The sequence below is a fragment of the Cinclus cinclus genome, chromosome 27 (genome assembly GCF_963662255.1).
Source record: "Cinclus cinclus chromosome 27, bCinCin1.1, whole genome shotgun sequence".
Taxonomy (NCBI): domain Eukaryota; kingdom Metazoa; phylum Chordata; class Aves; order Passeriformes; family Cinclidae; genus Cinclus; species Cinclus cinclus.
The window spans coordinates 819,038-960,144 of record NC_085072.1 but is presented as its reverse complement, the minus strand read 5'-3'; the positions used below and the strand labels follow the sequence as shown (position 1 = coordinate 960,144).

Sequence of the window (141,107 nt, the reverse complement as noted above, 5' to 3'; positions counted from 1 at the left end):
CCTGGTAACCAGAGAGATGGTGAGTAAAAGTAGTTCAGGTATCAGTTAATTAGTTCAGCAAGTTCTGTTCACGGTAGATTTTTTGGGTGAGCTCAGCTGACTGCCTGCATTCTGCATCAACACCTCTGCAGTGCCACAGTATGCTCAGCTTGGCTGAATTAAGATAATTCTTCATCATCCATAATCAGTTTGGTATATGTGTTCTGTTTAATTTACTTAAGAAATGAGTACCACTTAAGCTCAAAATGAATATTTAGATTATGTTATATATAATACCAGATAAATTTCTAAAATACAAAATTTGCATATTTGCTCTGTATTCTGCACAGCTTGGGCCTTCAAGTTACAGTGCAAAGGCTGCTTAAAGGGTGGGTTCTTTGGTTTTGGCTTTTCCAGAGCAAGGGGATTGCATCTCGTTGTCCAGGATAGCAGGAATCTTAGCTGTGTGATTTAATGATCTCTACACACAGAAAATCAGCCAGTGTATTTAATTCTGTATTTTGTGATCTATTGGTCTGTTTGGAAAAGAAAAGCATCAGTAACAGAATGTAGATATAAATAATGTCAGAACCATTTTAAATATCAACTATACCCAATTTCTTGAAAGAGGACTTACTGTAATATAAACTTTGTTGTAGTCCGGATCTGACTAATAATAGAAAAATATTTTCCTGTGCTTTCTGAATTAAAATCTTAATTGCTAACTCCGTGATTAGACAGTAGGCTTCTGGGGGGGGAATAGCTGGATGTTAGCACGTCCTCATCACCCAGGTCCCATGGCTGTCAGTGTTTAAGAGAAATTTGGATGGTATCCTGAATAATTTTAACTTTTGGTCAGTTCTGGTGTTAGGCAGGTGGACCAGAAGGTTGTTGTAGGTTCCCTACCCAGGTATTCTATTATATTCTTCCCAAAGGCCTTAGAAAAATCAAGTTTCGGTTTTCTTTGCGTATTAATCTGACATCCAAGATCTATGTGAGTGCCCGCTAGCTGTGCCTGACACACAGGCTGCTCTGGCTCAGAACCCATGGGCTGGTTTTGCTCATCAGTGGATACCTGCACACCTCAGCAGCGCCTTACCTTCCGCGTGCCTTCTCCCTCCTCCGTCCGTTGCGCGCTGGTTCTTTGGAGACAGCGTGGCTCAGCACTTCCCCCTCTGCTCAAACACACTGCTCCAAGATTAGACTGCTCAGCCCTGGCTGGGTGCCTGCATGTTTCACAAATGCTGGGAAGTCTGCTGCTGGGATTTGGGGTCGTGTCTCCCTTCACCTGTCTGTTCCAGGCTCCTGTGGATGCCCAGAGGCTGGGGCTGAGCTGGGTTCAAGGGAGTCTGGGCAGCTGGAGAGAGTGTCTCGAGTATTCAGCCCCCTGAGGTGGGAAGCCTGCTGAGGAGCAGCTCATACTTGGTTGTTTTTGTGTTTTTCCTAATGTTTAGGGCTGCCTTAATAACCACATCTGAGGAAGCAGAGCTGCAGAATAGTTCTGCAATTGGCTGCAGCTGTTCTCCAGGTTCTCTTAATTCTTTTTTCTTTAATTGTTTCCAAACCCGTGCTGCTCTATCTGTATAATTTGCATCTTGGTGTAATTGAAAAAATACATTAACAACTGCCTAACTTGCTGTGACACCCAGGATTTTAATATTTCATTGCTGGAATGGAATCTACGCTGAAGCTGTGTGAAAGTTAACAACTCTAACTATACTGTAGTCTGTCCATTGCCAGTTTATGTTGTCTCTGAGTTTTTGGTCTTACAGGTGAAAAATAGTCTGTCAGAGCTCAGGGAGTGTTTGGACAATGCTGTCAGGCACGTGGTAGAATTTTGGGGTGAATCTGTTCTGGACCAGGAGTTGGACTTAGTAATTTTTGTAGGATCAAGTTCAGTGCTTGTTGTATTTGGAGTCAAGCACAGGCTGAAAGCTATTGCAGGAGCAGAGCAGCTTGTGGGTGCTGTGGCTTGTCCAAACCTGGTTGTCAATGGGAATATTTTGAGCTATGCTAATTTGCATTTTAATATTAATGTTTTTTGATTCGGAGAAGTAGAACTGTTCAGACTTTTATTGTGAATGACCACCAGAACAACTGCTTAAGTGAAGGAGCAATTGTATAAAATACATAAATACAGTTTCAAATTTGAGATTGCATGAAGTAGACATGTTTTGGGTTTGATATGTTGAGGGTTTTTTATTATCATTCCAAGAGCTAAATAGTTTTTTTCTTGTTCTCTAGGGATTTAAGTCATAATCATATATTATCTTCCAATTGGAGCATTGATTTGAATGTCCACACTCTCCAAGAAGTGTAAGTTTTTTATGAGGAAAAAGTCTAAAGATAATCTGTCTAATTCTAATTACGTTTTATTGCATGTCAAGATACCTGGTCTGACTTGCACAAGTATTCAGTGCAAGTTAATTAAAAATGGATGCTCAATGTTGGCAGCACATTTTATGTATAAAACTGTTCTGTTGTGAGCGGAAATCTTTCCCATCAAAGATTAGAGGACCAATATTTTTAAAGAGAAATGAGGAGTAGTTGTTTTGGCTATAGCTGATTTTATATGAAGGAGAAGTAATAGTATCCGTGAAAATCAGAAAAGCTAGCATGTTTCACTGTTCAAATTATCAGTATTTAAGCTCTTGTGGAATCTTTTTTGTCAACTACTAAGTATTAATAATACAGTGAAATTATTAAATGATTAAATTATTAATTGATATTAATTATTTATATTGTGTACAAAAAGATTTTTCTCCTCTTTGAAGTGTCAGTAATTTTTTTTCTCTTCTATTTAAGGAAAATGAATTACAATGAGCTAAGTGAAATTCCGTATTTTGGAGAAACAACTTCCAATATAACTCTTCTTTCATTGTAAGTAATAGCTCGTCTGCCTTTTTCTTGTTTAACAAATGGGAGAACCATGTTAGAGTTCTGCTATCAAATTGTAGGAAAACATAATCTTTTTGCTTGAAATACTGCTCATGTAAAGAGCATCAGGGAATATGTAATCACTCTTTAAAGAAATACAAATCAGACAATCAAGTCACCCTAATGGCCAATAAAATGCAGTCAGCCAAGGCAGGCAGCTTTGAAGGTGTGGGATTCAGTGCAGGAATGGCACTTCCCACAAGAAGCAGCTCAGCTATAGGCCTCAGAGATTGAATCTGTTCATATGGCATGCTGGCAAACTGCTCTTGGATTTGCAGTACTGCTTTAGGGATTAATGCTTTTGGAAGCATGTGGTGCATGCCCCATTCATGAAGCTCACTAGTGCTGTTGATACACAGAATCCTGTTTCTGTTTCAGCTGTGGAACTGGAAGGATGAGATGTTATGAAAATCATATTTATTGCTTATCTTTTTCAGGGTGCACAATACCATTCCAGAAATAAATGCTGAGCAACTCCAGGTCTACCTTTCTTTGGAAAATCTAGATCTTAGTTCTAATCTTATCTCAGAAATTAAAACCTCTTCCTTTCCACGAATGCAACTGAAATACCTGTAAGTATGAGTGATCTGCTGTCTCTGGGATTCCTGGCTCTACAATGATAATGTTGGAGACCTCATTTACCTATCTGTACTGTATTTTCCCAAATAACGTGGAAAACAGCAATTGCTGTTGTCAGAATGCAGGTACATAAGCTCTCAGAGACAAGGTATAATTTCTGCCCTGTTTGAGTAGATCACTAGGGACACTGGGTTAACCACTTCTAACTGAAACATGGACGTGCAGTAGAAACTAGCTCCTCACACTGATTCCTTTGGGAAAAAGGATTTAGCTTGGTATCCCAGAATTCAGATTTCTCATGTGATTGATTGTACAAGAGTCTTGGGTTCTGTTAATCAGTGGTTGCTCTGAGGTGCTTGTGCTATTATATTCATCAAATTCTCTGTGTTCTGAAACATCTCCTTCCTTCTTCCTTCCTTAGGAATCTGAGTAACAACAGAATAACTACTCTAGAGGCAGGTTGCCTTGATAACTTATCTAGCTCACTAATGGTGATAAAACTGAACAGAAATAGGATTAGTACGATTCCACCAAAGATCTTCAGACTGCCTCATGTGCAGTTTCTGTAAGTAACAGTCTTGAAAACATCAAAACAACATTTGCAGCTGAGCTGTTAATCTCAGCATGTTCTTGACTTTCACACAGTGGTGCTTGTTGCAAGGTGTCTTAATATTTGAATGTCATCTTTATGAAAGGGAACTGAAAAGGAACCGGATTAAAATAGTGGAAAGTCTTACATTCCAAGGATTGGAATCCTTAAAATCTTTGAAAATGCAGCGCAATGGGATAAGCAGACTAATGGATGGAGCATTCTTTGGCCTGGGTAATATAGAAGAATTGTGAGTATGCCTGGTTGTGGAATTTTTTTAGCAAAAAGAAAATGGCTCTGGAGAGTTGTGTCCTGTGTGATTTCCCTTACATCAAGGCTGTGCTGAGATACTGACGAAATCATCGGAAAAGAGTATTTTCCCATTATTTTTATGTCGTGTCTGGTTATTTTAGAAGTAGAAAGATACAGTTCCCTATTCTTGGAAGTGTTCAAGGCCAGGTGGAATAAAGCTGAATGGGTTGAATAGAGCAATCTGGTCTAGTGGAAGGTGTCCCTGCCCATGGCAGGGAGTTGGAATTGGATGATCTTTGAGGTCTCTTCCAACACAAACCAGTCTTGTGATTCCTTATACTGGCCTTCTTTCCAGCTTCTTCCCACATGGTAATCAAGAATGTTTGCCTCTGTAGTTGCTTTTTGCTGGTTTTCATTTGCAGTCCCTGTAACATGGGATTGTTCTTTCCTCTGTGACTTTGACAGTGTGAACACAAGGATGTGTGATGCAATGTTAGCAAAAAAACTTCTTTTTTATAAAGTTATTTTTGAGAACAGAGATTATAGTTTTGTTTCTGCCACTGAAGCTGGTTACTCAGTTGATTTACTCAATTCTTCATATACCTTAGTTAATTTTAAAAATTTCAATGGAATTAAAAGAATCGTGCATTTTGTGTTGTCTAAGGCTCAAAGTTAGTAAATTATTTTGAGATCCACAAGGTGAAATTTTGTAAGTAGATGTTTCATTGATTGTCTATTTGACAAATGTTTTTTCTGTCTAATTCATTAGAGAACTGGAACACAACAACTTAACAGAAGTAAACAAGGGCTGGCTGTATGGGCTGCGGACATTGCAACAACTCTATGTTAGCCAGAATGCCATCACCAGGATCAGCCCAGATGCATGGGAATTCTGCCAAAGACTTGCTGAGCTGTAAGTCCTAGGCTGCTATTCATTGGGGATTTTTGGAATGTTGCAGTGATTGATTGGCAAGAATGAATTGCCCGAGGAAGTACCCCATTTCCTTGCTAGGCCCATGGTAATGATGTATTTTAATTATAAGTATTCTGTTAGAGAAATTAGAACACAATAGTTCATCAAGTCAGATAGTACCTTAATAATTAATCCCCCTACTTGCCTTTAAAGTGTGTGTTGAATGTTTCCAGAGACTTGTCATACAATCAGCTCACTCGCCTCAAGGAGTCTGCCTTTGTGGGACTTGGCTTACTGGAGAAGCTAAACCTGGGTGACAATCACATTAATCACATTGCTGACGGTGTCTTTAGAGGTCTGACAAATCTTCAAACTTTGTAAGTACAGAAAACTTCAAACAGAAATTTCCGTTTAATGCAATTTTAGTTTAAGTGGAGCTTTTGGAAGTAGACAGTGGGTATTGCTCTGTGGAAGCCTGAGATCATGGTTGGTGCTGTCCTGCCCACGGGTGTGGTAGGACTGATAATATTTTGGCTTGCTAAGATGACAAAATTCCAGCCCAGCTAAAACAAACCAACCACTCAATTTTAGAGGTGGTAAGAAACAGTGACTTAGTGATGCTGAGTGCTCAGATGTGTGTCCTGCCAATTCTGAGAGGTGTGGGTACTTTGTGTATCCAGTTGTGGAGTAAATAGCATGGAGCTCTTTATTCTAGAGGATTTCCTTAGGTTTGGAACCTCAGAAATCAAGGACTGAACCCTTTTGTGTTGTAGAAAATGTCCTTTAGCCCATCCTGCTCATGTGCTGACCTCACAAATGTAATGGGGTGTGGAGTTGCTCCTTGCTGTTGAGGGCATGGTGTTGCACTTGCCAGGACCTTCTGTGGCAGATCTTGGGTATTTCTGAAAAATCCCAGTCCTGTCCCAAGTAGATCTGAACAGTTGTAATTATCCTAAACAACTCCTTGAGAAAGGAGTGAAAATTTATAACCCCTCTGTCACTTCATTAAATAAGTGCTTAAATAAGCAAACTCACCAGAGAGATTTATGTAAGCAGTCATATTCTGTTAACCTTAATGCAACCTTTTAATGAAATAATTAAACCTAATTTCTTAGATTTAGAGTTGCATGAAAAAGAACAAGAGCAGATTAATTAGTAGGTTTTCCTGGGCTTTCAGGGGTGTCAATAGCGAGGGCCTGGCCCTTTTGCTTTGGGACTGGAATGTGCAGGATGGAGAGCAGTGGTGATTAACAAGGCTCCAAGCATTAGTGCCCAGCCAGGCATGAGGAGCTGGCTCCTCTCTCACACAATGAGGGGCTTTTCTTTTGGGCTGCTCGCTCATTTTGCTGAGTGGTCTGATTAGTGGAGTGTAAAAAAACTTCAAAAAACAAGAGATACCATGTGGTTTTAGTTCCATTGTTGGTTGTGTGCTGGTTGTTTGGTGCTGGGCTGGTGTATGTATTTCTGTATGCTCAGCTCCTGCCACTCTAGTGTAGAAGAATAAATTGTAAAACTGTTCATTAACTGCAAATTAGGATTACAGATGTATCTCAGAATAGCACTGAAATTTTGAAGTTTTATGTATTGTCACATTATTTACTTCATAATATTAGGAGCAGTTTGGCATTTTTATTCTCCAGCTCTCACATTATAACATTCTGAAGCAGATCTTGAGATAATTCTAGAAATGTGTTCTAAATCACAAGAATTAGCAACTTGGAAATAAAATTGCATATTATTCATGTAGTCATTATTAGCTCAGCTTCATGTTGGGTACCTTAGCTTGAATAATTTTCAAAGAGGAGAAGATTTAATGTGTGCAAGTTTCAAGGCCATATTTGTTCAGACCTTATGATGCATGAAATACGGAATTCTTTTCTTTTTGTGCTAAACTTGGAAGTGTGTAAATACAAATTTTGGAAGGACTGCTGTGTGTGGTTTTAAAGACTTCTGTATTTCAAGGTAAGAAAATTGTGTGTTACCACTGGTGTTATCCTGGAGACTGATCCCAGTTTCTTCCACCATGGTGTTCTACAGCTTGCAGTCTCACATAGTGGGAAAGCAGATACTTCATTTTCCCCTCGTTAACACAGGGAAGGAGGTGTTTATATGAGTGATATATACAGTTGCCTGTGTATGCAGCTACTTTTGTGTCAGTTGACTCATTTGGGTGCTTCATCTAGCTGTTGCATAGAGTATCTGGTAAAACACAGGGCAGACTTTTATTAGTGTGATTTCCTTTAGATACACTCGTCTTCGTGCATGGTGGTTTCAAAACAGATGCTCTTGGCTCAGTCTATGCCATTCAGGCTAAAAATGCAAGTGAATTTATTTCATCTTCTCTCTGAAGAGCATTTAATCTTGTCCAAACTGTATTGCTCTATTACTTTTGCTGTTTAGACCTCTCTTCTCCACGAGGGGCTGAAGGGCAGTGCTGAGGTCAGTCAGAAATCCCATTAGCTGATAATGAGGTTTGTGAGCAGAGTATCAACTTCATTTTGAAAATCCACCATGGTGTGCCTGGCAGGCCTACACTATAACCTGGGCGTAATCCCTTAATATGCTAATGCTGGTATAAGCCTGTTACTTGTGAAGATTAATGCTGCTGGTGTGTTGGCTAATTCCCTTACATGAACCAACTTGCTGGGATCCTCTCCCAGATCCTGTCAAATTGCTCATCACATGAAAAGTTCTGGTCAGACCGGGGCTTTCCTTAAATGCCACATCAAGAAGTTGTGCTGCAGAATTTGTTGGTGGTGCTGACTGCAGCACTTCCCATGAAGTTTTCCCTTTTGCCCCTCTTAAGTGAGAAATTCATCTCTTGACAAGCTTAAAAGATTTGTAAAAGATTTGAGACCTTCCAGGTGATGCTGTGCCAGAGCCCTATACCTGACCTGTCTTTCCCAGCTCACCAGTAGCCCTGGACACGAAGATGTTCCAAGGCTTGTTTCTAAGAAATGTCTTCTCCTGCAGGGACTTGCGGAACAATGAGATCTCCTGGGCCATAGAAGATGCAAATGAAGCTTTTGTGGGACTCAGCAGGCTTGATAAACTGTATGTATTACAAATTAAGGGAACAACAGCACTTCCCAGGCTTGCAGAGAGGGAGAGTGCAAAGTACTAAGTTATTGTAAATTAATGGCACAAGGCAGAAAGCCTTTCTCACAGTGTGCCACAACCTCTTGATGTAGTCCTAGGTTCCTGGTTCAGGAGCATCAGATCCACGTAGCACTGCATTTCCTTACAGCACCAGTTTGGTGAGATTGAGCTTAAGTATATGTGCATTTATTATTGAATACCTCCCTCCCTCTGTGTGATGATTGTCATTTTACCCAAACTAAAGAAGTGAAAAAAGTTGCTATTTACCAAAAAAACAACCCCAAAACACAAAATATTTTTGAGCAAATTCGAAACACCGCTGCATTAACAAACTTCTTGATACTTAGACTGCACTTTTCATCCAGTACCACATGCTTTGTAGGAAGCTCCATCCTGTGTAGTTGCTTATAAAAAATAGCTTGGTGTGAGAGTGCAGTCCAGGAAGTTGCATGGTGGTAGCAGGTTGGTATTAGGAAGTTATTGCTTCACTCCCAAGTTCTACTTATTGCTGTTTCATCCTCCTGACTTAAATTATCTTCTGACACATTTCTAGTCCAAGTCTCTTTAAGTTGAAAATAGAAATGGAACCCCTGTTCTCAGGGAAAATTGCTTGAGCCTTTAAGCTAAAAAAATAGTATTTAGTCCTGTATGTCAGCTAGATTTAGGAAAAAATATGTAGTTAAGCATCATAGGGAACTTATTTTTGGTCTTGTTTGTGAACTTATGTTGACATTCAGACTGGTTTCTGGGTCTTTATTTTCAGAATCTTGCAAGGAAACCAAATTAAGTCAATTACCAAAAAAGCGTTCTCTGGTCTTGAAGGACTTGAACATCTGTAAGTAGTTTAATTTGCAGAACTCCTAATTTGTCAACTTCAGTCTTGTGTTCTCTGTGAGATTTTCAAGAATTTAACTGAAGGCAGCAAATGACTCATTATTGTGCTCTTTGTTTAACTTACAGAGATTTAAGCAACAATGAAATAATGTCTGTCCAAGAAAATGCCTTTGCCCAGGCTCACCTGAAGGAGCTGTAAGTTCAGGACAATTATTTAGTTCATGATAATTAATGCAAGCCCTACCTTGGAAAGAATTCTTCAGCCATTGTAGGGTTGTTTGAAGTTGTCTGAAGTGTGTATGCTTTCATCATGAAATATTTGCAGCAATGCTGGTAAATTATCAACTCAAAGTTGGTAGTAGCATATTTAGATTTAAGGTTTGATAAAATTTTCGCCTGCATTTCCGTAATTGAAGTTAGTAAGAGTTAACTTTTTCTTGCAGTACTGAACCATTAAACTTTTCCTATCCTATGATTTTGCAGCAAGCTCAGCACTGCATGTAGGCAGTGAACAAAACAATTCATCAGCAATCTCTCAGGGGGATTAGCAAACCCTGTGTTTTTTCTTCCTGTGTTTGGGGGCTAGGGAAAGGCTTTGCAATTCACAGCTAGACAAGATTTTGTATGTGCTCAGCAGATGTTTAAGCTGATAGGGTCTCTTGTGGTCTTCAGACATCTGAAGTAATATAATGTGAAGTGACCTTCACACCCAAGAGTAATCCTACTGTAATGCAGTCCTTTCTGTGAGATAAAATTTCTGACTGTTGTAATCTGGTCTAAAACTGTTATTCCATTAGTTAACCTTGGCCAGATGGACTTAAGATCTTCAAGGTCTGCCACTGTGAGGAGACAGTTTCAGGTGTTAAAGATTTTTTTTGCCTTCTCTGATGTATTTTAAAAGTGGTGAGTCATTGATATGTACAGGCAAAAACCAGGATGGAATCCTGGCTTGCTTTGGCGCCTCTTTTCTGCCATGGTTGGCTTCATCTTAGGGCAGATCACTTCTTGCTAGATGCTGGACTGTCTCAAGTCAGTCATATTAATACTTGGAGTATGGCAAACAAAACTCAGCCCCCTCAGTGTCTTGAAGTCATTTCAGAGGTGGTGTCTGGCACTCCAGGCAATGAGTAATAATACTTAGGAAACTTTGAAAGCAGGTGGTAGGTGAGAAGAGACCCATCATTGTTTCCTGTTGGTAGGTTTTCTGCAGAGCTGAGAAAATGAGCTGCAGCTGATACCTGTATGAAATCACTTTTGGCCTTAAATATTTTTCAGCTGGCAGTAAAATGAGAGTTGAGGCTTCTGCTTATTTCATAATGGCAGTTGTGTTAAGTTTGAAACATGGAGCAGCTCTGCAATGTTATGTTCCTTTCAGTTGTTTAAAAAGGGATGAGATAATTGTAAAGACAGGCTTAGTGGTTTTGGGATTTTTTTTCTTTAGAAGTTGAAACTCTGAGTTTATATTCTTCAGGATTAAAATGAAATGTAAGGTTTTAATGCTGACATAGAGGGATTGATTCTAGCATAAATAGCTAAGATTCTATAATAAATACTCATATATATATAAAATAATACTGTAAATTTGATGTTTCTGTATGTGTATGCTTTAAGTTGCTTTGCTGCATGAAATCACACGTATGCATGTGAAATGAACTTCAGTCACCCTTTTGTTTTGCCCTGTTTCTGCAGAGTGTTGAATACAAGCAGTTTACTTTGTGATTGCCAGTTGAAATGGCTGCCCCAGTGGCTCAGTGAGAGCCATTTGCTGAAGGCCGTCAGTGTCAGCTGTGCTCACCCTGAGTGGTTGGCAGGACAAAGCCTTCTGAGTGTGGACCCTGATGACTTTGTTTGTGGTTTGTATTTTTAGTGACTTTTGATACAGAAGCATGGTAATGCAGGTCTTGTAGCTGAAATCAAGCTGTAGTGCTGGGGAGGTACTTGGTCCTGGCTGTGGTGCCCATGGGGGCCCATGTACATCAGAGTCTGCTGTGAGTTTGGGGTTTAATTCTGAATCTCTTCACTCTGTTTTGTGGTGTTTGGGCACTGAAGTTAACTGAGGGAGTAGTGCTCTTGAGCATTGTTTTTTATTTAGCTTACTAGTAAAAATGGATTATGCTTCCGTTCTCCCTGCTTATGGCTACCTCTAGCTTTTTAAAGTCTCTTTGACACTTTCTTCCTGGTCCTTGCCCATACCAGCAGGATATCACAGAATCTTAAAATAGTTTGGGTTGGAAGGAACCTTAAAGATCATGCAGTTCTACCCCCTGCCATAGACAGGGACACATTCCATAAGAGCAGGTTGCTCCAAGCCCTGGCCAGCCTGGCCATGAGCTCTTCCAGGAATGGAGCAGTCACAGGTTCTCTGGGCAAAAATTAGAGTAGTTCAGGCTCTGGCACATTTTCTGGTGCTCCATATGTTTACAGTGGTCTCAAACTCTTTGCCCAGAGTCTTGGTGATGTCTGTGGCAGGCTTGGAATTAGTCTGATGGTTCCTTTTCCTGGTGAGCAATCTTATAACAGTTATTTGTGTATATGCAATTCTTTAATTGCTTTGGTGGCAAAGGTTACAGTAATAATCATGTAGGTGCACACACCCATTTCTCCTCTCCAGTACCACCAGGGTGGGTGTCCATGAGAGTGTCTGCTGAAATAATGAATGTGGAAATCAGCTTGAGTATTTCATCAAGTGGGAAGAGATAGCAAACCGCCAGCTTGTTACGCTTTGTGCTTGTACAACTTCAAGGCTCTTCAGGATATTTAAACTATCTGAAAGTAAGTCTCAGTCCTTCATAAAAGGGCCTGGTTCTTCAGCTGAGCAGCTTGATCTAAATATAGCAAGTTTCAGACAGTTGCACAGAAGGTAGGGCTGCTCAGCACCGCACTTCCACACTGACTGTATTCAGTGCTGATTCTTCTGCCTCCTTCACAGCTTGATTTCCAGCTCAAAACAGCTGAATTTTTCAAGCAGGACATCTGTTCCCAAAGTTTTGGTTGTGCTTACGTTAGCCTTTGAATGTGTTTTCTTGCAATATTAATTTAAGTTTAAGAGGAAAGTACTAATCCTGGTGCTTTTCTTTTCAGATAATTTCCCTAAACCGCAGATCAAAGTCCACCCAGAGACCACAGTGGCCCTGCGAGGCACAAACGTGACCCTGATGTGCACTGCTGTGAGCAGCAGTGATTCACCCATGGCCACGGCCTGGCGCAAAGACAGTGAGGTCCTCTATGATGCAGAGGTTGAGAATTTTGCCAGGTACCAGCAGCAAAGTGGGGAGGTGCTGGAATACACCACTATCCTGCACCTCTTCAATGTGAATTTCACTGATGAAGGGAAATACCAGTGTATTGTCACCAATCACTTTGGCTCCAATTATTCCAACAAAGCCAAGCTGACTGTCAATGGTAAGTAATTGTGGTAAAAAAGGAGAAACAAACCTAAAACTTAATTTAAGTAGCTACAAGTCTATTTTTCACTAAACCTGGCCCAAAATATTCTTGCAAACATCAATGGGATTTAGAAGTATCACACGTCATTTTATAAAGCTGGATATAGGTGATTTTTGTTTTTGGTGGATGAAAAGCCTCTATTCACTTTTTGAAAGTGGCAGTTTATCTTCTGTGCTTTATTAGAACACAATTAGTTGTTTATCTAGTTAATTGCAGGTGGAATTCTTTAAACTAAAAGCTCCCTCCACTGTCTCCTCTGAACTCAGCACCTTTCCCACATGTTTGTAAAACTGGGGAAAACTCATCTGAAAATAAGTGGCAAAAACACTTTTAAAGTCAAAAGTGAAGTATTTTTTTATTTTTAGCCATCATAATTATTTTTATTTTGAGGGAAGGGGAGGTAAGAAGACGATGTTTACATCAGTCAGCAGATCACTGGTCCCCACAGTACCTCAGAGCAGAGGTCATGAGATGGAAGCTCACCTTCCCTTTTACCAGGGAAGGAAAATGTGGCAAAGGCTTTTCCCTGGATTCTTCCCATGAGAAATCATCATCTTCACATCATCTTAGAGGAACCTAATGGCTTTAAAGTGGAATAGAGTAGGTTTACATTGGATATTAGGAAGAAGTTTCTCCCTCCGAGGGTGGCAAGGCCATGGCACAAGTTGCCCAGAGCAGCTGTGGCTGCCCCATCCCTGTAAATGTTCTAGGCCAGGCTGGATGGGGCTTGGAGCAACCTGGGAGTATGGATGGTGTCTTTGCCCTTGAGCATGTATTGTATTAAGGGTCCCTTCCAACCTAAAGCATTCCATGATTCTATGAATACTGTAGATACTGTATTTAAATTCTGGGAGAAGGGCTCTCAGAAATGGCCACTAAAAATTTGCGCAGTTCTTCAGAAGAATTCCTCTCTCTTATGGAATGCTTCAGATATGTTTTCAAGTTTTCTCTCTGCTGTGGAGCCTTTGCTGCATTTTACCTGATACTGAAAATGCTGAATCCATGTCCCCTTTGATCCAGAGCTCCCTTCTTTCCTGAAGACTCCCATGGATCTCACTATTCGCACCGGGGCCATGGCCCGGCTGGAGTGTGCTGCTGAGGGCCACCCCCCACCACAGATCTCCTGGCAGAAAGATGGTGGCACAGATTTCCCTGCTGCAAGAGAGAGGAGGATGCACGTCATGCCTGAGGACGATGTGTTCTTCATTGCAAATGTGAAGATGGAAGACATGGGGATCTACAGCTGCATGGCCCAGAACATTGCTGGGGGACTCTCAGCCAATGCTACCCTGACTGTGCTGGGTAAGTGTGACTGGCCTGTGCTGGCAGCTGCACATCTGCAGTGGAAGTGTGGCTTCGCTATAAGTAGCAAGTTGAAATGGTGGAGAATGAAGTTAAAATGCAAGCAGCAATACAAACATTGGTGTGATGTTTACACAGTGAAGCTCTAGAAGCTGAGTTGCAGAGCTGCCTGGTGGAGTTGGAGTTAGTATGATCGTTGCAGGGAGCTGAGAGGTATATCTTAGTCCAGCAGTGTAGATTAGGCAAGTAATTTGTGTTGTCTTAGAGCAAATTTAGTCACAGGTAACAAACTTACCAGGAAGAAGACCAGGGGGATCTTGGGATGCATGAGAGAGCATTGTCAGCAGGTCAGGGAGGTGATCCTGCCCCTCTGTTCAGCCCCAGTGAGGCACATCTGGAGTGCTGTGTCTGGTTTTGGGCTCCTCGGGACAAGAGAGATGCAGAGTTCCTGGAGCAAGTCCAGCAGAGGCTACTGTCCCCTGATGAAGGGATTGGAGCATCACTCTCACAAGGAAATGGTGAATGGTTGGACTTGATAATCTTAGAGGCCTTTTCCAACCTAATGATTTCATGACTGTGAAAGGCTGAGGGAACTGGGCTTGTTCAACCTTGAGAAAAGACAGCTGAGAGGGGCCCTCATCAATGTGTGTCCATATCTGCAGGGAGGGGTCAGAGGGTGGACCTGGCTGTGGTTGGTGATGCTCAGCAATGGGACAAGAGGCCATGGGCAGAAACTGATGCACAGCAAGTTCTGTGGGAATGTGAGGAAGAACTTCTTTACTGTGTGGGAACAGGCTGCCCAGAGAGGAGGGTGTGGAGTCTTCCTCACTGGAGGTGTTCCAGAGCCATCTGGATGCAATCCTGCCCTGTGTACTCTGGGGTGACCCTGCTTGAGCAGGGAGGTAGGACCAGATGACCCACTATGGCTCTTCCAGGCTGACCCATCCTGTGAACTACACTGAGTAATAATGGAAGGTCAGTTCCTTCCAGAGTGCAGCATTTTTTTAAGACACTGACTTCTAACATGGCCAAATTTAAAACTGGACTGCCACAGGTTTCCCAAAGCAACTGCGGCTGCCCCATCCCTGGAAGCACTTGAGGTGCTTGGATGGGGCTTGCAGCAACCTGGTCTAGTGGAAGGTGTCCCTGTCTATGGCAGGGGATGAGACGGGATGATCTTTAAGGTCCCTTCCAACCTAAACCATTATAGGATTCGATGATTCTTTGTAGTTCTCTCACAGTTCCACTTTTTGTCCCAGAAACTCCATCGTTCATGAGGCCCCTGGAGGACAGGACAGTGACCCGAGGTGAAACTGCTGTCCTGCAGTGCATAGCTGGTGGCAGTCCTGCCCCTCGCCTCAACTGGACCAAGGACGATGGGCCCTTGACAGTCACCGAGCGGCATTTCTTCGCTGCAGCAAACCAGCTGCTCATCATAGTGGATGCAGGACTGGAGGATGCTGGGAAGTACACGTGCATCATGTCCAACACACTGGGCACTGAGCGTGGCCATATTTACCTAAATGTCCTGGCTTCCCCCAACTGCGATTCTTCGCAGAGCTCCGTTGTCCATGAGGAGGACGGCTGGATCACAGTGGGGATCGTGATCATCGTTGTCGTGTGTTGCGTGGTGGGAACGTCCTTGGTGTGGGTTATCGTCATCTATCACATGAGGAGGAAGAATGAAGATTACAGCATCACTAACACAGGTTAAGTGTAAAATCAACAGTCTCTGGTCCTGATTTTAATCCAAAACTTGAAATTTCTGGATTCTTTACAAATGGATAAGATTAAAGAACTGAAGATTTCCTTCTAAAATCCCTTCAGGGATTTGCTCAAATTCCTCCATTTTAGAGATTCTTTTAAATACCAGAAGTGTGCTAATTCTATTCCTTATACACTAGGTTTGTCCTACATTGAGGGAAAACAGTAAAGTTCAGAAATAAATATTCAAATAAACTTAGAAATGTTTTCAGGGCCTGGAATAATAGATGCAAATTTTCTTTCTGACCCTGTCAGCTTTGAGCTGGCCATCTGGATTCATAATTACTGAGGTAGAAAAAAGATATCTACATGCAAGTTGAAATTCTGGATATTCTTGTTAATGTGGGGAATGGGTCTGATAATACCTTGAAATCCTCACACTGTTTAATGTTGCCAATGTTAATTCTGCCTTGCAGAGGAGATGAACCTACCTGCTGACATTCCCAGCTACCTGTCCTCCCAGGGAACACTCTCTGAGCCTCAGGAAGGCTACAGTAACTTGGAGGCAGGGAGCCATCAGCAGCTGATGCCTCCAGCTGGCAGCTACATGCACAAAGGCTCAGATGGTAAGCAAAGCCCTCAGGTGTGTTGGCAGTGCCTTAGCAGGATGCCAATGCACAGTCTCATCCTCACAGCTTAAGTGTCAAGGTAGATCTTTATCCTGTTTCTCTCCTTTGGCATCTCAAGAGCCCAGGCAGAAGACTGGAAATATATTTTGCTTGGAAGATGACTATCTGTGCCTCCTATCCTTGGTATAAAATTCCTGCCTGTGCCAGACATCTGGTTGGCTTGTTACAATCTTAACTAAGGGGTCTGCACACTATTTCCCTACCTTGTTTGGACAGTTTTCTAGAGGTTCGTGTCATTGAGCTTACAGAGATGCTTTCTTTGCCATCAAAATGCTAAGGACTCATCACTCATTATATAGGCTGGCTTAAAAATTGATCCTCAGTGTAAGCTTTTCACACCTGTCCATGATCCCTCCAGCCCAGACCCACTGCACTAGAGTCTGTATCAGGAAGGAGTTGAGAAGCAGCTCATCTAAGTGACCAGTTTATCATCAGCTCTGATGTGTGTGGGCATGCAGGGGCAAGTCAGGTCCAAGATGGATGTGGGCAGATATCCTGGTTTAATCCTGCTTAAGGATTAAATCCTGGATAAGGCTGTTTCACCATGGTGCCCATGCTGGCTGGACCTACATGGAACTCTTTGCTCATGAAAATAGGGGAACATATCCATGGCTCCCCTGGTCAGCTTCAGAAGGACACCTCTATGGAGAATTTGGATGGGGAGAATCTGGGGGGTTTCTCATGTGACCTCTCAAGCTGAGTACTCTTTTGTTCACTGTAAAAAGGCCCTTCACTTTGTGCTGCTGTAATAAATGATCCTACCAGGACATAAAGCCTATGGAAATCTGGTATCCTCATCCTTTTTGAGAGTATTTTATTTTTCCATTCTGTTCATCAGGTGGTGCATCACCATTAGTGATCTGCTCAGATTGTTACGACAATGCCAACATCTACTCCCGGACCCGAGAGTACTGTCCCTATGCCTTCATCACCGAGGAGGACTCCCTGGATCAAACACTCCCAAATCTCATGGTGCAGGTGCCCAAGGAAATGTATGCAGCACACACCCAGAACGAAACCAGTGCTCTGGGTAATCTCTTAGGAGACAGAGATGTGCCTGTCTTCCTTACCAACCACGACAAAAAAAGTGATAAGAAAATCTCTTCCCAGCAGATTTTTGGTGAGTGTCACTTTTGTTGCTTTGTATACCCTGATAACTTTGGCTTTCATTGTGCTGCCCTTCACTATTGACACACAGCTAATCCTTCAAGTGCAAGGAGTTTGTGGAATTATGTTTATTAACCCCTTGTTCTCCAAATGCTCATGTTGCATCAGCAAACAGCTTGCATCCAGTAGCTGAGGTTGAAGAAGGTGATGTTAAAAAGACGGAATTTCTTAATTTGCAAGTTTGAGTTTGTGGAATCTGAGCCTTTGCTTATATATAACTTCAAGGACATGTATTAACCAAAAGTTTGAGCTTCACATAAGAAATTCAAATAGCCTTTCTGTTTGAGCTGACCTGAGGTTCAAAGAACTCCCTAAATTGTTTGTTTTTCTGTTTACTTTCTTTCAGATCACCTTTTTAAAAATTCACACTGAAGCTCTGATTGTTCCTGGTTACTGTAAGAGATTACTGGAAAAGGAGAGTATCTAGTAAAATATACTCTCAAAAACAGAAAATCAGCTCAGAACGATTGTAATTGCCGAGTCACAGAGCTCAGATCTATTTAAAATCAGTGTGATTGATCTCTGCTCTTCGTGAGCTGTTGACAGCACCTGAGGGAAACAGCTGGAGCTGTGTCAGGGATGGTTTGGATTAGGTATCAGGAAAAGGTTCTTCCTCCAGTGGGGGAGGTCAGGCATTGCCCAGGCTCCCCAGGGGAATGGTCATGGCCCCAGGGCTGCCAGAGCTTAGAGGGTATTAGGACAATGTTCTCAGGTACAGGGTGGAATTTGTTGGGGTGTCTCAGGCCCAGGAGTTGGGCTCGATGATCCTTGAGGGTCCCTTCCAACTTAGGATATTCTTTGATTCCATGAACTTGCTCCTGTTCATCTTCTGATTTTCCTCCCTCAGAGCCCTTGCAGGTTCCTCTGTGGGGAGGCAGCAAAGACCTGGCTTGCTCTCACCCACCATTCCTGCACCATCCCTTGGCCCCTGAGGCCCCTCAGCCGCACGGTGTCGCCAGCAGTGACCGGGACCTGGCGTCACCCAGACCCTGCCACAGACTGCGGGAGGAGAAGTTTGATTTTAGCAGGACACAGAACCTTCATGGCCACAATGAAACCACATAAAACACTCGCAAAGCCTTCAAAGCAAATCCAGATTGACTGTATTTACTACCTCAGGACTAACCCCAAGGCCAAAGATGTTCGTGTATGTGTCTGCAAGTACTAAACAGTCAGGCTCTCTTGGAGGAGGTGGCACGTGCCCTTTTTTGTGTAATTTCTCCACTGGAAAGTGAGAATGTGCACCAGAGAACATGTGGATAATTAGTGCAGTCTACAAAAGTAGCATTGAAACATGGGTTGTGTGATGCTGGAAGCAGCCTTTGTGGTGGTGCATGCTTTGGAAAGCTCTCAAGAACGTGTGTAGCTATTTCACAGTGCTTTGTCTACTTGGGAACAAACCATCAGGGCCTCCTCATGGAATTTCCCCGGAACTGTAAGCGTAAAACTCTTGGCCAGCTTTTCCTTCCTTAGACTGTTGGCAGGTGTATGTTGGCAGTCTAAGTCTGGGGCTTGTTTTCTTCTATGAATAATGGACTCTAGTTGTAAATAAACTCACATTTATAAATATTTTGTATACACTAAGCATATAAATGTGATTGCTGTAATGTAAATTATTTTTTATTATGCCAAAGTATACATCATACTGTTAGCCTTGACAGCTGCGTATCAAGCCATATGAGGGGCTTGGACAGACTGAAAGCTTGTTTGTGAGGGAATAGAGCTGTCTTTGTTTTGAAAAGAAGTGCATTTACTTATAGATATGTGGTAGAACTGTGATACTGATGAATTTCATTGTTTCCTACAACTGTGTGCCTGGCTGACCTGGCTTCAAGCTGATTCATTTCATGATATTAGCAGAATTTCAAGGTTTATCTAAGCTTTTATCTATAAAAACCCCCTTTGTATTGTGTCTGTTGAGAGGGTCTCCATATGTTTCCTAGCTGACAGTTAAATTAACTTTTAAAAAGAATGTGGTGATGAAAAACATGAGGTAAATTGAGAGAGCACTTGGTAAATACTTACTTCTTCTGCACAGCCAAAGGCATATGGAGTTTAAAACACTGGTCCTTTTCTGTTGTAAAATATCAGGCTAAATTGCTGAACTAATAGTTCCCTTAAACCTTAGTGTGGTCAAAATGTTTAAATATTTGACAGGTGCGAAATGATGCAATGCAGGGAGCCCCTTGCTACTGAAAAATCTTGCTCAGACTTGATAGTCCCAGTGAGATGTGCCTGACAAAATGAGGAAGAACAATGACATTATAAACACTTCTTGAAAAGTTCTTTTTTGTGGGGGGAAAGAATGCCCCTTTTTGTAGAAGGTGTTGAAAGAGTCCTGGGGTGGGTTTCCAGTGGGGTACGTTGTGCTCTGTGGTCATGCCTTCAGAGTGAGGTACTTCCTTCCTGGTCACTGCTGCCTGCTTTGGAGCTGTAGGATTTGTACCCAGATAAAACCATCTGTGTGATACTTTTATAAAGCTTTTTGACCCAGCTCATCTGTAGGTATGTGAGAATTCCCGTTGATCCATTCCTAGACTGAAGGGTTTGTGACTCGATTGTCAGGTCTAGTCATGCAAAATCACAGCTGAATTTAGAGACTGGTGAAGTATTTGAGTAAATGAGTGGGGAAACACTGGGAATAATAATGTTTTTTGACGTGGCTCTTTGGACAGGGAGAGTAGTCAAATCTTTGCAAATGAGCAGATATTTTCAAGGGCTCTTCCCATGTTCTCAAAGTCAGCGTGGCTGCTTTGGTAGACAGCAGCTTTAGTGGGAAAGGGATCCAATTGTCCTTGACCTTTGGGTAAAACAGAGAGAAACACAGGGGTGTAAATTTTTGTATTCTGACAGGTGAAATGCTAAAAAAAATCTGAAATTTATTTCTTTCTGTTTTTATTTTCTCCAGACTTTTACTTCCCAGACAGCATTTAAGGCACAGTGCTTATTCTGAATCCAAAGTGATCACTGCTGCAGGGACCCAGCACTGTCAGTTTAAATCCAGATGAGAAAGGCCATGCCATGAAACTACAGCAGCAGCAAAGCCTTATCCTTTTGGGCTGCTCTCAGGCAGCCACTCAAGCTGCTGGCATATGTGATTCCCTGGAGTGGGAAAACTGCATCCCTCCTGCTGCTGCTGCTCTCTCACCACCATTTGGCAAATGCTTGTTCCTAGTTCTTTAATTCCCCTCTCTCTTCGTAGGAGCTGAGCTCACACAGTTCTGTCACAGTGCAGCTGGCATTGATCAGACCCTGGGACTACTTGGGGTACAACTCCCACAAGCAAGGGAATTCCCTTTAGGTAGGTGAGACCTGCTTCAGCTGGACCAGGGCTTTAAAATCATTGCTGTCTGACCAGGACTATGCTTGCTGTCAGAGTACAGCTAAAGCTGCTCTGACTTTTGTGAGAGTGGCCTATAAAAGCTGAATCCTGAATTAAGGCATTTACATCCTTCCATGAGCATTTAAAGTCCATAAGCTGGTTGTAAATAGCTGATGCTTGTAAGTAGGTGACAACTTTGCTGCACTGTGGAAAAACTTCTGATAGGCTTCTGGTAGACTTGGAGGAGAAAATCATGTGCATCTTCTTTTCCCTTTGCAGAGGGGACAGAGTGGCCTTTCCTTTTTCAGTAAAAACAAGCAATTGCCTCAATCAATGCCAAAGCACTACCGGTACAGGAACTGAGGGGTCAGAAGCAGCAAGAGCAAATCTGCTTCTGTTCCCTCTTGCTATTTCCTATTGTCTATTTATATTTTTTTCACATCAGAATGTATATTTTGTATAGCATATGTAATATATGTCCATTGTAACATATGTTCAAACAATAAAATGCTGTATACATTGAACATTCAGTGTAACTGTTAGTTTGCAAATCAAATAATTATATTTTGTCCTGTGGTATTTAATTTTCATAGGAGGAAAAAGTGAACTTTGCCAACTGGACATGGTCCTGCGACTCTGAGATTTGGACAAGGTGACCTCCAGAGGGTGTTGCCATCTCAACCATTCTCTGATTCTGTGATTCTCATTTCAATTTTCCTGCAGGAAATATCTGTACCCTTTTTGAAAAATGGGGGAGGGGTGGTTCTTCCATGGTAGTGTTGACTCTGGGCCAGGAGCCTTGCAGATCACTGTACTCCCCACACTTTTTCCCTGCTTTTCCAATGCTGCCGTCCTGCAGTCCATGGATCCTCTGAAAAGGAAATTTTCTTTCCAGCAAGGAATTGTCAGCGCAAGTTGGTGGGAGCATGTCCCATGTGCTGGCTGCAGGAGGTGCTGCTAGCCCAATACCTCCTGAAAACCAGCATGAGCTTTTTATTCCTTTGAATAACACCCTCTCTCACTGCGTTCTTCTGGTGGTTCATGTTCTGATAATTAATCACCTTTGCTCTCCTGTGCTCTGTCCTGTGTTCTCCACTCTTGTACCTGTTCCCAGATCTTAGCACCATGTAGCTTTTCCTAGGTTAACTTGAGACCCTGCAGCTGCCTTATCCCCTGCCCTGCTGACAGAGGTGTGTACACGCAGGCAGAGGGCTTCCAAGGGCTGTGTGTGCCTTGTTCCCTCCATCCTAGACACACACTGACTTCCATGCTTATTCTGGAGAGGGACTTTGCACAAGGGCATGTAGTGACAGGACAAGGGGGAAAGGCCTTAAACTGATGAGGGAAGGCTTAGATTAGATATTAGGAAGAAATTGTTCCCTGTAAGGGTGCTGAGGCCTTGACCAGATTTTCCAGAGCCGCTGTGGCTGCCCCATCCCTTGAAGTGTCTAAGGCCAGGCTGGGCAGGGCTTGGAGCAACCTGGTCTACTAAAAGGTGTCCCTGCTCATGGGCAGGGGGTGGAATAAGATGAGCTTTTAGGTTCCTTTCAACCTAAAACATTCCATGATTCTGTGGTTTATCAGCTCACATTCCTGATAACCAGGGATTCTTCCAGCCTCTGCCTGGTCTAGGACACTACCTGGCTGGGCAGCAGACAGCAGAATCACCTGCCACCTCAGGAGCACCTCCTTATGTTTATAAACCATATTGGGGTTACCCTGGAGCTGAAACATTCAGAGTATCCACAGCATGCCCCAGATCCCAGCTTTGTGTTCTCTTAAGTATTTTCAAACCATCTCAATTGCAGGAGAATAGCCTCAATGATCCTAACCTGCCCCACAAGCCTTGATTTATCCAGGAGTGTTGTGGAACCCCACCCGTGTGATCATTTCAACAAGATGCTCAGGAAAAACCAGTTACTGCCTTCCCTAGCAAGTTCAGCTCCCCCTGGAACAGTGTAAGGGCCAACAGCTGTTGCAGGTAAGATCATGAATAGTTAATGTTCTCAGTTACCCAAGCATATTTAAAAATTAACACAAGCCTGGTGCTGATGAGAGTAAAAAACTGGGTCATTAAAGACAGGAAAAAAACAGAAAACAATTGCATTTACCCTTGGGCTTCACTAATGATTGGGTTTTTGTTGAGGATCCTAGTCCTTCCTCTCTTTAATCCTTCAGTGGTTTAATACTGGATGCTTCATTAAAGCACCTTCCCTCTTGCCTGGCAGGTTCTCCTCCCTGCCTCCCCTCCCGCAGGAGTCTGTGGCCCCTTTGGATGAGTCTCCAGGCTCAGGTGTGATGGTTGGTGCTATGAGCATGAGCTGGGGCATCACAGGTGGAGGAGCTGATGAGCACAGCATGGTGGGCAGGGGTGTGTGACATGGGGAAGTGAGCAGGGGCAGGGGGCTGGGTGAAGCCCCCTCTGGGAGCAGCCCCATGTGTCCCTGGGGTACTTCCAGACACCCACTTGGAAAAGTTACCCCCTTATTTCTGGGTTGATGTCTTCACCTTCTGCTAAATTGATCCCCATGTCCCTCAGGTCTGGGCTTAGCAAGGGAATAAGCAAATAGCTGACTTGGAAGGACAGGACAGTCCTTGGGTCCATGGGACCCCCAGCCTCGGGGACTTTGGACTCCAATCCCAAGGCAGTCATGACTGTCACCTGTATTGGGAGCTCCCTGAACTCTAGATTGCTGTTCCCTACATGTAGGAGGCTGGAAGATATGGAGGGTCCTTTTTCAGAATGAACCCACATATTCACAGGCAGACAGGAATGCAGGGAACAAATAAGCTCCAAATCCTAGTTTTTATGGCTTTGGCCCTGAAGTGGCTCACTGGGCACACTGGTGACCCCCAGCAGTGGGTGTCGCCACCCCAGAGAGCATCAGCTGCCTCCAGCCAGACATTGGCAGTGTAGGAGCACCAAGTCCCAGCAACACAGAGCGGATGATGGCAGAGATTGCAGTGATGGGCATGTGAACATGCCCTGAATGTTCACCTGGGCTTCCCCAGGTGAGAAAAGGGGTGGTCAGCTCCCGTTGAGCTGAGATGAGATTTCCATCACCTGTGAGGAGGATGAGTGAGCTTGTGCCCTCCGGTTTATGGACACCGAGGGAGGAAGGGAACAGCCCCTGGAGACCTGGCACACACCAGGCTCCAGGCTTCCCCCCACTGCTTCCTTGGGTGTCAGACTTGGCTGGTTCTGGATCTGCTCTGAGCTGACCAGGATGGAAATGGGTCGAACACAGTACAACAGAGAAGGGACAGCAACAGAGCATGTCCTTTAATCCATGGGCCTTTTCCCTGCTGTTCCCAGAGGCAGCCCTGGCTGGGGTTGCTATATGGAGGGCAATGGAGTGCTCTTAAGGCCGCTGTTTATCTTGTTTTCTCCCAGTGAGTTGCCATTTATCTGCTCTTTGAAGGACATGGCACTGATTGAACTGAGTGGTTACTGACAGGCACAGCTACAGGGTCCCTCCTGCTCTGCCCTCTCCTCTCTGGTGATGTTTCACATCAGGATTTCTCTCACACAGGGCAGACCTGGGCTGAGGGAAGGGTTAAAGCTCCATGCCAGGAGCCCCAACCAGGGATCAGAGTATCCTCTCTCTTGGATCAGGGCTCTCATTCCAGCTCATCTCTCTTGGCAAAGGCAAATCTTCTCTGAACAAGATCCTCTTGCACATAACTTGCATGTAACACGGGATAACTGCTCTTCTCATCATTTGGAAGGTTTGATTTCACATTATGTTTAATATATCTTCTGAAGATTTATCCATGTAATTCACCCCAGCAGCTGGAAACATCTCTGCTGTCCTTGCACAGATTTATCACTGACACCATTTGCCTGATGCTGGATGCTGCGGTTGCATCTATTGAGCAGAGTGCTGTGATTTGTGATTTGCCAAAGGGGATTTTGAGATGCAGAAATAAATGTGCCCTGTTCCATTAATAGCTAACAGCCTGCTGAGAGTATCCCTGGCAGCATGCATGGCTTGGGAAAGGTCTGGCTGACCTCGGTGAGAAGCTGTTACGTAGAACAGGACTGATCCTGTCCTGAAATATTTTAATTAAAATGAATGCCCAGGAAAGGACCAACTATTTGTGTTGTTGCTTCCTGAGCCTCATCCCTGCTAATTAAGCAGTGTGTCAGTGCAAGTGACCTACAGCTAATGCAGCACCCAATTTGCATTTAAATTAAAAATCAGATTTTTAAAAGAAAGGTTTCATTAAGTCCTGTTTGTTTGTCTGTCCAGGCATACACATTATCAAATGCTTCACTGGTTTTTATTGACTGGCAGCAGCTCTAGGAGCCTGCATAACACAGGAGGTGTCCCCTCTCCCTCAGATGCTCTGACATGGCTACGACAGAGAAGTTTTGGCTGAGCTTCTGCTTCCAGAGCTCTGGGGTCCATGTCCAGGCTGTAAAACCTCGGGATGCTGCTTCTGACAGTGAGGGGTTCTCAGTGTCCGTCCAAGTGGGATGTCATTTTTGCATCTGGTATTTTTCCTCCCTGTGTTGGCACTGCCCACAGCTGCAGAACTCTGCAGCTCCTTGGTGGTGCTGGGGCCATGCCAGTGACTTTCTGGAGAGGTTTTCCCTCTGCTGCTTCCCAATGCAGCACCTGCCTGGACTAGTTGGGGTGCCCAAAGCAGCTGCAATGTTTGTGAGTGGGTTATATAATGGGTGCCATGACCCCACAGTGACTTACACTAAAGCAAGTGCCTGGAGGCAGCCAGAGCATCCAGCCTGGGAGAAATGAGTACAGGGCTTTGCCAGGGCCTGGCTCCAGAGGGGACAGGGGCTTGCCCAGTCGTTGGCTCCAGGTGAAGGGGAGAACCTCAGACAGACAGCAGGATGTGTTGCTCCTGTGTGGCTTCACGATGGAGATTACAGGCTTCAGGCAGGGTGCCCCTAATCCCTGACACGAAGTGTTTGCCTGCAGTACTCACCATGCTGTCAGTCAGACCCTCATTCCAATGCTGGGGGATCCCCAAGGTCCTTAGTGAGAGACTGGGACTCTGTGGAGGAGACTCTCTTCTCTGGAGGAGAAGGTCTGTGTAAGGGAATAGGATGGAAGCATTTCTGGTTAGTGGGAATCCCTTGCTCAGCAGAGCCCAATAGCTCATTGAAACAGTCCAGCAGCACTGCCTCTCTCCCTCTCAACCACCCTTCAAGTCTTGATTCTGATTCTTGTATTCGAGTGTTCATGTGGTTCATGACACCAGCCCATATTCAAAAGTGGATTGGATCCTTGCTCAATGGGAGGTCTTTCACACCCCCATTTTTAAAATTTTAGGTGTTGAGGCATAGCAGACTCTTAATGAGATCCTTGTCTGGGTCATGCCATGCTCTCTACACAGCTTGACACCAGCATTCCCACGGACTGGAGAGGTGCTGCTTGGCTTCTCTCTGGGAAGGACCTGGTAGCTTTGGCTGTGCTGGGCTGGTCTCTCCATGGCAGCTCCATTGATGGGACTTGAATTTTGGTGAATTTCTGAGCAGGGGCTCAAATTACATGTGGAGCACACATAAACACCCATAAATGCAGTGCCCCTTCTAAGGGAAGATAAGGCCATCCTCACCCAGACAGGTCTCCCAGTGGCTTGGCCGTGCTGTACCACGGTACCAGCAGTGTCTCTGTACATGTCTCCCTGCTCCTGGATCTGGGGGGAAAGGGGGCTCTGGAGCCTGCCTACCAGCCCTGGTTGCCGTACCCTGCTCAGCTCTCATGACTGTGATGAGGTCCAAGGCCTGCCAGTGCTGCTAGCTAAAACACATTCCCTCTTTCCCCAGTGTCACCAGAGCTGTCCCCATGGGGCTGGTAGTCCCCTCTTGGCAGCAGGCGTCTGAATCCTTGCTGGGAGCTCCTGAGCTCCAGCTCCCCGGTTGTTGAGCTGACATAACCTCGTGGAGCTCATCTCCTCTGGATACCTTTCATCTCTCTAACACCATCAGAAATCCTCTGGTTTGTTTTCAGAGACTGAAGCAGAAGCATCTTGCCTTGCTCCATCCCCCTCTGCAGCCAGCCTGCAGCAGCCATGCCAAATGCAACCCTCGTGTCTGGCTCTCCCCAGGTCCTGTGTCTGCTGTGGGCTCATGACACCAGGTCCTGCCCTGATGGATGTGGAACATTACTTGTGTCATGCACAGTGGTGCCTTTCCTTTCCCTGGGCTCTGTGGCCATGGAGCTGGCAAGTTGCTGAGCTGGCTGAGGTGACACCAGGGTCCTCTCATCCTCTCTGTGTCCAGATGTCAAAGCTGAGATTCTACAGTGGCTGGGATGGCCCATGGCCAGTGGTAGCTGGCTCCTTGCTGCACTCCTGCCCTCCCTTTCAGCCTCTGCTTGGGTCTGACTGTTCTGATTTCTTGCTCCTGGTTAAGGAACACAAGGTTTTTGACAGATGTCTTTGCCGTTATTCTTCCCTTAATGCTGTTGTTGTTTTGTGTTAGTGTCAAATTGCATCTTCTTAAATCCTTCCCATCCTGTCAGCTGCAGAAGGGCTGAGTAATCCCCTGGCTCTGTCTGGGGAAATTGCCTTTTATTATTGATAAGGCAGCACTACCTTTGGAGGACATGACTCCACTGTGAGCTGGAGCAGGAGCTGGAGAGAAATGCTCGGCCCTGTCAGTACCTGTGGGTGCTCCCAGGGAGGTCAGTCTGCCTCTGGTCTGAGCAGGTGGGGAAAAGAACCAAGCAAAGCTGCAGCAAGGTGAGTCTGACACTGGGAAACTTTTGTCAGGCACCTCTCCTGGAGGAGAAGCTTGCTGCAGGAAGGGGGCTGATCCTGCTTGGAGCATCCCCGCTTCCCCTCCTGCAACTCACAGGGAGCAGGGCACCCATCTTCCCACTTTGTGCTTGTCCCCATTGCAGGTGAGTAGTGTGGCACTGGGAGGCATGTGTCCGCCTTGGCTGAAAGACAAGCCCTGTGAGGATGGGACAGTGGGCAGAGAAAATGTGCCATCCTGGCTGATTTGGGCTGGGGGCTGCTGTGGACAGAGGCAAGCCGTGCATGTCCACATCTGAGCTCCCATTTCATTCAGTCTCCTTGGGTCCTGCTGGGGAGTCAGAGGGAAAGAAATTTGCATCATGGCAAGAACTGTCTCTCTGAACAATAAATATTCATGTGTGTTTACAGCATGTTCCTGCACCTGGCTGCACAGGAAGGGCCGCGGTGCTTGGAGCAGTGAGCGTCCACACACAGGTTGTGGGGTGAAGGCTTAGGTGTGACAAAGAGGCTATGAGCCCCTTGGCCGTGTGCAGCCCGGACGTGACTGGCCCTGGCCCTGGCTCTCGCTCCTGTGCCCATGGCTCTGCTGCTGCTCTCGGAGGGTCTTGGTTTGTTCCCACTCAAGATTGGCTCTGGCTAATGGCCCAGTGGAGTACCTGGTACCAGGAGCTGGAGCTGGAGGTGGAGGAAAAGGGTAGAGGGTGCTGGCTTGGACCACACAGGGGAAAGACACTGCTCCTCTGAGCACAATATCACCTTCCCAGAGTGGATCTTGAGTGACCAAGGAACTCCAGTTACACTTCACTCCATGAACAGTCCCACTTTTGCAAAGTGACTGACTCTTCCCATGATGTGCTAAAATGTCCTCGGCACCAGAACAGTTCCAGCAGTGTGGTTCAGCTGGTGTGAGCTGTTTCCCACCCCCAAAGCTCTGTACAACAGACCACGGACTGCTGCAGAACTAGAGGAGCAGGACAGACCCCGTTCCCAGGTGTGGGAAGCGGCAGCTCAGAGATCCACAAGGCACAGGGCAGGTGGTACGTTCCAGGATGCAGCTTTACAGGAACTGCCTGGATCCTCCCAAACACATTTATACCCTCCCATGCCACACAGGAGAGTGGCCAATGCTCAGCTGTTCCTTTAGCCTTTCTCCCAGGCAGCCACACAGGGTTCTGCCAACAGAGGGCACAGGAATGGCACCCCTGGTGACAGTGCTGCATCCTGGGATGGATCCTCCACCAGGACCTGCTGCCACCACTGGTACATGTGACAAACTGTGTTGACCCTGATTTGTGGTGCTGTGGAGCAGGACAGACTGACGGTCCCTTGAGCAGAGCATCCAGCTGCCCAAACAGGATCTGGTTGTGGATCCAGGCTCTTTGCAGGACGGAGTCCATTGTGCTTCCATGAAAGCCATTCTCTCGGTATGGGCTTTCTCCTCCAGTGAAAGCCCAAAGTCCAAAGTGGTCCATATCCCAGTGGTGCTGTGAGCAGAGCCCCCAGGCTGGGGAGGGGCTGAGGACTCTGTGCTAGCGCCCTTTGGTGATGAATTGGACAGAAAACTGCCAAGTCAGCATAAGCCCAGCAGAACACTCTTGTTGGAAGCCACCATAGCAAGCTCTACTATTTTGCTGATAAATCTGATTTTTAAATGAGCTGTATGTCAGGCTGGTAAATAATGCATCTTGTAAATGAAGAGAGCTGAAACTAGTCTGGAACAAGCAGTCGGTGCTGCAGGTACAGCAAGTCCTGCCCAGCAGTGAGAGCAGTGCCTGCAGTTCTTGGGAACACATTCCCTGCACTGCTTCTCAAATTGCTTTTTAAAATCTTCTGTTTCCACAGCACATTCTATAAACTTTTCTCATAAGCATAAATCCAGGAGTAGCATTGATGAGAGCAAAAAGGTTTTATATATATGAACTTCAGAGAGCAATAGGGAAAGCAGGAGGCTCTTGATGCAACGGCCCTTGAGAGAGATGGATCTTTCTCATTTCAGGAGCATTTGCAGTCACATCAGAGCCATTCTAGTGGTCTTCTTGCTCCAGATCCTGGCAGACAGCTTTTCCTCGCCCCTTACCACCAAGACTTGAGTAGAATACATTGTTAATTACCGTTAAAAGTCCCAGGAGCTGCACAGTACTGTGTGCTTCCTACCTGTCTGGAACAAGTGGGGCAGAAACTCCTTGAGGTCTTGAATATGTGTGGCTTTGCACTGGGTAAAACTCCCTGTTACCTCCAGCTTTTTATGGCTAAGTCCAGTCCTGAGTGGGCTGTGCTGGGGGGGGGGGGGGGGGCGTGGTCTGGCCTGGGTGCATCCCTGAGCTCAGAGCTGTGATCTGAAGGGCAAGAACTGCAACTCACCATGGTTGATCAGTCTTGAAAATCACTTGTGCTGAAGGCTCTCACCGGCTGCTCGTGGCACATCCCTGTACACGTGCTAGCCATACAGAGCCCCAAAGTCGTCCTGTTTGGGTTCTGGCTCCTCGACAGTTGGTTCAGGTTTCTTTGGGTGCAGCAGCCAGAGAAAAAACCTGTACTACGGAGGGATTTGGAGTCAGAAAGCACTTGGACTGAGTAGCAGCTGGAGCACATCCCGATGAACAGGTTTCCTCAGGGCTGCAGGGGAGCAAACCTGGGGTGGATCTCTGTTTTGTGAGCCCTGTCACCATCACATCTGATGTGGACCTGCGACCTTCTGCAAAGCAGGAGCACTGGTATAGAGCAGTACCAGTGCAAACACTCCAGGAGTGGGGCTGGAGCTTGCTTTGGTGGCAAAGCTCCAAGAACTGTGACTTCCCAGGAAGGCTGCTGCCCATCTCTGGAACAGGCAGTGGCACCGGCTGCTCAGAGAAGCTGTGGCTGCCTCATCCCTGGAAGTGCTCAAGGCCAAGTTGGACAGGGCTTGGAGCAAGCTGGTCAAGTGGAAGTTGTCCCTTCTCATGGCAGCGGGTGGAATGGGATGAGCTTGAAGGTGCTTCCAATGCAAACAGTCCTGTGGTTCCGTGATCTTTGGGCAGGCTGCAAGGAGCAGAGTTCTTCGGTGATGAATTAATTATGTGCTATCGGAAGCAGTTACTGATACCAAAATGCCTTGAGGCAGCTTGAGGGGCCTGGGGGAGGGATGTGAAACCAGTACAGTGGGCTCCTTGACCAATGCTGAATGTGTAGGGAACAGTTAGTGGCTAATTAAAACTCTGGATGATTTCCAGGAGCAAACAAAAGGTGATAGTCAAGGTGCTTGTGAATTGATGTTAAAAGACAAATTCTTCATTGTCAACCCAGCTACCGTCCTTGTTCAGTTAAACTCTGCAGCAGATCCCCCACAAAGGTAATTTTCTGCTTCTCTGGCTTAATTATATTCATCTTTTAGAGGGTAATTAGCATCACTTGGTGTTCTTTTATGCCCAACTGATTGCACCTTGTTTCAGAAGTGAAAGTTAATGCCTCTCCATGTAGGTTAGTGCAGCAATTTCTGAGGAGGGCTGGGGGTGATGGCAGCGCTGTCCCAGGGGGAGAGAGAGATGGAGAGAGAGCTCTCCGCTCACGGTGTGGGTCCCGGTGATCAGCAGAGTGCTGGATGGTGGTAGTTCACAGCGAGAAGACAGCCGGGCAGGGTCCGATGGTGGTTTCCCGACGCTGGGATGGGACACAGACAGCGATCGTCCTTCTCGTCCGAACTCCGGGGGGGAAATGGGCCGAGGCCCAGCCTTCCGCTTCCTCTTCTGGCTGTTTGAATCTCGCGGGGCTTCTTCCCTCCCGTCCCCTCCCCCTTGTCACCAGGGCCCAGTCAACAGGTATCTTAGCATGACAATGGGAAAAATTCCACAGAGGGGAAAAAAAAGAAAGAACTAACCCTCAACAGACACCTTCCACTAGAGCAGGTTGCTGCACCCTGGCCTTGAACACTTCCAGGGATGGAGCTCTTCCAGGATGGCTGTTTGACTTCCTTTCCCTGCAATGACAAAGGTATTTTCTGGGGTTCCTGTGCTGAAATTATACCCTGACCAAAGCCAACACCAATACCTTTGGGCCGAAGGTCGGGACTTGAGCCAGGCTGCCATTAGCAGAGCTCAGCCAGCAAACAGTGCCCAGCAAATGCCAATCAGGCACTGTGTTTGGAGGCCTCATTTATGGAGCTGCTGATGAGGCATCAGTGACTTTGACAATGTTAAGGACTAGAAAGTAAATGCTTCCACTATAAATCTTGTCTGCTTTAAAAGTAGGTTATACTTTCAAAGTGCTTTAGTTCTTAGGAATTTAATATTTTGATGTCAACTGTAAGACAAGTAATTGGATGGGGAGAAGGTTGTTACTGGAACCTGAGATTAAAGGCAGGATTTGAAATGCTGTGTTGTGTGCAGGTGGATGTTTCTGTTCACTGCAAATGTGACTCTGGAGCTTTAGCAAGCACCATTTTTGTTTGAAATCATGGAAGCATAGAATATCCTGAGCTGGAAGGGATCTGCATGGATCAGCTCCTGGCCCTGCACAAGAGAACCCCAAAATCCACCCTGTGCCTGACAGCATTGTCCAAATTCTTCTTGAGCTCTGGCAGCCTTGGGGCTGTGACTGTTCCCTGGGGACCCTGTTCCAGTGCTCAACCACTCTCTGGGGTAAGAACCTTTACCTAATATCCAGCCTAAACTTCTCTGCACCCATGGAATGGCCCTGGCAGAGAAGACCACTCTCCCAGCACTTGCCATGCCCAGGGTACTCATCCACAGAGTGGTGTGTCCATGGAGGGAGCAACTCCAGACCTGGGCTTAATCCTCCCTGGGAGTGGGTTGTTTCAATCTCACTGAGCAGTTTATATTGAGGTTATCAAAAGCTCTTTCTGTCCATGCTGGGAGATACTTGGGCTGCTTCTAGCAAAACCTCTGCCTCTTCTTGCTCTCATTCACCCCTTCCTGCCTAGGAAAGGAGTTTCCAACCTCCCATGAGTAAACTTCCCTGGTCTGTCCCTTTCCAGATTGCAAGCTGCACTACGGTGAGCTGGAATCAAGACTCCAAGGTGAATCCAAGCCCTCCCTGTGGGGCCACAACTGGACATGGAACATAGCTGCAACACCATGGCCATGGATTTCCTAGATGGGATGAAGCAGCACTGGTGGAAGTCTCTGGGGAATTGCTCTCCCTGTGCTGTGCTCTCACCCAAGGAGTGCCAGAACCATGCAGCCCTGCTCCAGAGCTCCATGCCCAGCCTGCCTGAGCTGAGAGGAAAACTGGCTCGGTTTAATAGCAAGACTTTGATATTCCAGCCTTAAATTCTCTGCAAACCAGCAGCTGCTGGACAGGTGAGCTGGACTCCTGTGCCTAATGTAGATTGATAGCAGATCAGCTTTTCTGTCTTAATTTGCTTATGACCTAGAGAATTAGCAGAGAGGGATCTGTTATCCTGCCAGAGCACTAATGACTCTGGCAAGAGAAGGGCTCCCCAGGGAAGCAGTGGTATTTGCTAACATTTTCCCGGTTTGCTTTACATAATAACACACTCCTCCAAATGTCCTCGGCGTGACTGGCCATTCCCCTTCGCCTGCACACACCTTAATATTTTGCTTTTTAAATTTCAAGACTATTGAAAGCACAGTAAGAAAAGGTGCTGAATGTCTCATGAAATTCATTTTCCTTCTCCCTTCAGAGGCTATTCTTAGCCATGTCATCAGTTTAGTAATTTAAAGGGTGGTACATTTCCTTCTCAAGGTCTCTAAAGATTTCCTATACCCATATGTCCAGCTAGAAAAGAAAAACAACCTGAATCTGCCCACCAGTCTGCCCTTCAGCTCACTGGTTTTCTCCAAAATGGGTTTCAAGGCTGGGAGCATACCAGAGACCCTCTCCAGGGGCATTTCTAAAGGCAGTGGGACAGCTGAGCACACAGTCTGCTGGGGATCAGGCAGGACACTCCAATGACACACCATCCCAATGAGAGTCACTGCAAAATATCATGGAATAGCCCTGGAGAAAAGAACCTGGGGGCGGTGGTGGGTGAGAGCTGGACATGCAACAACCACGTGTCCTGGGACCCAGAAACCCCCGTGAGTGCCGGGCTGATGGGATCGTGTGGGCAGCAGGGGAGGGGGTGATTCTGCCCTGCTCAGGTGAGACCCCACCTGCAGAGCTGCCTCCCACCCTGGGGGAACCCATCATCAGGAGGACATGAAGCTGTCTGAGCAAGTCCAGAGGAGACCATGGAGATGCTCCAAGGGCTGCAGCCCCTCAGCTCTGCATGCAGGCTGGGACAGCTGGGGGTGGTTCAGCCTGGAGAAAAAAAAAGGCTGCAGGGAGAGCTCATAGCCCCTTCTAGTGCCTAAAGGGGCTCCAAGAGAGCTGGACTGAGACTTGGGACAAGGGCCTGGAGTGACAGGACAAGGGGGAATGGCTTCCCACTGCCAGAGGGAAGATGGGATTTTGGGAAGAGATTCTTGGCTGTGAGTGTGCTGAGGCCCTGGTACAGGTGGCCCAGAAGAGCTGTGGCTGCCCCATCCCTCGAAGTGTTTAATGCCAGGTTAGATAGAATTTGGAGCAGCCTGTTCTAGTGGAAGGTGCCCCTGCTCATGGCAGGGGGTGAAACAACATGAGCTTTTAGGTTCTTTCCAACCCAAATAATTCTGTGATTCCACGATAATAAAAAATGACTTCTAGCTTTACTTGTAAAAGGAAGTGTGAAAATTCTCTGTGGTATTTCAGACACCTTGACTTTAGTTATCTTTGAGGGCAAAATCAATGGCTCCCCAGGCTATGAGTGTTGGGATTTTTTTGTGTTGGTTAGATTTTTTGTTTTATTATTATAATTATTATTAGCCTTAACCTTTTGAATGTGTGATTTCCTGCTCTGCTGAAATACTCACCAGGAAAAAGATGTCCCTGTTCAGCTGAGAGCAAACAAGTAGTGCTGAGCTGTTCTGCATTATGTTCAGTACTTTTGGTAATTCAAGAATAAACCTAAGCTGGGGCAGGAGAGCAGGTTACCCAGCAAATGCTGGAAAATAAGTGGAGTCTCATAATCTGCAGCCATGAAACCAGGAATTCAATCAGAAATTGTACCATTGCAATTGTTTGGGCACAACTTCATGTTCCCAAGCTATGCAGGTTAATGCACAGCTGGAGAGCAAAAGCTGTCATGCCTGCATAAATGTGGAAGCAAATAAATCTTGGTTCTGGTATGTTTTTCGTTTTTGCTTTGCAGAAGCCATACTAGCACCATCACAGGTTATGGCAGGAGCTGGCAGCCCCCTTGTGCTCACAGGTGCACCAGGGGATGTGGAGGTGTTCCCCCAGCCCCTCCACCTTTACTCGTGTGGCTGTGTGTTTCGTATGAGAATGAAGTCCACTATGTGTCTCCATATGTGTGTGGCTCCACTTGCTGCCTGTGCCTGGATCCCACATGGCATCAGCATCCCACATCCATCAGCATCTCCCAGCTGCTGTGTCCTGGCATGGGAGGATGGGGCAGCCCTGCTGCTGAGGATGGTCCACAGGTGTCATCCTCAGCAAAGTCTTCCACTGCTGGGTTTTTATCCACTAATTATCCAGGTAGTATTCTCAGTGAGATCCATCCCATCTCTCCAAGAGGTCTCTGGTGCATCCAGCTTGGAACAAAGTGGGTGGTTCCTTTTAGTGTTCTCAGAGATAAGATAGAGGCTGTGAGCAGCACAGAACTTCACTTAGAAAGGATGAAACCATTAACTGAAGTTAAAAGAGTGTGAAGAAAGATAAGGAGCTAAAATGAGTATAAAATAAAAGTAGGAGATAGAGCACAGATAAGTAAGTGTAAATTCATTAGTTTTTCCCGCACAGGCAATGGGAGTGGAAGCAGGAGCCCAAAGGGCAGAAAGCAATTGCTAGTGGTGAACCAGAGAAAAATGCAAGTTAATTCTCCTTCTCCATGTGTCATTGCAGAATGGGAATTGCTGCCTGTCCACTAAGAAGCAGAGACCGGCTTTGCTCCTTCGCTTGGAAACGGGCTCTGCCTAATGTCCCAGTGCCCATGGACTGAGCTCAGTGCCCTGTGAGGAGGCACAAGCTGCAGGAGGCAGCTGCTTGGACCCTGTGGCTGTGAGATCTCCTGCCCTAAGCACCGGACCCATTGGTGGAAGGGGCACAGATGATGAGCCTTCCTCAGAGCTGGTCCATGGCAACCCTCCTTCAGGAATGCAGCAGTCACAGCTGTGTCCCTTCCGGGTAGGTCAAAACAATGAGAAATTAATCAACTAATTAAATTAACTACTTACAAATGCACCAGCCCACCTTCCTGCTCTCCCCACTCCCAAGCAGCCACTCTCCCCCATGTTCAGTACCCAGGGGTGGGAGCTGTACAAATGGGGACAATGAATGGAGGTTGTCCAAGCTGCCCAGTCCAAGTGCCAGCAGATGCAGCTACTGCTGTTACATGCTGCCATTTATGAGTTTTTTTATTTCTACAGATTCTTGACATTAAAAGCCCATAATTAAGATAATTAGAACAAAGACATTTGCCTTGTAATCAGCATATATTTCAATAAGATGTTTTAATTTACAGGTGAAAGTTCTGAACGTACTATTTAAATAATGTTATCTATATTGACAGCATGCTATATAGATCTGATTTGTTTAGGGTATTTATGATACTAATTTCTTTTTCAATCCCTTTCAATTTGATAAACACACATCAAACCTCCAGGAAATGACAGAGTAGCTCCTCAGGGAAGCCAGGCAGAGCTGTGTTGGTGGTGGCTGGGATTGCCATAGGGAGGGTCTTTACAAAGCTATAGCTTGGTCGAGGCACTGCAGTGATCCTGGAATCATACAATACTGAACTGGAAGGGATCCACAAGAATCATTGAGTTCAACTCCTGGCCCTGCACAGGACAACCCCAAAATCCCACCATCTGCTTGAGAGCATTGTCCAAATGCTCCTTGAGTTCTGTCAGGTTCTGGGCTCTGACTGCTTCCCTGGGGAGCCTGTTCAGGTGTCCATGATACTCTACAGCGTGAGTTTGGGTGGCCTCAGATCTCCCCAAAACACGAGAGAGAGAGAGAGATAGATTCTGGCTCTGGGAAATAATTTCTCACTTCACTGTGTCAGTGAAAATAGCTGCCTGTTGAAAATAGCTGCTGTCAGCATCCAGGAGTTCCTGTGTGCCAGCAGTGGGGACAGATTGTAAGGGGCTGGCTGCTCATCCTGCCAAGGGAGCTGAGTATCTCCCATGTTCTCTGCTTTGCTCCCCATCCCTGGCCCCTGGGGCAGCCTCACAGACAGCTATCCTTCCCTGCTTCAGCAGGATATTCCTGCCTGCTTGTGCCTCCATTGCATCTGTGCCTCCCTCCTGCCCATGCCTTCATCCTGCCTGTGGCTTCTTCCTGCCCCTGTCTCCATGCTGCCAGCCGTGATCTTACAGAACAGGCAGTAGCAACAGCAGACCTTGCTCCTTCTCTACACCCAGAGGTGGCTTTTTTCCCCCAGCAATGTCTTTGGGAAGGTTTTTTGCAGCGATGTTGTCCCTGTGAACGTTGGTGTCACCCCAGTAGCAGGTGCACGGTGCCACCTGCCAGGACAGTGCCTGCAGCCAGGCTCCTGCCAAGGATAGGGATGGGGAGGGTGTTGTCACCGATGTCCCCGTGCTGGCTGCTGGCTAACAACTGTCTGCTCTGGTTCACCTGACAGTGCTCCAGATGCACCTTCCCTCAAGGGCTGGCTGCAGCTGGCAGCCCTTCACCTCTCAAGTTTAAAAATAGTCACAGGCATTATAAACAACCTTGCATGGAACACAACAGAAAATGTGTTTTTCATCTTCTCCGTGTTCCTTGTGGGAGCAAATGCTCTTATCTCCTTTTTGTGCTTGGTTGACTGCTCTGTGCAGGAGAGAGACATGAACGATACAGCATATCCAGCAGCCCACCTTGTGTAAAGGAAACTATCTATTTATTTATTTCTGCTTCTGTGATGCTCGAAGTTCTTCAGGGGAACCAGGATGAAGCAGTATCTTAGCAGCTGTTGAATTGTTGGGAGACTGGTACCCACCAGCCTCTGAGCTTTCAAAAAATATCTGCTTACAGAGGACAGACTTTGGCTCTTTCTCAAGAGCTCCTCCCAAATCCAAGGGCTGTCTGGCAGACTCACGTTAATAAACACTTGCATATTAACAGTTACAAAGTTTTTATCTTATGCTAAAAAGGTATGAATTCCACAGCAGGAATACATGAAATACATGAGTTAGTGGTGTGCAAAGAGCTCGGAGCAGCTCACTGATGCTCTGTGCGGTGGTGCCCTGCGAGCCCTGCGGTTCTGCTGTCTCTGCCAGCCCCATTCCAGCTGTCAGCAAGTCGGCGCACGGGCTCCTGTCCCGGTTTGGTGCAAGCCAGTTCCCAGGCTAGTCTGGGAAGTGTGTGAGAATGCTCGGCTCTGCTCTCCCTGGAAAAGGCACAGCTGCCGGTGCTGGCCCTGTCCTTGCTGTGCCACCAGCTTCACCACATCGGTCTGTCTGCAGAGTGGAGATAGTGAAAACCAGAGCACATTACTTTGCTGTAATAAGGCATTTTCTGTAGTCCTTCAGAGCCTTCCCTTCACTGCCACAAGGGAAAGCTCTTGGTGGTGGCTGTTAAGCCTGGCAGTAGGTATGGTTTTTGGGAACCTGACTATATGGGGCTAGGTGGTTCATCCCACCCACGTGCTGGAGCTATGGCAGCATTGCCTTCCCAACTTTGATCCCTAAATCAGCTGCTATTTAGGCTTTGTTTATATCTCTGCTTAACAAACTGAGTGTTACATGTAGAGGTTCTTATTTATTATTTGACAGATGGGGGAGGTCTGTTAAATTCCAGTTGGGAATGAGTTGTGGGAAGAAGCTTCCTCTTTGCAGAAGCTTCCTCCTAAAACAATGAAACGGGACCATGAAACAGGACATGGAACTCATGCACCCCATGGCACTGCCCTGGGAATGAGGGACAACAATTAACAAAATTAACTTCATAGAATCATGAAATGGTTTGGATTGGAAAGGCCCTTAAAGGAAGGACTCCTTTCCCAGACCAGGTTGCTCAGCACCATGTAGGATCCTGTGCCACAGCTCCCAGGTCCTGATGTGCCACACACACATGGTGTTCTCCTGCTTTATATACACAGTAAATCCTGAAAGACTTCCTGTCTTTTTTCTCTTCCTTCTCTCTATGCATAGCTCCTGAACAGCCACCTCTCTACTTTGCTGCTCTGTATGGAATTTTTACTAGTGTAATGTATATTTTGACAAGGATTGTGAAGGCCCGAGGCTGACAGAGATATTAATTGCACAGTGAATTTTCCACTTATTACTAGGACAAAGCTTCACATCAAATTATTCACAAGTGGAAGAGATGCTGAGGAAACTTCTTCTCCAGAATATTGTCCAGGCTCCCATGAGCTGAAGGAGAGAATTAAAAAAAAGCAACAGGCAAACAGTTTGATATAGTTTTATTTTCTCCCAGCACCACCATGACCTATAAGCCATAACAGGCAGATCTTTTCAAAGTAGCTATAAGAACTCATTAATATTCATGCTGCTTAATCATGAAGCAGCGACAGTGCAGCAACAATAATACCCAATGAGTTTTGATACACTGAGCTCACAACCCTAGAGGCTTCAGCTCTGTCAGCTGGGCTGCTAGGCGATGGACAATATGCTCTGCTCCTCTTGTCTCACTCGGGCTTATCTCCCACCAATCCAGCCACTGCTGTTTTCCATCAGTCTGCATCTCTCAGCCAAAGGCTCTGCTGTGGGGAAAATCTCACTGCTGTGTTTACCCATGTAAGCCAATCCTTGGAACCTGCTTTATGGCACCAGGCAGCACTCAACATGAACCTGCAGTTAATTGCTGAAATAACTGAGTAGCCTACATTCTCGTCCTTGTATTTGCATCGTAATGAATTTATGTGTCAGCCTGTTACTTGCAACTTTGGTGTTCTGTAAATACCAAATTAAGTTCATCGTTCAGTCTTGAGGCGCCTGAGGCACAAATACTTCACAACCAACTTCCCAAATGGAGAAGACTGGACTCGATGATCTTGGAGGTCTTTTCCAAATTTAATTATTCTATTATTCTATTCTATAGTTATTCCAGGGACTCAGCTGGGGGAGGGCTCAGTGCCAGGCTTTGCCAGAGACAGAGCTGGACTCTGCTGGGCAAACAGTGCCAGACCAGTGCTGGGTGCCCCCTGCCACCAGCCCCAGCTGCTGGAAAACACTGCTGATGTTCTGCTAGTCCACAGAAAGGGTTTCTGAAGAGTCAGAGAAGAAACTACAAAACCATAAATGAACCTGGAGAACAGAAAAGTGTAATCCTACTGACTTCAGTGAGAATTAAAAGCAAACAGTTCTGTCGACTATTAACTGGCATAATTGAACGAGATCAGAAGCCCAACCTCTGTTCTATGAAGAAAATTGAAGCTTTTACAAAAGTTACCAAAATTATGCCATGATCCCTTTATGGGTCTTTACAGAACATTACTTATTGTCAATGTTTTTCATTTTTGCTACCAAAATACAAATGATAGCTCCCTACAAAACTGTGCATGATAGTTAACCTCATTAAATCCTAAAGGATTAGTCAGCTGTTCCTCAAAGTTACGTGGCTTGGAAAGTGATTTTCTAATATGCAAACTTCAAAGGAATTTTGAAATCCTGTAGTGTAAGTGAGACAGACGAATGTTAATCCACTGGAGTGCGGCTTAATGGCCTGTTTAATTTTTTGCCCTGCTTGGTTTCTGTAAGCAGCTGGACATGAAGGCTGCTTGCAATTCAGCTTCTCCTTGTACCACCCCACTCATTGAAAACAGATTCCTCTTCCACATGGATGACAATGCATGCAGGTATGGCCATGTTCCTGTGTCCTTTCCCCAACCTACAGCTATGCACAGACACAAACCCACCTAGGAACTCCTCAGGCCCACTGGTGGGTGTTTACAGCCTCTTAGAATGGTTTGAGTTGGAAGGGACCTAAAAGCTCATCTCATTCCAAATCCCCTGCCATGGGCAGGAACCTCTACCACTATCCCAGGTTGTTCCAAGCCATGTACAACCTGGCCTTGAACATTTCCAGGGATGGGGCAGTCACAGCTTCTCTGGGCTACCTGTGTCAGGGCCTCAGCACCCTCACAGGGAAGAACTACTTCCTAATACCTAACCTAATTGTTAGTTAGTCTTAGGGAGCACAGGGAGTCTGTGCCTGCCCAGCATATAATGTGGAATTGGGAACCAACCATCGCACAGGCTTGGTGGAGACTACTCTGACTCAAACAAACAATGCTATTAACTGTGAAGTAATGAAGGAATTAAACACACTGCATTTTGAGAGCACAAAGAACTGAAACCCACAAATGAATTAAGGTTCACACTCCCCCTGTGTGATGCAGAGGTAATTGTTCAGTTCATGGTTCATGTGGGAGAAGAGGGAAAGGGATGTGGCACAGTGGTAGCAGCTCTGTAAAGTAATAGAAGCACAAGTGGCACTTCAGACCCAAGGAGCTTCTCCTCCTCTGAAAAGCTCTTCCTTCCCCTCCTGGGGCTCACAGAGGACTGGAGGGGCTTGTGCGCTGGCTCGTGTGCTCCAGTGCTGAGTGGAGTCTGGATAGAAGTCCCAGGCTCTGGTTCCATCCCTCTGCCCCTCGCCATTAAGCCCTGCAGCATCAGCCACGTTCTGCCAGGATACTCAGATGAATCTTGGGATCCCCACTTGTAAGTGCTGGAGGATGTTGCTGTAATGGAGACAGCCAGCAGGAAAGTCAGCAATCCAAGCTGAATAATGTATTCACTGCTGTGTTATCAGCTGGGAAACCTGTTAGTAATAAAAATACATGAGAAGAAGCAAGAGCACATGAATGTTTAAAGGGACGAGGGCATTCTCGAGGATGACACTTGGGCAGGCCCAGCGTGAGTCCTAGTGTCAGACATACCAAAAAGCTGCTGTATGCAAGCATTTCAGTATGTCTGATATACAGGGAGCACAGCTTTGCCTCAGGGATCTTATTTCATTCACCTAAAAATGAAAAGCATCACGCCATACTGGAGACCAGTGAAAGATCCTGTCACTGGACTCAAGGATCTCAAAAGTCTTTTCCAAACTAAATGGTTGTCTTCTCTTCCAAGTAAAGCAGCAGTATGAGAGGAAATGGCCTCAAGTTGCACCAGGGGAGGTTTACATGAGACACTAGGGGAAATTTCTTCACCAAAAGCGCTGTCCATCATTGGAACAGGCTGCCCAGGTCAGTGGTGGAGTAACCATCCTTGGAGGGATTGAAAAGATGTGTAGATTTTGGCACTTGAGTACAAGGATTAGTGGTGACTTTGGCAGTCCTGGAATAATGGTTGGACTTGACAGTCATAAAGGGTTTTTCTGACCTAAATGACTTCATGATTTTAGGATTCCTGACCCTTATGTCAATAACAGATAGTGTCCAAACCCACAGGAGACATCCAGCAACAGGACACAATCTTTTCTTTCTGCAAAGCTGTTTTTGAGAGCTGACAGTGAAAGATGAAGCACTGTGTACTCCCTCCCCTCATCCTTTAGTCAGGCTGAGCCCAGCAGTGGGAGTTGAGAAGTGATATCTGTAAAACAGATGCATCAGCAAAGAAATAAAGTCCCTTTGTGAGAGGGAAATTAACTTTGACATCTTAATTATAAGTCAGAGGAAAGGTTGGTGCTGGAATAGTCATCTTTGAAGATTATCATATTGTCTTTATTCTTTTATGACTACAAAAGAAGCTACCTCTAAATGATAATGATGGAGTATAATGGTAAACCTATGAAATTTCTATTAGACCCCATTTACTCCCAAACTGTCCTTTGCTGATAACTTATTAACAAAACTCAGCAATATTAATCAGGTTTTGGCTACAGTGACATGTGTTGCTGTACAAACATTGCTAGGAGGAAAAAAAAATTGACAACAAACTTTTTCCCTCTGTTTAGAGCAATAACTTAATAACTGAATTATAATAGGACAGGAGCTCCTGAATTACAGATGTCATAACATAGTGGGAGGATTTTTGTTTGGCTGATACGGGAGGGAAAAAAAACCCAAAAAATGACATAAAGGTGCCTCACCAGTGTTCTCAGAGGAGCAGTGACTTTGGTACATGAGCTCTGGTTCTGAGACTGCTTCTGCACTGTTCTGAAAACCATGGTGAAAGGGAGGAACCCAGTCCAGAACTGGACACAGTGAAGTGGGAAGACAACAATTTATTTCTCAGTGGATGCTCAGCCGTGGCACTTCTCAGCAAGAATAATTTGGAAGTCACAGAAAATAAGGAGACTTTTACATTTCAAGCATGGGGAACTCTGGGTGAGCTGCCATGTACAGTCCCAACCCAAGGTTGGGTGCTGAACCCAGATTTTTTTCAAAGTTCTGCCTCTATTGTAGCCACAGCCAGGTGACCTCTGCCTTGAGGTGAACTTTTTTTTTGTTAGAGTGCATTATTCTACTTCTTGCACTAAAATGTAAGTTAACTTAAAGCCTTTGTAAGCAGCTTATTCAATGTGAGCAGTAATTACAGCTGGGGCTGCAAAAAAAGCTCTCTGTAAAACTTCTCTCAAAGTTATTTTGTGTTATTATTGCTTTCTGTGATGTGTCTGGATTTTCCAAACAGCAAATAATTCTGCACTTATCTTGGTTCCTTTGATAATATTTTTTATGACAGATCTACTGAGACTCTAGCTACATCATTAACATTCAAAAAGAAGAATGGGGACAGTCTTTTCTAAATAAGTCTATGCAAACCCTCACATGCTGCTGCTTCAATACTAAACATGGAAAGACAAGGAATGTATTAATCAGATATATTTGTACAAGTAATATAACCAGATCTGCATGAGCTGCTGCTCAGAATATCAAGGGCAGTCATCCTTCAACTGGGCAAGGCTGATCTGCTCAAATGAGGCTTTCTGGAAGGTTCAAGCAGTTGGAAGACTGACAAAGTGACAAAGTCAGTGATGTCAACAGCAATCAAAGAAAGGTTGGCTGTGTCAGTCTGAAATCACACCTGGAACACCAGGGAGTGATCCCAGGAGGAGGCTGATGCACACACAGGTAACCTTAGTGCTCCCTCCAAATGCAGGGGTTTGGGGGAGGGAGGGGGAAGGAGATTTGGTTTTCAATTCCTAACATTCCACTGCTCCTCCTTCATCCTCTTTTCTAGAAGTCAAGAGAATTGTTAGTGTGTTGTTGCAGCTCAGACGCCCTCTCCTGTGTCAACAGGGCTGGTGGAACGGGAGAGGGCAACGCCTCAGTCCTCTGTCACTGGTTCCAGTCCAGTCCACTCAGATCTTTCAAGGTGTCTATGAAAGACAAGCTCCAACCTCATGTGCAGGACTCAGGCTGGGAGGCAATGACTGACTGGAGTGGGCATCTACTCTCAAGAAAACAGATTTTGCTTTTGCATTCTCCAGAAATTTTGTGCCCAAACACAGAGGACTGGTGGTACTGCTCTATGAGCTTTGACTGGTCCTCCTTGCTTCCCCAGCTGCTCAAGCAGCTGATATTCAGTGAAGAGAGAGAAAGTGACTGCTGCAAAGGAGCAGGAATCAGAGAGAATCTGGAGATTACTTTAATGAGACAGAGACTGGGACAGGCTTTTGGACCACGGCAGCTGGTCCACAGGGCTGAATCCCTGTGAACAGGGTTATAAAACTTGACAAGGCTGCTACAGATATTTCAGATCCTATTAAAGATGTAAAACCACTGACAGAGATAAACCGCTTACAGATGTTAACTCACTGCTGGTGAAGGAGTCTGACAGCAATGAGAAGGTCAAGTGAAGCATTTTAGTGGATGATGATCAGAAACACACCCAAATGGGGACAAATGGCTGAATGGATGGTAAAAATGGTAAAACATCACCAAAGCAACAGCTTCTGCCATTCTTCATAAATGGGTGAATAGCTTACTTTGCCAGTCGGTCCCACATGCAGAGGACAGCTGGCCTGAGACACCCATTAGACATGTTTTTTTCCCAGCACACACCATTCCCAGTCATTAAATTTAGAGCTAAAAGTTGATCAAGAGACTGGAGCATCTCTCTTATGAGGAAAGGCTGAGGGAGCCAGGCCTGTTCATCCTCAAGAAGGGGGGACAAAGAGGGGACCTCATCCATGTCTATAAGTGTTTAAAGGAGGTCTGCCAAGAGGATGGACCAGGCTCGTCTTGGTGGTGCCCAGCAGTAGAACAAGAGGTAGTGGGCAGAAACTGATGCACAGGAAGTTCCACCTGAATATGAAGATTAACTTCTTTATATGTGAGTGATGCAGCACCGGAACAGATTGCTCAGAGAGGGTGTGGAGTCTCTCTCACTGGAGATGAGTGGTCTGTGAGATGTGATCTGGCATGACCCTGATGAAGAAGAGAGGTAGGACCAAATGACCCAGTGTGGTCCCTTCCAACCTAACCCATTCTGTGATCTGTGATTCTGTAATTCAGTAGCAGTGGCTTTGCCACTGCAGCTCCCTGCCAACAGTCCCCTGGTCCTGTCATGCTTGGTCCTTGCTTCCCAAATACCTCAGTCCTGTTTGCCTCTCTCAGCCATGCATTTTATTGCTTTTCTCCAGCCTTCTTTATTCTTCAAAGCACTAAGCTCTAGATCTAGACTTAAGCACTTCATTACTACTTTTAGGCTCTAAATCCAGTATGTAGACTTCAAACCCATGCTGTAATTCTGCACAACAGCATGACTCTCCACTCAGTGTTTGACTGGGCCTTTATCCCCTCTTTGCATTCATTGGCATTGGCTTGATCACATCATCTGCATCCCAGAGCAAGTAGCAGAGGGGTATTTGCTTAGGCTGCTTTTTTATTCCCATTGACAAGTCCTCTTAGTTCATCTCGTTAGCTCTGCTTCAGCATCCAACCACACTTAGAGCAGGCACATGTGGAGCAATCTCTGTAGTTACTTTTAAAATTTATTCTGGAGGTTTTGACTCCTGTAGGGGAGGCACAGAGGAAAGAGCAAAAAGGATGAAAAGTGCTTGAGAATATATGACTGTATGTCCTGTACAACCCTGCACGACACCTGCTCTTGGAAATTATTTCCCCTATTTCAGAAGTGCCTTGTTTGTTGCTCTCCTCCCCCTCCTTTTCTTCCTTTTTTTTTTCTTTTTTTTTTTTTTTGGCCAGCTTGAGGATAACTGAACACCTCTGTCATTGTACAAAGCAGTACAACACAGATCAGGAGCAGACTTATCTCTTGCCCAAACTTTTAACCTGTTGGCAGCTCTTTTTGTCAAACAAACAAACCATTTTTTGTTAGTTTTTTCCCCATATTGTCTGTCTCATGGTAACAGAGGTTACCTTCAACTGAGGTGTCTTTCATTTCCTGAGTGTTAGCTTAAAAGGATTTGTGATATTTCAGGTGCAAAATAGTGTTGAATGTGCAGCTGGAAAACTGAGGCATGCAGAGCATCTGTATTTACTGTAAAATCTTGATTCAAACATCTAAAATTCCCAGCCCAACACTCTTGCTGTTTACAGGATTACTGAGGAGATGTTCAACACTGATCTCTGCTCTCTGGTGACTGGTGATAGTAGCACTGAAGGAACAACATGGAGCAGTGTCAGAGGAGGTTTAAGCTGGATATCGGAAAATGGTTCTTTTCTCCTGAGGGAGGCACTGAAAAGGCTCCCCAGGGCAGGGCACTTGTTATGGTCAAAAGGCTGCCAGAGCTCAAGGAGTGTTTGGACAACACTCTCAAGCACATGGTAGGATTTTGGGGTTATCCTGTGCAGGGCCAGGAATTGGACTTGATGATCATATTCTGTGATTATCTGATAGAATCGTGTGCAATGACCAGTAGTTCTTCGTTGCTCAAGAATGGTTATTTATTTGTGAAAGAGGAGCAAAGAAGGACATACCACTGTGTGGATGCTATTCCTGCCAGTACTGCCTCTCATTTGCCTGCTGTGGTGACGTGTTTGTGAAATACAGGCAGACTTATGGTGCAGGTCTGCATCAGTGAAGCATGCATTGATCCCCATCTACAGCCTGCTGGGTTGATACATTCTCCATTCCCAGGTGAGGAGCACAGGCACCAGGGATTAGTCAGCCCAGGGTGACAAAGACTTCTCTCGAGGCTTGGGTTTATTCTCTAAGCTTTACAAAATTCCCGGTAAGGTCTGGTTCCATGGCAGCTTCTGCTTCTGTACAAGTTAATTTTAATGTTTAAAAGTTTGCCTTCAGATAAATGTATCTTAGAGCCACACAGTTTTTAAATAGATGGCTGGCTTTGAACCACTCTTATTCAATTGTGATTTGTTTGTGCTTCCTCAGAGGCATGGAGCTTCCTGAATAATTTGTTACCCTGTGTTTGAGATGAGGGCTCTGTTAGGGAAGAACACTGTGCCCACTGCTGCTTCCCAGCAACTGTTTCTGTTTTCAGTTAATGCAGTGGAGTTAACCATCACTTCTTGGTTCTCCCAAAAGCTATAACAACATTGTGATCACGTAGTGGTGTTGTGGTGCTGTGAGACAGCCAGAGCTCCTGTGTGCCCAGTCACCAGGAAAACAGGAAATAACACCCTTCTGCATAAACAAATGCCTGCTCTCTATCAGTGCAACTGGCTTTCATGTCATCCTTGCTGAGGATAAATATGTTCTTATTTTGTTCTTATTTAGAATTTGTGCATGTTGTATTTTGCCTCTGTGGGGGTCTCTTCCTTGCAAGCACAGGACTGCTGACGTACCTGTCACAGCAAGATTTGCATGGCAAGCATTGAGCATGAGGAAAAGGACTTCAGAGGAGTCCCAACACAGCACCACAAAGAAAGTGTGTCTTCATGCTCTAATTAAACAGCACTTTGACATGTTTTTGCTGTTTTGATTGCCTTTGAACTTTGGCAGTGTAATAAACAAACTTTGCTTCCTTTCCTACCAAAAGCTGTGCTGCCTTGAAGTGGTTTATGTCCTTCATTCTGATATGGCATAGCTTATTACCTTCTTCTTGCAGCATTCTACATGTACTGATGGCAACAGCAGAGTGGAATGGCAGATGCCACAGTGTGATGGGTGATGAACCAGGGATGCTGGAGCTCTGATATTTCTTTGATGGCCCCTTTTAACTTACTGACAGCTCCAAATATTAATGATTCCTCAGCCCTCGGCAGGTTGGCACTGGTGGGGGTGCAGGGCACCTTCCCTTCTAATCATACTCAAGGCTGTGCAGACACTTCATGTGTGTGGAATCTGTGATGAGTAATCTGGAACAAAGAATGAAAGCAGGACAAATGGACTAAAACTAACAGCCAGTTCCCAAACAGCCTGTACATGTTTCAAAGTTTGTTCATGGAGAACAGTAAAGCAGGTCCCATGGGGTAGGATGTGCTGAGTGGGGTGGGCTATCCCAAAACCACCATGTGACCTAGGGGTCCAGCCCCGCAGAAGTGACAGTGGGGATGCTGGGGCAGGGCTCCAAGGAGCCCCACAGGCTGTGGCTATTATCTGAGAGCAGTGCCACACATCTGGATTAGTCTGTGATACCAGAGCATTCACACACCAGGTGCTGAAGAGGAGACGGGCGATTGACAAGTGATGCAGAGAAAATACATTCAGCAACACTGTTTTCCCTCTTAGAATACAATGAAACTAGCAGATAGATGAGCAGTTCCAGAAGAGGATTATGGTCTATGTAATGTAAAACGAACCTGTCCAACTTACTGGCATCATAAAACTTTCAATTAGGCAGCTTGCTTTGGCTTTTAAGTTTATATGGAAGCATACTGTTAAAGACAATAGTACTTTTATTGCAGAACAGCAGTTTCATGACTTGTTTTTTTTACCAGTGTTATTAATTGGCATATCTCAACATTTTTGGAGCAGCCTCGCATTTCAGGTGTGTAAATACAGTGGGCATTTCAATCCAAGGTTTGAAGTCTTGCCTAGTGAAAAGACTGGACTGCATTTTCCTAAGGTGAGGGGTTTGCTTAGGGGGATGGACAAACTCCCAACTCTGGAGCCAAAAGGACACTCGACTCTTCCTTGGGATGCCACACTGTCTACACAGGACTCTGTGCATTCTCTGGAACATCTGGCAAAAGCTACAGTCAGCAGCTCATAAATTACAGCTCATGCCTGATGTCACAATTTCCATGTGAAAAATTGAAGGCTGATTTCGAACAATGTGACAGTTCACGAGTACCACAAAGCTTTCAGCCTTCTTGCTTCCACTCTGCAAGTGTGAAAGAAAATTTATCTCTGGCAGTTTTTCTGTGCCTGTTGGCAGGTGGCCCAGTGTGCATCAAATAGCAGTGAAGATGATGAGCTGAACCTATGCTTGTTGCATTAGTGCCTGAGGCACTACACCTCAGACGTATCAGAATCATTCGGTTAATGTCCCCAAACAAGTTTGGATTACATTGTTTTACAGCAGCAAGCATAGTTTTATTATGAGATTGGTGTTCTTCCGACTTCTTTGGAAGCATTCTTCTTTTTTTTTTTTTTTTTTTTTTTTTGGTGAAAGTCATAGACTAAGAGCCTTAATGGTAGAAAAGCCTCCAAGAACTGGAAAAATCCGGGTTGCAGAAGTTACTGGTTTTTATTATGAGCAGGTTTCTTAGTGGTTTCACTTGCTGCTATTGACCACTGCAAAATTCAGTGTTGAAATCTGATACTTCTAACATACCTTGTTGTCCAGACTGAGGTGAACACCGGGACACAGCAATGGGAACAAGCATCCATTGTTTTACAACTCAGCAAACATTCTTTAGGCTCTGCAGGCATCAGCTTCTTCACTTCCTCCTACAGAAGGGAAAGCAGGATTTGAGTCATACCTCTTTATTCGCAACCAGTGGCAAGGTTATACCTCCTCAGGACTCAGGTTTTTCTGCAGCCCTGCTGCTCCTTATGGATTGCAGCCCACTGGGCACAGCTCGAGCCTTCAAGACACTCCTAAAACATTGTAGACGTCATAAGAGATTTGCAATGGAAATTCAGCCTCTGATTAAGTGAAAAAAAACTGAGGATTGGGCAGTGAAATTTGCAATTTGAACCAGAAAGCTTTCCAAGGATTAATTTCCAGCTTTTATGGCAGTGATATTGATTTTGAATGAACTTTCCTGTGGTTCATAGTTTTTAGTGTTTCCTTTGTTCAGCAGCTGTGCTGTGCTCCCAAATGCTGGGATGTGCACGGCGCATACCTGGCGTGTAATTGGCACACGGCATGAGTTAATTGCTATGCTGAGATCCATGAATCACAGCTAAACAAACAAGCTCATGTGAAGAGAAAACCCACTGGATTTGTGTTTTCCAATTGAAAAAGTATCTGCATGTTTATATCTAAATTGTATCCACTGTTCCAAGCTCTGCTTTGGCCTGAGGTGCTCAAGCTACTCTGAACCAACTGGTTGCAGGGGCAGCAGCCATGGGAATGGTGGGAATACACTGGAATGGTGCCTCTGCCTGTCTGGCTGTGCAGGCACTAACTGCAAACATGAGAGTGGATCGTGAACACCCCAACTCAGTTCTCACACCCATCTCAAACCCAGCTGCCAAGGGGCACTCCTGGCAAAGGGGTGATCCTGGCTGAAGGTGAACCCTTCCTTAGGTGGGAGCTGACTGAGGGCTCTTAGCTGAGTGAAGGCCCTGACTCCTGTCCGAAGAGAGATCCTGACAGAGCTGCTGGCTGGGGAACAGTTGCAGGAAACCCTGCCTGGCATGGGCACTGACTGAAGAGCTCCTGGCTGAGGACAGATTCTCCAAAACGCAAGCCCTGGCTGAGAGGGGACCCTGCTGCAACGGGCGCTGGCCGGGGGCTCCCGGCTGAGAGGACACCCCGGGCTAGGCGGGCACTGCCCGAGGGGCTCTTTCCGGGCGAGGGGGCCACATCCGGAACGTGCCGCGGCTCTTCGGAGGGGTGGGTCCCAGCGGGGCTGAATCCAAGTCCCCGGCCCGGCCCGGCCCGGCCCCTCACCCGCGCCGCCGGGGAGCGCCCGCCCCGCGCCAGGGGCGTGTCCAGCGCAGCGGGGGCGTGACAGGACGGCAGGGGCGGGGCCAGCGGGGCGGGCAGGGCGCGGCGGAGACGTGAAGGGCGGGGCTGGGGGCGGGGCTGGGGCGGCAGGCGGCGCGGGCGGGAGCGGCGGCGGCGGCGGCGGCGGCGCGGGGTGGGTAGCGTCGCCCCGTGTTGCGGCATGTCCAAGACGCTGCGGAAGAAGCGGCACTGGCTGAGCAAGGTGCAGGAGTGCGTGGTGTCCTGGGGCGGCCCGGCGGGCCCCGACCCCGATCTGCTGCGCGGTGGCGCCGAGCGCGGCGAGTTCCCGTACCTGGCGGGCCGCCTGCCCGCGGGCGGCGAGGGCACGCCGGGCCCCGCGCTTCTCTCGGGCAAGGCGCCGGCGCCGGGGGACGTGCTGCTGGAGGTGAACGGTACCCCGGTGAGCGGCCTCACGCACCGCGACACGCTAGCCGTGGTGCGGCACTTCAGGGAGCCCGTGCGCCTCAAGACCGTGCGCCCAGGTAAGCGCCTTCCGCCGCAGAGCTGTACCGAGGCCCTCCCGCCGCCGCCCAGACGGCCGCGCGTAGGCCCGGCCGCGCCGGCGCCCTGCGGGGCGGCGGGAGGGCCGCGGCGGGAAGCGGCGCCGGGAGGGAACCGGGGGGGAAACCGGGGTGCGGGCGCCGCGCTGGGAAAGTTTCCGCGGGTTCGGGAAGGCGTCACTGCTGAGGAGGGTGATGCAGGGGGAGAGGCGGTCCCGCAGTCCTGGGGCGGCCCCGGGACGGGGCTCGCTCCCCCGCCCCGTCCCGGTGGCCTCTCCCGAGGCTCCGCTCCCTGCCCGAAATGCTCGGCTTGGCGCCGCTGCGATGCGGTGTTTGTGCGGGTGTGACTCTCGCGGGGCTCCGGGTGACTCAGTGGCCCCCGGAGGGTTCGGTGCCCGCGTCCTCTTCTCGGAGGTGCAGGTGGTGTTCCCGTGGTGTTTATATAATCCGGTGCTTGCAGGTTCGAGGGCGGGTGAGGAATGGCCGGGATGGAGCACCGGAGTGCCATCGCTCCATCCTGTTGGTTTCCCGTTTGATAAAATGGGAAATTTGGCAAAGACAAAAGCGCTGAGAACAAACTTCGGCTATTCTTTTTTTCCACAGATTTGTATTATTCCTGATTACGCCTCAATTGATGCTTGTGATAAAATCATACTTACCGACGTGCCTGTTAAATGTCAAATAAATGCCGAATAGTGGTACTTGCAGCCGCATGAGTTAATTCATGAGCTCCAGAGGTCCCTTCTGCTTTCTCGGTCAGGCAACCCAGATGTGAGCCTGCTGCTTTATAAGAAGGTGTCTAGGGAAAACATTTTTCTCTGAATCCCAATGGATATCAGGATTTCTGTGTTTGGGATCTACAGTATTTTTCATAGAGCTTCTTTGCTGAACACTTGCCTTGTTCTTTTGTAACTGCTGAATGCTATTTGACTTCATGTAACGCATATTTTAAGTTGGGTTTTCCTTGTTTGGCCACTTGTGTAAAGTCATCTTCCATATAGCGACTGTGCTGTTGGTACTGATTCATATAGCTTGCTAAATTAAAACAACAATCAAAAAATGAGACAGACATGCATCTCAAAAGCACTTACAGAAGCCTGGTAGGTTTTGAAAGAGGTCTTGATTTACAAAATTGCAAATCCTTTCTGAAGGGAGAAAATAGAAAAGAACAAACAGCTGCAAGTTAGATGTGAACTAAGAGGATTTTAAAAGGAGGGACAAATTGTTTAAAATAGAAAATAATCTCTTTTTAAAAGAGAAAGCTTGTGGAAGATGAAACTGTAGCTCAAAGGGATTTCTTGTATTTACTGTGGAGGGAAGTAGGGATATTCTTGTGCTGGGAATTTTTATAACAGAGATGTCCAACTCTCAAAACTGGCAGAAAAGATTTAGAAAAAAATGCTGCAATTAACAGTAGAAAATGGCAAGAACCAGATGATATTCATGAGGACTTCCAGGTATCAAGTATTAACAGTAGTGTGTTATCTGTTCCTTAAATTCTGGGTGATGTGGAAGGCATAGGAGTGGGGAATATAGAGAACTGATGGGAAAAGGGTCCAGAAGATCAACAGAGGCTGGCTGGTGATTCCAGCAAGTTAATTAAAATTCGAGTTAAGAAGGAGAATATTGGGCATGTGAACCAATACCACTTAATGAGGCGAGTGGGCTGCTTTCGCTGGGTGGTTTAATCAAATCTGAGTATTTTGGTGAGGTGGATTTTCAAGTAGGCTTTCAATAAGGTATCACTGACTTGGATGAGACTTACTGAGTGAGCATGGTTTGATAGTGTAGCTGCAAAATACAAGAGTAGATTTCTCCTATGGCTTAATAACCGGTTAAAACAGAGGAATGTTTTTTTCAACAGAAGAAAACTGCTGCTGGAGTCTTGTAAGGACCTGTGCTGCTTAGCATAGTCATCCAGAGCTTGTAAACCCAACACTGGTGAGTTGTACAAAGAAAAGGAGCATTTTTGTGCTGATTTTATGTCACTTTTGGAATATACCAGACTGAATCTTCAGATCAGCAATTTTTCCCATACTGGAACATATGTACCACATCAGATTATTTTTGTAGTCATTTTCTCTGTTAGATTTAGTGTCCTTAAATATAGTATTTTAAAACATACTGGGTTTTGGTTGGATTTTTGCAAGGTTGCCACAGATGCTCAGTGGCAGTTTTCCAGTCAGGGTATATGTAATTAGGAAAGTTGTTGACAAGGCATTCTCTGTGAAGACCTATGACTTGGAATTTGACTTCCCTTTTGATCCAGAGCCATCCAAACCTGCCAAGTTTTGGGAGGTATCTGGGAAGGTGTGTTGGACTGTGTGGGTGATTGAGATTAAGGGAGTGAGGGGCAGGAGCTAGTGATCCATGGTAGGCTCATAATATGTCTGAAGTCTCAAAGACATGTCATTGTGTCACTGCATTTCAAGGTCCTGTGTTTCATGGTTTTCCCCAGTCAGAACTCAAACCATCATTTGAAAGGCATGGAGTGCTCTGCCAGCAGACCTTTGTGTGCCCCATGGCTCTTCAGGCTTGGGTGCTGTTGGGACAGAAGTCTGAGGGGATCCATTGTCAGGGGTTGACGCTGAGGAATTTGTCTCCTTGAATCTGAATTGTAGGGTGTTTGTAAGGTTTTGATGCCCACAGTCTGCCTCTGCATTTTAGAAGGGTGAGTTTGGTGCTCCATCTTCCAGGTGAAGTCTTGCTGGTGATCTGGTGGCCTTGAGCAGCAGGATCTGGCCTGCTTTATTTCAAGTCATAATACAGTCAGTCCCTCATTAAAGGCAGTAACAGCTTTAGTTGACAGCAGTAAAATCTGTCTGTGATACTTCTTGCAAGCTTGTAGAAAATTGAAAATGGAAATTTCAAGATGCTGTTTAGGCTTGTTTGATAAGACACTTGAAGGATATGAATGTTAATTTGAACGCCATCTGTTAACTGCACATCACAAATGATGGACCATTTTGTTGATGAAGAAATTTGTCCTTCCCATTCTTGTTCTGTCTTTATTACAGAAATACAAAATCAGGTAGGTTGGATAAGACCTTTGAGATCATCAAGTCCAACCTATGACCTAACACCATCTTGTCAAGCAATGCCATCGCACTAAGTGCCACATCCAGTCTTTTCTTAAACACCTCCAGGGATGGTGACTCCACCAGCTCCTTGGGCAGCCCATTCCAATGACCAGTCACCTGTTCCGTGAAGAACTTCTTCCTAATGTCCGTCCTGATTAGCTGAAGAGAGAGAACAAGACCAATGTGCCAGGGCTGAGCATTGTGTCCCAGGTGAGGATGGTCTCAGGTGCCTGCAGACTAGCCAGAAAATCCACGGGTCCAGTATCAATAGGGATTGACTCAGCATAGTCTATGGAAGGCCAGAGTACTCTGCCAGCAGCGCTTGAGACTGATGCTGGGACCTAAGCTGTCTAAATAAAACTTAAATTCTACACAAATTTTGAGATGGTAACTGTACCTCAGTTTGTATGCAGTTCATCATCATCATCTTGATTAGATGAGCAAAGCAGCCATACAGAGAACTAAGGCAACTTGTGCAGTGGGATATTTGTATGGAGGTGCATGCAAGCTGCCAGGGGCCAGCTCATCCTAATGAGTCCATTTGTATTTTAGCCATGCTTGGGAAGTGCTGGTTTTCAGCTAATTGCCTGCTTACATGCAGTCAAATGACTGCTGCTGTGTGCTCAAGGACCTTCCCTGTCTGGTGTTACTTGGATTAGGGCATTAGCCTTATAACAGGCTGGTGCTGCTGCAGGGTCTTCTATTTCCATTAGTGAAATGGAATGCTCTAGTCATATCCATGGTATTTGAGTGCTAAGTTCATCCTCTGTAGGTACCTACCTTCCTTCCAGTACCTGAAGGGAACCTACAAGAAAGGTGGGTATTTTTGGAAGCGGAAGTAATGACAGGGCAAAAGGGAATGGATTCAAACTGGAAGAGTGGGTTTAGATTAGATTTTAGGGAAAACATTATTTTCTGTGAAGTTGATGAGGTGCTGAAACAAGTTGTCCAGAGATGCTGTGGCTATCCCATCCCTGGAAGTGTTCAAGGCCAGGTTGGACAGAGCTTGGAGAAATGTGGTTTAGGTGTAGAACTTTGATGGTCTTGAAGGTCCCTTCCAGCACAAACCAGTCCATGATTCTGTGATTGCATAAAATCTATCGTTGCCTGCGTATTCAAGGGCCCTGAGCAACCTGAGCTAGGTGTGGCATTTCTGCCCATGGTGGGGGCATTGAAGCTGGATGGTCTTTAAGATCCCTTCTGACACAAACCATTTTAAGATGGTGATTCTATGATGATTCAGAATTAGGCAGAAATATGTTTGTATGTGCAAATGAGATTGCTAAAATTCTCATCAGTACAACCCTGAGTGCCTTCTTTCTTCATAGCAGCATGGTAACCAAAATACATCAAAACTAGACTGCAAACTTACAGTAAGAAAAACTACTGATATCTACAAGTTCCAGCTACTCTGTGGCAGTTATTATAATTTCATGGCCACTATAAGGAGGATGTGGGAGGAAATGGGCAGAGTCTTACAGTTCTTCCACTTGAGAAATGTTTCCAGAGCACATAGTTTGGTCCCTTGGTTTTGGAGCAAATGGCTCCATTGTGTCAGAACTGATCTTTAATCAATAAATGCAGCAAGATGTAAAAGGATGAAAAGTCTTCTTTGGACTTTCTTTTTTTTCAGTGCTCCTAAAGGTGTTAAACCATGATTTCCTATAGATTTGTTTCAGAGTTGATGTTCACTCATGGCTGGAGCTCTCCCTCTGGCTGGGGTATTTATTCCGTGTCTCCAGTCAGGATTACCTGGCCTCTGGTGAGTGTCAGTTTGTGCTTTGATGGGTTTTTTTTTTTCCAGTGGAACATGTGGAGGACATTCCAGCTCATACTGACAAAACCGATGTGATCTTCCAGTCCTTCGTGCATTTTCCAATAGGTTCAGTACACCCCAGTCCAAAGCTGATGTGTGTTGTTGCTCTGTGTGTGCTCAACCATTGTCTGCAGTTTTTTGATGTGACACCTCTGAGTGCCTCAGATCTACTGCTTTATTTGAATTATGGAGCATTAGTGTGGAGAATGAGAGGATTCACAGGTGGATGTACTTGTATCAAACGGATTTTTTTGTGAGTCTGTGGCCTTACCTTCCCAAAGAGCTTTCCTGATCAAAATCTAATGTAAGTTTATAAGAAGACAACTTATTGCTGGATCCATTTTTCTCACGTGACTATGATGGATCCCTAATGCCTGGATACCTAATGCCTCTGTTACCAGCAGGAGTTAACGGGAATGTTATGACTTGCTTTATGCATAGTGGGGGGTCCCTCCTTTGAACCAGAATGAATGAAGATGGTGACAAATCCAGTGACTCAGAGCAGGATTCAGCACTTGAGACACAATATTCGAAGCCAAGGATCTGAGGTTCATTTACATTTCCTCTTGTGCTTGAGGTAGGCACAAAGCCTCCATGTGGGGGTAATCATTTGCATGTTTAGCAATTAAGGCAGAGGGGAGGGCGAGCTACACTCCCTGGCAGTTTTCACAAAAGCAGATGAATTCTAAAGGTGCCATGTTGAAACAGAGATCAGAGTACATACACTAGGATAATTTTGCCTGTCAAAGGAAAGGCGTTACCCTAATTCTGTGTTTCTGTGGAAGCTGGCAGTGGTCCAGGTCCACGATGGAAGAGAGGAATGAGTTACTCAGGAAGCCTGAGGAGATGTGCGCATCCAGCTCAGGTCCCACAGCTCTTAGTGGGTGTTGGGTAGAGGCTACTGAGTGCTGCTGTGAGAAACTGCCCTCCCTGCTTGAGAGTTAATGGAGAACCGACCTATTCTGGACTGCAGAGGAAAGGTTGAGTCATTTGACCATGCTATGAAAGGCCCAGAGCATATAGGTCTGCTGTAATGAATGGATGTATCCCAGTTTCTTTGAGTGATGCTGTCTTGAAAAAGAAAGCTGAAAGGGAAATGCTTTCTCCTGAAGGCTGTTGTTTCTCTAAAACTTTCCTGTATCAGTTTGGGAACTGCCCTGCACAAAAAGCTTTCATCTTAAATGTATGGATGCAGAGGACTATTAAACACTACCACCACTGGGTATTAGGATGCTTGTGTAATTTATAATCTTGCTTCTAATATTCCTCTTTATATAAATGTACTCTTGACATAGACCTTATTGCCTTCCCCTTTCGCATACTTACTTGTTTAAATCTTACTGCGATGAGTGCTGTGGTAATGATTGCGCCAGAAATGCCATCTTAATTCTGCTCTTTCTTGGTGTGGTCATTTCAAATGATAAGGAGGCCTCATGTGGCTGTTGTGACTAATTTGTACTTTTTTGTTCCCTTCAGGAGAACTGTTTTCTTCCCTGTTCCGATCCTTGATGTCTCTCAGGAGAGACCTTGTAGTAGGATAGTGCATTTGTCTAGAACTGGTGGCAGGGCAGGTGGTGCTGTCTGTGTTCTCCAAACCCACCTCTTTGGGTCCCCTGTTTAGGGGAATCAGATTTTCACTGGGACTGTACAATCAAACACTTGTATTCCAAATATTCCTGGAAAGAACTTTCCTTGTGCAGGTAGACAGTTTTGATTGAAATTCTTCCATATATGCTTGTGTTCAGTTTTTACTAACCCCCCACCAGCCCTAGGTGTCCGTGCCAGCAGAGCTCTTGCTTAAAATCCCTGAAGAGTAATTTTGCTGCTACTCTGCAGTGGCAGGAGGGTTTTATCTGTGAATGAAGCCAAGAATGAAATAAAGATGAAGCTTTATTAGAAGTCATGATTTCAACGGCAGATTTAATCTCAATGATTTTTGTATAGGTATGACTCTTCAGTTCTTGGCTGGCTGTAGTGAAATGCTAGTCAGTTGTAGAAAATGGCTCTGTTTTATCTCAGAAGATACAGTATCCTTAGTTTTTTAAGGGAAGTTCCATTTTGCTTTGAGAAAACAGATACTTTGAAACTAAACTTTTTGGAAACTTCCTAAAGTGAACAAGTGATACACAATTTGCTGTGTACTGTGCTGCTTTATTATCCAAGCAGCTCTTTCAAGTTATTTCTTGGCTGCAAAACTTAAAAAAGAATCTTAAAATGTGACAAGGATTGTACATTCAAATTGACAGGTAGAAAAATTACTCTAGTTTTCATTGTTGCTCTGTTTTAAGATCTTTAAGTTCATTCTTCTGCTTCTTGTTTTTAATTCACAATGCTTCCTTTTAAGAAATATCTTGTTGTGTTCATGGGCTGTTAGTTAAATTGCTTCTTGTTTCCTGAACGGGAACAATTTTCTTCTTCAAAGCAACCGTATTCTTGAGAATACTAGATTTGAATTCAGAAAAATATTCTCTGTATTTGTGAGTCAATTCCTTATGTAATTCTGCTGAACAGAAGGTGAGTGGAAAAATGCAGTAGGAAGATTGCAGGCTTGGGTTGATCTGTTACATCATCACAAAAATCAGAATATTTAGTAATTTGTCATCTCTGTTGTTGATTGGTGTTTGAATTTGTGTTAAATTGATTTTTTTGAGGCCCTCTGTGGGTCATGATGGGAATGAGATCTTCCCCCAGGTGCTATTTCAGCAGAAGTTGGATACTATAGCTTCTAATCTGATTAGCTTTAAAAGCAGGAGCAATTCCTTTAGGTGGGAAGGGTAGTATCTTAGGAAAGGTGTATCAAGAAGACAGTAAAGGCACTAATGGTGACAGGGGGGTTGTAAAACCTGTGTAAAGCTGTCCCCAGATGCAAGTAGTTACACACAGCCACATTCTGTCATTAGTACAGGTGCAGCTTTCAGTATGAAACACAGTTCATTTTGTTCAGGCTTCTATCACTGTGCTTATGCAACCTGTTAAAGTAATGGTTTTATGTGGAAATGTGATTCTGCTTGCAAAGCATAGCCAGCTTGTTAGTTGTAACTCTGACAGGAGGCTTTTAAAGTGTGTTCTCAGGGCTGGGTTTTAAAAAAGCTTGCTTTTTGAAAAGCTACTTTTCAATATGTATGATTCTCCAGTTTGTAATTTTTTAATGAATTAGTGATTGCTCTCAGTTGAATGTAACTTCTTCAAATTGAAAATCACTAGTGTGTTTATTATCCAATCTGTATCACTCTTCACTTGCTAAACAGTGTAGTTTGTATAGCTTGATTCATTGTACATTATTTTCCTGAGATACAGTTAAGAAGTGAAATAATTTAAGCTCTGAATTGCCATGTCTCTTCAGTTACTTGTTAAAAAAAAAAACAAAAAAAAAAAAACCCCACAAAACCTTTTTTTTAATTGTAGCTCTATGAGATCATGGTGCACTTGAATGGTGGTTCTTACTGTGTTCTACTTCAGTGCTGTTTCATTATTATCTGTGGTAATAAATGCAATCAGCCTGGCAGCTTGTGACTGATGTATATGGATTGGGGGTGCTATATAAATACCAGAAGTATTCTGGGTTTTGGAGTCTGGAAGTGTGTTTTCCATATCTGATGATTCTAAGGGCCCTTCACTTAGTGACCCAAACACTTTTGGCATTCTATGATGTGATCTTTAGATGAGTAGGTGTTTTCTTGTCTAGTTTAGTAACCCCTTTAAAAATATTGTGTCTCTTCAGTAGTTGTTGTAGTTTAGTCCAACTTCAGGAAAAAACATGTGTGGTGTTTTGGGTGTTCACTTTGGATTCTGGACACACAGCATGTAACAGGGGAGGGATGTTCAGTGTGAAACAGTCTGGGCAGGAAAATCCCTCTGTTAAAAATTAATTGAAACACAAAGCAGAAGTGCCTGTTTTGCTTTTCCCTGCAGAAGTTTTTGGAAGATCACAACAATGGTGTAACTGAAGCAGAAGTGAGGGCCATGTGCTGCATCTGGCACGTTTCTGGTGTTTGTGCAGCTGGTTTTGCCTACCAGCTTTGTCCCACAGCTGAGTACAGAGGTGCATGTATGTAACTTACTTCTTCTTTTGCTGACATTATCAAAAACCAATGCATAAACCCATTGATAAATAATTTGAACTTGGTGTAAATTGATACGCTGATTAAGTACTTCCCTCCTGTACTAAGTGATTTCTATGAGAAATCCATGAAATTTTTCTGTTATTTTAATTCTATGGATTTAAAAGTTATTTTGACCCAATTTTTTCCTGAACAGACAACAATAACACCCAAGCCACTTAAGCCATCTCCCTCTTTGAGGTTTCTTTGCCTGGAAATGCAACTTTGCTTTGGTTATACACCAGGTTTACCATGACCTTGTTGCAGCAAAAAAGCAGCAGAGTGTGCTGGTACTATTCATTAAATGCAAGAGGATTAACATCCAGTTTATTTCCTCTAAAACCACAGAACTACCGGGAAATAATTAAGCCCTAAAGTTTCAGGTTTGTAGAAATTATTTCCTCCTAATGCATGTACTTGGTGGGGCCAGGGGAGGAATTTCAGAATCCTGTTATGTAAAAGAGAGGCAGAGCACTGGGAATTACGTTTAATGGCTTGTTTCATCCTTTGCTGGTCTAAAGAATGCCTCAACAATCAGCTGACCAAAAGTGCCAGGGAAGTATTTTTGCCTCTGTTACTGCAACTGTTATCTCTCAGTAATTTCACTAATCTTCTTTGCCTGAGATTAGATTGGAAATGCTTTGGGAGGACTTGTTTATGAAAACTGCTTGGTACTGTGGATGCCACTGAAGATCTGACATGTTCAGATGCCACTTGTGCACGTACTTTTTGTTTTACATGGCAATAATATGCCAGACATTTAAAAAATATTTTAGTTGTATATTTCCTGCTAGATAAGGTGTGAACTGTGGATGGGTGTGTTCAGCTGGGGGTTAAACCATGCAGAACAGCTGAGGTAATAGCTTGTGCTGTGTCCTCTAACACATTTTGAAAAAGGCAAATAGTCATGTCCTTGACAGACCTGGGTACTATTATTAAACCCTATGTAGTGGTTTGTTTACAGGCAGCAGGAAAACAGTTTTACTCAATCCAGGGCCTGAAGTACTGGTCATGTTGTGGAATTACGGACTACATAACTTGACTCTAAATTGCAGGCTTTCCTCTCTGCCCTACTTACTCAGTCTAAAAAAACCTAATCCTGTGGATTTTATTTCCCTCTCTGTAGGGCAGCAGTGAGTAATTACTTTTCTGTGGTGAAGGTAGAGATGCTGGAAAAGTTTAATTAATACTCATTAGGAGAAGCTACTAGTACCTAAAGGAATTAATTAGGGTGGGACTTAAAATGTTCATCAGAAGAGCAATGCAGTGGAGACACTGCTTATGCTGTACTGTGTGGTATATTTTTCTTTTCTGCAAAACGTTTTAGAATACGTGAGTCCTCTACAGCCAAGGATGTGTTTTAATTCCTTTAAAGTGTCCAGATTCAAAATGAAGCTTGGGTTTATAGTGGAAAAAGCAGAAAAGTTATGTATGTCTGCTCAGCTGTAAGGTACCACTCTGGGGAATGCTTCACTGTCACTTTGTTTGGGTGGCTGAATGGCCTAATTAATTTGAATATTTCATGTTAGTCTTTCTACTGTAGTAAATATCTCGCAGAAGGTGTTGAAAGCATGGTGACAACTTGTTTTGTGCTCCAGGGACCCTCCACAGTGCCAACAAGAGTGCAGAAATAACATCACCTGGAAGCTGACATGCAGGTTTGGGTGTGTTGAGTTGGAAATAACATTGAACTTTCCTCCCAGAGCAGCCCAGAGAGCAGGTGAGATGCCCTGTGGCCACAGTTCAGGTTGTCCTTTGATGTCTCCCCATTGGTGGAAGTTGGTCAGATCTAGTGGGTTCAGGGTCTGCCCTGGGTTTATTTAAGCTCAAATTGTGGTTTGAACCTGAAGCTACAACTATTTGTAAATCAGAGATATTTTTTTTCTTGAAACAGTATTCTTAGTACATTTTTTAAAACTTCATTTCCAGCTGTTAGCTGTCTGACACTGGAGCTGTCAGTTGCCTCCTAAAGAAGCATTGGAAGAATTTGTATTATTCCAGCAATTTCTTATCAGAAATACAGAGAATTAGAACTCTCTGGATACTGGAAAACTCTGTTACCATGCTGTGATTTGCATAGTTTTAATAGACTTAGCAACAATCAGTACAAATTCTGTAATGAAATATAAGCAAGACAGGTGTAGGTAGGAAGTCTGTAGTAGCCAAGCCTGGTAGGAAGCAGGAGGTTATTTACTTTCTCTGGCCTTTGCAGTGGGAGAGAACTTGGAATGAGCATGAAAACTGTTGTGTAGATGAGCTACTATTTAAACTGTGATGTTCAACACTGATTAAAATGAAGTTATTTTTATCAGACATTGGCAGCCCTTTGGGGGCAGTGGAGGATGGGATCTTTGGGGTCTTCATGAACCTTTTCATCAGTCTGTATTTGTGCACAAATGTGGGTAGTGTGTCCACAGGGAAGTTCCAAAGTATTCTGAACTATCAATTGTTCTCTCAGTAAAAAGTCTACTAAAAATAGTACAGACATCAAAATGCCATCTGTAATGTGAAGTGTCATGCTGTAGGAATAGTAAAAAAGCTTTTTACATGAGGAAGTTCTTTCTGTGAGGTGTTTCTTACAGCGGGTGAAATGCAGCAAAAAGAAAAAGGACTTGAATCACTTTATGCTTTATTGAATTAGCTTTAGGCAGCATGAAATTTGTTCTGAAATCCTTATTTATTGCCTTTTGGAAAATACATTTGTTTTTTTTCTATTTGAACTGTGTTCTTAAGAGGTCTGCCAGTCTTCCTGATGTGGGGCTGCAGAGATGTTGGATATTAAGGAGATGGCAAAGAGAAAAACAGTGTTTTCAAAAAAACACCCAGTTCTTTGACAGAGCTGTCTGTGTTACCTAAAGAATTTGAAACTGGGACACGAGAACTGGGTGCTCATTTCAGACTGCAGTGATCTGAAAAGATTCAGCATTTGTTGTTACCTGGCAATCTTAAGTTTTAAATGCAGAATGCAGGGCTATTCTCAAATTCTAAATGCAAAGTGTAAGGCTTTCCTTATTTAAGGAATAAGTGGAGATAAAAATAAAATCTGCTTTTTGAAATAACTGTGTGCATCTTGTTCAAACGCAGCAAATTTGAGCGATGCCTGTAGACTTAGCTGAACCTCAGTGCTGCTGCAGATTATGTGGAGAAGCAGAGGATATGTGGAATTTTGCTGTGCAAAGACTATTCTTAACCTGCATGCCAGACTTGCCCTGGTATTTTTTAGAGTAACAAATTATGCAGTTGGCCCTCTCCAGTCAGACCCTCCTGGCACCGTAAATCTTCCGGGTGCCCGCTGTGCTGGGCGGGTGAGAATGCGCTGTGCACACAGCACAGCCTTGGCTCCACCTGGTTGCTCTGACAGTGCCTCTGGGAAAGCCCCATTAGTCTCTTAATAAGAATTTAAACTGGCAGGTAATCTGTTTCATCCCATGATTTTTTTGAACAGCAAGATGTCTGGTTCCTTCTCTTTGCTGTTGCCGTAGAGCTGCCAGTGGGGACTGAACAATGAATTTGGGAATGTAAATGGATTTATTTAGTAACAATCAAGTGCTTGCTGTGTAGTTGCTGCCTGATTCTGACTAGATATGAAGAGTAAAACTGGGAAGGATCTTGACTACATTTCAATCACAATTTTGTGAGATGACAAACAAGGTTAGGACAGGTGCCTGCTGTCAGATTTGCCTGATGTAATTCTTACGCTAGTAGAATTGTTGTTGAAACAATGTTCTTAGTACGTTTTTTAGAACTTAAATTATTTGCACAGATCTTCATTTCCAGCTGTTAGGTATCTGACACTGGAGCTGGCGGTTGCCTCCTAAAGAAGCATTGCTAGTAGGTGCAGGGTGGGTTTTCATCATCTAGCTGAATGTTTTATTATATTGGTCAATTGATATATATCATATACTGGTATTCAGACCAAAATGTAACTTTTTAAAACTCTTACCTTCAGGTTCATATGTGTCCTGGAAGTGAGGAGAAAAGAGAGTTGGGTTACAAGCTCTGTGCTCTAGGAAGCATTTCAGAGAGATTACTGCAGAACCTATACAGTCAGACTAGGATTATAGAAAAGGAATGATGCAATAAATACAGGAACAAACTCTGTGCTGTTAGTTTGGGTGTTCCTATTGGGGTGCACAGCTATAGCTGCCTTCTGGTTGATTGTGAATTGTGAACAGAAATTGGATTTGGCTTTGCCTTCAAAGCTGTCTCTTTATTTGAAGTGCTTTCTTATACATATTCTATTTCTGTATCAGTCTTGAATTTAGTGAGCTCTTTAAGCAAATATAAATTACTCCAGCCTTTGCAGGCAATTCTGTACAGACGCTGGCTGGCGAGTTTCCTGAGTGGAATGCACTGGAGTCTGAGCTCTGATGCACTGAAACTTCTGTTAGTGTAACTGAGGACTCTTTCTGTCTCATGACCTAGACAACATTATTAATTTGCATACAACATTCACCTTGTGCCAAACTTTGTTGGGCAAATATTAAGTTATAGAATCACTGAGTCGTTAAGATTGGAAAGGACCTTTAAGGTCACCAAGTCCAGCCATCGACCAGCACCACTAAACTATGTCCTCAAGTGCTAAATCAACATGTTTTTTAAACACCTCTAGAGATGGTGACTCCAGCAGTTCCCTGGGCGGTCCTAATTGAAACCGAAAGCAACTGGTGCAAGTTAATCACTGAATTTAATGGCTTAGCAGCCAGACAGTTGTCACAGGCATCTGCTGGGGAGCAGTTGTTTGCTGCCCTGTTCCCTAGACTTTGATTCTTGTTCACTGCAGAAATGTTTATTTTGTCATTTACTGTACTTGGAGAGGGGCTAGTAGGTATCTTTGAAGCTGGCCACAAGTGATTATGCCATTTGTACCCTTACAACAGCCGTGCAGGATTTTCTAAAATCAGATGGTTTAGGTTTTTGAAGTGTGTTTGTACATGGCTTATGCTGGAAATCATAAGAGAGAAAAGGAAGTTACTGTGGACTTGTTGCCCAAGAACTCCTGTTATTTCTCTCTGATTTGACTAGTTCTAGTTTATCGTATAGAGTTGTGGAAGAAGTTTGCTCTGAAGTTAAAAATAATTGGAAATAATTGTGGCATTCCCTATGTGGAACGACCTCTCCATAGGTGAGGAAATACTAATACGTGCCAGCTGGAACTGAATCCGCTATACGACTGACCACTTAAAGAGCAAGTTTTCTTCTAATGTTGAGTTTGATTATGAAAATCAAATTTATCCTTTTAATGAATAGGTTATTTGCCCATTTTTAGTCTGCTGGTCTCTTGAACGCAGGTGTTCTGAACACTTTATTGCAGAAATGTTTCATGAAAGAAGATCATCATATTGCTGTTATATTGGGATGGCTGTGTGCATGGCCAGGAGTTGGGCTTTGCAATCCTTATTGGTCCCGTCTGGCTCAGGATATTCCATGATTCTGTGAGTTAGTTATTAATCTGAAGGTTTGTGTTTTAATTGCTGTTGCTTACCAGCTTCATTTTCCATATACTGATGTCCTCCATTGAGACACCTCTGTTGCTAACTACAGATAGGTAAGAAAAACAAAGAAATGCTGAGAAACACATGTCGCAAGACCGAGTACCCAGCTGTGTGCTAACAGAATGAATCTCATGGTGATTAGTTAACAATTCCTTGGCAGGCAGAGGCATACGTGAAACAGCAAACACAGCATGGGGAAATAATATTAATTTAGAGGGGAAAAAAAGACATTTCTGAACATTAAATGTTGGCAGCATTAGTTCAACCACCTGTGTTCATAAAGAGCTGACTGTATTGAGGTAAGTCACAGCAAGGTCAGTCAAACTGATTTTAGAACTAGTTTTAGACATGCTTTCCATCAAAATGGTAGTGGGGAGGTGCATGGATTTTCGACTTAAATGCTGTGTCAGTAATGAGGAGGATTCTGTCAGCCTCAGCCAGCTGGGTTTGTTAGAAATTCCAGTCACTGTGCAAACAGTGAGTGAGGTGAGCACCTCTGGCAGCTCTTTGAACGAGCTGTGGCTGTCAGTGGGATCCTGCACCACTCCCAGAGACACTTTGGAGCTCATCAGTCAGCGCCTCCAGTGCATTTGTGCCAGGTTGGCTGCTGTGACCTGGGTTTCTGCAGGGAAGGGCTGTGATGGGATGTGCCAGTGCTGCCTGGGCAAGTCCAGCATGCTTGTACTTCACTAGAAAGCAGCTGGATCTCAGAGGCTGAGCGCTGACTTTCTGCTGGCATCCAGCTCCTCACACGTGCACTTCTTGGAGAAAGCACTCTTTCATAGTTCATTGAAAATCCTAGGTTTCATAACTAAAAATGAATCTTATTAAATGAATAGTGGTGAAACAATAGGATATCTTGTGCAAGCAGAAAGAGAAATTCCTTTCGTTTTTACTAATATGGAAATTGTTTTCTCTTACTTGATTACTTCAACAACAGCCTGTGATAAAGATTGTAAACAGAAGCTTCCCTGCAAAATTGGCTTATAATAGAATTTGAGTTCATGCGGTGACACCAGAGGGATTCGTCAGTGTGACAGATCAGTGTGGATCAACATCTCTTTCTGGGATGCTGTGCTGCACACTGGTGTGTCCCTGGTCCTTGGGTGTTGCAGCAGACTGAGTAAAGCATCCCTCGGTATAGAATTGCCCTGTGAACTGTGTGAGTAAGTCATGGCTGGTGCACATCTGGAGTTCCAGTGATTTCACTGACTGCCCATATTGTGCAGTGAGCACTGTGGGGGGGTTGTTTTCCAGATAAACTGTGAGATGTCTCTATTCAATACTGCTGTGACACAGCACTCCTATGGGTTTGATCAGGCTCGCCTGGCACGTGGATCTTGGTGATTCCAGGTTCCCGGGAGTCCTCTGGAGTGTGGTGAGTCACAGCAGTGCAATCTGCAGCCTGAACATTAGCTCCCCTTTGGGAATGCTGTAGCCCACCCTGCAGCAGTGCTGGGATTTCCCAGGCTCCTTGAAAAGTGAGTTTCAGGAAGCTCTAATTACTTCATAGAAGTTGAATGATGACTCATGTTTGTTGGAGCAGGAATTGCTCCTTTGCTCTTTGTGTTCAGGGGGGTCTCTGTGCTGGTGGGACCCTGGCAGGGGTCTCATGGGAAAGTGGCATTGAGGAGCCACTAAAAAGCCTCTGGGTGACATTTCTATATGGGAATGATCTGTTACAAGAGGTGGTGTATACTTGCAGGCAGTGCAAAGCAGGGGTGTTCAGGATGGGGCTGGTATTTAAAAGCCCAATTTGCTGTTGTGTAAATGAGTTTGTAGGTCCAGCCACCACGGTCCACACACTGCTGCTCACTTACACAGTGTCTTGGGTTGACTTTATGATGCTTGTATCCCCAGTCATCTGTTCTGTTGATGTTGAATATTGAGTTCTGCATCCTTAAGACTGGTTCCAGGAATGAAGGGGAAGAGGTGCGGAGTTTGTTATCAGAGACTGCACTCCTCCTCGTGACCCTGTTGTCTGCAGTGGACAGCGAGAGAGAGCTCTCCTTTGCTTTTGGTTGGTTTTCTGGCTAGCTGAGGCAAAGAAGTTCCCTGGACTGTGGTTTTTTTTTTTTTTTCTTTTTTTTTTCCTTCTTCTTGGAATTGTTCGAACCTGCTCTAGACTGAAAACCCAGAGGAGCACCGGGAGCTCAGACCTGTGTCCCAGGCCTGGCCTGGGCTGTGTCATTTCCCAGTGCAGGAGGGACTGAGAACAGCCTGAGTGAGCTGGGCTGCAGCCCACGGGAGGGACTCTGCTGAATTTGTCATCTCTTCAGAGTGGCGAGAGGTTTTACTGTTTAGTATTGCTCATTTTTGTGCTGGAAAGTGCTTTACCTGTTAAGTAAACATGGTTTTTTTCCACTTCTCTTGAGGAAATACTTCCCTGAACCAGTTGAGGGAGAGACTGCTTGGATCAGTTTCCTAGGAAAACCCCATTCAAAATTTCCTCCCAAATTTGCCCTAAACTAGGACACCTCTGCTGGGAACATTTTCTGTTTTCCATGGTGGATGGTTACCCCAGAAGTTTGTCTGCTCCAGGAGAATAGGCATGCAGCAGCTTTGTCAATACAGTATCTTTGTCAGACTCCTGCCCTGCCAAACTCCAGACTGAAATAGGTTAGTGGGCCTAGAAATGATGCGGAGTATAATAGCATATCTTGCTTCCTATGGAAAGCAGGCTAAAAATAAACCTGTCTGTGATTTGCATACATTCTATTCTGATCTGAACACTTAAAAAAAAAAAGTCTTGGCATGTGAACACGTATCTGTCTGTTGCGAAAGCAGTGCCAAGTTCCAAGTAGATTAAATGGCTTGTGTAACAGAGAGCAGCTGCAAGGACATTTTTCTTTGGGGATGTGATTGAAATGTGTCATTCTGTAGAGCTGTACGCTGCTTAAGCAATGAGATATGGTATCTTAGACACACGTCACATCTGAAATGGGATGCACTCTCTGGACAAGCAGAAGGATTGGCAGCTTCTGCTAAACACTATGACAGGTTAACCTGCACAGGTGCCCTGTGTGCGGTCCCTTGTGGTGTGACATGGAATAATACTAAATGTCAGTAAGTTTAAATTTGCACATAAGCCAGAGATTTCCAAAGGGAAGCATTAATGTTAGAATAGTCTGGGGACTCAAGTAACATTTTGTTCAGTTGGATGTGTTAATTGTTCTTTCCAGACCAAATGGGTTTGTTTGCTGTCTCAGTAAAGCATTTTCTCTAGTGTGAATAAATTAAAACCTCACATTGTAAATTTAAAGGAATTAATGGAGGATTATTTATAAATTGGGGAAAACAAGCCATAGTTAGTTAGCCCTAGGAAAATCATCTCCATTTTTCAGGTTACTTGTCTTTGTATTGGTGCTCCACTTTTCAATTAAGAGCATACAGAATGATTTATGTATTATTGTAACCTGTAGCTACAGAGGACTCCTATTTCATGGCTGTGAACATCTGTATTTGATTTCACAGTACAAACGTTGCAGTGACAAATACTACTTATCCAGAAGAGCCTTTGTAGTGTATTGAGTTGCACAGTGGTTAAAACTCAGCAAGGCTTGAGTGCATAATTAGGAAGTTTTAATATAAAAGTGCTATTACTAAAGCAATTTTGTATTTTAATTTTTTTTAATGTGCTTGTGAATTACAAATTCTGATTGTTATTTTGACCCTTTAGAGTGTTGTAACATCCTTTTAACGTGTTTGAGCCCATTGGTGTGTGGCCGTGCTATGGCAGCTCCATCACTTGCCTGCTGGTTTGACTAGATCATGATGTGGCCTCAAGTTACACTGCGGGCAGGGTTTAGATTAGGTGTTGGGACATTTTTTTTCGTGGGAAGGGTTGTAAAGCTTTGGTTGTAAAGACTGCTGAGGGAAGTGATGGAGTCACTGTCCCTGGAAGCCTTCTAAGGAACATTTGGATGTGCTAGTTGACATGGTTTAGTGGTGAACATAGTGGGTGCTTGTTGATGGTCAGACTTGATGACCTTAGAGCTCTTTTCCAACCTTAACAATTCCATATTCTGTTCTGGTCAGTGTATTTGATTCATCTGCTGTTGTGGTGTCAAAAGCCTGTGTCCTCTTGTGCTTTACACCCCTTTCTCACATAATTAGAGCTTGCAAATCACATTTGTTTTTTTTGTTTCAAGCTCCTGGCTGGGCTCAGTGATTTTTTTGCCAGGCATCCCTGTAATTCATTTTCTCTGTCTCAAACCTGACAGTGGCAGAGGCTCACGGGGTGCAGTTTATCTGGATTTTTGTTCTTTACTGTCACTGTCAATGCGTCTAACTTGAAATGGAAATAATGGACTAGTTTACCCCATTTTCAAAAATACAGCAAATCTTTATAAACAGGCAAAACATTGTTAATCTGTTCAGTGATTTTTCACTTCTCAAGAAAATACCGAATTAAAGGGAAGAAGGTCTCCATATGTAATAAAAAAGGTCGAATTTCTCTTGTGTAAAGTTCTTTTCCATTTTTCTTCCCCGCTGTTAAATTGAAGGAAATGGTTATGTTTGCCTTTAATTTGAAACTCATTCAGTATTTTAAATTACTTGAGTTCTGCTTAGATCTCCTCCAGTGTCTGATCTTCTATCGGAAACAGCTGCACAGACCTTTGAGCCTTACTGTTCTCCTATTTAATAAAGGAGTATTGAAATATTTGGCATTATCAGAGTAAACCCTACTCACTGGTAATTCTCCTGACTGTATTCCTATGGTTGATGGATTTTTGTGTGCATGCAATGTATTACTGTAATCATATCTGATACTGGTGTGTGAATCGGGAGTCTGAAAGTTGGAACTACTTTATTCAAAATAATTTTCATTTTAAAAAATCCTTAAAATTGCAGGTAATTCATTAGGCTGTGCAATTTTTTTTTTTCTGCCAGTGCAGGGCATAAAACCAATTTAAAATGCTGCCTTTCTTTGGAAATCATCCCCAGGCTGAGAAAGTCTACAGATGTAACAAGATACAGAGAAGAAAAGTAGAAACCCATGCTAGAACCATGTAACTGAGTAGTGTTGCTGCCATACATACAAATGCAGCTGGTCTCAGTTTCCTACTTTTTCCTTAGTTCTGAAGTGGTGCATGACCCTGCCCTGCCATGTGCTGGCTAGGGATGCCCTGCAGAAAAAAGGCCATGTCCCAGGAGCAGATGGAAGGGAAAGGGCAGGCATCTGCCTGGAGCTCTGCTGATGCTCTCCCTGCTCCGAATGTGTTCTGGCATGCGAGCTGAGTGCTTGTGCTTTTAGGTGGTTTTGAAAAAAAGCTCTTGTTGTTGGTTGTGCTTAGACCAGAGCTGCCCTCCTCCGGTGCAGGAGTGTCCCCCCCACCCTGCCCGTGGATACCCTGGAGCTGGCATAGGTAGCTGGCAAAAGGCTAAAAACCTCTTGGTTTCGCAGTGCCAGATCACAAAATTCCAGAATGGTCCAGGTTGAAAGGGACCTTAAGGATCCTATCATAACATAGGCAGGGACACCTTCCACTAGACTAGGTTGTTCCATGCCCAGTCTAACCTGGCCTTAAACACTTTCGGGGACAGGGCAGCCACAGCTTCTCTGGAGAACCCTTGCCAGGGCCTTAGCACCCTCATGGGGAAGAATTCCTTCCCTCTGGCAATGGGAAGCCATTTGCCCTTGTCCTGTACTCCAGGCTTATTTTTCACTTCCAAGCTTCAGTGGTTCTGGTACATCTGTGAACAATAGTAAGTGTTAACTGGGTACCCAGTGTTATTTTCTACTGACAGCTCCAGCTAGATTGTTTGTTTGTTTTTTCTTTTTTTTTTTTTTTTTTTTCACGGCAGATCAGGAACCCAGCCATAGATACTCACACTCTAGAGCCTTCTTTTGCAGTTGACTTTGATGTTTCTATCCAGCCAGAACTAAAATCCAGGACGATTGCATCCAAGCTCCCACTGTTAACATTTCACATGTTATCCCTCTCAGCTCTGAGTATATTTTGGAATAAATAATGCATGATTTGCCAGTCCTTCTTGTGTGTCTCAAATATATTTTGGGGCTGTGCCTTCCAAAGGATATTTTAGTTATCTTCAGAACTTGAAATACTTTAATGATGGAATTTCATGAGCAAACAGTCATTAATTTTCCACTGGTTTACTTACAGTGGCCTGGTTTATTGGAAGAATCTTTCCAACCCTGTAAGATTTCAATTAAACAGCACAGCACAGAATGCTGGGATATTCAAGAATGTAGAATGAGAAATTTTGTCTCTGAATCAGTCACCACCTTGACTGAGGATCTGAAGGCATTATCCCGTGAAGGCTTATGTTGAACACCTCTTAGTTTTTAGTAATGAGTGTTCTAAACCTGGAGGCATAAAAAGTAAAAATTCATAGTTATTGGTGGTTCTGGAATCAATTTTGTCTTACTGACAAAAGTAAGAGAATCCCCACAGTCAGCTTTGATGTACATTTTGTAGTGGAGTTTGTGGTAACATTATTTCTTAAGTCTGGATAAATGGGTTTTCATTTATTTCACTAATACTGTACATACTCAGTATTTGGAGCACTCTGGTAAATGATTTATTAATACTGTAAGGCTTATCTCTACCATAATTTCTGTAAATTGAACTGTGTTACCAAGAATTTATTGGATGGCATCTAGCAAACTATGACTAAACTAGCCTTTCAATGTAACCCTGTCTAATATTTCTCAGGTATCAGGTAGTAAATGAGTTTTGTTTAATGGATTTTTGTGGCTGTGAAGAGCTTTGAGATGTAATGCTTCACCTGACAGGGAGTTTGCCTGCATTTTGAAGAAGCTGCAGTTTTTCAGGGAATGAGCAGAAGTTACCCTGAGTCCGTAATGCGACCAGGATCTTTTCCCAGATGGGTCACTGGTTCAGGTGTGGTTTTCATCTCACCTCCCAAAGCAGCCTGGATTTTCTTAGGGAACTCCTCTCTTCCACAGCAGAGTCCCAACTTAGATTGCTGCCTTCATTACCTGGAAGGGAGACAGGGAGCCCTTGGTGGCCTGGGGCATGAGCTGCCAGGCTGTGCTTCTAGACTCAGCCTTCCTCCTCAGATACCCCCGGGCTGTGGGCCCCCTTCCCTGAAGGAAAAGCAGGCTTCTGCACAGGAATCAGGAATCCATTCGTCTGTGCTTCTGACTCACAAGATGAGGAAGCACCTGCTCACGGGGTTGGACATTCTCAAAATAATCCTGTCTCTTTTCTGTGTGGGTTACAATTATTTGAATCTCCCACCTTCTCCTTGTGCTGAGAGGTGTGTATTTGCCAGGTCATAGTGAAGTACTTGCAGGTGAAGGACAGCAGGTACTGACAGCTGTGTCACCACTGGGCTCTTCCAGCCTCTCCATGTTTCATGAATACAGCGATTCTCTTGCATGCTTGGAAATCATTGTGCTCACTGAACGCATGTGTTCAGATCGGCACTGGTGTGAAGTCATCCTCTGTTAATAGTTGCTAAGGAATATAATGAAGTTAATGTGTTACACACTGATTTTAACTTGGGTTTCCTACGACTGCATCCCTGATTTGTGGAGCTGAACATTCCTTTAAACAGCTTGATGCTTAGTCACATCAAATAATCACTTAATCTCAGTGGGTATATTAACAGCCCAGTTTAATTCAACAGCAACTGGTTTCCACCTGATAAGCCCTGAGAACTCCTATTTTAGTTACACTGTGAGTAAAGCCATGGAGCTGTTTTATAGCTCTTAACGTGTGTTTCACTGGAATTTTCATAGTCGGTGGGTTTTTGCAATCACAGCTTATGTAACACATACAGCTGAGTGGAGCCGTTCGACACTCTGGGATGCTGTTCAAATGTGCGGAATTCCGTATGTGCACGATGATGCTCTGGTTACATTTCTCTGCTTCGTTCTATGTGAGAAAACGAAATTGCGTGGCGGTGTGTAATATCGGCAGTTTTCACCCTGGGGAGGGAGGTGAGGAGACCTGGGGGTGGGACTGGGGGGACCAGCAGGAAGGTGCCGGGAGGTGGCGGCAGATCACTGCGGGCTGGCCCGGGAGGAGCTCGCCCAGCCGAGCCCGCAGGTTGTGGCGGCTGCTTTTTGGGGGATGAGAGGCTGGACATGCCCTGGCTACGAGCACTGGGACCCAAAAACCAGCCCTACCCCCAATCCCCGTCGTCCCCCTGCCCCGAGTCCTTGGCTGGTCTGACACCACAGCGTGGGCAGCAGGGGAGGGGGTGATTCTGCCCTGCTCAGGTGAGACCCCACCTGCAGAGCTGCTTCCAGCTCTGGGAGCCAATATCAGAAAGATGTGGAGCTGTCTGAGCAAGTCCAGAGGAGACCATGGAGATGCTCCAAGGGCTGCAGCCCCTCAGCTCTGCATGCAGGCTGGGACAGCTGGGGGTGGTTCAGCCTGGAGAAAAAAAAAAAGGCTGCAGGGAGAGCTCATAGCCCCTTCTAGTGCCTAAAGGGGCTCCAAGAGAGCTGGACTGAGACTTGGGACAAGAGCCTGGAGTGACAGGACAAGGGGGAATGGCTTCCCACTGCCAGAGGGAAGATGGGATTTTGGGGATGGATGAGGGTGAGATGGGATTTTGGGGATGGGACTGGATGAGCTTTTAGGTCCTTTCTGGTCCAAACCATTATAAACTTTCTATGATTTTGCCCTTCTGTTCACCAGCAAAGCACATCAGGCTTTAGCTGTTGTTTAAAAAAATTCCTCCAAAAACAAGGGAACGTGGTTCCATTTTCTCACCTCTTCACTCAAAATGTGTTTCTGTGCCAAAGGCTGTAATGAAGGTCTAAGCCCCAGTGATTTTTTGCATTCCCATTTGCATTCCTTTTCCTATGCTAATAGGAAAGCAGCTTACTTTTAATTAACTGCTAATTTGAAAAGTTGTTTTTATAGTGAACAGTAAAGTATTTCTTTAGAAGTTTGAACGAAAATCATCCTCTGCCTTTTGAGTCACCTATCAGCACTGAAGCTCCTTGGTAGTGTGTAGCTGCCACTGTCTCCAGAAGGTGTTGGCATGGAAACTTAAGGCAGGGAATACCATGTCTCTGGAAAGTTGTCACCTGTGTCTGTGTAAAATGTTCACTAAAGCCAAATTGAAAATTTCCATGTGGTCTTCAGAATCATTTGATAGGGATGTTGCCAGTACTTTGTATGCCATCAGCAGTAGCCAGAGGTATTTAGGACATTATCACCAGACAGCAACATAAAAACTGCACAGACTGGATTCTTGGAATTTATTTGTATCTTTCAGTGTCAAGTTTGCTGTTTTACCAACATTGCTTATCTAGAAATGTGGTTTTGTGTCAAGTTCTAGGGGCACCTCTGTTTGTAACTGCAGCATCTATTCTATCCATGACAGGTTGGATATATAAATAGCTGGTTTTTTGTCCTGTTTAGGTACAGCAGCAAAGGCCACTTCACCAGTGCAGCTTGTAAGAGCCACCACCCCCATTTTCATGATACCCATGGCTTCTATTTACCTCCCTAATTCACAACACTGTGTTGTACTGCAGTGGCACTTGAGCCTATTTTTCTTTCTGCAGTCACTTGATTCTCCTTCCCAGCTCCAGTGTGCATATCCTCATCTAAACAGTTATTTTTGGTTGGGGTAAATTAAAACTGAAAACAAGAGGCTTGTGCCTGTTCATCTGGCAGAACCTGAGTTGTATAAGGTATGTTATTCCTCTTGATTGGTCCCTGTGTTGCCTGTGTTATCCTTTAGAGGCAGCTCAGCAGCACAACAAGCAGCAACCCAGCATTTATCAGGTCATTTTGGAGAGGCCATGAGGTTTTCCTACAAGCCTGTGTGATACAATATAAAAAAAACATGTTCAGCTCCTGGAGGGAAAATAATCTGGCTTTTGCTAGAGGTTGCCTAAAGCATCCTTACTATTACTTTATTTTTCTGTTTTCTAATGCACACCATTCTCTGTGTGAATTTCTGTGATTTTTTTTCCTCTGCCCACTATTTTGTTTGACTTTTCTCTGTTTTCCCTAAGAAATCCTGTCAATTTTCAATTCAGTCAGTTTAGGTGGGGGCTGCAGAGTTGCTGTGCATTCCTGGGAAGGGGTTGGGTGGAGAACTGCATTAGAGGACATTGCTGTTGCTTTTGTAACTGTTGGATAGCCACGAGGACAATGCTGAGATGTTGTCACAGTACTGCAAAATGCTTTTTCTGTGCTTGGAAGTAATTTTTAAATTAATGACAGTGTTAAGGCAGGTGAGAAGTTGACTTCATTTGGAGCTTAGGGCTCATGTTCAGCACAGGATGTGCTACCTGTTCAGAGGGTGTGCTGGGCTTCTTCTGTCCTTGCTTGAGGGTTTAAGGTGCTTTTGTGTGTATTCTGATTAATCTGTGGGCATCACCTCTCTGAAAGGCCAATAGGTGATCTTGGTTCCACTTTGAAATATTCATTGTGGCATGGTTTTGTTTGGAGGGAAGAGGGTGCAGAGGGTGAGTCGTTGCTGAGGTCACGTTTGAGAGTTGAGAACAAGGTGTGAAATGCCCTCACCTTGGCTAAAAGGGAAGGGAAGGTATGAACTTGCTGCAACCAAAACATGCAGCCAGCTTTCGAAGAAGTGGCGCATAGTTGGGAACATTTGGTTAGTGGTGGGAGGGTTGTGATGTTTTGGGATTTTTTCCAAATTTGACGTATATGTAAGTATGGTGATTGGTTGAAGGTGTAGGTGAGTGGACCTTGTATGAGGACTGCTGTGGGGTCTGTGACCTGTTTGAGGTGGGCTCCTCAGCAGCTTTGAGCTCACAGGCTTCAAAGGCTCCTGTCAGAATGTTTCTGGGGCAGGTTTATGCATTTCACGACCTATTGGTAATGTAACTTAAAAGGAGCAGTTGTCTGTTCCAGCCTTTTTCCTGCTGTTGTGCTACACCAGCATCCATCTGCTGCTGCCCATCTCCTGCTGTAGGTTTGGAGACAAAGCTTGAGCTTTTTCCCTAAAGCGCTGAGTGTTCTGCTGTAGTATGTAACTTAAATTTACAAGGGTCACTGAACCCTATTTTATGTGCTTTCTGGGAGGCTGACAAGGTACAAAAGATTGGTTTGTACCCTCCTGTCTGAAGAATGAGGCAGTAATACAAGAGCTCAGTTATTTGTATGCTGAAGGGGCCAGCGCTCTCCAGTGATGTGACAGATTCACTAATGATACCTGACAGAAGCATTGCAGAGGAGTAATTGTAAAAAGCCCTAACTCCCTTATGTTATGCAATGTTTTTAAGAAGGAAATATTTTCTTTTTATAATTTCAAGAATGTGAGTTCCTGTGTGACAAAATATTGAATTCAGGTGACTAGTGAGTAGGTGTAAATTGTATGGAAGCTCCTTCAAAATGCAGTGAAATGGTTTCTTGTCTGTAGAGACTTTGAATTTTGGTAATAGGTTGTGTATTTCAGTACTTTATATTGATTTCCAAACAATTCCAGAATATTGTCACTGTCTTGTTCGGGAGATGAGGGGGGGATGGTTGTTAGTCAGCTCTGCTTAAAATCGCTGTGGCAGAAGAAATGCTCCCCTGTGAGGGTGGTGAGGCCCTGGTACAGGGTGCCCATAGAAGCTGTGGGTGTCCCATCCCTGGCAGCCTTCAAGGCCAGGTTGGATGGGGCTTGGAGCAAGCTGGGACAGTGGAAGGTGTCCCTGCCCATGTAATGGAGTGGAACGAGATGAGCTTTAAGGTTCCTTTCTGACACAAACCATTCTGGGATTCTGTGATTTGATAGCACAAAATGATATTTTCCATCAAGGTTGTTGTATTTAAAACAACCCAGCTCTTCTAACTGCTTGCTTTTTCTAAAACTTCTGTAGCAGTGAAACAGAATTCTTGTTGTGAGATCCTGCTTTACAGATTATTCTAATTTATTCTTTTTTCTTTTTAAGGAAAAGTCATCAACAAGGACTTGCGCCACTACCTGAGCCTTCAGTTCCAGAAGGGCTCAATAGACCACAAACTCCAGCAAGTGATCAGAGACAATCTCTATTTGAGAACCATCCCTTGTAAGTATGTAAAGATCAGTCTCATTTTATCTGTTCCTGCTAACTCCCGCATCATTTGTGAGCTTGAAATGCCTTCTCTCTTAATCTGATTTAGAGTTTTACCTTGCAGCAGAGACTCCTGGCTTTGCTAGAGTAGTTTCATATCTGAAGCTGCCATTAATTGGTACAACCAGTATGGACTGAAAACCAGCAAAAACTTGAGAATTCAAAGTTCAGATTGTTTCAGTAATATCTGTGCATTGCTCTTCACAAGTTCATCAGTAGTTGTTGTTAGAATGACCCCAGCCACCACAAGAAATAAATCCTTCTCAGCATGATCAAGCAGTGCAAAAATGTCCTGATTTTTGTCAGAGTTAGGGTCTTTTTCTTCAAAAAGAGCAAACTGAGACATTGAGTGTCAAGTGCATTAGGCAGAGCAGGGCAGCTGGAAGGAGAGTGGGAGGAGGGGTTGGATGCAGAAGGGCTGGCAGTGGCAGAATGTACAGGCAAACTGTTTGTTCATCCTGAGAAGACTGATTAAAAAGGTTCATTATTGACTGTTTAAATATTCATTGCGCAAAAAACTTTGTCAAGTAACGTTTTTGTATCTACAGGAATTTTGCTCTCTTCTCTGTGAGCACACCCAAGAGTTTGTGGCCTTCTTCAGCTATGCATTTCACTATTATTAGCTTTTATTCACTAGCTTTTGTTAATACTGCTGCCTGAAAAAATGATACATGCCTTTAAAATGCTATTAGGTTGTAGGCAGGAATGAATAGTAATGAATCAGTGCAGTCCTTTCAGGAGAGCTTTAATTAAGCTGTTGTAACTATGGGAGGCCTATTTTCATAGACAAAGCACTTGAGAACCTCTGCATTAACACAGCAATTTACTGATAAAGTGTACCTACAACCAGGGGTTGGAGTGCAGCTGAATTGCACTCTGAACTGTAGCTTAAAAAATAAATGTTGTGCCTGGTTATGGATTTGGTGGCCCAAAAATCAAATGTGTTTAGTCGTGATGACCTCATTGCAAATTAGAGAGTTGGTGCTGGGGGAAATAGGGAAAGATGCAGTACCCTTACAGCTGGGTTGAAATAAATTATCACAGCTCCCAGTGTTCTCAGAATGCCAGACTGGGATTGCCTGGCTCAGGTATCGTCAGCTGCCACAAAAGTTGTTTTTGTCTCATAAGACCATAAGAAAGAATTCTCTCTTAATTACCATCTCACCTAGCTTCTTCTCTCCTCTTTCCCCAATACCAGAACTGTTGTTCCTATGTAATTTACTGACTCAGTTTTTATACATTATTCTTTACTTGCTCACCAGTTGTTTCAACTCTTACTGAAGTGACATCATCGTTGTATAAAGATTTGAAAATAAATTGTTTTTACTGAACTGTACAGCAGGCAGCATTTGATAACTGGCAGCATTTAGGTATCTTACAAGAGTGTTTTCTCTGTCTTTGCAGGCACTACAAGGGCTCCCAGAGATGGGGAGGTCCCTGGGGTAGACTATAATTTCATTCCTGTTGAGCAGTTTAAAGCACTGGAAGAAAGTGGAGCCTTGCTAGAAAGTGGAACCTATGATGGTATGTTGGTGATGTTTAATGGATTGGGAATAAGGACCCAGTACTGGAGTCCAGGATCTCAGTCTGAGTGTAGCTCCTTGTGGTACCAGTTTCCCCACTCACTTGATGGTTATGACAGTAATAGTTAGTCTATTTTTGGATTACTGAGAAGAGGAGGAGCGATCTTGTTTTAAAGTTTTATGATAAACCACAGTTTGTCCCTTCAACTACTCTTAATCCCACCAGATTATTTTCACCGTTGCATTTTTGGGAAGCTTTCTGAAAAGGTTTGTCTGTGCCTGCTACAAATTCAAGAGAATTTAGTCAATTTTGTGTAAACCTCAGAGAACAGAGGCATGTTCTCCTCTCAGGTGTGCATCAAAAGGACAGAAGGCAAGAGAAATTCTGACCCGGCAGGGAAACAAAAGCATTTTTCAGTGAATAGTTGAACAGCACTACACCAGATTGTCCAAATCTGTAGGAAAGTTTGGTTCATTAAATGTGGTGAGGAAAAACATTGTAATGAAGATGATAAAAAAATAAAAGAAGATGTACAAAGTAGACAATCCTGTGAAAGGCTCTTTGCCTCTTGCTTTCCATATCCCACACTATCCATTAATATAGTCCTGTCTGTGGAAATCTCCCAAGCAAATTCAGGCTAAACTAGTACTTTTTTTTTTTTTTAATTCCTGAGCTGCACTTCATCTGGCTGTTCCCTCTCTGAGCCTTGCCCTTGCTTGATATTTGCAGAAGGGTTTTCTTTCTTATTTTATTTACATGGTCAAAACCATATCCAGGCACCAAAAGTTACCCCAGTGGGAATTCTGGGAAGCTTCCTTGCTTTGTGCTTAATTCCCTAATAAAAATCATATGAGCAGTCAGGAGAGAGGTCAGTTGCTGAAATTCTTTTCCAGAAAACAGCAGATGATTCCTTTGTGCTTTAGATTAAAATATTGAAGGAAAAATCTGTTCCTTTTTCTGAAGTAAAAATAATTTTTAGATGAAGCCATGTCAACATCTTTGTTTTGCAAGTGTATTGTCAGTAGAAAACTGCAAGTGTTAAAAATCAACTACTTGTTACTTGGTTTTATGGAAATAAATACTTTGTTTCTGCACAAAATGAATTTGCCTTTTGACTTGAGTATTTATGTTGTGCTGTTAATTAGTATATAGGGTAAGAATAATTGATTTTCATCATTTCACTCCTCTAAGTTTGCTCCCTAAGTCTCTTTATGGAGTGAATTCCAGGCAAAGTTAACAAATCCATCTTTTTCTTTAGAAAACTTAGGGCAGGATGAAAGTTTTCAGTTAACTTCTTGTTTTCTGACAACTAGTGCTGCATTGGCAAGAAGTTAGTGTATGAATAAATAGGCTTTGACTGTTGATTGGGTTTTAGGCATGAGTCTTCCTTGAGGCTTTAAATTTTCACCAAAATATGTTTGCATGGGCACTGATGACAGCCACTGCCAGTGCCTTCAGCTGTATCAGTGCTTCAGTGATCCTGATTTCTGTCTCATTTCCAGGTAATTTTTATGGTACTCCAAAGCCTCCAGCAGAGCCCAGCCCCTTTCAACCTGATCCAGTGGATCAAGTTCTTTTTGACAATGATTTTGATACTGAATCGCAGAGGAAAAGAACCACATCTGTTAGCAAAATGCAAAGGATGGAAAGTGCTCTCCCTGAAGAGGAGGAAGAGGAGGAAAAGGAAGCAGTTAATGGCGGCAGTGGGATAGGTTGGTTGACAAAGGGAGAAGTTCCCTGGAGTATTGTATGAATGGATAAGGACTATACAAATAACATTCGTGCTTCCTTAGTTTTGGTGAAGTATGAAGGCAGTTTCTATTCAGGCTGGTGCCTATACTTGATTTTGAAATGACCTTTTAAAAAGAACCAGCTGTTCTCCCAGCCAGATGTGCAATTGCATCATAAAATGCACTGCTTGGTCAAGAACATGTGGTGCTGGATATGGGCCAGTTACACGAGTGGGAAGGAAAAATTCTTCCACTCTTCAAATAACAAAATCCTTCACAGAGTAGAATTCATACCCTGCAAATGTTGCTGTTGAATTTTGAGGCAGTTACTGAATTTGTACACAGGAGATTCTAGGGAAGTGATTGGTTTAAGGGGCAATGTTGGCTCATACTGTAAAATTTTCAGATGATTTTGCGTAAGGGAACTATCACACAACCTGCAACCACTGGAGGGCGAGCTTGTGGAGAGAAATAAAGCCAAGTGTGTTGAGGCTGGAGGGGTGTCCAGCAGGACCTTTCTGGGATTGCATTTTCCTTTTGCTGTCATGGTTACTCATCTGGAGGGGGGAGGATTGATGGTGGAGAGGAACTGTCACATTGCATTTGCAGCTGATCCTGTGTGTGACTGTTTAGGATGGAGTTATACTGACCAGACCTGACCTAATCTTGCCATCTTCAGGCCTGGCAACACCACAGAGGGGCCAGTGGTCAGGCTGGTGGTTGGGTGAAGGATAAAAACATCATCATGTCACAGAGGGTATCAAGCATAACCTTGGTTCTGAAGGGTAGGGGCTTCTATTTAATGGTTCCTGCAAGAATTTTTGGTATCTTCTTTCTGGCTGTGGCTTGTAGGAAGGAAGGTGTTGTTTATTTTACTGGAAGTTTGGTCTTCTCTACATTTCCTTCTGATTCTTTGAGGAATATTAGTAGGAATTTTTTTTGTTATTTTATGGCATTACGAACCCTGTTCCCTCTGTAGAAACAGCAACAGAGTATAGTCAACTTGGATTTCTACCAGTTTTGATTTTTCAGAGTAGGCTCAGACACATAATACAAGGTTAATTCTGTTTGGCAGGGGAAGAGCAGAGTTCAGTGTTTTCATGTCAGCTTTTCAAAATTCACAGCTGAAAAAAAAAAAGTGAAAAAATGCACATCACATACAGGGACGTGTTTGACATCCACTCATAGCCAGATTAAGAGGGTGGTTCTTTGTGAGAAACAACATAAGCATCTGACAAACACTTTCCCTGAACAACTGCAGAAAACAAAGAAAAACATTCAGATTCTCCTGACTGGATGAAGCCTGTTCCCAGCTACAACCAGACAAGCAGCAACATGGACTTCAGAAATTATTTGTCGAGGGATGAGACCCTGGAACCACTACCCAAGAACTGGGAAATGGCCTACACAGACACTGGCATGATCTACTTCATTGAGTGAGTAAATTGCTCCTTGGAGGAGAGAAGTGCTGGTGGCTGCAGTCTGGAAAACTGCTCTTTCACCTCTCTTCTGCTTTTGCTACTTCTATTTCTTTATGAAATTTAATATATTCCTACTGTTACATTCCTTACTCATAGTCCTCAATGTTGCACGCTTAGTACAATTGCCATCGTGCAGGAAAACCTTATGGTTCCACCTGCAAAGTCAGTTTGTTTGTTGTAAGTTTTGTATCTCACAAATCCAAAGCTGGCTGGGTATTGCTAAGTGAAGTATAACATGGAACACAACATTTCTCTGAAATTTGAGACCTAGTTGTTTTTTCTTTTTTTTAATTTTCTTTTTTCTTCTCTGCTTGTGTTCCTTGGCTGGGAGTGGATGTTTCAAAATACAAATAGCCCAAATGAAAGTCCAGTACAGGAAAGTAGCTCATGTGTGCACTTGTAAAACTGCCTAATTTATGAGTTCAAAGGCAAAAATGCAGCAAAAACCTTCCTGAGAGTTAAGCATATGAGGAGGCTAAAAATATTTTTTTTTCCTATCAGATAGAAACAGCGCTGTTCCCATATGAGCTTTTGTGAACTGGGGAGAGAATCTGTGCCTCTAACACTTCCCATGTGCCCTGGAGAGCCCCCAGTGTACTGGTGCCTTTTCTTTATAGTATTTTTTGATATGACTGAGGAACAAATAAAGGTTGTATTATCTGAAGTCTGCACTTTCCTATAAATAAATATAGTAAATTCCTACTAAATACTTGAAGCAAAGTTTCTTCAGTGGGAGGGAGTTTTCTTACTGGCATATTCTGCTCCACAGTCACAACACCAAGACAACCACATGGCTTGATCCCCGGCTCTGTAAGAAGGCCAAAGCTCCTGAAGATTGTGAAGATGGAGGTGAGATGTTCAGAATGCATTTGTCACCTGTCACTGATGAATGTATGAGTTTATCCCAGCTGGATACAATCCATTAGTTTTGGGGCAGCAGCTTCTCCCTGGTAAATGGGACTCTGGAGCAGGCAGTGTAGTGCTCAGTGTCCCCTGTTTGGTGGTAATAGGAATTCACATAAGACTGGGAAAGTCCATGGTGTATTTTACCTGGAGTACTAGAATCTGGCTGAATGGAAGGTTTATCTGCATTCCTGAGCAGAATGTGAGATGTTTTTTTTCCCAGTAAGTGTCATTCTTAAGGAAAAAGCTGCATGTGAGTGATGATCTCGCTGGAAACTCTTGTATAGGTGGAATATAGCAGAAGCAGAGGGTCCATAAGTAACAGAATACAGAAATAACAAAGAAGGTATAGCAAAATACATCTTGCTAATGATAACTGTTGCATGTGACATAGTATTTGAATGGAGAAGCTAAAGGAACCATCTGACTGATTTAAATTCCTTCAAGACTTCCAGGTCAGTAGCCTGCAGGCGATTCCTGCAACCATTTCCTACACAGCTGAGCAATTTAGTCTGCTAGAAAAGAGTATCAGGTAGCTCTGTCTTCAGCAAATGCCTGACATATTCCAAAAGCTGAAGAAGGCTCAGAGTGACCTGTCATCCTCCAAAATTGCCCAGCCTAACAGCCATGTATCCGTAATGAAGCCAGCTGGAGCAATGGGCTGCATACTGCTGCTTATTAAACAGACATGCAGCTCACCACAGGATAAAAAGAGCACTTTAAACAGAGATGCAGGATATCAAAATGAACAATACTTAAATTAATGGACTCACTGGGTCTTTAGCCTGACCCTGTGGAGCAGTGCTGGTATCAGTAATTGGTAACATGCTATCATATGCTAGGGAAATTTCTGTTATTGTCAAACTTAGAGCAGCCTCAAACAAGATTGTGGGGCACATTTATCCTTAAGATGTCTGGCTAACTGACTGCATTCATTATTCTAATATTTAAATTTCCATGGTCAAGATAACTAGTACAATAAACCTAATAAGCTGACCTCTGTGGTAACTACTTATTACTATTACCTTCAGTCAGTCATGAGCTGCTGGCACCCTCTTACCAGATGCTGAATTTGCCATGCATGAATTTGCCATGCCTTTTGCATGAATTTTCAGTACGAGCAGGTTTTTAAATTTATTATATGTTTAAAATGGTGTGGTTTTATTGAATACAAGGCTCATTTAGTGGAAGAAAGAGTAAGAGTTACAGGGCTTCAGATTCCCTGGAACAGGCTGATACCTTTCATCAGGGAACAAAATGGGACCTGTATTTTTCTCATATTAGTCTAGGTGTTCTTTAAGGAAAACTCTGATATTTGAGGGTAGTTTTCCCCCGTAATGGAGAACTTGGGCTTTCTGATTGCAGAACTTCCATATGGTTGGGAGAAAATAGAAGACCCTCAGTATGGGACATACTACGTTGAGTAAGTGCTAATACTGTTTTGGCATACTTAAAAATTGAGCATGAAATTCTGAAGTGCTTGATACCCAGTAAGTAGAGGTTGTAATGCAGTGAAAGGCCAGGTTGGACAGGGCTTGGAGAAACCTGGTCTAGTGGAAGGTATCCTTCTCTGCTCATGGCTGGGGGTGGAACTGGATGGGCTTTAAGGTTCCTTCCAGTCCAAACCATTCTGTGAAACTATGAAATATATCCAGGAAAAACAGTTCTGGGGTCATGAACTCATTGCACAAACTTCTGGTACCACTGGCATGTGGGAAAATCCACAGTGTGACCTGAAAGGCTCAGTGGAGTGTTTTTCATTCGAGGAAGAAAAGCAAGTTGCAACCAAAATAATTTATAGATAGAAATGAGCTGATGTCATTTTTCTTAGCTTAACAAAAACGTAGTCACTTGACTTAAGAGTGGCACCTGATAACTTTAAAAGAGCAGAAATAACTTGTAAATCATCGATGTCTCGAAAGAGCCAAGTCAATAACTACTAAACTGCTGCAAGAGCTCTTTTGAATCTCCTCCAGGCCAGAGGAAATTAAATCTCTCCTCAACCATGGAGAAGAAAAATGGTAGAGTTGAAAATGTAGCTTCAGAGAACAAGCAAACATTTTTCACTTTGCAAAGCCTAGGTATTTGAATTAATCTCAAATCTGTTGGTTTTCCCCTCCTCTGCTGTACTTCTCCAGCATCTGCTAGGAAAAAGGTGATGCCTGAGTTTGTAAACGCTATAGGTAAATGGTTCAAGAGAAAAAGCAGGTTTGCTCCATTCTAAACGATTTCAAGTTACCTAGTGATTATAGGGAGTAAAATTTTATTTGCCACAAAGTAAGCAAGCTGCTGAAAGAACAAGCATACTTTCATACTTTACAGTATTGGTTATGAGAGTTTTTTGTTCATTTCTCCAGAGCACTCATCTGACATAATGAAATGTAGGGTTTGTAGGGTTTTCTTTTTTAGCAAATAGTCAGAATGTTTTCTGTTGAAATACTGACCTACCTTTTGTATGCCTCCAGTCATATTAATCAGAAAACTCAGTTTGAAAATCCAGTGTTGGAAGCCAAAAGGAAAAAACAGCTAGGACAGACTGATGCTGGCCCTTCCAAATCAGGTATCACTGAATACTGTATTCTTTGTCACATATATCTTTATCTGCAAGTATGCTTTATAAAAACCCAGTTCTGGAATTCATCAGGGCATCAGCCTTGTCTTTTTGCTAGCCATTACAGTGTTAGCTTCCGAGATCTTGGAGGTTCTTGGAAGTATTTTTTTTCATGTTAAAATTGAACTGAGGCACTAAGACTGCTTTTAAATCATTTTGGTTGTTCTGAAGCTGGTTGTCATAAGCAGATCTGGAATATATGGAGGGTTAGAAGAGCCATCTGGAAGTGCAGTTAAAACCACACCTGGAGTTTTTATGCTTTTGATCTACTTTAAGCTTGGTATTCAAGGATTAAAATTGGGAATTTGAGGTGGGAGATTTGCATACAGCTCTGTTGCAATCTTTTCAAAAACTCTTTTCCATTCACTGAATTCAGCTGGAAAATGAGTGTAGCACTTTACTGTCCATTTGCTTTATCCCTTAAGAGTGCTTCAGAAGCTGACCAATAAACAAATTATTAACCTTTGTGACACCTTAAAAACAGAGGAAAAACTTACCAGAACTAACCCTGGTTTCCTGCCTTCCTGTCCATGTATTCCATAATTCCAAAGGACCAGGGAGGTCTGTCTTCACTCGAGATCCATCCCAGCTTACTGGAGCACTTATAAGGACATCCCTGAAAAAAAGTACCATGGGATTTGGCTTCACAATCATTGGAGGGGACAGGCCTGATGAGTTTCTCCAGGTGAAGAATGTGTTAAAAGATGGACCTGCTGCACAAGATGGAAGAATTGCTCCAGGTCAAGTATTATTTCCATACACTTCCATTTCCTGGGGAACTTTGGAGAACACAGCTTGAGGCACAGGAGGTTGGATGACTCCATCTACATCCTCACTATTAAAATGAAAATGTTTTCAGATTTGTGAAAGATCTGTGCAGAGCAGTGGCTGAAAAGGAAAAGAAGCAACATTCCAGATAAAAATCGACTTTAAGGGCACTTCTGAAGGTTTCAGTACTTCTGCTTTAGCAAAGACACTTGTCTTCATGTTTATTCATAGAATGATTTCCTTCCCAGTAAGTAAAAATAGTGTGTTTGAATCCTGGTCTGTTTTGCCTTGTTGCTGCCAAAAACCATGACACTGATTATTGAAACTGCAAAAAAACCCATGGCAGGAATGAGGAAGCAAAGTCATGCAAGCTGGACAAGTGAGGAGAGAAGAGGGTTCCCGCAATCCATGAAGGCTTGCACGTTTTTTCATGGCTATTACATGTGTAATTAGGTACCTGTAACCTTACTATAACCTCTGGTTTGCATATTAAAAAGGGCAAAATGCTTCTTTATGTACAACGTGAACTCTTACTCTTCAAATGAGTAAAAAAAAATCATACTTTGAATGATTAATTTTATTTACTTACTAAATGGAACAATTTCCTGTTTTGTTGCCGATGTATTGTTTGAACTTGTTTGTATGTGGTTCATTTTCCACCTCTGCAAAAATTAAAACAATCCTGCAGAACTGTTGGAATGAAAAGATGTGCTGCTATTCTGACTGTAATTAATGGAATAATGGAGATCCTGTTTTACTGATGCCTGGGCATTAAAGGAGTAGGACAGTTTGCAGGGCATACTGTAGCATGTATGCAAAGCTTCACATCAAAATGGTGAAAATACAAAACAAAGTGTTGGGATCTGAAGCCCACATCACTTAGTTTTGGAAATGTATTCTTAGCCTCGTGTGGCAGCAGTGTAAGAGTATGGAGCATGTGTGTGTGTGCAGTCCTAGCTTTAAGTTCAGCCAGTCCTAAAATAAACACAGGGCCAAAAAAGACGTGGTCTATTCTGCCTTGGGTTTAAGAAGCTGTGCAATATGAATTAAAGTAGAAGACATCTGCTTGCTGTAGTGTGCATGCTCTGCTTCATCTCCCGTGGCTGTACAGTACCATTTTTTAAAATCTGCTGCAAATTAAACTTTAGGTATTTAGCACAGTGTGTCCTGAGATGAAAAAGAATAAATGCAAAGAGGAAATACTTTATGCTTTTTGGAAATACTAGTCATATCCCAGATACTCGTTATTAGTTTGAAGACAGCACTGTGATTTCCTCAATGTAGGCTTTTGTTGAAGGCTTCACTTCTGTTTTTGACCCTGGTGAACTTTCTTTTGTAACAGGTGACGTCATTGTGGACATAAATGAAAGTTGTGTCCTTGGCCATACCCATGCAGATGTTGTCCAGATGTTTCAGCTCATTCCCATCAATCAGTATGTGAATATGACTTTGTGTCGTGGGTACCCTCTTCCTGATGACAATGAAGACCCTGTGGTGGATATTTTGACAGCCACGCCTGTCAATAATGGCCCGCCGGTGGCCAAGGGAGATGCTTCTGTGTCCAGCCAAGATTTAGCAGCAGGAACAGTTGTGTTGGACCAGAATGGAAAAGTGTTGGTCAACGGTCGCCTGAACGGCCCTTCCATGGATTCAGCAGAGCAGAGGGTCTCCTTTGCCTCCTCAGGAGGCTCTCAGCCGGAGCTGGTCACCATCCCTCTGGTCAAAGGGCCTAAAGGCTTTGGGTTTGCCATTGCAGACAGTCCCACAGGCCAGAAGGTGAAGATGATTTTGGACAGCCAGTGGTGCCAAGGCCTACAGAAAGGGGATGTCATCAAGGAGATTTGCCATCAGAATGTGCAGAGCTTGACCCACTTGCAGGTGGTGGAAGTGCTCAAACAGTTTCCAGTGGGAGCAGAGGTGCCCCTGCTTATCTTGAGAGGAGGTACAGACAAAATTGCAATTGTTGCATTGGTTATAAGCTTTTTCAAGTCCTGTTTTAGTGTGATGTCTAAATCCTATCCAGTCTTGACAGTTAAGCAGCAGCTCATTATATTTCTGAGCTGTTATGTTCTAAGTTTGACTAATACCCCTGACTGTTAAGGGTGAGAGCACATTGCTGGGGTTTTGTTGGGGTTTTACTTAGGTTTTTTTGGGGAATTTTTTCTTCAAAAATTCTATGGTGAAATGTTTATGCACTATTTCTTCCAAGTCTCTGGGGAGTGCTAAAGGAAACACGTGCTTTCCAGTATAATACAAAGCATATGATGGACTGAGTTTTGTGAGGTTCTCCAAATGTATTCCAGTAACTGTGTCTGTAATGAACAGGGGATTGCGGGAGATGGGAAGAAGCATTAGCAAAGCGGTGGGGTTAATCACTGGGAATAGCAGAAAAAAATCTGGTTTTTCCTTTGTATGTCCATACCTCTTCCTTGATTATCAGTCACAGACCAGAACACATCTTCTTCCCAAAAGCTGTAGTAGATAGTGCGTGTCTTTCAAAGGAAACTGCATCTGAATGGTTTATGAAACAGCTCATGCCCACTCAGTGTCCTTTCAGGCTTTATTGTAACCCCGACTTCAGCCACTGGCATTTGCAAAAATCTTGAGATATTTTTCTGTATAAATGCTACTATTCTTTAATTAGCTAAGGAAATAATTAGATTTCTTCGTGGCAAGTGAAATTCCTTCAGACAAATTAATAAGTCTCCTTATCCCATAAACTGAGGGGTGACTTGCTTGACCAGTTTCTAGCAAAAACAATAAATAGATATTTTTCAGTGTTGTACAGCTTTCAATTCTAATTGAGACTTCTCTAAAGAGATGGTTTTGATCACTTTGCCTTTCACACAGTGAATCAGCCGCTATTATTTTCACCCCATGAGCAGCTGATTATATTGCTGTAATGTTGTTCAAACTTTCTGTAACCTACTCTTAAAATTACTTTCTGTCTTCTTCAGGTCCACCCTCACCTACTAAAGCTGCCAAAGGAGTGAGTACTGGTGATGTATTTAACTTGGTTTCTGACCTGCTTTGTAATACCATTTCCTCTGGATTTTAGTCCTTGTGATAACCTACCTGCAAGATGGTTTAGCAAAACCACACCTACTTGGTAGGCTTAAATTCTTTGTCTAAGTAGCTGCTGCCAGAGTACCCATTAAAACGAAAACAAAATACAGTATCTATTTTTTTCATTGCCAATTATTAAAGTGAAATGGGATTTCTAAAGGAAGTGTATGATCCTTTGATTCTTCTCAATCCTCACATAGAATTAATGGACTGGTTAATGCTTATTTCTGGAAATGCTTATATTTGGATCCATATTTTCAGCAAGGCTCTATGGAGCTGTACATTCCTAGCTCGATACTCATTGTTCTTGGAAGTTTGATCTATTGGGGCATCTTTAATATATATTACCTAAGTAAAGAATCCTTGGTCTTAATAAAACAACCTCTGATTTAATAATGCTGATATTAATGCTTATGTTTATTATTAAGGTTTCTGTTGTAAATTAAGCTGGTCAAACACATATACTTCTTTTTAAATGCTTCTTGTACAGAACAAATTAAGGCAATTTAGTAAAACCCCATTGCCAGAACATAGCTGTAACTTCTTTTTCTATCTTTATCGTACTGTTTGAGTGCAACCTTAGCTATATCCCAGCAGTGGGATGACACAAACACACATGTTCAGCATGCTCAAAGATGACTGTGCTCAATAAGATCTTCAGATTCTGTGCCTTGCAAGCATCCAGGTGCCCACACTGAATAAATCAGCAGAAATCCCTGCAATTGGAGGGCCCTAGCCCTGTCAGCATGGATCCCTTGGCAATGTGCTAAAAATAGTTTGGACTTGGGGACTAGCATTCTATTCCAGCACACATACAGGAGCAACAGCCCACAGAGCGCTTGATGCTCAGTGGCATTAAGCAGCGTGGCAAAATAATTCACTTAAAAAGGGCGAGTTCTTGTGTTTATAAACATACAAGAAGTGTCTAACTGCTCAATGGCTTTGGGCAGTTTCTTCTGCTCTTGGTGAAAGGACAGATCTATGTCTGTTCTGCTCCTGCTGTGGTTCAGCATGCACTGCCACGTGCCAGTTTTCCAGGCTGGGTTTCAGCCCAGGAGAAGTATCTAGAGTTATTTTAGTGCATAATTGACTGAGAATTTTGATGAGAGACCACAAGGACATTTGGTGTCCTTGCCTCATGAACAGGAATGTTGCAGCTATCAGATCATGAAAAGGCAAACAGTGAGTTGTTAATACCTCACACTATGCAGGTGTGTCCTCCTCTCCTGTATGTATATTGCTCCAGCAAACAGCTCATGCTGGGAGCACCTCTGGTGCTTGTGTGGGGAGGAGATTAGCAGAGGACAGGGGACAGAGCCTGTGGAGCAGTGTGTGCCCATGGTGCTGGAATGTGGTCCAGAGCCTGGCAGGTGCCTTACAAGGATTTGGTGTCTTCTCCAAATGTAATTGGTCCATTATGCCCCACTTCATCCCATGTGTTGGTAACCACCAGAATCTGCCCAGCTTCACTCCTCTCTGAGCATCAGTGACTTCAAACCCTTTCCAAGCCTAGTCTCCAGTAGAAATCCATGTGCCAATGAGGAAGACTTCAGTAGTCTGGTCAGACACATCCACTGGGAAAGCTTTCATTTTGTTCCTTTCTTCCTGTGTTTTTCTCCTGCATAGTGTTCATTGTCTTTGCACCCACAAGAGTAGTCATGCCTTTATTTATACTGATTTTGTGTCTGTGGGCTGTTTCAGAAGGACAAGCAGGACAGTTCAGGGAGTTTGGAAGCTGTCAGTGATACCATTCCACAGCCGATGCCCTTCCCACCCTCTGCTATGCAACCAGGCTCTCCTAAACTGGACCCTTCCGAAGTCTACCTGAAGTCTAAGACGATTTATGAGGATAAACGTAAGTACATCATCTTCAACTTGAAAATACTCAGTTGTGAAGGAATTTTTTCTTTTGTTGTGTGTGCAGTAAAACTACTGAGACTTTGTTGCTGTTTGTTAACCTGCTGCAGAAAAAACATTTCAAGTAATGTATAATTCAAACACCAATCAGAAAAACAAAAAATATGTTTCAACCATATTTTCAGTAAAACAGTTATTTGCAGAAATAATTTCAAGAATGGTTCTGAAGTAAACTGGAGCAAATCTGCTTATAAAAGTAGCTCTGGGGTTGTGTCACAGACTGGCTTTTATCCTGGTCTACTGCTCAGATGTAGTTGTGACTTCTGCTTTGAAAATTAATTATACCATTTTGAAAAGAGAATATCACTATTATTTTAGTGTTTTGTTGCTAGAAGATTCAGTGTACCACCAAAGCATAATCCTTCAATAATTCAAGATGGCCCCTCCATGTTTTGAAATACTGTTTTTTTTTCTTAGCTCCAAACACAAGAGATTTAGATGTTTTCCTGAGAAAACAAGAGTCAGGCTTTGGTTTCCGAGTGCTTGGCGGGGACGGACCAGATCAGCCTGTAAGTGAAATTGCTCACAGTTATCTCATAGTATTGCTGTTGGAATGATCCTACTCTGTCATCCTCATTTCCCATCATCCCATCCAGGCAGTTCAGTGATGGCAAAATTGATCAATTCTCTACCTGACTTTCAGAGATCAGGAAGAATTAGTCCTACCTTTATTTTTTCCCCTCCTTGTGGGCTCCAGTCTCCAAGGTTCTGTGCCCTTCCCCCTACTGAGCTCATCCTTGGCCGGAGTTTTTTATTGGGCTGAGGACACCAGTGGTGTTTCTGCAGCTGTTGCTGTGTCTTGGAGCCCTTGGAAGGGCCGTGCTGGTGCCCAGCCTTTGCCCATTGTCACCTGATCCCAGTGGTGGCTGTGGCACAGGATGTGATTGGCGTGCTTCCCACCCTGGGTAGCCTCTGAGTGGAAGGAAGTGGTTGCTATTTCTGTCAAAATTTCATTAGGCTGTTCATTTTCTTGCAGCCCAGTGAAATGAGGTTTGAGATGGTGACACACCCCTTTCATTCCCTGCTTCTCCCACTGGATTTTTAAGCATGCCATTGCATTGGAGGCCGCTGGGCAAATGCCAGCGCAGACGCCCCTGGATGGTCTGTTCTCCAAGGGCAGGTTTTAGGAGACTCCCCTCTATTTTCAAATTTGCATAAATTTCTTCCTGAGAAAAAGCACTGAGCCTTATACTATATACTATGTTTAGGAACGTTTCTTTAAGCTGTTAAGTGGAGAGAAAAAACTTTTGAATATATCTGCATAGATTTGTTTTTTGATTACAGTAAAGGAATTCCGTTTTTCCATTCCCAGCTGTGATCCACTGTTAGCCTTTTTTTTTTTTTTCTTCCTCCCTAGCAAGCATTTAAAGTAAAGAGCAAAGCCAGAGAATGTTACTTGTGTTGCATTTTATAGCATTTGTGGTGTTTGGTTCCCGAAACACCCATAGCTGTTAGGAAGTCTGGAGCTGATGTCTTGAAGTGATGTGTATTGATGAGCTGCCCACTCTTGCTTAACCTCCAGCAGTACTAGCTGTAGTTACCCATAATCTTCCACTTTCTTCCACTTAATATGAAAGTGATTCTAGCATATGAAATAGTGTGGTGTTCTTCTTTGTGTTATATTTAGTAGCACTTTCTGAGGTGGGTAGGCAGGACTGATGATGTTTGAATTCATTATCTAATTACCAAAAGCTGAACTGAAGCAACTTGAAGTACGGAAATGTCTATAAGCAACTTTTCAGAAGTAAACTTGAGTTTGTTCAAAAGCTTTTATTTCTTCCCCAATCATTCTGCCTCAGTCTTGGTATAAAAAAAATGAAGTAGAGGCTTTTGTGTCATTAATGTCTGGGAAGTCATATATATAATAAGTCCATGGCGTATGCTCATTTCAAAAGCTGAGTTTTTTTAATAAACTGACAAACAGGCTCAAGAGAGAAGAAATGACAAAAATATGGATTAAAGATTTTTGAAGTAATCAGTGAATGCTCTTGAGACCCCAGATTGTTCCCACTAGATCAGCTTGTGCAGAGTACACTTGCTGGCTGCATTTCTGCTAAAGCTGGACAGTGAGGTAATCTTTAAAAGAGTCTTCCCAAAAGATCTCATCTGAACAGATTCACCTGGATTCCAACCACTGTGTGTTCTGATGAATGCATGCTCCCATTCAAACCCCTGGACTCTGCTTGCAGATTTATATTGGAGCTATAATCCCATTGGGAGCAGCAGAGAAGGACGGGAGGCTGCGTGCAGCAGATGAGCTGATGTGCATCGATGGAGTCCCCGTGAAAGGGAAGTCACACAAGCAAGTTCTGGATTTAATGACCAGTGCTGCACGGAACGGGCAGGTGCTGCTCACTGTCCGGAGGAAGATCTTCTTCAGTGGTAGGTGTCTGCTTGCCCAGAAAGAGCATGTAGGGCTTGTAATGAAATCCACTGAAGCTGCTCTGGAACTTAATTACTGCACTGGGGCTGAGCAGCCTGAGATTGAGGAGGGTCAGCTGTAACTCCTAAATGGAGAAAAGCAGAATTTAATAAGCTTGGGCAGCTTGCACAGTTAAGACTCTGAAAATTATGGTGCAGGGGTGATTTCTTCAAACCTTTTTGCAGGCAGTAGTTAAAACAGCCATTAGTGCTATGGAAATTGCATAATAACACATTCTGTTTTCTTGACTTCCCAGAATGGTTTGGGTTGGAAGGAACCTTAAAGCTCATTTTGTCCCATGCCCTGCCATGGGCAGGAGCACCTTCCATATGCTGTATTCTCAAGTCTTTTGGCATCAGTGTGTAGCAAGCAAGATTAACCATATTGCTACAAAAGCTGTTTCAGGGCAGGATCTTGAGATGCTGCAGTTTTAGATCAGTTTTAGAAAAGATTAGTCAGTGACTTCATGAATGACGAAGCTGGGGTAGGATTTACAGCTGACAAGGGCCCCCTGCTCTGATTAGCATCTGCTGTTTCCACCTGGTGCTGGCACTCACACTGAACTTCTTGGTTGTGCTAAAGTTGCTTAGTGTGATTTGTTCCTTATTTGTTGTTTGTCTATTCCCTGCAAGGTGAAAAGCAGGCAGAGGAGGAGGAGCCACAGCCTGTCCTGACACAGAACGGTTCTCCCCGGCTGAACCATGTTGACTTTGCCAACCAGCCATGCCCAGAGGTCTATGACGTCCGTCTGCAGAGGAAGGAGAATGAAGGCTTTGGTTTCGTCATCCTCACCTCCAAGAACAAACCTCCTCCTGGGGGTAAGTGCCATGTCCTGGTGGCCCTGCCCCTGCCTGGCCTTGATGGGGATATCTCTTCCTGTGCAGTGCTGGAGTTTCCTTCATAGTCAGCATTCACTCACACTGGCACAGCCCAGCCAGTTGAGTCTTGGTCTGTCTTGCTTCATATTTATGCTCCTGTTCACTGTGACATAAGTGTGGAAAAGGGAATTTATATTCCACACAACCTGTACCCAAGAGTGTGGACTTGTCACAGGGCAGCATTTGGGATGTAGATATTGGTCAGGCTGTAGTGATGTTGCATTAATTCATTGGCATTTTAATGGAAGCATGGTTTCAACCTTGGCTTTATATTACCTAATCAGGTAAAATTTATTATTTTGGGCATCTGAGGAAGTAGAGTCTACAGTATTTGGTGGAAAGCAATGAAAGTGTTATCGTCATTGAGTGTGTTTGTCTACAAAAATCATCAATATGAAAAAGTAGCCTGGTCTGGTACTGCAGTTGTGAGATATAGAAATGGCTCAGGCATAGTTGTCTCTTGTTCTGCCTCTGTGCTTGTCTCTGGGAAAGGAGCTGAAATTGGTCTTTTTTCCTTCTACTTTGCATAACATTTCTTCTTTTCTCCATGTTGTCTGTTCTGGTCCCGTAGCTTTGGCTTCTGGAGGAGTCTGTGCATGGTATCACTCTGGGGTGAGCTGAGGGAACTGAGCCAGGAAAGCTGGAAGACCTTTAAGACAATTATTACAAGTGCATGTTCGTCTCAGAGACCAGGAAAAGTGGTCAGGTCTGTGCAGAGCTGATGCAGCACCTTGCTGGCCTTGCACAGGCTCCCTGCTCAGGTTCTCACTTGACTGAATCAGTCCCTGGCAGGAGAAGTTTGATATCTTTTTAAAGCGTGTTTTAGGCTTAATTTTTGTTTGTGAGTAGGAAGTTTTCCCATGCATCTGAATCTTTGTGTTACAATGAATGGCCATAACTCTCCGAGCCCACGCTGTCTGTCAGGGCCGATGCACAAAATAGAAAACTACATTATATATGGTAAAACAACTGTTCTGGTGTGCTCCAGGACCACACGTTCTCACTCATCCCTTTACAGGCGTGACCCATTTCTTTCCCATGTTTAACTTCAGGTGCAGCATCCTGTGCGTGACAAGGCCATGCTGTTGGGCTGGCATGTCCACTCACAATGAAGCATTCTTCATAGTGGGTCTGTCCTGTGGCACCCTTTGGAGTAGGAAAGGAGGGATGAATACTGATCTCTGCTCTGTAATGACCAGTGACAGGACCAAGGGAATGGCTGGAGCTGTGCCAGGTTGCTAGGTTGAATATTAGGAAAAGCTTCTTCCTCCAGAGGGTGGTGAGGCCCTGAACAGGCTCCTCAAGGAAGTGGTCACAGGCCCAAGGTTGCCAGAGCTCAAGCAGTGTTTGGACAATGCTCTTAAGGCACAGGGTGAGATTTGTTTGGATTTTGGGATGTCCTCTGCTGCGCCAGGAGTTGATAGTCCTTGTGGGTCCCTCCAACTCAGCATATTTTATGAAACTGTGACTGGCAATTCTGGGTCTATGTGATGCTTATCTGATGTGCACATGGTAGGATTCTTGAGGTTGCCCTGTGCAGGTCCAAGAGTTGGACTTTGATCCTTGTGGATACCTTCCTACTCAGGAGAGTCCATAATTCTGTGAATACTTATGGTGTTGTTGTGCCTGTTCTTGTTTCCTAGTGATTCCTCACAAGATTGGGCGGGTTATCGAGGGAAGCCCGGCTGACCAGTGTGGGAAGCTGAAGGTGGGGGATAGAATCTCAGCAGTAAACAGCCAGTCCATCGTGGAGCTCTCCCATGACAGCATTGTGCAGCTCATTAAAGATGCAGGCACTGTGGTGACCCTCACGGTGGTGGCTGAGGAAGGTAAGGAAGGTGACACCACACTATCAAAGATGGGTATTTATCACTGCTGAAGATCATTGGCTTAAATGGAGTATTTGAAGATGTTTGGAAATGAAGGAGAGTGAATTTTGGAATATCCTGAGTTGGGTGGGGCCCATGGGATCATCAGCTCTGGGAAGCTGAGTAAGTTGGAAGGTCATGTGTTTGTTCTGTGCTGCTGCAGGTACTGCCAGAGCTCTCTTCCCAATGAAGCCAGTGCTGCCAGGATGCTCTGTCCCTGCTCTAAGGCGACAGGGACTCCTGTTTTTCAAATCTCTCCATTTAAACCTGGTGTTTTTGCTTTCTCCCATGTTAAAACATGCAAATTCTCCATGCTGCAGTTCTGTCTGCTAAAGCTCCCCTTTGGAAAAAGGTCACATCCCACCACATGGGAAAAAACCCTTGACAGGGTTTTCCTGCCAATCTTGCACCTGCAAAACCTGCTGTGTCACCCGAGCTGCAGAGTGAGTCCTAGGGACTGCAAAGTCCCATCTTCAGAGACTGATTTGATGACAGCTCCCATATAACACTGCATGCACTGTGGTATTGTTTCTAAACAAAAATGTAAATACATACAATCCAGTAATTTGGAGAGAAAGGCTGTTTTCCAACCCTGCATTTTTCTTGAATGCTACTTATGGGTTTAACTAAACTCCCTATCATTATTTTGTCAGAAAGTTGGCTTTCTTCACCTCTTAAATAAGAAATACCTAGAGCCAGGCTGTAAATAAAGCCAGCAGATGATTCTCTAATTTCACATTCATTGCAAATATTTAACATGCTATCTCAGCCTGTAACACAGAATTTCAAAGACTTAATGTTCCTTTTTGTTAATGCTTGAAGTAGAGAGACCTCTATAAGTTGTTACTTTTCTATTAACATTTTTATTTTTATCAAATCTGTTTCATTCCCGTTTGAAGGGACACACACTTCAAAGCAGTTGACATGGGTGATGTTTATAAAGCAACTGAAGTTTGAGTTTGTTGAATTAGATCTGTTTTCTCTGCAGCTTTTAGTTATCAAATCCAGACTGCTGTGGAAGGGTTGGAAGGACCTGAAAGTCCATTGGGTTGCCATGGACAGGAACACCTTCCATTTGTTTTCAAAATAAGTTTTCTGAATATCATATTTCTAGCCATTATTTATGCATGACCATACATGGACTTTGTGTAAAAATCTTTCCCACTGCCTCAATTACAGATTTGGATCTGAAATACAGAGATAAAACCAGAACCTGGGAAGACTCAACAAAGAGGAAAGAATCCCTCAGTAGCAGGTGGTAAAGCCAGAGTGAAGATCAGTCAGAAAAAAATCTGTGGCTCAGAGGAGCTGGAGTTGGCATGTTTCAGATGTAAAGAATTTTGTGACAATGAAGGAGAAAGAAGCAGAACCAGTTCCACTGGAGTGGGAATTTATCTCCACTTGAAAATTCCCCTTGATGTAGTTGAAGAAATAGAGTTTAACTCACAGTAGAACCCTGTGTAGTGGGGAAATCCAGCATGGATGTGGGTGAGTCAGGGCTTCAGGCACTCAGGAAGAGAGCTGAGCCTCTCAGGGATGGCTCACGCCCAGGAAAATCCAGGATATAGCTCCAAAAACACAAAATGCCCTTTTTGCTGAAAGCTGTTGAGCCTCACGAGGCAGAAACCCTGACAGAGTTTGCTGTTCCCCAGCTTTGTTGTCTGAAAGAGGCAACAAAACCTCTGCCGGTCCCCTTCCCTCCCCCCAGGCTTTCACAAACCTGTGATCTTTGCTTTTCATGGGAATAAATGAATTCCCTTCATGCGCCAGAAGAGATTCTTCAACATTTTTCACATAAGCAGGAGCCTGTCAGCTTTTGTAATGTATTAGCTGGGAACACACGAGAGGAGGCTGCAGAGAGGGCTGCAGGATTTGTACAAACAGATGGCGTTTTTCCTGCCTATGCTTCTGAATTAAAAATGTGAGGATAAACCAGCAGTAAAAGTTGACATTTTTTCTCTAGAGAAAAACCTCTTTAAGGCGTATTATGGTAACAGCACCTAGCAGTTCTGAGGAGGACTTGGGAGGTTTCACATACCTGAGAAATTCTGTGTAATGTTCTTTAAATTTTCTGTCCCTTAACTTTCTTGAGTACTTTTTGTATTTTAGTGGAATTTGTTTGTTCTTAATTAAGAAATGCAGTAAGTAGTGCTGCACCTAATGGGGCTGGAACAGCTCAGGTTTTGGTGCTGGGAATGATTTTTTTTTTAAACCTTTTCAGGGAAAAGGAATTATTAGTTTATGTTTCAGCACAGAAGTCCATCTTAGGGCACTGCTTGGCATTCAGGTTCCAGCTAAGAGGTGGCTTTTTTACATAGACCATGGTTTTTTATTCTTAAGTGAGAGTGTCATTATTGTGTCCTGAAACATGGGGCTTTTTCCAGAAATGCACTGGATTTATTGTGAAGTGCACACTAACAGTATTTTACATGGAGGGGAAAGTAATAGTAAGTTATTTTAAGTGGTTTTATTGAAACCTTTATTTTTACTTAGCTTTTGGGAAAAAGCAAAACACTTCAAAATTCCTCTTGATTGCCTGACAGTGAAGTCCTCCCTCCAGTGTGGCTGTGGGACCAGTTCCTCACCTTGCCTGGAGCTGGGCAGTGTAAAATGCTGTTCTGCCTTAAATGAGTTGGCAATTTCCCTTTATTTGATGGGGCCTTCACCTCCAAGTCCCCATTTCTCCTGTAGATCCTCATTCCCTTGCCTTTATGGAGGGGTATTTCTCAAATGGACATAGTTGTTAATCTCTTATGGAATGTTATTATATTGAATATCTGAACCAACTTAATGAATCTGATCAGCCCTAAGCCCCTCTGGCACTTACCAAGCTGCAAACAGGCTAAAACCCTTCAGTTCATACGCCGGGATCCATACCATTGTGTTGGTATTTCCTGAGGAAAAGCAGAGTAAAAGAATAAAAATAAAGAATAAAATTCCTAGGAATTTATTCCATGGAACTAATGAACTGTAGTTGTGTTTCTGGGTTGGACAGTCCTCTCTGTTATGCCCACATGAGCAGCAGTTCCTTGGGAGCAATAGCCCCAGCACTGTTGGTGACCATTGTCCTGGCTGTGGATTTGTAAAGTTGTGACTACTGATTTTGTTTGGGTTTTAGAGCAACGTGGTCCTCCATCAGGAACAAACTCGGCCAGGCAGAGCCCAGCCCCACAGCACCGACCACTGGGATTGGCACCAATCAACCCTGACAGGTTGGGAAAATGGGCTGGGAGTGGTGGGAAAAGCTTGGTCAGAGGGATTAATGTGAAGGTAACATCCACATCCTTTCACCTTCCCCTAGGGGAGCTACAGAAGGTGAAGCTGGAAAAGAAGTTTCATGTAGTTACCGCCTGTCCTGGCCTGAACACAAGCACATGGCACAGTTGGATGCTGCTTCAGGTGTTGGCAGCCGTCATTCCCAGGTACAAAAAAACATCCAGAGGGTGTGGAGACATAGGCAATACTCATCCATCAAGGCACTCTAGTGACATTGCCACAGAGTTCTCAAAAGCAGAACATTGAAACATTTTGCTGTCGGACAGGTAGAACAGTTGTGTATAAAAACACACTGAAGTGTCTCACAGAATGTTTTTGCTCATGTGATTAAATGTTTTAAATGTGATTATCTCCTTAGGGTAGTTGAACACTCATGATAGTTATGAAAGAAACACAAAATGCTTGTAAATGGAGCAACTACAGACCCTCTGGCAAAGTTTCTTCAAGAATTTTGTGCCTATCTCAGACTTTGAAGGAAAGATGTTCTGAATGCTTAGACTTAGATTAAAACCATTACCCTGAGTCATCCCAGAGTTGGGATGCATGTTGTTTAAATGCTCAAAATACAGAAATACTTAAACGTTTTTCTACAAAAAAAAACAGATTAAATCTGCCTACTGGTCCTCATCTCTTTCTCCCCCGTGATTTCCTGCACAGAGTCCTGGCTGTTTCCCAGTGGAGTTGGAAAGGGGCCCTCGAGGATTTGGATTCAGCCTCCGAGGAGGAAAGGAGTACAACATGGGCTTATTCATCCTCCGTCTGGCTGAGGATGGGCCAGCAGTCAGGGATGGGAGAGTCCATGTGAGTTTGGCTTCTCTGATCAATTTGTTGATGCAGTTGATCCATGAATTTACCCAGAGTAGCTACAAACTTGGATTTTCACAAGCACAGGGTCCCAGAACATCATCTGGGCCTCTGCCCTTCTTCCAGCTATCCCTGTGGCCATGGGCTTTTAGATGAGGGATCCGTGAACAACTCTGGCCATCCCATCCCAAAGGAATTGTCTGCCTTGCTGGGGTTTCAGTTGCAGCCCTGGGTGTGAGCAGCAGCTACTCAGGGGTGTTTTAGGAGCCCCAGCAAGAGATGGCACAGTGGACCAGAGAGCTGGGAGAATCACTGTCCAACTCAGTTAATTTTTAAGGAATGTTTGTGTGTACATTGTGATGCTGCTGTTCTTTGCCATTTCTGAAGATACATTCCTGATTTTTTTTCCCAAATACTATGTTAATTCTTGCCTTTGTGTAAGGAATTGACTCTCAAATATTGTAATAAAAGAAAAGTATATGGGTGCAATAGAAGGAATGATGGTCGGTGAGACCCTGTGGCTACTGCCCTCAGTTGGATTTTCAGAGGCTGGAGCATGGAGGTGAGCCAAGTGCCCATAAGATGCCATCCCTTGCAGTCCTTGTGCTTCCCTGCTGCTGGTACGTGGCTCTGCCTCTCTTTGTCCTGTGTTTGTAGAATGGGGCTGGCACAGATGCTTGCTGCGAGGCTTAATTGGATGTGGAATTCTTAGTATTAGTAACTTCTCTACTCTGTTCTTCACAGTAATTAACATCTTTTCCCACATGCTTGAGAGACAACACCAGTGTAGTATTCAGTGCTAATATTTTTTCTTACAGTCCTTCTTCAGGTGGTGTCACACTGAGCTCCAGGGCTTTGCTTTTCTGGGCAAACAACCAAAAAACTGTTCAGCCCAGAGAAGAGGAGCAGAAGGACAGACCTCACCGAGGTCTGCAGCTTCCTCTCGAGGGGCAGTGGCAGGCCCTGGGGAAATGGCTGGAGCTGTGTCAGGGGTAGGTTAGGTTTGATATTGGGAAAAGGTTCTTCCCTCTGAGGGTGGTCATGCAGTGGAACAGGCTACCTGCCCAGGGAATGGTCACAAGCCCAAGGCTGCCAGAGCTCAAAGAGTGTTTGGACAATGCTTTCAACCATAGAACAGGATTGTTGGGGTGTCCTGTGCAGAGGGAGTTGGACTGGAAGATTGCAGTCCATTCTTGACACTAAGCCCCTCCCAGTACTGGCATGTGCCAGGTCCCCAGCCCAGCCCAGAGCGTGGATGGGCTGAGATTGCCCAGCCTGAGGTTATTCATACTTTTCATTTCTTGTCATCCAGATGCGGTGTCACTTTCTGGCTGTACTTTAGCAGTGTGAGGAGGAATTTCTCATCCAGCCAGCTGAGCTGTCCCGGTGTGTCCCTGTCCCAGCCTGTCTGTGAGGGGCCAGCATTGATCTCCTTTGACAGAGTGACTTCAACAAAGCCCAGGAAGCCTCTTTAAGCTGCTGATGTTACACACCAGTGACATCTGTTGGCTCCTGTGTGCAGTGCCAAATAGGCTCCCACTCCCTTTTCTTCTCATTTCCCTTCCCAATCTCCCCTAATAGAGAACTCTCTTTGGGATATGCTATTCCAGCCCCTTTCCAGCAGCCATGGAAATTAGCGCAAGCTGAAATTACCTGCCTGGTACCTGTGAGAGTTGTTTACTGGCTCTGAGACCTCACCACTGATCTCTCCGACCTGAAATAACAATTCCTTTCCCTACATCACACCCATTTGTGTGGTGTTCAGCTTGGCAGTGGGTGTAGGGACGGTGCTGTATCCTCCCCTGGATAAGATGACCTCAGACAGGTGTGATGTGGTTGATCCTCGTGCTACTTCCACACCATGATCCAGAATGAAAATACATTCAAGCACATCCTGTATCTGCTTCATTATTTGTAAATAAATAGAAGATGTTGTTAAGATCTCTGGAATCTTTTCCTGAGCAGACAACCTCTGTGCACCTCTCAACCCCCAGACCCTGGGGTCACATCCTGTTTGTCATCCATGGAATGGTGTCACTAATGCCCACTGGATTTTAGCCTGACAAAGAAAACAGAAGCATCTGCCTCTATTATTTTTTCTTTCTAAATTAAAAATCAGTTTACAGTGTGAGAGATTGCCAAAGACTAATCTGCTGCTCTTTTTTCCTCAGGTTGGTGACCAAATTGTGGAAATTAATGGAGAACCTACCCAAGGAATCACTCACACACGAGCCATTGAGCTGATTCAGGCTGGAGGAAATAAAGTTTTGCTGCTGCTGAGACCAGGGACTGGACTGATACCAGATCACAGTACGTTTTCTCAAGGGCTGTTTGGTGTTAAGGGCGCAGGGCAGGGAAGGGGGATAAGGAGATTTTGCTGCTTGTTCACTGCAGTAGTTGGTAGTTGCCTTTGTGACAGCTGTGCATTAATTATTGAATTACATTAAAATTAAAATATAAACATTTAAAATTAAAATATCTGTTTTCAAATAAAAGGAATATTTGGGGTAAAAGTAGCACATGGCAAGTACGTAGGAGTATTGTGCAATCTGAAATTATTCCATATTTCTAATTAGTTTCTCAGCTCTGTCCAAGCTAATCAAAGTTTTCTATAAAAATATGCTAATTAACCCTGATTGCCTTTTAATTTGAATGAAAATTCTCTGTGCTACAGTATTGTTAAAACTTTGTTTCTGTACATATTTACTTCTGTTTTTAGCCTTCTAAATTATGAAACACTTTGTTTTTCAAAGCCAAAACTTCAGGAAGCAGGAAAGGGACAACTTTACTCTCCAAGGGTATTCAATTTGATACAAGGTGATTTCTGCATCTACAAAAGGAAACCACAACTTTGTAGGCCAAAAAAAACCCAGTAAGGACAGCAGAGCAAATGTTTGCAGGAGCCATGGAGTTCAGAAGTGATGACTTTGCGTCTAACTCAATCCCAAGACTGCAAATCAGAGACCTGTGGCAGTGGCAGCATTTTAAGCCAAAGAATATTTCATTCCCTAAATATGCATTTTAGGCTTTGTAACCCCCGATGCTGACACCAAGGTGCTGATGGTTAAACTTCCTAAATTGTAGGGTCACTTTTTCTGACAAGTTTTTCAGTCACAGTGACCAACCCTGAGTTTATCCTTTCAAAATCCCAAACACACAGTTTGAGCTACCAAATACTTTGTGTGTTCAGTCACTTAGTGGCATTCACTCAAAGGGTAAAATCTGCTCAAAGCTGTCTCGATTTCTTCCCTTCTGAGAGCTAGAAAAAGAGTGCTGAGCATCACTCTTGGCCCTGCTGGTCATAGAGATTCCCTGAGCTTGAGGGAGAAACAGAAAAAAGGGAACCTCTGGAACATGTCCAGGCCAGCCTTCTGTCTAGAGTGGGGCTTGGGATGAGGTGAAGGAAGAGGTGGAATGGGGAAGGGTTTATTTCCTTTTGCCTTGCTGTTAATCCCACATTTCTGATTGAAATCTTGCTTGCTTGTACTCTGTGATTTTTTTTTTTTTTTTTGGTATGTACTTCTGGGCTTTTTCTCTTCCTCCTTCAGGTTTGGCTCCTTCCAGTCTGTGTCCCTACGTGAAACCTGAGCAACATTAAGGGCTTTCAGTGCTTTTCTTGGTTTTTCCTTAAAGACTTGGTAAATCTGCATGTCTTGTTTCATCTCTTCCTATTTTTAAAGTGCAAAGCTATGAATAACCCAAACTTTTCACTGTTTCAGATTTCTTTAGGCATAACAGTTCTAGTTAATTTGGTTTTATTAAACAATGTAGGTCAGGGACTTTTTAATTTGAATTTTTGCTGTGTAGGCTTTAAAATTATTTTGATCCAAGATGGTGCCAGTCCTGCAGGGATCAAGCATTCTGAGCAGATTTTTTTTTTCAAAAATCACATCCTCAGGGTTGTGGTAGAACAACACAGTACAGAAATCTGGCTAAATAAAGCTTTGAAAATATGCCACTCGGTAATGTGTTTTGAATTTAACTCAGCAGTGCTGATTATTACTTTTTGTGTATTTAATCAAATCTCTTGCCATTTGCTTCCAGGTGATTGGGATAACCACGATCCTGTTTCATCAAATGTAATATATGTAGAACAGTCACCATTATTATCTTCATCTTCCCATTCTGCTTCCCCATCTGAAGTGTGTTATTTAGCAGTACCAGGAGAAAATTTAACCAGAGTTCAGCTGTCTGAGGAACTGGAACAAGCAGAGAACACTGTGGCTGATAATATAAGCACTTTAACTGAAAACCAATGTGAAAGGAAGCCTCAGTCTTTTCCCCAGAGAACAAAGAAGAGATGGGAATGTCCCTCGAGTCCTGGGCTTGGAATCACTAAAGGTAGTTCAGAAGCAGAGATCAGAAGGGGCAGATCTGCCAGTCCAGCAAAGTCAGGGGCTGCTGAAGGATATCCTCACATTGGATTACACATTCCCAGGAAAGGGGATACTGAGAAAAACAATCTCTCACATAAATCTGACAGTTCCAGGAGTGAGAGTAGAACGACAGAAATAAGGAAGAAGAATAGTGACAACAAGGAGTCTTCTAGTGGAAATCGAGGAAGGTCAGCAAGTCCCCAAATGCATCTCAGCAAGCCAGGAAACGCAGAAACAGTGGGAAGGATCCAAGGTAGAACATCCTCTGGTGATAAAGTAACTGTTAAGCAGTTGAAAGATGGGAACGGTAAACCGGAAGTCACAAAGAAAGAGATGAAGCAGAAGACCCCAGGAAAGACTGGAGGGTGTTCTGCAGACCAACATTACCCAGTGTTTGGTGGAAATAACCTTCCCTTCAGGGACTCCAGGAGAAATGCCTCTGAGGATGATTTATTAACCAAGTCCAGCTCTGAAGACACAGGTTCCAGCAGATTCAAAACATCCAGCCTTTCCAATATCCCACTGCTTTCCATGGAGAAACAAAGGAGGGTGGAAACAGAGGAAGCTCTTAGGCTGAACAGATACCACAGAGAGAGACACATGGAGCTGCCCAATGAAACCAAAGATGGAACTTCCCAGCCTGAGAGGAATTGTTCAGTAAGGAAAACAGTGATAACCCCAGGGCCTTGGAAGGTCCCCACTGGCTGTAAGGGCTCCCCAGCAGCAGGGGTGCCTGGAAAACAGGTGTGACTGACTGACAGACACTATTTTTTAGAACATGTTTTGTTCAATTTTCCAGTAAGTGTAATTTAAAACATTGGTTCTTCTCAATAACTGGTTAGAGGGGGGAAAGCATTTGATTTGCTCTTAAATTAACTAAGCTCCATGAAGGACCTTTCAGATTGCTTCAGTGAAAGCTTCCATGAGCTGCTGTCCCCATGTCCCTTCACAGGCCACGTCTGCTGCTCCCAGTGTTGCACTGCTGCAGCTTCCCTGCATATTGTGAGCTCTGAACAAAGTTACTTAATGCCTCTATTGCCAACGCGATCCTGACTCACTTCCTGTTCTTGTGCCAAGCTATCTACCGTATCCAGTCAATCTAATCCTACCCATGTGGATTCCAGTCACAGACAAGGCAGGTTTGGGCTGAAGTGGGTGTTTTCTCTAGAGCACTTGCAGGTTTACATCAGGAAACCCACATGCTCTTGCTGGGTCAGGGAGAACATGGGCAAATTTGTTTTCTCAGTTCCAGGGCAGCAAGTGAGCTGCTGATGCTGCTCAGTTCATATATTTCCTAGAATTTTATAACTAATGCCAAACCCTGTAGCTAAATATGGTGCTTGACATAATTTCGTAATTTTGCTTTTTCTGACACAGCAAAATCATTTTAGTTCCTTGATTCACAGGAATTTTGGTTGCAAACATCTGTGGGAAGAGAGAAAATTCTGGGTTCTGTTAAATAACACAATTACTTTGGATTCACTGGTGGCACCATGACACACTCAGCCTCGATGTGGAAGTGATACTCAAGTCCCATCTTTAATTATTTAATACTAGTTAGGAATTGGGGTTTTTTTCCCTCTGTAGAGGCAAGAACTGACCTTAGGATGGACTCAGCTGCCAGAGCAGCTTTTTCAGTGAAGTTCTTGCCTATAGATTTTAGAACTTACCCCAGTTTACTACGAATGTGCGATCAAGGAGTGTTGATGACAAACAGGATACAGGAGAAACACCATCTATGGTTTGGGCTGGTAGAGATCCTTAAAGGGGGATGTTACCACCAGAACCTACTGGCACATCAGTCCTACAGCTGTAAGATCAACAGAAATGGAAAGGCTTTATTTTATTCATAGTTTTAGTGATTATTTCTTGACATATGAGATTTTTAATGACTGCAGAAAAGTGGTAAAAGGAGGCCCTTGGCCCAGTCTACTGGAGAAAGAAGAGTAAATGATTGAGCTTTACTAACTTAAAATACAAACAAGATTTACTCTTTTCAAGTGAATATCTGGTTTTGGCTTTGAAACATTAAATGTTTTTAAAGGCTAACAAAGCACAGTGAGGCAGTTCTGAGTGGAATTCTTCACAAGCACAGCTGACTGCTCAAACACCTTTTAAACAAAGACTTTGGGAATTCAAAAGGCTTTTATAGCACCTCTGAACTGTGCTCACCTGCTCGACACTGGGTGAGCCACTAACACCAGGTTTGCTGTGTAGTGTAACACATACAAATACTCCCTGGTTGGAATATGACTGTGAAATATTTAATACTCTGAAGTAGCCTGTGTAGATATTGCCCTGTGATCTTCCCCAGAGGTTGATTTATGTTCAGCTGTACGCACACGGCCTGACCACTGTGTATGGCGACAAACCCAGTCCTTCAATTCCAGATGAATTAGCCACAGTGAAATAATTTCCCTGACATCAACTCCTATCTATTTTTCTATATGTTCAAGTGACCTGATAATGTCTTAGCTGTGTGTAATGTCTCCTTCCAGAGACCTTGTATCTGTACTTCCTGTATCAGACTTACCCATGTGGCCTTGGAATGCTACGCAGTGTATGGATGTACTGAGTGTAAATGTTTATATATTGTACAGCACCTTTCTACAGACTTCTGAGGTTCTGACTAGAGACAGACCGGTAAATAGCTCATTATTTTTTATATAGCTATTAAAAAAAAACTCCTACAAAAATTCCAGATGGTCGAGGTTTTCTCCCAGACCAAAGCTGCCCCCTCCTCCAAACGTGGCTGCCATTGGAAGCCCAAACGTGCCCTACAAAATGACATCTGCCAAGTGGGCTCTTGAGTTTGGCTTCTTGGGGAAAAGTGCCCCCTTTCGGAGCCAACTTGCCTGCGTCCCGTCCTGGGCTTTTGCCTACAAAAATTCCATAAGGACGAGGATTTCTCCCAGACCAAAGCTGCCCCCTCCTCCAAACCTGGCTGCTATCAGAGGGCTAAACGCGCCCTATTAAATGATATCTGCCTTGTCTCATGAGTTCAGTTTCCTGTGCAAAAGTGCCACTTTTCGGATCCAACTTACCTGTGGCCCGTCCTGGGCTTTTGCCTACAAAAATTCCAGAAGGACGAGGATTTCTCCCAGACCAAAGCTGCCCCCTCCTCCAAACCTGGCTGCCATCGGAGGCCCAAACGTGCCCTCTGAAATGACACCTGCCAAGTGGGCTCTTGAGTTTGGCTTCTTGGGGGAAAGTGCCTCCTTTCGGAGCCAACTTGCCTGCGTCCCGTCCTGGGCTTTTGCCTACAAAAATTCCAGAAGGACGAGGATTTCTCCCAGACCAAAGCTGCCCCCTCCTCCAAACCTGGCTGCCATCAGAGGCCCAAACGCGCCCTACAAAATGACATCTGCATTGTGGGTTCCTGAGTTTGGCTTCCTGGGGAAAAGTGCCTCCATTCGGAGCCAACTTGCATAACTTGCTTGTGGCTCCTACTGGGCTTTTGCCTACAAAAATTCCAGATGGTCGAGAATTTCTCCCAGACCAAAGCTGACCCCCTCCTCCAAACCTGGCTGCCATCGGAGGGCCAGACGTGCCCTACAAAATGACATCCGGTAAGTGCGTTCCTGAGTTTGGCTTCTTGGGGAAAAGTGCCTCCTTTCGGAGCCAACTTGAATGTGGCTTGTCCTGGGCTTTTGCCTACAAAAATTCCCAATGGTCGAGGTTTTCTCCCAGACCAAAGCTGCCCCCTCCTCCAAACCTGGCTGCCATCTGAGGCCCATACGCGCCCCACAAAATGACATCTGCCAAGTGGGCTCTTGAGTTTGGCTTCTTGGGGAAAAGTGCCTCCTTTCGGAGCCAGCTTGCCTAACTTGCTTGTGGCCCGTCCTGGCCTTTTACCTACAAAAATGCCAGAATGACGGGGATTTTTCCCAGACCAAAGCTGCCCCCTCCTCCCAACCTGGCTGCCATCGGAGGCCCAAACGTGCCCTACAAAATGACATCTGCATTGAGGGCTCTTGAATTTGGCTTCTTGGGGAAAAGTGCCACCATTCGGAGGAAACATTACCTGGATTTAGGTTTAGGGTTAGGGTTAGGTTTAGTGTTAGGGTTCGCGTTAGTGGTTAGGGTTAGGGTTACGTTTAGGTTTATGCTTTCTGTTTAGGGTTATGGTTAGGGTTAGGGTTAGGTTTAGGGTTAGGGTTAGAGTTAGGGTTAGTTTTAGGGGTAGGGTTAGGATTAGGGTTAGGATTACTGTTAGGGTAAGGGTTGGGGTTAGGGTTAGGATTAGGATTAGGGTTAGCGTTAGGGTTAGGGTTAGGTTAGGAGAGGGCGGACTAGGTGGAGGGTTAGGGTTAGCGGTTAGGGTTTGGGTTAGGTTAGGAGGGGGGAGGACTAGGTGGAGGGTTAGGGTTAGGGGTGAGGTTAGGTTTGGGGTTAGGGTTAGGGGGTTAGGGTTAGTTTTAGGGGTTAGGGTTAGGGTTAGCGTTAGGGTTAGGGTTGGTTTAGGGTTAGTGTTAGCGTTAGGGTTAGGGTTAGGGCTAGGGATAGCTTTAGGGTTAGGGTTAGGGTTAATATTAGGTATAGGGTTAGGTTTAGGGTTAGGGTTGGGTTAGTGTTAGGGTTAGGTTTAGGGTTAGGGGTTAGGGTTAGATTTAGGGTTAGGGTTAGGGGTAAGGGTTGGGGTTAGGGTTAGTGTTAGGGTTAAGGGTTAGGGTTAGGGATAGGGTTAGTGTTAGGGTTAATATTAGGTATAGGGTTAGGTTTAGGGTTAGGGTTGGGTTAGTGTTAGGGTTAGGTTTAGGGTTAGGGGTTAGGGTTAGATTTAGGGTTAGGGGTAAGGGTTGGGGTTAGGGTTAGTGTTAGGGTTAAGGGTTAGGGTTAGGGATAGGGTTAGTGTTAGGGTTAATATTAGGTATAGGGTTAGGTTTAGGGTTAGGGTTGGGTTAGTGTTAGGGTTAGTGTTAGGGTAAGGGGTTAGTGTTAGGGTTAGGTTTAGTGGTTAGGGTTATGGTTAGGTTAGGAGATGAGAGGACTAGTTGGAGGGTTAGGATTAGGGTTAGGGTTAGTGTTAGGTTTAGCGGTTAGGGTTAGGTTTAGGTTAGGAGAGGGGGGGACTAGGTGGGGGGTTATGGTTCGGGTTAGGGTTAGGGTTAACGGTTAGGGTTGGGTTAGGAGAGGGGAGGACTAGGTGGAGGGTTAGGGTTAGGTTTGGGGTTAGGGTTAGGGTTAGCATTAGGGGTAAGGGTTAGGGTTAATATTAGGTATAGGGTTAGGTTTAGGGTTAGGGTTGGGTTAGTGTTAGGGTTAGTGTTAGGGTGTTAGGGTTAGGGGTTAGGGTTAGCGGTTAGGGTTAGGTTTAGGGTTGGTTTAGGGTTAATGTTAGCGTTAGGGTTAGGGCTAGGGTCAGGGTTAGGGTTCGTGTTAGGGTTGGGTTAGGGTTAGGGGTTAGGGGTTAGGGTTAGGTTTAGCGGTTAGGTTTCATATTAGGTATAGGGTTAGGTTTAGTTTTAGGGTTGGGTTAGTGTTAGGGTAAGGGGTTAGGGTTAGGGTTAGGTTTAGCGGTTAGGGTTACAGTTAGGGTTAGGTTAGGAGAGGGGAGGACTAGGTGGAGGGTTAGGTTTAGGGTTAGGGTTAGTGTTAGGTTTAGCGGTTTGGGTTAGGTTTAGGTTAGGACAGGGGAGGACTAGGTGGAGGGTTAGGGTTAGGGTTAACGGTTAGGGTTAGGTTAGGGGAGGGGAGGACTACTGGCGGGTTAGGGTTAGGGTTAGCGGCTAGGGTTAGGGTTAGGTTAGGATAGGGGAGGACTAGGTGGAGGGTTAGGGTGTTGTTAGCGGTTAGGGTTAGGGTTAGGTTAGGAGAGGGGAGGACTAGGTGGACGGTTAGGGTTAGGGTTAGTGTTAGGGTTAGGGTTATGTTTAGGGTTAGGGTTAGGTTAGGGTTAGGGTTAGGGTTAGGTTTAGAGTTAGGGTTAGGTTAGGAGAGGGGAGGACTAGGTGGAGGTTTAGAGTTAGGCTTAGGGTTAGGGTTAATATTAGGTATAGCGTTAGATTTAGGGTTAGGTTAAGGGTTAGGGATAGGTTTAGGGTTAGGGTTAGTTTTAGGGTTAGGGTTAGATTAGGAGAGGGGAGGACTAGGTGGAGGGTTAGGGTTAGGGTTAGCGGTTAGGGTTAAGTTAGGAGAGGGGAGGCGTAGGTGGAGGGTTAGGGTTCGGTTTAGGATTAGTGTTAGGGTTAGGATTAGGTTTAGAGTTAGGGTTAGGGTTAGTTTAGGAGAGGGGAGGACTAGGTGGAGGTTTAGGGTTAGGTTTAGGGTTAGGGTTAGGTTTAGGGTTAGGTTTAGGGTTAGGTTTAGGTTAGGGTTAGGGTTAGGTTTGGGGTTAGGGTTAGGGTTAGCGTTAGGGGTAAGGGTTAGGGTTAATATTAGGTATAGGGTTAGGTTTAGGGTTAGGGTTGGGTTAGTGTTAGGGTTAGGGTTAGTGTTAGGGTGTTAGGGTTAGGGTTAGCGGTTAGGGTTAGGTTTAGGGTTGGTTTAGGGTTAATGTTAGCGTTAGATTTAGGGCTAGGGTCAGGGTTAGGGTTAGTGTTAGGGTTGGGTTAGAGTTAGGGTTAGGGGTTAGCGGTGAGGAGTTAGGGTTTGGGTTAGGGTTCATATTAGGTATAGGGTTAGGTTTAGTTTTAGGGTTGGGTTAGTGTTTGGGTTAGCGTTAGGGTTAGGGTAAGGGGTTATGTTTAGGGTTAGGTTTAGCGGTTAGGGTTACGGTTAGGGTTTGGTTAGGAGAGGGGAGGACTAGGTGGAGGGTTAGGGTTGGTTAGGGTTAGTGTTAGGTTTAGCGGTTCGGGTTAGGTTTAGGTTAGGAGAGGGGAGGACTAGGTGGAGGGTTAGGGTATTGTTAGGGTTAGGGTTAGGTTAGGAGAGGGGAGGACTAGGTGGACGGTTAGGGTTAGGGTTATGTTTAGGGTTAGGGTTAGGTTAGGGTTAGTGTTAGGGTTGGGTTAGAGTTAGGGTTAGGGTTAGGGATAGGTTTAGGGTTAGGGTTCATATTAGGTGTAGGGTTAGGTTTAGGGTTAGGGTTGTGTTAGTGTTAGGGTTAGCGTTAGGGTTAGGGGTTAGGGTTAGGTTTAGCGGTTAGTGTTACGGTTAGGGTTAGGTTAGGAGAGGGGAGGACTAGTTGGAGGTTTAGGGTTAGGGTTAGTGTTAGGTTTAGCGGTTAGGGTTAGGTTTAGGTTAGGAGCGGGGAGGACTAGGTGGAGGGTTAGGGCTAGGTTTAGGGTTAGTGGCTAGCGTTAGGGTTGGGTTAGGAGCGGGGAGGACTAGGTGGAGGGTTAGGGCTAGGTTTAGGGTTAGTGGCTAGCGTTAGGGTTAGGTTAGGAGAGGGGAGGACTAGGTGGAGGGTTAGGGTTAGGTTTAGGGTTAGGTTTGGGGTTAGGGTTAGGGTTAATATTAGGTATAGGGTTAGGGTTAGGGTTAGGGTTAGTGTTAGGGTGTTAGGGTTAGGGGTTAGGGTTAGCGGTTAGGGTTATGGTTAGGGTTAGGTTTAGGGTTGGTTTAGGGTTCATGTTAGCGTTAGGGTTAGGGCTAGGGTCAGGGTTAGGGTTAGTGTTAAGGTTGGGTTAGAGTTAGGGTTACGGGTTAGGGGTTAGGAGTTAGGGTTAGGGTTCATATTAGGTGTAGGGTTAGGTTTAGTTTTAGGCTTGGGTTAGTGTTCGGGTTAGCGTTAGGGTTAGGGTCAGGGGTTAGGGTTAGGTTTAGCGGTTAGGATTACGGTTAGGGTTAGGTTAGGAGAGGGGAGGACTAGGTGGAGGGTTAGGTTTAGGGTTAGGGTTAGTGTTAGGTTTAGTGGTTTGGGTTAGGTTTAGGTTAGGAGAGGGGAGGACTAGGTGGAGGGTTAGGGTTAGGGTTAGTGGCTGGGGTTAGGGTTAGTTTAGGAGAGGGGATTGCTAGGTGGACGGTTAGGGTTAGGGTTAGGTTAGGTTTAGCGTTAGGGTTAGATTTAGGGTTATGTTTAGGGTTAGGGTTAAGGGTTAGGGTTAAGGGTTAGGGTTAGGTTTAGAGTTAGGGTTAGGGTTAGGTTAGGGTTAGGGTTAGGGTTAGGTTTAGAGTTAGGGTTAGGTTAGGAGAGGGGAGGACTAGGTGGAGGTTTAGAGTTAGGCTTAGGGTTAGGGTTAATATTAGGTATAGTGTTAGATTTAAGGTTAGGGTTAGGGTTAGTGTTAGGTTAGGGGAGGGGAGGGCTACTTGGAGGGTTAGGGTTAGGGTTAGGTTTAGGGTTAGGGTTAGGGCTTGGTTTAGGTTTAGGGTTAGGTGTAGTGTTAGGGGTTAGGGTTAGGTTAGGAGAGGGGAGGACTAGGTGGAGGGTTAGGGTTAGCGGTTAGGGTTAGGGTTAGGTTCAGAGAGGGGAGGACTAGGTGAAGGGTTAGGGTTAGGGTTAGTGTTAGGTTTAGTGGTTTGGGTTAGGTTTAGGTTAGGAGAGGGGAGGACTAGGTGGAGGGTTAGGGTTAGGGTTAGTGGCTGGGGTTAGGGTTATTTTAGGAGATTGGATTGCTAGGTGGACGGTTAGGGTTAGGGTTAGGTTAGGTTTAGCGTTAGGGTTAGATTTAGGGTTATGTTTAGGGTTAGGGTTAGGTTAGGGTTAAGGGTTAGGGTTAAGGGTTAGGGTTAGGTTTAGAGTTAGGGTTAGGGTTAGGTTAGGGTTAGGGTTAGGGTTAGGTTTAGAGTTAGGGTTAGGTTAGGAGAGGGGAGGACTAGGTGGAGGTTTAGAGTTAGGCCTAGGGTTAGGGTTAATATTAGGTATAGTGTTAGATTTAAGGTTAGGGTTAGGGTTAGTGTTAGGTTAGGGGAGGGGAGGGCTACTTGGAGGGTTAGGGTTAGGTTTAGGGTTAGGGTTAGGGCTTGGTTTAGGGTTAGGGTTAGGTGTAGTGTTAGGGGTTAGGGTTAGGTTAGGAGAGGGGAGGACTAGGTGGAGGGTTAGGGTTAGCGGTTAGGGTTAGGGTTAGGTTCAGAGAGGGGAGGACTAGGTGGAGGGTTAGGGTTAGTGTTAGGGTTAGGATTAGGTTTAGAGTTAGGGTTAGGGTTAGTTTAGGGGCGGGGAGGACTAGGTGGAGGTTTAGGGTTAGGGTTATGGTTAGGGATAGGCTTAGCGGTTAGGGTTAGGGTTATGTTTAGGTTTAGGGTTAGGGTTAGGTTTAGGGTTAGGGTTTGGTTTAGGGTTAGCGGTTAGGGTTATGTTAGGAGAGGGGAGGACTAGGTGGAGGGTTGGGGTTAGGCTTGGCGGTTAGGGTTTGGATTAGGATAGGAGAGGGGAGGACTAGGTGGAGGGTTAGGGTTAGGGTTAGGGTCAGGTTTAGGTTTACGGTTAGTGTTAGGGTTAGGGTTATGTTTAGGGTTTGGTTTAAGTTAGGGTTAAGGTTTAGGTTTAGGGTTAGGGTTAGGGTTAGGTTTAGACTTAGGGTTAGGGTTAGGTTAGGGGAGGGGAGGACTAGGTGGAGGGTTAGGGTTAGGTTTAAGGTTTGGGTTAGGTTTAGTGTTAGGGTTAGGTTTAGGGTTAGGGGTTAGGGTTAAGTTTAGGGTTAGGGGTTAGGGTTAGGTTAGGAGAGGGGAGCACTAGGTGGAGGGTTAGGGTTAGGGTTAGGCTTAGCGGTTAGGGTTAGGGTTAGGTTAGGGGAGGGGAGGACTAGGTGGAGGGTTAGGGTTAGGGTTAGGCTTAGCGTTTAGGGTTAGGGTTAGGTTAGGAGAGGGGAGGACTAGGTGGAGGGTTAGGGTTAGGGTTAAGCTTAGCGGTTAGGTTTAGGGTTAGGTTAGCGGAGGGGAGGACGAGGTGGAGGGTTAGGGATAGGTTTCGGGTTAGGGTTACGGTTAGGTTTAGGGTTAGGTTTAAGTTTAGGGTTAGCGGTTAGGGTTAGGGTTAGGATCGGAGAGGGGAGGACTAGGTGGAGGGTTAGGGTTAGGGTTAGGTTTAGGTTTAGGGTTAGGGTTATGTTTAGTGTTAGGGTTAGGTTAGGGTTAGGGTTAAGGTTTAGGGTTAGGGTTAGTTTAGGAGAGGGGAGGACTAGGTGGAGGTTTAGGTTTAGGGTTATGTTTAGGGTTAGGGTTAGGTTAGGGTTAGGGTTAAGGTTTAGGGTTCGGGTTAGGGTTAGGTGAGAAGAGGGGAGGACTAGGTGGAGGTTTAGAGTTAGGCTTAGGGTTAGGGTTAATATTAGGTATAGTGTTAGATTTAGGGTTAGGTTTAGGGTTAGGGTTAGGTTAGGGGAGGGGAGGACTAGGTGGAGGGTTAGTGTTAGGTTTAGGTTTAGGATTAGGGTTAGGTTTAGGGTTAGGTTTAGGGTTAGGGGTTAGGGTTAGGTTTAGGTTAGGAGAGGGGAGGACTAGGTGGAGGGTTAGGGTTAGGCTTAGTGGTTAGGGTTAGGGTTAGGTTAGGAGAGGGGAGGACTAGGTGGAGGGTTAGGGTTAGGTTTTGGGTTAGGTTTAGAGTTAGGGTTAGGGTTACTTTAGGGGAAGGGAGGACTAGGTGGAGGTTTAGAGTTAGGGATAGGGTTAGGTTAGGAGAGGGGCGGACTAGGTGGAGTGTTAGGGTTAGGGTTAGGTTTAGGTTTAAGTTTAGGGTTAGGTTAGGTTTAGGGTTATGGGTTAGGTTAGGGTTAGGGTTACGTTTAGGGTTATGGTTTAGGGTTAGGTTTAGGTTTAGGTTAGGTTTAGGGTTATGGGTTAGGTTAGGGTTAGGGTTACGTTTAGGGTTATGGGTTAGGGTTAGATTTAGGGTTAGGGTTAGGGTTCGGGTTAGGTTTAGAGTTAGGGATAGGGTTAGGTTAGGAGAGGGGAGGACTGGGTGGTGGTTTAGAGTTAGGGTTACGGTTAGCGTTAATATTTGCTATAGTGTTAGGTTTAGGGTTAGGTTTAGGGTTAGGGTTAGGGTTAAGTGTTAGGGTTAGTGTTAGGCTTAGTTGTAGAGTTAGGGTTAGGGTTAGGTTAGTGAGGGTCGGACTAGGTGGAGGATTAGGGTTAGGGTTAGTTTTAGGGTTAGTGTTAGGGTATTATGGTTAGGATTAGGGTTAGGTTTAGGGGTTAGGTTTAGGATTAGGGTCTTTAGGGTTAGGGTTAAGGTTAGGGTTAGGATTAGGTTTAGGTTTAGCGTTAGGGTTAGGTTTAGAGTTAGGGTTAGGATTAGGTTAGGAGAGGGGAGGAGTAGGTGGAGGGTTAGTGTAAGAGTTAGGGTTATTGTTAGGGTTAGGGTTAGGGTAAAGTGTTAGGGTTAGTGTTAGGCTTAGGTGTCGACTTAGGGTTAGGGTTAGGTTAGGCGAGGGGAGGACTAGGTGGAGGGTTAGGGTTAGGGTTAGGGTTTAGGGTTATGGTTTGGGTTAGGGGTTAGGCGTTAGGGTTAGGGTTAGGTTTAGGGTTAAGGTTAGGTTTAGGGTTAGGGTTAGGTTTAGGGTTAGGGTGTTTAGGGTTAGGGTTAGTGTTAAGGTTAAGGTTAGGGTTAGGGTTAGGGTTAGTGTTACCATGAGTATTAGAGCGAATATTTCTCCCAGACCAAAGCTGCCCCCTCCTCCAAACCTGGTTGCCATCGGAGGCCCAAACGCGCCCTACAAAATGACCCCTGCCAAGAGGGCTCTTGAATTTGGCTTCTTGAGGGAAAGTGCCTCCTTTCAAAGCCAACTTCCCTGCATCCGGTCCAGGGCTTTTGCCTACAAAAATTCCATAAGGACAAGGATTTCTCCCAGACCAAAGCTGCCCCCTCCTCCAAACCTGGCTGCCATCGGAGGCCCAAACGCGCCCCACAAAATGACATCTGCATTGAGGGCTCTTGAGTTTGGCTTCTTGGGAAAAAGTGAACCCTTTCAAAACCAACTTGCCTACATTGCCTGCGGCCCGTCCTGGGCTTTTGCCTACAAAAATTCCATAAGGACGAGGATTTCTCCCAGACCAAAGCTGCCCCCTCCTCCAAACCTGGCTGCCATCCGAGGCCCAAACGCCCCCTTCAAAATGACATCTGCATTGAGGGCTCTTGAGTTTGGCTTCTTGGGAAAAAGTGAACCCTTTCAAAACCAACTTGCCTACATTGCCTGCGGCCCATCCTGGGCTTTTGCCTACAAAAATTCCATAAGGACAAGGATTTCTCCCAGACCAAAGCTGCCCCCTCCTCCAAACCTGGCTGCCATCGGAGGCCCAAACGCCCCCTTCAAAATGACACCTGCCAAGTGGGCTCTTGAGTTTGGCTTCTTGGGGAAAAGTGCCTCCTTTCGGAGTCAACTTGCCTAACTTCCCTGCGGCCCGTGCTGGGCTTTTGCCTCCAAAAATTCCATAAGGACGAGGATTTCTCCCAGACCAAATCTGCCCCCTCCTCCAAACCTGGCTGCCATCGGAGGCCCAAACGCGCCCTACAAAATGACATCTGCCAAGAGGGCTCTGGAGTTTGGCTTCTTGGGGAAAAGTGCCTCCTTTCGGAGCCAACTTGCCTAACTTGCCTGCGGCCCGTCCTGGGCTTTTGCCTCCAAATATTCCATAAGGACGAGGATTTCTCCCAGACCAAAGCTGCCCCCTCCTCCAAACCTGGCTGCCATCGGAGGCCCAAACGCGCCCTACAAAATGACATCTGCATTGTGGGCTCTTGAGTTTGGCTTCTTGGGGAAAAGTGACTCATTTCAAAGCCAACTTGCCTAACTTGCCTGCGGCCCGTCCTGGGCTTTTGCCTCCAAAAATTCCATAAGGACGAGGATTTCTCCCAGACCAAAGCTGCCCCCTCCTCCAAACCTGGCTGCCATCGGACGCCAAAACGCGCCCTACAAAATGACATCTGCCAAGTGGGCTCTTGATTTTGGCTTCTTGGGGAAAGTGCCTCCCTTCGAAGCCAACTTGCCTGCCTCCCGTCCTGGGCTTTTGCTACAAAAATTCCATAAGGACGAGGATTTCTCCCAGACCAAAGCTGCCCCCTCCTCCAAACCTGGCTGCCATCGGAGGCCCAAACGCGCCCTACAAAATGACACCTGCCAAGTGGGCTCTTGAGTTTGGCTTTCTGGGGAAAAGTGCCTCCTTTCAAAGTCAACTTGCCTAACTTGCCTGCGGCCCGTCCTGGGCTTTTGCCTCCAAAAATTCCAGAAGGACGAGGATTTCTCCCAGACCAAAGCTGCCCCCTCCTCCAAACCTGGCTGCCATCGGAGGCCCAAACGCGCCCTACAAAATGACATCGGCATTGTGGGTTCTTGAGTTTGGCTTCTTGGGGAAAAGTGCCTCCTTTCAAAGCCAACATGCCTAACTTGCCTGCGGCCCATCCTGGGCTTTTGAGTACAAAAATTCCAGAAGGACGAGGATTTCTCCCAGACCAAAGCTGCCCCCTCCTCCAAACCTGGCTGCCATCGGAGGCCCAAACGCGCCCTACAAAATGACATCTGCCAAGAGGGCTCTGGAGTTTGGCTTCTTGGGGAAAAGTGCCTCCTTTCGGAGCCAACTTGCCTAACTTGCCTGCGGCCCGTCCTGGGCTTTTGCCTCCAAATATTCCATAAGGACGAGGATTTCTCCCAGACCAAAGCTGCCCCCTCCTCCAAACCTGGCTGCCATCGGAGGCCCAAACGCGCCCTACAAAAGGACATCTGCATTGTGGGTTCTTGAGTTTGGCTTCTTGGGGAAAAGTGCCTCCTTTCAAAGCCAACTTGCCTAACTTGCCTGCGGCCCGTCCTGGGCTTTTGCCTACAAAAATTCCATAAGGACAAGGATTTCTCCCAGACCAAAGCTGCCCCCTCCTCCAAACCTGGCTGCCATCGGAGGCCAAAACGCGCCTTACAAAATGACATCTGCCAAGTGGGCTCTTGATTTTGGCTTCTTGGGGAAAGTGCCTCCCTTCGAAGCCAACGTGCCTGCGTCCCGTCCCGGGCTTTTGCTACAAAAATTCCATAAGGACGAGGATTTCTCCCAGACCAAAGCTGCCCCCTCCTCCAAACCTGGCTGCCATCGGAGGCCCAAACGCGCCCTACAAAATGACACCTGCCAAGTGGGCTCTTGAGTTTGGCTTCTTGGGGAAAAGTGCCTCCTTTCAAAGTCAACTTGCCTAACTTCCCTGCGGCCCATGCAGGGGTTTTGCCTCCAAAAATTCCAGAAGGACGAGGATTTCTCCCAGACCAAAGCTGCCCCCTCCTCCAAACCTGGCTGCCATCGGAGGCCCAAACGCGCCCTACAAAATGACACCTGCCAAGTGGGCTCTTGAGTTTGGCTTCTTGGGGAAAAGTGACTCCTTTCAAAACCAACTTGCCTGCGTCACGTCCCGGGCTTTTGCCTACAAAAATTCCATAAGGACGAGGATTTCTCCCAGACCAAAGCTGCCCCCTCCTCCAAACCTGGCTGCCATTGGAGGCCCAAACGCGCCCTACAAAATGACATCTGCCAAGTGGGCTCTTGAGTTTGGCTTCTTGGGGAAAAGTGCCTCCTTTCGGAGTCAACTTGCCTGCGGCCCATGCAGGGCTTTTGCCTACAAAAATTCCATAAGGACGAGGATTTCTCCCAGACCAAAGCTGCCCCCTCCTCCAAACCTGGCTGCCATCAGAGGCCCAAACGCGCCCCACAAAATGACATCTGCATTGAGGGTTCTTGAGTTTGGCTTCTTGGGGAAAAGTGCCTCCTTTCGAAGCCAACTTGCCTGCGTCCCGTCCCGGGCTTTTGCCTACAAAAATTCCATAAGGACGAGGATTTCTCCCACACCAAAGCTGCCCCCTCCTCCAAACCTGGCTGCCATCGGACACCAAAACGCGCCCTACAAAATGACATCTGCCAAGTGGGCTCTTGAGTTTGGCTTCTTGGGGAAAGTTCTTCCTTTCAAAGCCAACTTGCCTGCGTCCCTTCCTGGGCTTTTGCTACAAAAATTCCAAAAGGACGAGGATTTCTCCCAGACCAAAGCTGCCCCCTCCTCCAAACCTGGCTGCCATCGGAGGCCCAAACGCGCCCTACAAAATGACACCTGCCAAGTGGGCTCTTGAATTTGGCTTCTTGGGGAAAAGTGCCTCCTTTCGGAGTCAACTTGCCTGCGGCCCATGCAGGGCTTTTGCCTACAAAAATTCCATAAGGATGAGGATTTCTCCCAGACCAAAGCTGCCCCCTCCTCCAAACCTGGCTGCCATCGGACGCCAAAACGCGCCCTACAAAATGACATCTGCCAAGTGGGCTCTTGAGTTTGGCTTCTTGGGGAAAGTTCTTCCTTTCAAAGCCAACTTGCCTGCGGCCCATCCTGGGCTTTTGAGTACAAAAATTCCAGAAGGACGAGGATTTCTCCCAGACCAAAGCTGCCCCCTCCTCCAAACCTGGCTGCCATCGGAGGCCCAAACGCGCCCTACAAAATGACATCTGCCAAGTGGGCTCTTCATTTTGGCTTCTTGGGGAAAAGTGCCTCCTTTCGGTGTCAACTTGCCTGCGGCCCATGCAGGGCTTTTGCCTACAAAAATTCCATAAGGACGAGGATTTCTCCCAGACCAAAGCTGCCCCCTCCTCCAAACCTGGCTGCCATCGGAGGCCCAAACGCGCCCTACAAAATGACACCTGCCAAGTGGGCTCTTGAATTTGGCTTCTTGGGGAAAAGTGCCTCCTTTCGGAGTCAACTTGCCTGCGGCCCATGCAGGGCTTTTGCCTACAAAAATTCCATAAGGATGAGGATTTCTCCCAGACCAAAGCTGCCCCCTCCTCCAAACCTGGCTGCCATCGGACGCCAAAACGCGCCCTACAAAATGACATCTGCCAAGTGGGCTCTTGAGTTTGGCTTCTTGGGGAAAGTTCTTCCTTTCAAAGCCAACTTGCCTGCGTCCCTTCCCGGGCTTTTGCTACAAAAATTCCATAAGGACGAGGATTTCTCCCAGACCAAAGCTGCCCCCTCCTCCAAACCTGGCTGCCATCGGAGGAACAAACGCGCCCTACAAAATGACATCTGCCAAGTGGGCTCTTCAGTTTGGTTTCTTGGGGAAAAGTGCCTCCTTTCGGAGCCAACTTGCCTAACTTGCCTGCGGCCCGTCCTGGGCTTTTGCCTCCAAAAATTCCATAAGGACGAGGATTTCTCCCAGACCAAAGCTGCCCCCTCCTCCAGACCTGGCTGCCATCGGAGGCCCAAACGCGCCCCACAAAATGACACCTGCCAAGTGGGCTCTTGAGTTTGGCTTCTTGGGGAAAAGTGACTCCTTTCAAAACCAACTTGCCTGCGTCCCGTCCCGGACTTTTGCTACAAAAATTCCATAAGGACGAGGATTTCTCCCAGACCAAAGCTGCCCCCTCCTCCAAACCTGGCTGCCATCGGAGGCCCAAACGCGCCCTACAAAATGACATTTGCCAAGTGGGCTCTTCAGTTTGGCTTTCTGGGGAAAAGTGCCTCCTTTCGGAGTCAACTTGCCTGCGGCCCGTCCTGGGTTTTTACCTCCAAAAATTCCATAAGGACGAGGATTTCTCCCAGAACAAAGCTGCCCCCTCCTCCAAACCTGGCTGCCATCGGAGGCCCAAATGCGCCCTACAAAATGACACCTGCCAAGTGGGCTCTTGAGTTTGGCTTCTTGGGGAAAAGTGCCTCCGTTCTGAGCCAACTTGCCTAACTTGCCTGCGGCCCGTCCTGGGCTTTTGAGTACAAAAATTCCAGAAGGACGAGGATTTCTCCCAGACCAAAGCTGCCCCCTCCTCCAAACCTGGCTGCCATCGGAGGCCCAAACGCGCCCTACAAAATGACATCTGCCAAGTGGGCTCTTCATTTTGGCTTCTTGGGGAAAAGTGCCTCCTTTCAAAGCCAACTTGCCTAACTTGCCTGCGGCCCGTCCTGGGCTTTTGCCTACAAAAATTCGATAAGGACAAGGATTTCTCCCAGACCAAAGCTGCCCCCTCCTCCAAACCTGGCTGCCATCGGAGGCCCAAACGCGCCCTACAAAATGACATCTGCCAAGTGGGCTCTTGAGTTTGGCTTCTTGGGGAAAAGTGACTCCTTTCAAAATCAACTTGCCTGCATCCCGTCCCGGACTTTTGCTACAAAAATTCCATAAGGACGAGGATTTCTCCCAGACCAAAGCTGCCCCCTCCGCCAAACCTGGCTGCCATCGGAGGCCCAAACGCGCCCTACAAAATGACACCTGCCAAGTGGGCTCTTGAGTTTGGCTTCTTGGGGAAAAGTGCCTCCTTTCGGAGTCAACTTGCCGGCGGCCCATGCAGGGCTTTTGAGTACAAAAATTCCATAAGGACGAGGATTTCTCCCAGACCAAAGCTGCCCCCTCCTCCAAACCTGGCTGCCATCGGAGGCCCAAACGCGCCCTACAAAATGACACCTGCCAAGTGGGCTCTTGAGTTTGGCTTCTTGGGGAAAAGTGACTCCTTTAAAAACCAACTTGCCTGCGTCCCGTCCCGGGCTTTTGCTACAAAAATTCCATAAGGACGAGGATTCCTCCCAGACCAAAGCTGCCCCCTCCTCCAAACCTGGCTGCCATCGGAGGCCCAAACGCGCCCTACAAAATGACATCTGCCAAGTGGGCTCTTGAGTTTGGCTTCTTGGGTGGAAGTGCCTCCTTTCAAAGCCAACTTGCCTGCGGCCCGTCCTGTGCTTTTGCCTACAAAAATTCCATAAGGACGAGGATTTCTCCCAGACCAAAGCTGCCCCCTCCTCCAAACCTGGCTGCCATCGGAGGCCCAAACGCGCCCTACAAAATGACATCTGCCAAGTGGGCTCTTGAGTTTGGCTTTTTGCGGAAAAGTGCCTCCTTTCAAAGCCAACTTGCCTAACAAGCCTGCAGCCCATTCTGGGCTTTTGCCTACAAAAATTCCATAAGGACGAGGATTTCTCCCAGACCAAAGCTGCCCCCTCCTCCAAACCTAGCTGCCATCGGTGGCCCAAACGCGCCCTACAAAATGACATCTGCCAAGTGGGCTCCTGAGTTTGGCTTCTTGGGGGAAAGTGCCTCCTTTCAAAGCCAACTTGCCTGCAGCCCGTGCTGGGCTTTAGACTACAAAAATTCCATAAGGACGAGGATTTCTCCCAGACCAAAGCTGCCCCCTCCTCCAAACCTGGCTGCCATCGGAGGCCCAAACGCGCCCCACAAAATGACATCTGCATTGAGGGTTCTTGAGTTTGGCTTCTTGGGGAAAAGTGCCTCCTTTCGGAGCCAACTTGCCTAACTTGCCTGCGGCCCATGCGGGGTTTTTGCCTACAAAAATTCTATAAGGACGAGGATTTCTCCCAGACCAAAGCTGCCCCCTCCTCCAAACCTGGCTGCCATCGGAGGCCCAAACGCGCCCTACAAAATGACACCTGCCAAGTGGGCTCTTGAGTTTGGCTTCTTGGGGAAAAGTGACTCCTTTCAAAACCAACTTGCCTGCGTCCCGTCCCGGGCTTTTGCTACAAAAATTCCATAAGGACGAGGATTCCTCCCAGACCAAAGCTGCCCCCTCCTCCAAACCTGGCTGCCATCGGAGGCCCAAACGCGCCCTACAAAATGACATCTGCCAAGAGGGCTCTTGAGTTTGGCTTTCTGGGGAAAAGTGCCTCCTTTCGGAGTCAACTTGCCTGCGGCCCATGCAGGGCTTTTGCCGACAAAAATTCCATAAGGACGAGGATTTCTCCCAGACCAAAGCTGCCCCCTCCTCCAAACCTGGCTGCCATCAGAGGCCCAAACGCGCCCTACAAAATGACATCTGCCAAGTGGGCTCTTGAGTTTGGCTTCTTGGGGAAAAGTGCCTCCTTTCAAAGCCAACTTGCCTAACTAGCCTGCAGCCCATTCTGGGCTTTTGCCTACAAAAATTCCATAAGGACGAGGATTTCTCCCAGACCAAAGCTGCCCCCTCCTCCAAACCTAGCTGCCATCGGTGGCCCAAACGCGCCCTACAAAATGACATCTGCCAAGTGGGCTCCTGAGTTTGGCTTCTTGGGGGAAAGTGCCTCCTTTCAAAGCCAACTTGCCTGCAGCCCGTGCTGGGCTTTAGACTACAAAAATTCCATAAGGACGAGGATTTCTCCCAGACCAAAGCTGCCCCCTCCTCCAAACCTGGCTGCCATCGGAGGCCCAAACGCGCCCCACAAAATGACATCTGCATTGAGGTTTCTTGAGTTTGGCTTCTTGGGGAAAAGTGCCTCCTTTCGGAGCCAACTTGCCTAACTTGGCTGCGGCCCGTCCTGGGCTTTTGCCTACAAAAATTCCATAAGGACGAGGATTTCTCCCAGACCAAAGCTGCCCCCTCCTCCAAACCTGGCTGCCATCGGACGCCAAAACGCGCCCTACAAAATGACATCTGCCAAGTGGGCTCTTGATTTTGGCTTCTTGGGGAAAGTGCCTCCCTTCGAAGCCAACTTGCCTGCCTCCCGTCCCGGGCTTTTGCTACAAAAATTCCATAAGGACGAGGATTTCTCCCAGACCAAAGCTGCCCCCTCCTCCAAACCTGGCTGCCATCGGAGGCCCAAACGCGCCCTACAAAATGACATCTGCCAAGTGGGCTCTTGAGTTTGGCTTTCTGGGGAAAAGTGCCTCCTTTCAAAGTCAACTTGCCTAACTTGCCTGCGGCCCGTCCTGGGCTTTTGCCTCCAAAAATTCCAGAAGGACGAGGATTTCTCCCAGACCAAAGCTGCCCCCTCCTCCAAACCTGGCTGCCATCGGAGGCCCAAACGCGCCCTACAAAATGACATCGGCATTGTGGGTTCTTGAGTTTGGCTTCTTGGGGAAAAGTGCCTCCTTTCAAAGCCAACATGCCTAACTTGCCTGCGGCCCATCCTGGGCTTTTGAGTACAAAAATTCCAGAAGGACGAGGATTTCTCCCAGACCAAAGCTGCCCCCTCCTCCAAACCTGGCTGCCATCGGAGGCCCAAACGCGCCCTACAAAATGACATCTGCATTGTGGGTTCTTGAGTTTGGCTTCTTGGGGAAAAGTGACTCCTTTCAAAACCAACTTGCCTGCGTCCCGTCCCGGGCTTTTGCCTCCAAAAATTCCATAAGGACGAGGATTTCTCCCAGACCGAAGCTGCCCCCTCCTCCAAACCTGGCTGCCATCGGATGCCCAAACGCGCCCTACAAAATGACATCTGCCAAGTGGGCTCTTGAGTTTGGCTTTCTGGGGAAAAGTGCCTCCTTTCGGAGTCAACTTGCCTGCGGCCCATGAAGGGCTTTTGCCTACAAAAATTCCATAAGGACGAGGATTTCTCCCAGACCAAAGCTGCCCCCTCCTCCAAACCTGGCTGCCATCGGAGGCCCAAACGTGCCCTACAAAATGACATCTGCCAAGTCGGCTCTTGAGTTTGGCTTCTTGGGTGGAAGTACCTCCTTTCAAAGCCAACTTGCCTGCGGCCCGTCCTGGGCTTTTGCCTACAAAAATTCCATAAGGACGAGGATTTCTCCCAGACCAAAGCTGCCCCCTCCTCCAAACCTGGCTGCCATTGGAGGCCCAAACGCGCCCTACAAAATGACATCTGCCAAGTGGGCTCTTGAGTTTGGCTTCTTGGGGAAAAGTGCCTCATTTCGGAGCCAACTTGCCTAACTTGCCTGCGGCCCGTCCTCGGCTTTTGCCTACAAAAATTCCATAAGGACGAGGATTTCTCCCAGACCAAAGCTGCCCCCTCCTCCAAACCTGGCTGCCATTGGAGGCCCAAACGCGCCCTACAAAATGACATCTGCCAAGTGGGCTCTTGAGTTTGGCATCTTGGGTGGAAGTACCTCCTTTCAAAGCCAAGTTGCCTGCGGCCCGTCCTGGGCTTTTGCCTACAAAAATTCCATAAGGACGAGGATTTCTCCCAGACCAAAGCTGCCCCCTCCTCCAAACCTGGCTGCCATCGGAGGCCCAAATGCGCCCCACAAAATGACATCTGCATTGAGGGTTCTTGAGTTTGGCTTCTTGGGGAAAAGTGCCTCCTTTCGGAGCCAACTTGCCTAACTTACCTGCGGCCCGTCCTGGGCTTTTGCTACAAAAATTCCATAAGGACGAGGATTTCTCCCAGACCAAAGCTGCCCCCTCCTCCAAACCTGGCTGCCATCGGAGGCCCAAACGCGCCCTACAAAATGACATCTGCATTGTGGGTTCTTGAGTTTGGCTTCTTGGGGAAAAGTGCCTCCTTTCAAAGCCAACTTGCCTAACTTGCCTGCGGCCCATGCGGGGCTTTTGCCTACAAAAATTCCATAAGGACGAGGATTCCTCCCAGACCAAAGCTGCCCCCTCCTCCAAACCTGGCTGCCATCGGAGCCCCAAACGCGCCCTACAAAATGACATCTGCCAAGTGGGCTCTTGAGTTTGGCTTTCTGGGGAAAAGTGCCTCCTTTCGGAGTCAACTTGCCTGCGGCCCATGAAGGGCTTTTGCCTACAAAAATTCCATAAGGACGAGGATTTCTCCCAGACCAAAGCTGCCCCCTCCTCCAAACCTGGCTGCCATCGGATGCCCAAACGTGCCCTACAAAATGACATCTGCCAAGTGGGCTCTTGAGTTTGGCTTCTTGGGTGGAAGTACCTCCTTTCAAAGCCAACTTGCCTGCGGCCCGTCCTGGGCTTTTGCCTACAAAAATTCCATAAGGACGAGGATTTCTCCCAGACCAAAGCTGCCCCCTCCTCCAAACCTGGCTGCCATCGGAGGCCCAAACGCGCCCTACAAAATGACTTCTGCCAAGTGGGCTCTTGAGTTTGGCTTCTTGGGGGAAAGTGCCTCCTTTCAAAGCCAACTTGCCTAACTTGCCTGCGGCCCGTGCTGGGCTTTAGACTACAAAAATTCCATAAGGACGAGGATTTCTCCCAGACCAAAGCTGCCCCCTCCTCCAAACCTGGCTGCCATCAGAGGCCCAAACGCGCCCTACAAAATGACATCTGCCAAGTGGGCTCTTGAGTTTGGCTTCTTGGGGAAAAGTGCCTCCTTTCGGAGCCAACTTGCCTAACTTGCCTGCGGCCCATGCGGGGTTTTTGCCTCCAAAAATTCCAGAATGACGAGGATTTCTCCCAGACCAAAGCTGCCCCCTCCTCCAAACCTGGCTGCCATCGGAGGCCCAAACGCGCCCCACAAAATGACACCTGCATTGAGGGTTCTTGAGTTTGGCTTCCTGGGGAAAAGTGCCTCCTTTCGGAGTCAACTTGCCTGCGGCCCATGCAGGGCTTTTGCCTACAAAAATTCCAGAAGGACGAGGATTTCTCCCAGACCAAAGCTGCCCCCTCCTCCAAACCTGGCTGCCATCGGAGGCCCAAACGCGCCCTACAAAATGACATCTGCATTGTGGGCTCTTGAGTTTGGCTTCTTGGGGAAAAGTGCCTCCTTTCAAAGCCAACTTCCCTAACTTGCCTGCGGCCCATGCGGGGCTTTTGCCTACAAAAATTCTATAAGGACGAGGATTTCTCCCAGACCAAAGCTGCCCCCTCCTCCAAACCTGGCTGCCATCGGAGGCCCAAACGCGCCCCACAAAATGACACCTGCATTGAGGGTTCTTGAGTTTGGCTTCTTGGGGAAAAGTGCCTCCTTTCGGAGTCAACTTGCCTGCGGCCCATGCAGGGCTTTTGACTACAAAAATTCCATAAGGACGAGGATTTCTCCCAGACCAAAGCTGCCCCCTCCTCCAAACCTGGCTGTCATCGGAGGCCCAAACGCGCCCTACAAAATGACATCTGCCAAGTGGGCTCTTGAGTTTGGCTTCTTGGGTGGAAGTACCTCCTTTCAAAGCCAACTTTCCTGCGGCCCGTCCTGGGCTTTTGACTACAAAAATTCCATAAGGACGAGGATTTCTCCCAGACCAAAGCTGCCCCCTCCTCCAAACCTGGCTGCCATCGGAGGCCCAAACGCGCCCTACAAAATGACATCTGCCAAGTGGGCTCTTGAGTTTGGCTTCTTGGGGAAAAGTGCCTCCTTTCAAAGCCAACTTGCCTAACTAGCCCGCGGCCCGTGCTGGGCTTTAGACGACAAAAATTCCATAAGGACGAGGATTTCTCCCAGACCAAAGCTGCCCCCTCCTCCAAACCTGGCTGCCATCGGAGGACCAAACGCGCCCCACAAAATGACACCTGCATTGAGGGTTCTTGAGTTTGGCTTCCTGGGGAAAAGTGCCTCCTTTCGGAGTCAACTTGCCTGCGGCCCATGCAGGGCTTTTGCCTACAAAAATTCCAGAAGGACGAGGATTTCTCCCAGACCAAAGCTGCCCCCTCCTCCAAACCTGGCTGCCATCGGAGGCCCAAACGCGCCCTACAAAATGACACCTGCCAAGTGGGCTCTTGAGTTTGGCTTCTTGGGTGGAAGTGCCTCCTTTCAAAGCCAACTTGCCTGCGGCCCGACCTGGGCTTTTGCCTACAAAAATTCCATAAGGACGAGGATTCCTCCCAGACCAAAGCTGCCCCCTCCTCCAAACCTGGCTGCCATCGGAGCCCCAAACGCGCCCTACAAAATGACATCTGCCAAGTGGGCTCTTGAGTTTGGCTTTCTGGGGAAAAGTGCCTCCTTTCGGAGTCAACTTGCCTGCGGCCCATGAAGGGCTTTTGCCTACAAAAATTCCATAAGGACGAGGATTTCTCCCAGACCAAAGCTGCCCCCTCCTCCAAACCTGGCTGCCATCGGATGCCCAAACGTGCCCTACAAAATGACATCTGCCAAGTGGGCTCTTGAGTTTGGCTTCTTGGGTGGAAGTACCTCCTTTCAAAGCCAACTTGCCTGCGGCCCGTCCTGGGCTTTTGCCTACAAAAATTCCATAAGGACGAGGATTTCTCCCAGACCAAAGCTGCCCCCTCCTCCAAACCTGGCTGCCATCGGAGGCCCAAACGCGCCCTACAAAATGACTTCTGCCAAGTGGGCTCTTGAGTTTGGCTTCTTGCGGAAAAGTGCCTCCTTTCAAAGCCAACTTGCCTAACTAGCCTGCGGCCCGTGCTGGGCTTTAGACTACAAAAATTCCATAAGGACGAGGATTTCTCCCAGACCAAAGCTGCCCCCTCCTCCAAACCTGGCTGCCATCAGAGGCCCAAACGCGCCCTACAAAATGACATCTGCCAAGTGGGCTCTTGAGTTTGGCTTCTTGGGGAAAAGTGACTCCTTTCGGAGCCAACCTGCCTAACTTGCCTGCGGCCCATCCTGGGCTTTTGCCTCCAAAAATTCCAGAATGACGAGGATTTCTCCCAGACCAAAGCTGCCCCCTCCTCCAAACCTGGCTGCCATCGGAGGCCCAAACGCGCCCCACAAAATGACACCTGCATTGAGGGTTCTTGAGTTTGGCTTCCTGGGGAAAAGTGCCTCCTTTCGGAGTCAACTTGCCTGCGGCCCATGCAGGGCTTTTGCCTACAAAAATTCCAGAAGGACGAGGATTTCTCCCAGACCAAAGCTGCCCCCTCCTCCAAACCTGGCTGCCATCGGAGGCCCAAACGTGCCCTACAAAATGACACCTGCCAAGTGGGCTCTTGAGTTTGGCTTCTTGGGTGGAAGTGCCTCCTTTCAAAGCCAACTTGCCTGCGGCCCGTCCTGGGCTTTTGCCTACAAAAATTCCATAAGGACGAGGATTTCTCCCAGACCAAAGCTGCCCCCTCCTCCAAACCTGGCTGCCATCGGAGGCCCAAACGCGCCCTACAAAATGACACCTGCCAAGTGGGATCTTGAGTTTGGCTTCTTGGGTGGAAGTGCCTCCTTTCAAAGCCAACTTGCCTGCGGCCCGACCTGGGCTTTTGCCTACAAAAATTCCATAAGGACGAGGATTCCTCCCAGACCAAAGCTGCCCCCTCCTCCAAACCTGGCTGCCATCGGAGCCCCAAACGCGCCCTACAAAATGACATCTGCCAAGTGGGCTCTTGAGTTTGGCTTTCTGGGGAAAAGTGCCTCCTTTCGGAGTCAACTTGCCTGCGGCCCATGAAGGGCTTTTGCCTACAAAAATTCCAGAATGACGAGGATTTCTCCCAGACCAAAGCTGCCCCCTCCTCCAAACCTGGCTGCCATCGGATGCCCAAACGTGCCCTACAAAATGACATCTGCCAAGTGGGCTCTTGAGTTTGGCTTCTTGGGTGGAAGTACCTCCTTTCAAAGCCAACTTGCCTGCGGCCCGTCCTGGGCTTTTGCCTACAAAAATTCCATAAGGACGAGGATTTCTCCCAGACCAAAGCTGCCCCCTCCTCCAAACCTGGCTGCCATCGGAGGCCCAAACGCGCCCTACAAAATGACTTCTGCCAAGTGGGCTCTTGAGTTTGGCTTCTTGCGGAAAAGTGCCTCCTTTCAAAGCCAACTTGCCTAACTAGCCTGCGGCCCGTGCTGGGCTTTAGACTACAAAAATTCCAGAAGGACGAGGATTTCTCCCAGACCAAAGCTGCCCCCTCCTCCAAACCTGGCTGCCATCAGAGGCCCAAACGCGCCCTACAAAATGACATCTGCCAAGTGGGCTCTTGAGTTTGGCTTCTTGGGGAAAAGTGCCTCCTTTCGGAGCCAACCTGCCTAACTTGCCTGCGGCCCGTCCTGGGCTTTTGCCTCCAAAAATTCCAGAATGACGAGGATTTCTCCCAGACCAAAGCTGCCCCCTCCTCCAAACCTGGCTGCCATCGGAGGCCCAAACGCGCCCCACAAAATGACACCTGCATTGAGGGTTCTTGAGTTTGGCTTCCTGGGGAAAAGTGCCTCCTTTCGGAGTCAACTTGCCTGCGGCCCATGCAGGGCTTTTGCCTCCAAAAATTCCAGAATGACGAGGATTTCTCCCAGACCAAAGCTGCCCCCTCCTCCAAACCTGGCTGCCATCGGAGGCCCAAACGCGCCCCACAAAATGACACCTGCATTGAGGGTTCTTGAGTTTGGCTTCCTGGGGAAAAGTGCCTCCTTTCGGAGTCAACTTGCCTGCGGCCCATGCAGGGCTTTTGCCTACAAAAATTCCAGAAGGACGAGGATTTCTCCCAGACCAAAGCTGCCCCCTCCTCCAAACCTGGCTGCCATCGGAGGCCCAAACGCGCCCTACAAAATGACATCTGCATTGTGGGCTCTTGAGTTTGGCTTCTTGGGGAAAAGTGCCTCCTTTCAAAGCCAACTTCCCTAACTTGCCTGCGGCCCATGCAGGGCTTTTGCCTACAAAAATTCCAGAAGGACGAGGATTTCTCCCAGACCAAAGCTGCCCCCTCCTCCAAACCTGGCTGCCATCGGAGGCCCAAACGTGCCCTACAAAATGACACCTGCCAAGTGGGCTCTTGAGTTTGGCTTCTTGGGTGGAAGTGCCTCCTTTCAAAGCCAACTTGCCTGCGGCCCGTCCTGGGCTTTTGCCTACAAAAATTCCATAAGGACGAGGATTTCTCCCAGACCAAAGCTGCCCCCTCCTCCAAACCTGGCTGCCATCGGAGGCCCAAACGCGCCCTACAAAATGACACCTGCCAAGTGGGCTCTTGAGTTTGGCTTCTTGGGTGGAAGTGCCTCCTTTCAAAGCCAACTTGCCTGCGGCCCGACCTGGGCTTTTGCCTACAAAAATTCCATAAGGACGAGGATTCCTCCCAGACCAAAGCTGCCCCCTCCTCCAAACCTGGCTGCCATCGGAGCCCCAAACGCGCCCTACAAAATGACATCTGCAAAGTGGGCTCTTGAGTTTGGCTTTCTGGGGAAAAGTGCCTCCTTTCGGAGTCAACTTGCCTGCGGCCCATGAAGGGCTTTTGCCTACAAAAATTCCATAAGGACGAGGATTTCTCCCAGACCAAAGCTGCCCCCTCCTCCAAACCTGGCTGCCATCGGATGCCCAAACGTGCCCTACAAAATGACATCTGCCAAGTGGGCTCTTGAGTTTGGCTTCTTGGGTGGAAGTACCTCCTTTCAAAGCCAACTTGCCTGCGGCCCGTGCTGGGCTTTAGACTACAAAAATTCCATAAGGACGAGGATTTCTCCCAGACCAAAGCTGCCCCCTCCTCCAAACCTGGCTGCCATCGGAGGCCCAAACGCGCCCTACAAAATGACTTCTGCCAAGTGGGCTCTTGAGTTTGGCTTCTTGGGTGGAAGTGCCTCCTTTCAAAGCCAACTTGCCTAACTAGCCTGCGGCCCGTGCTGGGCTTTAGACTACAAAAATTCCATAAGGACGAGGATTTCTCCCAGACCAAAGCTGCCCCCTCCTCCAAACCTGGCTGCCATCGGAGGCCCAAACGCGCCCTACAAAATGACATCTGCCAAGTGGGCTCTTGAGTTTGGCTTCTTGCGGAAAAGTGCCTCCTTTCAAAGCCAACTTGCCTAACTAGCCTGCGGCCCGTGCTGGGCATTAGACTACAAAAATTCCATAAGGACGAGGATTTCTCCCAGACCAAAGCTGCCCCCTCCTCCAAACCTGGCTGCCATCAGAGGCCCAAACGCGCCCTACAAAATGACATCTGCCAAGTGGGCTCTTGAGTTTGGCTTCTTGGGGAAAAGTGCCTCCTTTCGGAGCCAACTTGCCTAACTTGCCTGCGGCCCGTCCTGGGCTTTTGCCTCCAAAAATTCCAGAATGACGAGGATTTCTCCCAGACCAAAGCTGCCCCCTCCTCCAAACCTGGCTGCCATCGGAGGCCCAAACGCGCCCCACAAAATGACACCTGCATTGAGGGTTCTTGAGTTTGGCTTCCTGGGGAAAAGTGCCTCCTTTCGGAGTCAACTTGCCTGCGGCCCATGCAGGGCTTTTGCCTACAAAAATTCCAGAAGGACGAGGATTTCTCCCAGACCAAAGCTGCCCCCTCCTCCAAACCTGGCTGCCATCGGAGGCCCAAACGCGCCCTACAAAATGACATCTGCATTGTGGGCTCTTGAGTTTGGCTTCTTGGGGAAAAGTGCCTCCTTTCAAAGACAACTTGCCTAACTTGCCTGCGGCCCATGCGGGGCTTTTGCCTACAAAAATTCTATAAGGACGAGGATTTCTCCCAGACCAAAGCTGCCCCCTCCTCCAAACCTGGCTGCCATCGGAGGCCCAAACGCGCCCCACAAAATGACACCTGCATTGAGGGTTCTTGAGTTTGGCTTCTTGGGGAAAAGTGCCTCCTTTCGGAGTCAACTTGCCTGCGGCCCATGCAGGGCTTTTGACTACAAAAATTCCATAAGGACGAGGATTTCTCCCAGACCAAAGCTGCCCCCTCCTCCAAACCTGGCTGTCATCGGAGGCCCAAACGCGCCCTACAAAATGACATCTGCCAAGTGGGCTCTTGAGTTTGGCTTCTTGGGTGGAAGTACCTCCTTTCAAAGCCAACTTTCCTGCGGCCCGTCCTGGGCTTTTGACTACAAAAATTCCATAAGGACGAGGATTTCTCCCAGACCAAAGCTGCCCCCTCCTCCAAACCTGGCTGCCATCGGAGGCCCAAACGCGCCCTACAAAATGACATCTGCCAAGTGGGCTCTTGAGTTTGGCTTCTTGGGGAAAAGTGCCTCCTTTCAAAGCCAACTTGCCTAACTAGCCCGCGGCCCGTGCTGGGCTTTAGACGACAAAAATTCCATAAGGACGAGGATTTCTCCCAGACCAAAGCTGCCCCCTCCTCCAAACCTGGCTGCCATCGGAGGACCAAACGCGCCCCACAAAATGACACCTGCATTGAGGGTTCTTGAGTTTGGCTTCCTGGGGAAAAGTGCCTCCTTTCGGAGTCAACTTGCCTGCGGCCCATGCAGGGCTTTTGCCTACAAAAATTCCATAAGGACGAGGATTTCTCCCAGACCAAAGCTGCCCCCTCCTCCAAACCTGGCTGCCATCGGAGGCCCAAACGCGCCCTACAAAATGACACCTGCCAAGTGGGCTCTTGAGTTTGGCTTCTTGGGTGGAAGTGCCTCCTTTCAAAGCCAACTTGCCTGCGGCCCGACCTGGGCTTTTGCCTACAAAAATTCCATAAGGACGAGGATTCCTCCCAGACCAAAGCTGCCCCCTCCTCCAAACCTGGCTGCCATCGGAGCCCCAAACGCGCCCTACAAAATGACATCTGCCAAGTGGGCTCTTGAGTTTGGCTTTCTGGGGAAAAGTGCCTCCTTTCGGAGTCAACTTGCCTGCGGCCCATGAAGGGCTTTTGCCTACAAAAATTCCATAAGGACGAGGATTTCTCCCAGACCAAAGCTGCCCCCTCCTCCAAACCTGGCTGCCATCGGATGCCCAAACGTGCCCTACAAAATGACATCTGCCAAGTGGGCTCTTGAGTTTGGCTTCTTGGGTGGAAGTACCTCCTTTCAAAGCCAACTTGCCTGCGGCCCGTCCTGGGCTTTTGCCTACAAAAATTCCATAAGGACGAGGATTTCTCCCAGACCAAAGCTGCCCCCTCCTCCAAACCTGGCTGCCATCGGAGGCCCAAACGCGCCCTACAAAATGACTTCTGCCAAGTGGGCTCTTGAGTTTGGCTTCTTGCGGAAAAGTGCCTCCTTTCAAAGCCAACTTGCCTAACTAGCCTGCGGCCCGTGCTGGGCTTTAGACTACAAAAATTCCATAAGGACGAGGATTTCTCCCAGACCAAAGCTGCCCCCTCCTCCAAACCTAGCTGCCATCAGAGGCCCAAACGCGCCCTACAAAATGACATCTGCCAAGTGGGCTCTTGAGTTTGGCTTCTTGGGGAAAAGTGACTCCTTTCGGAGCCAACCTGCCTAACTTGCCTGCGGCCCGTCCTGGGCTTTTGCCTCCAAAAATTCCAGAATGACGAGGATTTCTCCCAGACCAAAGCTGCCCCCTCCTCCAAACCTGGCTGCCATCGGAGGCCCAAACGCGCCCCACAAAATGACACCTGCATTGAGGGTTCTTGAGTTTGGCTTCCTGGGGAAAAGTGCCTCCTTTCGGAGTCAACTTGCCTGCGGCCCATGCAGGGCTTTTGCCTACAAAAATTCCAGAAGGACGAGGATTTCTCCCAGACCAAAGCTGCCCCCTCCTCCAAACCTGGCTGCCATCGGAGGCCCAAACGTGCCCTACAAAATGACACCTGCCAAGTGGGCTCTTGAGTTTGGCTTCTTGGGTGGAAGTGCCTCCTTTCAAAGCCAACTTGCCTGCGGCCCGTCCTGGGCTTTTGCCTACAAAAATTCCATAAGGACGAGGATTTCTCCCAGACCAAAGCTGCCCCCTCCTCCAAACCTGGCTGCCATCGGAGGCCCAAACGCGCCCTACAAAATGACACCTGCCAAGTGGGCTCTTGAGTTTGGCTTCTTGGGTGGAAGTGCCTCCTTTCAAAGCCAACTTGCCTGCGGCCCGTCCTGGGCTTTTGCCTACAAAAATTCCATAAGGACGAGGATTCCTCCCAGACCAAAGCTGCCCCCTCCTCCAAACCTGGCTGCCATCGGAGCCCCAAACGCGCCCTACAAAATGACATCTGCCAAGTGGGCTCTTGAGTTTGGCTTTCTGGGGAAAAGTGCCTCCTTTCGGAGTCAACTTGCCTGCGGCCCATGAAGGGCTTTTGCCTACAAAAATTCCATAAGGACGAGGATTTCTCCCAGACCAAAGCTGCCCCCTCCTCCAAACCTGGCTGCCATCGGATGCCCAAACGTGCCCTACAAAATGACATCTGCCAAGTGGGCTCTTGAGTTTGGCTTCTTGGGTGGAAGTACCTCCTTTCAAAGCCAACTTGCCTGCGGCCCGTCCTGGGCTTTTGCCTACAAAAATTCCATAAGGACGAGGATTTCTCCCAGACCAAAGCTGCCCCCTCCTCCAAACCTGGCTGCCATCGGAGGCCCAAACGCGCCCTACAAAATGACTTCTGCCAAGTGGGCTCTTGAGTTTGGCTTCTTGCGGAAAAGTGCCTCCTTTCAAAGCCAACTTGCCTAACTAGCCTGCGGCCCGTGCTGGGCTTTAGACTACAAAAATTCCAGAAGGACGAGGATTTCTCCCAGACCAAAGCTGCCCCCTCCTCCAAACCTGGCTGCCATCAGAGGCCCAAACGCGCCCTACAAAATGACATCTGCCAAGTGGGCTCTTGAGTTTGGCTTCTTGGGGAAAAGTGACTCCTTTCGGAGCCAACCTGCCTAACTTGCCTGCGGCCCGTCCTGGGCTTTTGCCTCCAAAAATTCCAGAATGACGAGGATTTCTCCCAGACCAAAGCTGCCCCCTCCTCCAAACCTGGCTGCCATCGGAGGCCCAAACGCGCCCCACAAAATGACACCTGCATTGAGGGTTCTTGAGTTTGGCTTCCTGGGGAAAAGTGCCTCCTTTCGGAGTCAACTTGCCTGCGGCCCATGCAGGGCTTTTGCCTACAAAAATTCCAGAAGGACGAGGATTTCTCCCAGACCAAAGCTGCCCCCTCCTCCAAACCTGGCTGCCATCGGAGGCCCAAACGTGCCCTACAAAATGACACCTGCCAAGTGGGCTCTTGAGTTTGGCTTCTTGGGTGGAAGTGCCTCCTTTCAAAGCCAACTTGCCTGCGGCCCATGCAGGGCTTTTGCCTACAAAAATTCCAGAAGGACGAGGATTTCTCCCAGACCAAAGCTGCCCCCTCCTCCAAACCTGGCTGCCATCGGAGGCCCAAACGCGCCCTACAAAATGACATCTGCATTGTGGGTTCTTGAGTTTGGCTTCTTGGGGAAAAGTGACTCCTTTCAAAACCAACTTGCCTGCGTCCCGTCCCGGGCTTTTGCCTCCAAAAATTCCATAAGGACGAGGATTTCTCCCAGACCGAAGCTGCCCCCTCCTCCAAACCTGGCTGCCATCGGATGCCCAAACGCGCCCTACAAAATGACATCTGCCAAGTGGGCTCTTGAGTTTGGCTTTCTGGGGAAAAGTGCCTCCTTTCGGAGTCAACTTGCCTGCGGCCCATGAAGGGCTTTTGCCTACAAAAATTCCATAAGGACGAGGATTTCTCCCAGACCAAAGCTGCCCCCTCCTCCAAACCTGGCTGCCATCGGAGGCCCAAACGTGCCCTACAAAATGACATCTGCCAAGTCGGCTCTTGAGTTTGGCTTCTTGGGTGGAAGTACCTCCTTTCAAAGCCAACTTGCCTGCGGCCCGTCCTGGGCTTTTGCCTACAAAAATTCCATAAGGACGAGGATTTCTCCCAGACCAAAGCTGCCCCCTCCTCCAAACCTGGCTGCCATTGGAGGCCCAAACGCGCCCTACAAAATGACATCTGCCAAGTGGGCTCTTGAGTTTGGCTTCTTGGGGAAAAGTGCCTCATTTCGGAGCCAACTTGCCTAACTTGCCTGCGGCCCGTCCTCGGCTTTTGCCTACAAAAATTCCATAAGGACGAGGATTTCTCCCAGACCAAAGCTGCCCCCTCCTCCAAACCTGGCTGCCATTGGAGGCCCAAACGCGCCCTACAAAATGACATCTGCCAAGTGGGCTCTTGAGTTTGGCATCTTGGGTGGAAGTACCTCCTTTCAAAGCCAAGTTGCCTGCGGCCCGTCCTGGGCTTTTGCCTACAAAAATTCCATAAGGACGAGGATTTCTCCCAGACCAAAGCTGCCCCCTCCTCCAAACCTGGCTGCCATCGGAGGCCCAAATGCGCCCCACAAAATGACATCTGCATTGAGGGTTCTTGAGTTTGGCTTCTTGGGGAAAAGTGCCTCCTTTCGGAGCCAACTTGCCTAACTTACCTGCGGCCCGTCCTGGGCTTTTGCTACAAAAATTCCATAAGGACGAGGATTTCTCCCAGACCAAAGCTGCCCCCTCCTCCAAACCTGGCTGCCATCGGAGGCCCAAACGCGCCCTACAAAATGACATCTGCATTGTGGGTTCTTGAGTTTGGCTTCTTGGGGAAAAGTGCCTCCTTTCAAAGCCAACTTGCCTAACTTGCCTGCGGCCCATGCGGGGCTTTTGCCTACAAAAATTCCATAAGGACGAGGATTCCTCCCAGACCAAAGCTGCCCCCTCCTCCAAACCTGGCTGCCATCGGAGCCCCAAACGCGCCCTACAAAATGACATCTGCCAAGTGGGCTCTTGAGTTTGGCTTTCTGGGGAAAAGTGCCTCCTTTCGGAGTCAACTTGCCTGCGGCCCATGAAGGGCTTTTGCCTACAAAAATTCCATAAGGACGAGGATTTCTCCCAGACCAAAGCTGCCCCCTCCTCCAAACCTGGCTGCCATCGGATGCCCAAACGTGCCCTACAAAATGACATCTGCCAAGTGGGCTCTTGAGTTTGGCTTCTTGGGTGGAAGTACCTCCTTTCAAAGCCAACTTGCCTGCGGCCCGTCCTGGGCTTTTGCCTACAAAAATTCCATAAGGACGAGGATTTCTCCCAGACCAAAGCTGCCCCCTCCTCCAAACCTGGCTGCCATCGGAGGCCCAAACGCGCCCTACAAAATGACTTCTGCCAAGTGGGCTCTTGAGTTTGGCTTCTTGGGGGAAAGTGCCTCCTTTCAAAGCCAACTTGCCTAACTTGCCTGCGGCCCGTGCTGGGCTTTAGACTACAAAAATTCCATAAGGACGAGGATTTCTCCCAGACCAAAGCTGCCCCCTCCTCCAAACCTGGCTGCCATCAGAGGCCCAAACGCGCCCTACAAAATGACATCTGCCAAGTGGGCTCTTGAGTTTGGCTTCTTGGGGAAAAGTGCCTCCTTTCGGAGCCAACTTGCCTAACTTGCCTGCGGCCCATGCGGGGTTTTTGCCTCCAAAAATTCCAGAATGACGAGGATTTCTCCCAGACCAAAGCTGCCCCCTCCTCCAAACCTGGCTGCCATCGGAGGCCCAAACGCGCCCCACAAAATGACACCTGCATTGAGGGTTCTTGAGTTTGGCTTCCTGGGGAAAAGTGCCTCCTTTCGGAGTCAACTTGCCTGCGGCCCATGCAGGGCTTTTGCCTACAAAAATTCCAGAAGGACGAGGATTTCTCCCAGACCAAAGCTGCCCCCTCCTCCAAACCTGGCTGCCATCGGAGGCCCAAACGCGCCCTACAAAATGACATCTGCATTGTGGGCTCTTGAGTTTGGCTTCTTGGGGAAAAGTGCCTCCTTTCAAAGCCAACTTCCCTAACTTGCCTGCGGCCCATGCGGGGCTTTTGCCTACAAAAATTCTATAAGGACGAGGATTTCTCCCAGACCAAAGCTGCCCCCTCCTCCAAACCTGGCTGCCATCGGAGGCCCAAACGCGCCCCACAAAATGACACCTGCATTGAGGGTTCTTGAGTTTGGCTTCTTGGGGAAAAGTGCCTCCTTTCGGAGTCAACTTGCCTGCGGCCCATGCAGGGCTTTTGACTACAAAAATTCCATAAGGACGAGGATTTCTCCCAGACCAAAGCTGCCCCCTCCTCCAAACCTGGCTGTCATCGGAGGCCCAAACGCGCCCTACAAAATGACATCTGCCAAGTGGGCTCTTGAGTTTGGCTTCTTGGGTGGAAGTACCTCCTTTCAAAGCCAACTTTCCTGCGGCCCGTCCTGGGCTTTTGACTACAAAAATTCCATAAGGACGAGGATTTCTCCCAGACCAAAGCTGCCCCCTCCTCCAAACCTGGCTGCCATCGGAGGCCCAAACGCGCCCTACAAAATGACATCTGCCAAGTGGGCTCTTGAGTTTGGCTTCTTGGGGAAAAGTGCCTCCTTTCAAAGCCAACTTGCCTAACTAGCCCGCGGCCCGTGCTGGGCTTTAGACGACAAAAATTCCATAAGGACGAGGATTTCTCCCAGACCAAAGCTGCCCCCTCCTCCAAACCTGGCTGCCATCGGAGGACCAAACGCGCCCCACAAAATGACACCTGCATTGAGGGTTCTTGAGTTTGGCTTCCTGGGGAAAAGTGCCTCCTTTCGGAGTCAACTTGCCTGCGGCCCATGCAGGGCTTTTGCCTACAAAAATTCCAGAAGGACGAGGATTTCTCCCAGACCAAAGCTGCCCCCTCCTCCAAACCTGGCTGCCATCGGAGGCCCAAACGCGCCCTACAAAATGACACCTGCCAAGTGGGCTCTTGAGTTTGGCTTCTTGGGTGGAAGTGCCTCCTTTCAAAGCCAACTTGCCTGCGGCCCGACCTGGGCTTTTGCCTACAAAAATTCCATAAGGACGAGGATTCCTCCCAGACCAAAGCTGCCCCCTCCTCCAAACCTGGCTGCCATCGGAGCCCCAAACGCGCCCTACAAAATGACATCTGCCAAGTGGGCTCTTGAGTTTGGCTTTCTGGGGAAAAGTGCCTCCTTTCGGAGTCAACTTGCCTGCGGCCCATGAAGGGCTTTTGCCTACAAAAATTCCATAAGGACGAGGATTTCTCCCAGACCAAAGCTGCCCCCTCCTCCAAACCTGGCTGCCATCGGATGCCCAAACGTGCCCTACAAAATGACATCTGCCAAGTGGGCTCTTGAGTTTGGCTTCTTGGGTGGAAGTACCTCCTTTCAAAGCCAACTTGCCTGCGGCCCGTCCTGGGCTTTTGCCTACAAAAATTCCATAAGGACGAGGATTTCTCCCAGACCAAAGCTGCCCCCTCCTCCAAACCTGGCTGCCATCGGAGGCCCAAACGCGCCCTACAAAATGACTTCTGCCAAGTGGGCTCTTGAGTTTGGCTTCTTGCGGAAAAGTGCCTCCTTTCAAAGCCAACTTGCCTAACTAGCCTGCGGCCCGTGCTGGGCTTTAGACTACAAAAATTCCATAAGGACGAGGATTTCTCCCAGACCAAAGCTGCCCCCTCCTCCAAACCTGGCTGCCATCAGAGGCCCAAACGCGCCCTACAAAATGACATCTGCCAAGTGGGCTCTTGAGTTTGGCTTCTTGGGGAAAAGTGACTCCTTTCGGAGCCAACCTGCCTAACTTGCCTGCGGCCCGTCCTGGGCTTTTGCCTCCAAAAATTCCAGAATGACGAGGATTTCTCCCAGACCAAAGCTGCCCCCTCCTCCAAACCTGGCTGCCATCGGAGGCCCAAACGCGCCCCACAAAATGACACCTGCATTGAGGGTTCTTGAGTTTGGCTTCCTGGGGAAAAGTGCCTCCTTTGGGAGTCAACTTGCCTGCGGCCCATGCAGGGCTTTTGCCTACAAAAATTCCAGAAGGACGAGGATTTCTCCCAGACCAAAGCTGCCCCCTCCTCCAAACCTGGCTGCCATCGGAGGCCCAAACGTGCCCTACAAAATGACACCTGCCAAGTGGGCTCTTGAGTTTGGCTTCTTGGGTGGAAGTGCCTCCTTTCAAAGCCAACTTGCCTGCGGCCCGTCCTGGGCTTTTGCCTACAAAAATTCCATAAGGACGAGGATTTCTCCCAGACCAAAGCTGCCCCCTCCTCCAAACCTGGCTGCCATCGGAGGCCCAAACGCGCCCTACAAAA

At 46.1% G+C, this 141,107-nt stretch overlaps 2 protein-coding genes across 6 annotated transcripts; both read left to right on the top strand.

Annotated features, from left to right (window-relative positions):
- Positions 1-2,218: 2,218 nt before the first annotated feature.
- Positions 2,219-21,337, top strand: LRIG2 (leucine rich repeats and immunoglobulin like domains 2). Of its 3 annotated transcripts, XM_062509431.1 has the most exons (18): positions 2,238-2,295; positions 2,785-2,859; positions 3,354-3,488; positions 3,917-4,060; positions 4,191-4,334; positions 5,106-5,249; positions 5,483-5,626; positions 8,223-8,303; positions 9,112-9,183; positions 9,309-9,377; positions 10,872-11,035; positions 12,264-12,584; positions 13,650-13,931; positions 15,191-15,640; positions 16,112-16,261; positions 17,163-17,444; positions 18,339-20,792; positions 21,093-21,108. In XM_062509431.1, the coding sequence occupies exons 2-17, from the start codon at positions 2,789-2,791 to the stop codon at positions 18,554-18,556; spliced, it is 2,871 nt and encodes a 956-aa protein (XP_062365415.1). In that variant the 5' UTR covers positions 2,238-2,295; positions 2,785-2,788; the 3' UTR covers positions 18,557-20,792; positions 21,093-21,108. The 3 variants fall into 3 exon arrangements, with proteins under 3 accessions (XP_062365417.1, XP_062365415.1, XP_062365416.1); XM_062509433.1 differs by having other exon boundaries at positions 2,219-2,295; positions 18,339-21,337; XM_062509432.1 differs by lacking the exon at positions 21,093-21,108 and having other exon boundaries at positions 17,838-18,469.
- A 29,324-nt stretch (positions 21,338-50,661) lies between these two features.
- Positions 50,662-107,814, top strand: MAGI3 (membrane associated guanylate kinase, WW and PDZ domain containing 3). Of its 3 annotated transcripts, none has more exons than XM_062509442.1 (21): positions 50,662-50,983; positions 77,356-77,472; positions 78,922-79,041; positions 80,544-80,753; positions 82,033-82,207; positions 83,022-83,101; positions 84,521-84,578; positions 85,621-85,715; positions 86,318-86,506; positions 87,877-88,476; positions 89,492-89,523; positions 91,302-91,455; positions 91,935-92,026; positions 93,707-93,896; positions 94,572-94,757; positions 96,461-96,646; positions 99,804-99,897; positions 99,987-100,107; positions 100,619-100,762; positions 102,937-103,075; positions 104,810-107,814. In XM_062509442.1, exons 1-21 carry the CDS (start codon positions 50,662-50,664, stop codon positions 105,889-105,891), a joined length of 4,386 nt encoding a protein of 1,461 aa, XP_062365426.1. In that variant the 3' UTR covers positions 105,892-107,814. The 3 variants fall into 3 exon arrangements, with proteins under 3 accessions (XP_062365426.1, XP_062365425.1, XP_062365427.1); XM_062509441.1 differs by having other exon boundaries at positions 93,707-93,899; positions 99,987-100,128; XM_062509443.1 differs by having other exon boundaries at positions 104,314-104,850.
- The last annotated feature ends 33,293 nt before the right edge of the window (positions 107,815-141,107 follow it).

What these genes read in the sequence shown, in the direction of transcription:
- LRIG2 (XM_062509433.1), top strand. Translation starts at nt 2,789, where the DNA reads ATGAATTACAATGAGCTAAGTGAAATTCCGTATTTTGGAGAAACAACT. An exon ending in AATATAACTCTTCTTTCATT is followed by an intron (nt 2,860 to 3,353) that starts GTAAGTAATAGC and finishes TATCTTTTTCAG; the next exon opens with GGTGCACAATACCATTCCAG. An exon ending in CATGCACAAAGGCTCAGATG is followed by an intron (nt 16,262 to 17,162) that starts GTAAGCAAAGCC and finishes TCTGTTCATCAG; the next exon opens with GTGGTGCATCACCATTAGTG.
- MAGI3 (XM_062509441.1), top strand. Translation starts at nt 50,662, where the DNA reads ATGTCCAAGACGCTGCGGAAGAAGCGGCACTGGCTGAGCAAGGTGCAG. An exon ending in AGATGGAAGAATTGCTCCAG is followed by an intron (nt 86,507 to 87,876) that starts GTCAAGTATTAT and finishes CTTTTGTAACAG; the next exon opens with GTGACGTCATTGTGGACATA. An exon ending in TGGACTGATACCAGATCACA is followed by an intron (nt 103,076 to 104,809) that starts GTACGTTTTCTC and finishes ATTTGCTTCCAG; the next exon opens with GTGATTGGGATAACCACGAT.